Source organism: Eretmochelys imbricata, chromosome 10, assembly GCF_965152235.1.
Source record: "Eretmochelys imbricata isolate rEreImb1 chromosome 10, rEreImb1.hap1, whole genome shotgun sequence".
In the NCBI taxonomy this organism is placed as follows: domain Eukaryota; kingdom Metazoa; phylum Chordata; order Testudines; family Cheloniidae; genus Eretmochelys; species Eretmochelys imbricata.
In genome coordinates this window covers 9,922,151-10,065,671 of record NC_135581.1, presented here as the reverse complement: position 1 = coordinate 10,065,671, position 143,521 = coordinate 9,922,151, and the positions used below count along the sequence as shown (strand labels likewise).

Genomic DNA, 143,521 nt, shown 5'->3' with positions numbered 1-143,521 from the left:
CTCCACACCACTCCCGGAAGGGGCCAATGTGCCCCTGCAGCCCCCTGGGGGGAGGGCAGCACATGACTCCGCACCCTGCCCTAGCAGGGTGTGGAGGAACGTTCGGGGGATGCGGCAGATTGGGCCAGCCCCCATGGGAGGTGGGGAGGGAACGCCATTCAGCTCTGTCCCATCCCCAGCTCTGCTCCAGCCCCACCCCCAGTTGTGGTGCTAGCTCCCAGCCCCGCGCCTGACCCTGTTCCCAGCCTCGGCACGGCTCCGCTCCTGGCCCCACCCAAGCCTCGGCCCTTGGCCCTGGCTCCATTCTTGGCCCGGGGCCAGGCTGAGGGTGGGAGCAGGAGTGGAGCTGTTGACAGCCCCGGGCGTGAGCCTGACTGCCAGCCCCCACTGCGGCCCAGCTGCAGCTCTGCTCCTACACCCAGCCTCAGCCCCTGGCCCCATCTCTGGCCCTGGCCCCAGACCCACCCCCAGCTGCAGCCCCCAACCTTGGCCCTTTTACCCCTGGCCACATCCCTTCCCCCGACTCCCCTGGAGCTGCAGCACTGCTCCTGGCCCTGGGAAGGGCGCAGACAGGGCATAACTCTCAAAAGTTTGGGGGCCACTGTATTAGAGGTTTTTAAGAGCAGATTAGACAAACACCTGTCAGGAATGGTCTAGTTATTACTTAGTCCTGTCTTGAGTGCAGGGGACTGAACTAGATGACCTCTTGAGGTCCCTTCCAGCCCTACACTTATATGCTTCTGTGAAAAGACCAGTAACATTTAAGTTAACAGTGGCACTCCTTCAGGAATTTGAAAACAGCATAAGTAGAAAAGCAAAGTGTAGAATTATACTTACAGTATCAGGAGAAATAGCAGTGCAATCAGGAGAGCCCAGGTCTCAATGGAAAAGCTAGGGAGAAGGTTCATTTTAGATCTGTACCTCTCAGTTTCTTGTTCTCTGTCTAACTTCTCAGTTGTTGTTTTTTTCCCTCTCTCTGCTCTGGTCAGTCTTGGGACTAGGGAAAGAACAGTGTCGCAACTTTTCATCTGTTTGTCTCTAATCATGTGGCTTAGTGACCAAATGAAACTTGAGTTGGTCCTTTATGTAATCAAAAGGGTGGAGTGAATGCCAAAGATAGTGAAAATGCTAATCTAGACAGGTAATGTTACCTTTAATAGCTCATGACAAAAGATATAATGTAATCTCTAGGAATACAAAGATCCTTAGTACAAGTTCTTTAATATACACACAGTCAGCTATTCCAGTTTTCTCTTGATGAAGTTCCTCCTGTGTAATATTTAGTTTTAATGAGTAACCACCCAATGGGCTCCTAAACAGAAATAAATAATGTCAAAGTGACAATAAAAAGACAACATACCTATATAGAGAGTGTGACGGGTTCTCCCTGGGGCTGCCACCTGGAACTGGGGTACCACTGAGCCCTCTGACCCACCGGGAATGGGCCTTAGGAGAATGCTTGTAGCATTCTCAAGAGGGCTCACCAGGTGGGGGATAAGCTTCTCCTAAGGCCTATTGTTTTTCCTAATGACCCATTACCTGAATAGGCCCTTCCCCATCCACTGTCTAGACTGAAAGCATCTTGCCTAGTGGGCATCACCCAGGTGTAACTATATTTGAAATACAGATACATAGTCAATATTTATAACTTCAGATACAAAAGTGATATGTGCATACAAAGAGGATAATCATATTCAGAAAATTATAACTTTTCCAGTGACACCTCACATGACTTATCTTGTATAAAATGCATCATAATTATGCTATAATCATATCATCATAATATCACTGTGAAGAATATGGAGTGCAGTGTCACAGAGTGATCCCAAGTGAAGGCATGACAGTTGTATTGAGAAGGAGTAAGAATGGATATTGTGCAGTATATGGTAGCATCCCTTCTTTAGTGGCACAATCAGCTTCTGTAGAATTTAAGCTTTTGTTTTTAAACAATTCTGTTTCTAGTCCTAACAGTTCTGAAGAAAATGTATCTACCACAACCCAATACAATACTGTCTGCTTTCATCTGTAGATCATCTCAGACAGAAGCTCTAAGAGAAATCTGAATTGCCCCATTTATCTCAGTAGGGGGCTAACAATTTTAAAGTCTACATTTTAGAATAGTCTACACTCTTTGGTCACTGATCATTTTAGCAGAAACATCCTGTTATTCTGGGACCTGTGAGCAGAGATTGTGTAAGGGTACCATAACTTCCAAAAGTCTCACCTGTACCCAGGAACCAGCAAACAGCCCTCTCCTCATAACAACCCAACACAAAAACCATGAAACCAAAATTAAAAACAGATATGTTGTAAGTATTTCCCTGAAGGATGGCACAAATATATTCGGGTGCTTATGGAATGGGATTAGCTTTCCAGAGACACAGGCACATGGTGTAAGAAGATTATTAAGGTGGGCAGTTCTAATGCAGTTAGTTGTCAGAACAATAGGTAGGGCAGCAGGATGTGTCCTTCAGGTAGGTGGGTCCTATGTTATTATTTAGGGCTGTACTAAGAATAAGACTTTAAAGTGAACACACTTCCTTAATATTGACATGTTGTCTTTAAAAGGTCCCTTACTGAATTCCACTGCAGTCTAACTTGTAAGTATTAGGAGCATTAAATGCCTGGGTGTCTCCAAGGACATTGCTGTGGTTGCTGATGTGTAGATTGATGTCTGGATAACATCAGAGAGCAGCATGAGTGGCAGGGTCTGACCTTATCTCAAGAGAATCTGTATTTCTCCTCACCTTCTCCCAGCCTCTGCTCTAACCTCCAGATACCAATCAATCACAGATTAGTGTCTAATAACAGCAATCTCCTTAAAAGAGTGACAGGGGTAGACAAGTTTTTGACAAGGTTAGATAAGCTTGTGGCAAGTTGATGTTGGTTCCTTGATGCAGGTTACACTGCTTGATCTCTAAGAGGCCTTTTCCAAGCCTATCAGCTAGGATTCTATAACAATAATTATTTTCCTCTGTTTCTCCCCTTGCAAAATTTGTCATTTCCTTGCAGTGAATTTAGTGCTGACTAAAGGTGCCAGAGTTGCCATATCAGAAAGCAAGAGATGTTGTTTATCCACAGAACAAAAGTGCTGTTAGCTTTACCACTCCCTCAGTCCCCACTCCCCACTCAGACCCGACCATCTTGTAGGGGTAAGAGCAGTTCAGACTCCATGCTCGTTGGGGTCTTCGCCTCACTGCTGGGACCACCAACAAGACTGACGGTGCCAACCCCGAGTACTGGTTATGCACTGGGGGCACAAGACCAACTGGACTGTGTCTATTGACTTGTTTCAAACTGGCCTTGAAACAGCTGATAGATAGTAACTTCTGATCATACTGGTCTGGGCCAGATGAAAGTCAGTGACCTAGAGATGAGTGATTCAGTCACCCACCTCCAGTTCCCTGATTCATCCACTTAGGGACATAACTTTACACACACACAAAATTGTGAGGGGTGCTTTTCTCTTTGTGTGCCTGTCAACAGCCTACTGCATTTGACTCAATGTGGATCAGCCTGGATGTTCTCCTGATTCCAGAGAGTGAGCAAGGCCTGGTCTCCCTAGGCATATTATCTCAGCTTCTGAATGGTAGAGAAGTAGATTCCTTTGTTCTGCGGTTTGCAAAGTTCAGCTATTCAGGCAATGGTGTGAGAGCTCTTTCCAGCAAATCAAGTCACAGGCATTTTAAACCCCTGGCAGCTACTGGGCAATGTAGCCAGGGAAGTTGACTGTCTCTGATTTTACATGGGAGATAGGGATGCCACAGGTCAGGCACGCAGAGTGGCATTCTCATCACAGGGGAAAGTGCACTGTGGAATGTCTAACAGGATAGAGTTATGGGTGGAGGGAGACGAGATTGATCTGTTACAGCTGGATGGTTAGAGGGTGCCAGTCAACAAAACAAAACTACCAAGTACCTAACCCATTACAGAAACTGAACCAGGTATCAGACTATGCAGCTAGTATGGGTGGATAGGATACATTGATTATTAAGTGTGCTGTGTGGACACAATCTGTGATTTTAGCCAACTCACTATAAGCTATAGTACAACTACAACTCCCACCTATAAGCATGGTAAACCACTGCTGTATGGACAGAATTTAAAAAGGGGATAATCATTTTTATCTACACAAGAGTGTTGTGAAGTTTTATTAATGCTTAGAAAGAATTTGAAGGATGTTATAGAAATGCTAATGAATAAACAACCCAAAGATACAATTTGAGTTTTTTTCACTGCATTTAGGGAAAACAGTAATATTAGAGATGTTCAAAAAATGGAAAAAATCCATTGTGTGGGAAAATCTGAAGTTTCAATTTGTTTCCATTTTGCAGGGTTTGGGGCAGAACAATTTTTGTTTTGTTTTCTAAAATTTTCATCAACTATTTTTCAAAACATTTTGAATTTTGAAATCTCAAAATTTCAGAAATTTTGGAATTTCAAATTTTCTGGTTTGCAAATTTTCATTTTCCCTCTCTTACAATCCTGTTCTTTTTTTCCTGCTTTGCCACTGAGTGCAATGAAATGAATAATGTTTAAACTTTTTTCTCCACACTCCCACACTTTTTCCTTTTTCTACTCTGTAACGCCTCAAAACTTCCTCAACTTCTGAAATGTTAGAGTGGCAAAATTACCATGTTTTGTTTTTTCTTTGTCCACTCTTTCATTTCCAGAGTTGTAGAAATTTTGAAACTTGCAGTGTGGGACAAGTTAAAAAGAGAACTCATAAAGCCCTGGACATCATTCTTTCTGTTGCATTCAGTAAGAAAGCGAAAAGGAAGGAGAAGGGAAAAAACATTTTGAAAATTTATAATTTTCAGTTTTCCAAAACTGAAATAAAGCAAAACGTTTGATTTACTATGAAACAGAAAATGTTTTGTTTCAAAATTTCCTCATTGAAAAAAAAAGGCAAGTGATATTTTCTGGGAAGAAAAACATTATTTTCGATAAAACACCATTTTTCAGTGGGAAAATTTTTTGATTGAAAAAATTTGACCAGCCTTAATTACTATAGAATTGTAGCCTTTCCATGGGGGCTTACATTGTTCTTAAGATATGATAAAGTGAGTCCAAAGGAAAGGTCAGAGTCCCTTCAACTTTTACAGATATATCCTTTAGTCACGATAACTTAAGAAGCTGAGTAGTTAAACACACAGTCCTATCTTATGCAAACAGTAAAAGGAGATGGGCCGTATAAGAGAACAGCAAAAGATAACAACTTTTCTCACGTCCAGTCTTAGGGCAGATCACCCCTACTGTAGAAATGCACTGGGGAGGACATCTGTGTAGCAGAGAACTCCATGAGTAGGGGCTCCCTGGGATTCACTTGACTCCAGGGCCCATCATTCACAGGCTTTGTGTCCCAACTCCTGGTTCAGTTCCCTGGCATTGAGCTTCCTTTGGAGCCTCACTGTCAGGGCTTACCTCCCCCATTGCTGCTGCCTCTTGGAAACCCCCTTAAAGAGGGCCCCTCAATGTAGAAGGGGATATGGGAGAGTTATTGTAATGTCAGGCCATGTTAGCTCCCTCCTGGTTTTTCTGCAGCACATGTGTGCACGCCGATGAAACAACTGTCCTGGCCTTCCTGCCCAGCCAAAGTTCCCCAACCACACAGATGGGGCACAACAAAGGCAGAGACTGGGAGAGTAAGTGTTGTGAAAATATGACTGTGTGGAAAGTGTGTGTGTGTCAGGGTGGGAGGAGAACTACAAGGAAAGTACACTCTGCCCCTTCCCCCAGCCTAATACTGGCCAGACAATCTGGTCCCTTTTGCCTTATTTCATTGGCAGAGGGACAGTGATCCTGGGCTTCTTTGTGCATTCATGATAAGACACTTGCCTCAGGTTAGTGGAGGACTGAGAGTCACCATTTTGTTCCCTGAGGTGTAGAGTTCTCCCATGAGAAGGACGCTCTGGGATTTCTTGTTTTCAGACACTGGACTCCAGTGTTTACAGTGCAGAAACTCAGTGATTTATGTTCAGAAAATGAGAGACCAAACTGAAATTCTCACTGCTTCTGAGTTTCCCATTTCTCCCCTCATCCCCACAGACTGCCCTTTCATTCTGTTCAGCCACTGCAGGTCGGTCGGTCGGTCGTTATCCTGGCACTTTCCGCACCATTGATCATTTTGACACACCCCTCTCTTAACAAGAAGAGGAGTACTTGTGGCACCTTAGAGACTAAGAAATTTATTTGAGCATAAGCTTTCGTGAGCTACAGCTCACTGTAGCTCATGAAAGCTTATTCTCAAATAAATTGGTTAGTCTCTAAGGTGCCACAAGTGCTCCTTTTCTTTTTGCGGATACAGACTAACACGGCTGCTACTCTGAAACCTTCTCTTAACAGACATTTCCAAGCAGGTTTGTATCCTGTCCAAGCCCAAGTCTGAAGTGCTTTTAAAAGCCATACTTTACAACAAATTCTGGAGAGAATTGAGCTGCCTTCCCACTACTAATATCTTTAAGCTGCTCAAGCTAATGTGATAGCGTCTTTCAGAAAAGAAAAATAACACATTAAACTGTCCTGAAAGCATCCCAATTCCCAATTAACTTTTTATATGCTAATTTGTATATGTGTTAAATTGCTTCCATATGCTCCTCTATCTTCCTCGACTTAATTGGTTCTCTCCAGTCAAGCCATAATATGGGGTTCAGATGCTGCATAGGCAAATGCTGATGGTTGGGAGGAGGAACAATTGATTTTCCCCTGGCCTCCGCAAAGTTTTGGTGAGCCATGGTAAAATATTTCAAAATGAAGACTAAATTTTGGTTTAAGTGATAAAAATATACTGCTTCTGGACACAAAGGGAAGTCAAGTTGCTGTATATCTGAGGGTCTTTAATGATAATATATGACCTCCTAGCTGTAGTTAACGTCAATACTCCCATTCAGGCATACTTCCTTGGGTTTTAAATCCTCCCTGAATATGCAGCAAAATGTAATGAATTCCCCTGGACACTAAGGGTCACATCCTGAGCTTTGGAGCTATGTAGAAAGTAGGACATTTGTCAGATGTTTTGCCAGTTAAAGTCATAACTCTGAAGCTTACCAACTTTTTTTCATCTCCTTAAAATATGTAATTATATTCTTTCTCATTCTTTAAACCATACCATTCTCTGGATAATTCAGTAATTGTCAGGAGCACATTTTGCTGCCCAATCCAGCACAAATGAGTGTTTCAGAGTCTCCCAATTTAGCCTAATAGAATTAACTGAGAGTAAGTAAAAGAAAGAATTTGTCTTCTGCTATCTCTGCATCTGAACACTTAATGTATGATGCAATAAAATACAAGGGCTCTCTCTCAGAAATGAGCAACAGGAAATATCCTGCACAAATGAAAAATAGTTGAGATCACCAACAGGGATGTTAGGTTGATTAAGCAACTGTGGTCATATGTTAGGTTTGTCTAGTAAAAAATGCTCACAAGGCAGGTTTTCTTGGCAGCCACAGAACCAGATTATGTGAACAAGGCGTGGATGTGAACTGTGAGGTTCCCAGGATATTCGTGGAGACTGGTGGTTCTGTGGTACAGCATAGGGTCATCCATTATAACCAGCCTGAGTTTTTCAGGGACGATGGAATACCTCTGTCAAAAGCAGCAGCCAACATCTGGACTGTGAGGGACTGGATCAGGCAGGCGGGACTTCTGATACTATGCAGTGTGGGTGGAGGTGCAACAAAACTAATCACTGGCACCCCAGTGGCCAGTTTCCAGTGTGGTTAAAAGAATAAAAGGAAAAGTTCCTGGAAGTAAAAGACCTGGGATTTTGCTGATGGGCCTTGTGCCCATGAGATAGGGGGAGACCTTGTGGCCTTTGTGGACCGAGGTAGTGGTGGTAGGACTCAGATAAGCAAGCTGTGTCCCAGTAGTAGGCTACCCTGAGTTATGGGTAGGGCCCTACCAAATTTGCAGTACATTTTGGTCAATTTCACAGTCATAGGATTTTACAAATAGTAAATTTCATGATTTCAGCTATTTCAATCTGAAATTTCATGGAGTTGTAATTGTAGGGATCCTGACCCAAAAAGGAATTGTGTGTGTGTTGAGGGGGCGGGGTTGCAAAGTTATAGTGGCCGGGGGGGGGGGGGAGGGTTGTGGAAGTGCTACCCTTACTTCTGCACTGCTGCTGATGGCGGCCCTGCCTTTAGAGCTGAGCCGCTGGAGAGCGGCGGCTGTTGCCCGGGTGCCCAGTTCTGCAGGCAGAGCCGCCACCAGCAGCAGCGCAGAAGTAAGGATGGGCTGGTGTGGTGTTGCCACGCTTATTTCTGTGCTGCTTCCTGCAGAGCTGGGCTCTCAGTCAGCAGCCGCCACTCTCTGGCTGCCCAGCTCTGCAGGCAGCAGCGCAGATGTAAGAGTGGCATGGCATGGTATTGCCACCCTTAATTCTGCGCTACTGCTGACGGGGTGCTGCCTTTAGAGCTGGGCACCTGGCCATCAGCTGCTGCTCTCCAGCCACCCAGCCACCCAGCTCTGAAGGCAGCCCAGAAGTAAGGGTGACAATACCGTGACCCCCCTAAAATAACCTTGTGACCCAGCCCCCGCAACTCTCTTTTGGGTCAACACCCCCAATTTGAGAAATGCTGGTCTCCCCTGTGAAATCTGTATAGTATATTGTGAAAGCGCACAAAAGACCAGATTTCATGAGAGGAGACCAGATTTGATGGTCAGTGACGCGTTTTTCATGGCTGTGAATTTGGTAGGGCCCTAGTAATATATTATGTGATCGGAGCCCTGAAACCTCTGTGCTGGAACCACTTAAAATGCATTATATGTGAGAATAGGTGTGACAGGACAGGTAGTGTCCCTCCCTTCTGGGGACTATAAGTTTAATATAGTTGTGGCCTGCTGCTTAAAATCCATCCCTGCATTTGTCCTCATTCACCACCATGTCCAGATCAAGTCTCAGCAGTATTTCCCAATTCCGAGATCTTCATTTTACAATCATTGTTTCCAGGCAGTGTCCTCATCCTTCCCAGATGGAGGGAGAGTGCCAGCCAGGAGGGCTAGACTATTATTCGGATGGCTATTGCTTTTGGGTGTACAGGGCCACAATTTCCGCTGTGGAAGAGGTTATGAAAATGCTTTGTTGTCATTACACAAAGCAAACCTCTTCTTGTGTATGTTAAAATCTGTTACAGTGGGTGCTCTTGAATCATCCAAAATGGTGGTTGGTGCCAACAGTAGTTGTTCAAATCAGATAGTTAGGCACGGGATTGCCCAATTTCATATGCAAAGGGATGTATATTTTGCCCAGAGTATGAATAAACCAATATCTTCTAGGATCTGGGCACAAATGACTATGCATTATTATTATTCATTTTCTCTACCATAATTCCAGTTTCCCACAGTATGGCTCACCATACTATAACCATAGGGGAAAGGTTAAATTTCCATTCAATCACGGTCAAAGTTCTACTAGGTAGTAAGAGTTGTGTGATTTTAAGTCTTTATAATAATAACAAATAAGTAAAAAGTCTGGTAATACCTGTAATAGGTGGGATTTTAGGTCACAGATCACTTTTATATCTAGTTTTGCCAATATTTTTAGTTCCTTTGTGCCTTTTGTAATGTAATGGCTGTGAGTCACCACTGCCCTCTGCTGGATGAAATCAGACCTGCATAAGAGATTGTAATCATGTCAGTCTCTAGTGGATTGCTTGGGGAAATAAATAAACACACGCACACACACGCACCAAAACTAACAGCAGCTAATGGAATGTTTCTTTACCACTCAGTGGAAAAGGCATGTATGGTTTGTTTTCAAAGTGAATGTTCAGAGGTGTATTCTATGCCATTTTGTTCAATTTAGCTCATAGCAATGGCTTAGTTATGCAGAATTTTGCAATCAGTGGTCATTTTTTAACAAATTCATGTGTTACAGAACAAAAATAATTACTTATAACATATGCACGCACATGAAGAAAGCCAAGCTGAGAATCCTGGTGGTCCTGCCACTTCAGAAACACTGCTCTCTGCAACCTGGCTAGTTGCAGGGGTAGGTCTCATAGCTTCTGTGTGGTCCTGCCACTAATGGATAACATCACTCACTCGTATGCACAAAGCCAGTACATTACAATATCCTCCACATATATAAGGAAGATCCATGTATGCTGTACCCTCTCCAGCAATGTGTGATTCTATATGGCTTAATACACCACTGGAGTTGTATATCATCCTTATATACTTTTGGGGCCCAACCTTGCAAACCACCTACAGCCAAGCATCATCTCACTGAAGTCAGTGGGACTGAGTGTGGTAGTAAGTGCTTTGTATTGTGTGTCACCATCACAACAGACTGGGTAGGTGCATGTGTTTATTCCCTGCCTCCAACTCCTTCCTGGTCAGCTACCTAGGACTGCCCCCATGTATAGGTAATGTGTACAGGGTTATTTCAAGGCATTTTCCATCACACATTAATACATCCTGGCTGATCTTTTCTTTAAATAGCGCTGCTTCAGTGTGTACAGTTCTGTGTAGCTTTAAATTGGATCCTCTCTTTGTATTCAATTTCATTTGGGACTCTAGCCTTGCATAAGTTTAGTTTATGGGAGTTCAGGTGATTCAGTCTATGTGGATTGTTATTCAAATAGCCTATAATAGTCCCTTCTATAGCATATATTTATAGTAAGATGGCTATATTGTAGGAAGAAGGCTGTGTCTTGGTGATTGCAGTTTATGGATGAGTCTGAAAGTTCAAGGGAGTTTGTGAGTACCTGGACAAGTGACTGCAACTCATTTAACCTCATGGATTCAGTTCATGAGGTCTCTGGAGTTTATTTATTTGAACCTCCAAAGTTTATGTAGTTACTGTGTCCTGTTGGACATCAAAAGGACTGATCTGATTTCATTTCTATCAGTAAGCACATTCCTTGCAGCCTGATTTGCCTAAGCAGCCTATTTATTTTTTTAATATTTAATTGGTAACCAGAATGGTCAACAGTATTACAAAATCATATGGGGTAAGGGGGAAAAGATAAAATAGCTATTGGCTGAACATGCCAAAGAATTCCGAAAATAGAGATGTCAGAAAAGATGGAAATGTCTACTCGACACATTATAAGAAATGAAAAATCATACAGCTCCAAAACAGTAGCATTGTTTATGGGATCCCTAGATTTGGGCATTTCAGGACTGTTTCTAGATCTGTGTCCCTCCAATACTCCCCCCACTATGCCCACCTTTCGGCTTGGTTCCCTGGTAGAACAAGCAGCCCTGTCCAGGCTACAGCACTCTCAGCAACAGAGAACATTTGACTGTGGCTCTGAGGAAGTTCCCAGTTACTTCTTCCTCCCAAAGGAATAAAGTCCACAGATCTTTTGGGCTGTCTGAAGAGTTTATCTCTGTGGTAAGAACTCCTGTGCTGCTCCCAGGTTGAAAGGCTTTTATTGCTGTTCTTTTAATTTAATGAGACGTGTACTTTAGAAAATTGCTCCCTGTGTTCTCACCAGAGAGCTGTGGAGTCTTTGCTGCCTGAGGCTGGAACTATATATTAGTTGGTATTGATGCCTCTGAGGTGAGTTCAGGTGCAAATCTGACAAGACAGGTATAAATGGCAAGAACAGAAATAGAAGCTTTAAAGCAGAATTAGTCCCCCAGGTTGACACTTGTGCCTGTGGGCCCAGCAGGGTCAGGCTTTTGGGGCCGGGGGAGGAAGCAAAGCAGGTAAAGGGGCTTCAGAACTGTTCTTTGCCGTTTAAGGGCCTGATCCTGTAATCCTCACTCCCATGATGAGTCCCACTGACATCAATGCAGCCGGATACTTGAATGAGGATTTTGAATCAGGCTCTAATTGTGGAGTTCTGAGCTCATTCATTACAAATGGTTTCAGATTTTGCACGGCTATCATCAGTTGCCTCAGGCAACTCCAAATTCACCTTTAAATTGATTTACCCATTTTCAGAAGCCTTTAAAAAACATTTTGAGCTTAGTAGTTCTCATACCCTGAGTCAAAGGTCCATTTTATCCTTTCCCTATGCAGTCAAACTCCAGAGTGGGTTGTTTCCTGTTATCTACTGTTTCCCAACTGATCAATGAATTTATTAATGCTGAGTTCCATTTCAAATTTGGACGCTGTTAGGAGAATGGATGCTTACATCTTCCTGTCTCTCGCTGGACTGTATCTACTGCCCCAGCAGCAATCCTCTGCCCTGTCTGCTACCTCTCAGCTTCCTGGGGCTAAAATGTATGACAAAGACCTTTACAATCTAGGACAAAGACCTGAACTAGAGAGCAACAGTGATAAATAATGACAGAAGAAGCTTGACATGATGGGGCATTTCATTTCTTCAATATCAATTATTTTCTGTGCTTTTCTTTTTGGAATTCATCATTTTATTCTTTCTCAGTGATAAACAGTGAAATATAACATTATCTGTTAAACTCTTATGATGGGACATAAAACTAATGATGCTCTGGACGGCTTACAGTCAGAAGCATAAATACAGCGAAGACAAGACACACTGGAAGGCCCAGAGGAGGGACTTAACTTTCAGGCATTCTTGCTGTCTCTGTAGTTCATACTTCCCAACGGTCCCACATTTTGAGCGACGGAGTCCTAGAGTTATTTACGTTCCACACAAATTTGGGGTCCCCTCTCTTTTAGGGTGCAAAGTTGTTTCCATCAGAAATGCAAAATCACGTAACTGAGGTTATAGAAAGAGTTATTTGCACTGAAGGAATTAATCCTACATCATTTTTAGTTTCCTGAATGAAATTTTTTGGTGACCCTTATTTTAAACACATTGCAACACATATTTGGGACTTGGCAGCGTGAAAGGTATGCTTTAGTTATCTAACTAAACTTCACTTCTGAAGATGCAATAGAAAGGGAATTTGATGTGGATTAGGGCTTCTGGGCTAATTGGAAGCAGCAATCTAACTCCAGAATGATGTGGGTCCCAAAGGAGCCATGTGCTGTTGAATCCACTGGAGTGGAATAATATGAAACTCTTGGTTGTCCAGCGGAATTGCTGCCTCTGGAAATCCCAGCACTGCATGTCAGGAGCAGCAGCCCAAAGTTGATACAGAAATGAATCGGTGGCCCCGTTGTGCCTCTCTGAAAAAAAAAAATCTGAATTCCACCTGAGAGATTCCATAGAGAACAGGAAATGGGAAGCTGTCCACAGAGACTCAATGTATGACTCTAGGGAGACATACAAGGCTAAATTCTGCCCTGACTTACACCCCATCATAGCCAAGGAACCTGCATCCTGTCTCATTTACACCAGTTTAACTCCATGTACTTCAGTGAAGTGAGAGAAGAACCAGGCTTAGTCTACACTACAGAGTTAGGTGGATGTAGGCAGCTTACATCAACCTAATTATGTCAGTGTTTACACCACAGTGCTGCTTCCACTGAAGTAGGTGGCCCACTACACCGACATCCTAACTCCACCTCCATGAGAGGCGTAGTGCTTATGTTGATGTAATTAGGGTGACACAGCGTCCATGTAGACACAGCATTACTTACATTGCCTGCTGACTGTCAGTCCCCAGCAGGGCTGACAGCTGGCGCCATACCCCCTACGCCGGCACTGACAGTCTAGCTGTCAGCCAGGCATGGGGCTCAAATCTAGACAACCCACTGCCCCACCCCGAGTGCTGCTTTCCCACTGTCCCAGCATCAGTCCTAACATCCATGCAGGGATGAATTCCCCTAATAGTATATAGGTAGGCTTGGAAGGGTTTGTTTTTTATCGGTAAATTTCAATAAACATTGATTTCACCATACACACAAACCAACAAAAATATTTCCATTGATGATCATCTAAATTTACAGAGAGCCAAAATAAGAAAAATGCTGCTTGAGAACATATTGGAGTTTGATTTGAGATACTTACTTGGTATATTTTGACATGTGATATTGACAATTTACATTTTAACCATTATCTGACCTGCCCATTTTCTGACACTCCCCACATAATTTCGTGCAACTGTGAAAATGTAAATTGATAATAAAAACCTTCCAATAAAAATCAATATTATCAATATCTGTATATATATATGTATAATTTTGACAGATATATATATAAGATATATAAGAAAACGAAGCTGTTCTGTAAGCAATAACAAATAATCAGCAAGGCGTAGATATGCTGTCTTGTAGCACCACACATTGCAGTCTGAAATGCAGATTCATCCCTGCACTGCTGTGCAGTGACAGTGAGGAAATTGTTTGCCCCTTCTCTGGTCTGGGGAAGCAGGGAAGCCCTGAGACTCTCCTAAGTTATGCCTCTCTTTGAAAGGCCCTATAACGCTTTCTGGAGAAGCAGAGTCATTGAGACATCAAGCTGCTCCAGTCATGTCCCCATTTCCTTGCACCTAACACCCCACTGCTACCTCCATCTCGCATCCACTCTGGGGCTCCCGTGAAGGTTGCACAGAGCTGGGCAGTGGAGCTGGGTCAGCAGGTGGGTCTAGAGGACCCCAGTCCTGGGGTAGTGATGGAGGCCTTACTCTTGCCTACCTTGAGCAAATGGCCACAGGCCAATCAAGAAAAAAGAGAGTCTGAAAAATTACCAACAAACCCCACTTTTCCAGCCTCCTTTTAAAGGTCTGGTTCCCTGCTTCCCTCCAAAAAAAAAAAAAGTTAAACTTCTGTGAATTTTTTTAAAAGGCAGTCACCTGAATGTGGATCAGTGCCTTTCAAAACAGGAAGCCAGCCAGACCAAACACTTTGGCCTAGATCATCCCACCCACTCCTGTCCACAAGGGCAGTCCAGCTGCTTCAGCAATGCCGTTCCTCTGCCAACATAATGGTACTCCTTGGGTCCACACAGAGGAAGGAGCAGAGGCAGAGTGGGCCCCAGGGGAGAAGTAGATGGGCCATGAAGGATGCACATAATTCCCCTCGTGGCCTTGAGAACTGAGATGGTAATGATTATAGTATCATCTTTTCCATGCAGCTTCCCACCTCCCCTAGGGATCCATGGGAGTCCCTGGTAGTAAGGCCCCAAATAATTAGCAATGTTGACATTTGAATTGACATCATTAGACTTCAGAGTAAACATGTATTTGAGATGAGTGGAGTAATTTATACCTCTTTTAGGGGCAGATGATGCTGTCCTTTACCCATCGCATGCAAAGTCTAGGTGGACTTTGCACAGAAACTCAAATTCTTCACTCCGCTGCTACCCTGGACCTCCTGGGGGTTTGGACAGGGTAAGGCAGCTTTTGTTGTACAGTCAGGGCTCTGCCAAAGCCCTCCTCACAAAAGCTCTCAGGGGGATGTGGTGAATTGGTGCATCTCTTACCAGACCAGGACTGGCCAGTCTGTGGGCTGCCCAACTGGCTCCAGGGCCATGGGCATAGTTTGGAGGGACATAGGGTGGGGAGGTGCCCTCCCAAATGACAAGCCTCAGGCAGGCACAGAATTTGACCCTCACGTGGAGCCCCGTTGGCCTAGCTGGAGCTGCTCCTCTGCCCCTCCCCAGATATAGAAGTCAAACTATATGTCCAGGGCCCCATGTTGCTGTGGGTTTCATGCACAGCTTCTGCTGCTGCTCCTTCCTTCTGGCAGCTTTAGGGCCACTATATTCCCACAGTCCTGGATGCACCAGCTCAAACCCAGTCCAGGCTGGGAATCAGGCCCATGATTTTAACATGTCAGTGTCCCTTTAAAATTGGCATAAATTACCATCTGAAGCAGGGAGGTCAGTGGAGTTGACAGCGATAAACACACCGTCACAAAGGATAACATAGTTCAGAACAGACTCTGCTCTTTCTTATCGCAATGAATCCAGCACAGCTCTGAGTCACAGCTGGTTTTGACTGGAATTCCTGACTTCCTGAACGAAGACTGATGATCCGCCATAGTGGCCTCTCTTAACCTATCCCCCCAGAATCTTGAAAGGCTTGTGTGAAAGACATCTCTGTGTTTGAGCTTGCTCGCTTTAAGGAAGGTGACAGTGAGAAAGGAGTGACAGTCACTGGGGAAAGGGCCTTACTCTCTGTTACATTCCAGAGGTGTTTAAGAGTGAGTTCTATGAAACCCCAATATATTTCTCTAGAAGCCTATTGGTTTAATCCTTATTTCATGTGATGGGACTTTTCCATCAGTGTGGTTCTGAGTCTGTGCTTGGACGAGATTTGTGGTTTGGGCAGCGCTTCCAGGTGATCAGGAAAGGTGCTGCTATATCTGCATTTGTACAGAGCCTAGCACAATAGGCTCTTGGTCCAGGGCTGGGCCTCCTAGATGCTACTGAAGTACAAATTTTAAATAATAATAATAATTAATAGCAAAGCCTCTTGCATTCTTCAAATAATTCAGCTTTCTGCTTTTTGCTGCCAGTCCTGGATTCTCTAATATTTCTATAGACTTTCTGGCCAATTAGCATTTTGGGGTAAAATCAGCCTCAATCACACTTGGGGAATGACATAAAAATCTGGACTCCCAGCCCCCTGCTCTCGTCACTAGCCCAGGCTCTGTTCCCTGAGGGGCAAGATGTGGTGATACCTGAGTTCGCAATAATAGGAAGCTGTGGAAATTAGTTTTCTACAGAACCTTTCGTTCTCCACATATCGAAGCCCTCTGTGAAGTCAGGACCTGTGGGGAGTGTGTAGGGAAGCAGTGCTGCTATGATATGATCGATAAAAAGTTTTACACGTAGACCAGGATGTTAGCAAAAGATGGCTAAGGAATGTAGCCAAAACAGCTCTTCACATGAAAACAAGATGCTTAGTGGTAGTAGAATACCCTGCTAAGCTGCAATCAGCGGCCAGGTCATGTAAATTGAAGCTAACGCTGTTTTAGCTTGGAGTAGGATGCAGCAGGTTAGGGCTGAGCATAGGATTCACTGAAATTTCCCTGTCACAGTGTGAGATCACAGAACGATAAACATGCAGCATCACAAGACCCAAGATTGTTGATACTGGATCTAAGAGTTAGAGCCAATAACATGTTATATTATACTGTAATACAGATTCTTCGCACTTTGAACTAGTTTTCCTGGATTTTTATTGAGGCAATAGACAATAAAAGGAAACTAATGGATAAGAAACCACAGAAGCAAGATAGCTAAGCTCCTCTCCCCCTATTGCATTACAGTCCCCACTGCCTTAGTGCAAAATAGCACCACCACGTGAGGCATGACAACAGCAAAGGATGTTCGCGGAGTGTAAAGCTCACTAGATTGCAGCTGCCGGCATCCAGACTTTTCGACACCGATCAGTATGTTTCTCTCTCTGTGCACTAAGGCTCACGATTAGGCTATCCCCATGTAATGCAACACCGTTGGGTGAGCCATCAGCAGTGGGGATTAGATCTGGGACCTCTTGAAGCATGAGACTTTACTATCAGAGCTAAAAGACCCAGCTCCATTAGTCCTGTCTGTAGCAGGATCATCATTCTCTATATGTGGCCCAACCACCACTAGAGGGTGACAGAGAGCCCCATGGAGTAGATGTGACTTATGTGGTATTGGGGGCTGTGCCTTTGAGGACTGAACTTGCCAGACAGAAGGGCTGGATGGAGCGCTGGCTATACACAGCATTTGGAATTGGACGTGGAATAGCGCTGAGCTCATACAAGCACCTTAAACACAAACAGATCACTGAACACCACAGGTTAGGCTCAGAGGAGGCTTAGATGATAAGGTGGTTGGAACACAAGTGGCTGGTCTATCTAGTGGTCTCACCATTGCTAGCACCACTGGAATTGCACTGAGGCTGGAACAATGGTAGGAGAATTCACGTAAGTCCTCAGTGTAGCCAAGACCAGAGAGCACTGAGTGATCAGCTGTTAAGTGTTTGACTAAGGTTTGACTTACCCCAAGCTGAGATGCCTCTTACAGAGAAGCCAGTTTCTTACCTGGTGGGGATAGAAGCAGGTTGAGTGTAATGAGTCTGCAGCAGTACTTTTGTAATATACCATATAATAATTCTGTAGTATTGTGCTATTGTCCTTTTGTGTCTCAGCAGTATCATGAATAGTAATACAGATTAATAGGCTGATCCTGCAACCTGGACACATGAATGAATAATCTGAGTAATTACCCAGTAATTGAATTTGTCCTGGTAAATTAATAACATTCTAACCAATGTATCAAAGAAACGATATAGCTGTCTGAGGGTCTCTTCAAAAGGGTGTTAGATGGGAAAGGTCTGTCCCTCATGTCCCTGGCTGAGGCAGTTTTCCCCCTCATCCCTACTTCTAGTTCTTAGTAGGGGGTGGACTTATCTCAAGCTTTCCTTTCATCCCTCCTGGGCCTTTGTGAAGACAACTTTTAACACGCAGTGCATAGTGCTGGTTATAGGGCTTTAATACTCAGCTTTGGGCATGAGATTCCCCTCTTTAAATCCCTTCACTGGCTTCTCATCCCCTTCTTCTTCAAAGCCAAGCTCTTCACTATCAAAGTTCTTCATAGCTCTGCTCCAGCCTACACCTTTGCTTAGCTTTTCCTCCTGCTTCCCTTCTCATTGCCTGTAGCACACTTCCTCTCTGCTTGTCTTTTCCCACCTCCTATGATGCCACCCCCTATGCTTGGGATTTATTTCCCTTGCTTGCTAGGATCCCTCTCGCTCCACATTCAAATCCCTTCTTAAAACATGCTTCTGGCTATGTCTTTCCCCATGAAATGAGGTGAGACTATTTCTCCAGCTTGCCTCCTGACTGTGCCCTTATGTCAGGTAGGGCACTTTCAGACCTCAACTTCATTCCTGCTGGTGATGTCTCCCCTTTCTTACTACAGCTTACTGGCCTCAGAAATGTTGAATTAGCAAACCCAGGCCTCATGCACACAGAAGACATTATTTCCACCTCATTTGAAGTTTGCTGCTCCACAGATTTTTGCTGTGCTCCTTCCAGACCCTAGTAATTTTGCTCCATAATAATAGGAGCAGTGCCTTGTAATTAGTTTGAGCGAGGGTGCCATTTCCTAGAAAATTAGTTGCTGTGGGAAGGTACTGACTGTTCTCTATTCCTGGGAGACATTAACCCCTGAATTTTCAAACTGGTGCATAGGGCTTTGGTTGTGCTAATCACAGTGAAAGTCAGTGCTTTGAAAATGCATCCCTAAGTCTTATCCTCAGGGCGCCCCAGCATTCTTCTCACAGGCCAATTTATGCTTGATGCTGCAAGTCCTTGTGAGGTGCCCAACCACACACACAAAGCAGTCGTGCTCCAGCGAAAGTATGAGTGAAGTCCAAACATGGGTACAAGTTAACGTAGATGCTAGGCATGATACTGTACTGTGAGCAACAGCTAGTCACAAGTCCCTTGTGCACTTAATGCCTGATCCAAAGCCCACTGAAATCTTTCTGTTTGCTTCAAGAGGTTTTGGGTCAGCTCCTCGTACCCTTACTCAAAAATGTGCAGGGTGAAAAAGGCACAGAGCAGGGACAGGCTGTGTCTGGCAGATATAGGCTTAAATCTGACCCTCACCATGCTCATAAGGTGTGTAGCTACATGTTCTCTCTTCTGCCTCACTCCTGCTACTAGGCAGGAGTAGCTTGGAAGCTGTGCAGCATTGTTCCTATTAATGAAGGCTCAGGCTCCTCTGCACGCTTTGTCCCGCTCACCACTTTTACCTTGTGCTTATCTCCTGCTCTTTACACTGCAAGCCCATGGTGTTGCTCATGATTTCATGCTTTCCTCAGCCACAAATCTCCCCACTTCCATAAAAGCTCTTTGGGAGCCTTGGAAAAAGGGCACCATGAGAATATAATGCATTATGGACATTTATGTTAAGAGTAAGAGCATGTTATTTAAAGTCAGAGGATGCAAAATTAAGGCTGCCTGTGTGACTGAGTGCTACCCCCTTCTGCAAATGTACCTCACGATCATTCTATACGTGATCCCATTCTATTTCTCAAACCATACAATATTTTCCTACAGCCTTAGGGTACATCTACATTGTATTCAAAGGTACAATTGCCGCTCGGATAGACATACCCACTCTAGCTTTGATCTACCTAGCGAAGATAGCAGCAAAGCCTCACCAGCACAAATCCTACAGCTATACAAACCTTCCAAGAACCTCCAGTACATAGTCATGTTCCTAGCCAATGCCAAAGTCCATATTGACACAGTTTAGCTGCTATTTCTAGCCGGGCTAGCTAGATTACAGCTAGCATGGGTATGTCTCCCCAAGATACAGTCACACCCCTGATTGCAATGTAAACATACTTTTGGTACACATGTGTAGCTTCTTGTAACGGTTCATTCTTGTCAGCTCAGGCCATTTTCATTATGATGATTCCATAATGCCATGGTAGGAAGGTGCACAGGGAGTGACACAAGGGCTATACACCTTACAAGGACGGAGCCTTGCTTCAGTCCCGTACAAAGTTACTGTGCACTTAGCTTAATCTGTATGTGCATGCAGGATGGAATTCACCCCGATGCAGATGATGTAAGGGCCGTTTTGTGTTCTGTCCTGTTTGTCATGTATTTAGAGCTGTACCATAAGTTCTGCATATTTGGTTGTGCTTTATTTCAAAGTTACATCTATCTAGCAGTAGGGCTTGAGAACAGATGCTAGGGTGTTTTTTTTTTTTAAACACTGTAGAAGAAAAACACACTCATCTTCCAGAATTGGGAGTTCTTTTGACAGCAGAATAGAGTGATGGATATGCCAGGGCATCAATTCATCAGAACATCAAGGCAGGAGGCTGACTAATGCTATTCATTCTTGTCGTTCGAATCCTCTTGATGTGTAAGATCATATTAAAACCCTGTAAAAGAGAGGCGCTGCATGTCTTCTTGTCAAAGATGACTACCCTGGTTCATCCATCCAGCTCTGGTGCACGGGAGGTGGAGAGGGAGCTGTTAATTGGACAGTTTGTTCAAGGTGAAGCAAAAAGAAAAGTCTGCTGGCACTGGGTTCCAGACTAATCCCATTCTACAAGCTGTGTTTATAAGATGTGTGGCAGCAAGGACACCTTTCAGGTACCATTGGATTAGTAGTGCATTTTAATGGCACTTATTGTATGCAGTTTCCCCCACCCAGGTCGCTATAGGATTTTGCAGCATCTTTTTTCATCTTAATGATGACAAAATAAATTTTCCTTTCTCTGCCTTTGTGCTGTTTTCTGTCCCTGTTTTTTTTTTAAATGTATTGAATAGTGAACTCAGGGCTAGATTTAAGGTATTTAGCGGTCTACATTGCAAATAGGCACCTAATGGGATTTTCACAAGTGCCTCATTTCAGTTGGTTATGGTATTTTTCATGTTCGGCCCCAAGCTGCTGGGCAGTGTTGCTATTACTGTGACGTAGATTAAATGTTTTACTCCAGAAGCAACTGGTTTCCAGTGTTTGGTTAAATTATTCTATTATTATTATTACTAGGACTACTGTAGCGCCTAGGAGCTGGACAACCACTGAACAAAAAGACAGTTCCAGGTTGTTGTTAATGTTCAAGTCTGTAAAGGCTTTGGGGTCGTTGTGGGTAGCCGTGGTGTTGGTAGGGATGGTGCGGGGAAATCCATGCCCTCGTTTACATCTGTAGAACCCCCAGTACAAGTTAAAATGTTTTAATATACATACTCGTGTTACAAGAAATATATAGATAAATCAGCTACTTTGTCCCTTTATAAACCCCCAAACTTACCCGTGGATTTACGTCTTCCATTTATTTTCTTAATATAAACAGTTAATTGTGGTGAGAGATTTCTCAGAGATTTTGGCAGAGTTGAGATGATATGGTTGCTATAAGTGCCAGTGGTTCCACTTTTGTTATTGTTAAAAGTCAAGGTAAAAAATGTGAGAGAAAGTTTCAGATCGATCTGACTAAAATAACTGTTATTACAAGGCGAATGGTTCTGCAATTTTCATCCTGTGCTGCCATCTATGGTACACTGCTGAGCACAGTAAAATGATCAAGGACTAAAGAACTACATTGGTGAAAGAGTGCAAAAGACAGAGTGAAATCAACAAACTAACTGCAGCCAGCAAATTCATTTGTGCTTCCTAAAGATTCCTGAATGTTATGGATGGAAGTTTCAGAGTAGCAGCCGTGTTAGTCTGTATTCGCAAAAAGAAAAGGAGGACTTGTGGCACCTTAGAGACTAACCAATTTATTTGAGCATGAGCTTTCGTGAGCTGTGCAAAAAGAAAAGGAGGACTTGTGGCACCTTAGAGACTAACCAATTTATTTGAGCATAAGCTTTCGTGAGCTGTAGCTCACGAAAGCTTATGCTCAAATAAATTGGTTAGTCTCTAAGGTGCCACAAGTCCTCCTTTTCTTTTTATGGATGGAAGTGTGGATTCACCAACTGTTGCTTTACCACCACGATTCAGTTTTTGTTGGACTCAAAAATGCTTGGAACTCACTTGTGGCATTAAGTCATAGACCTGGATAGGGGGTGATGATGTGGAGATGCACTGTCTCTGTGGGTACTCCAGGACGTGCCCAGATGGCTCCAGGATGGAGCCTTTGCTGGTTGGTGAGTGCTTCCAGCAGGAAGGAATGTGCTGCAAATACTATCTATGCTCTTGTGCATGAGTTTAGGCATCCCTACTTTGTAACCTTAGTTCTTCCTCAGTAAATCAGTAAAGCCATTGCCTGCATTCTCCAGGCAGGGCTGTGTATATGCCACATTAGATGCTATAAACCAAAAGCCATTTTTTGACTCTGATGAGCAAAGAGGGGGAAAAAATGTGAATATTTTTTTTTAAAACCAGATGTTACTTTCATGCTCTGATAACTCAGAAACAGCTGAATGGGTTTTCTTCAAACTTCTCTCACACAAAAAATTCACCTTTAGCCTGAGAACAAGCATGAGAAATTGCAGCACATTGGGGATTTTTATTTATTTATTTGGGTTTTTTCTTTTTAAGTTGTAAGGATCCCAAAATAGTCAATTCAATTCTCACTGCTGCCTTAGTGTTAACACCAGCGTCACTGCTCTGACTCTGTAATGATTATTTCTTAAGAGCTTTGGGGCCTGTATCTCTCACAGTTCTACCTTCAACTTTTGTTGGTATAATAACTGTATGTGGCTACACTGTGGTCCAGTTTATTTAGTACATGATCTCGTGATAGGGTTGCCAGGTGCCCAGTTTTTGACCAGAAAGTACAGTCGAAAAGAGAACCTGGCAGTGTCCGGTCAGATGTACTGACTGGACACCAAAAGGCCAGTTACCATAGAGCAGGGGAGAGGTGCCAGGTCATTATCCTGCAGTAGCCCCTGCTCAGCCGGGGCCGCCTCCTACATTCACGCAGGCTTCTTGTCAGGCTGCAGCAGCTCCTGTCCCAACCCTGTAGCAGAGGGAGTCCAGCTGGGGAGAGGGAGGGAGGTGGAGACAATCCGACCAGCAACAGGGGAGAGGAGCGAGCTATGGGGGGTGGGGACTTGGGGGAAAAGGCGGAAAAGGGGCGGGGTCTTGGGGAAAGAGGCATGGCCTCAGGGCCCAGTTACCAGCAACTAGAAAGGTGGCAAGCCTATCTCAGGATGGGGCTTTGCTAATGCATCTGAGAGAGTGTCATCCTTTGGTGAGCCCAGTTTAAGGGTTGACAACTTTCTAATCGTACAAAACTGAACACCCTTGTCCTGCCCCTCCTCCGAGGCCCTGCACCACTCATTCCATCCCCCCTCCCTCCATCGCTTGCTCTCCTCCACCCTCACTCACTAGCTCATTTTCATCAGGCTGGGAAGGGTCACTTTTCGACCAGGTGTTCTGGTTGAAAACCGGACACTTGGCAACCCACTATATAACCTAGATAGCAGAGTGGGGGAAGAGGACTGATTTGGGAGATAATCAACTGCTCCTTCTCAAGGAGCTGATATAGCAGCCAGCAATTACCTTGAGGGAATCCCAGGTAGCAGAAGGGTCAGTGTCTTAGGAAGACCAAGCCAGTTCTAATCCACGGGACGATCCTCCTGTGGCCAGTAATGTTGACTTTAGGGCCACTTTGTACCAGTGGTTTGGTGCAAAGTGGCAGCACATAATCTGGGCCATAATTCTTAGTTTTTGCAATTAAATGAGCACATCACTCCAATGCATTAGCATTCTGGTGAGGAAGGAGAAAGTCCCAGTGCTACTGAACACATATTTGAAGAAGATCCAATGAGATAGAGCCCCAAAAATGTATTACTTGTATGGCACCAACATTGTACCAGACGCTTTAGCATTACCGTTTGAGACTGACATGCTTAGCATGCTCCTAAGGATACCGAGGGACACAATAAACAGAACATCCACTTTACAGACATTAGTGGACAAATAAATCTCAGACTGTTTGATTTCAGGAACTCAAGTAGGCTAGAAGAGATATGAGAGATAAAAGGGGCACCATGTTGCTATGTAGCCAGCATACCTGTCCTCAATTACTTCTTTATGGGAACAAAGGACAAGAACGCCAACACCATGGAAATCTCAGGCTTGATCCTTATCCATCATTCTGAAGCTCCTTCCTCTATTTTCCATGTTAACAGTTCCAGTGAAGAGCAGCTGGCAGGGCTGAAGACCTTTCAGTGAGCCTGATCCTAGCACTGATCCTAAAACAGCATAAGTTAAATAAATGCCTCTCCACTCTCCCTGGTGACACTACACCTGTCTGACTACATTTGTTGTTTATAGAGTGGCTAAATCTGCTGGGCATTTTGTTCTAGTAAAATACCCTCATCTCCAAAGTAAGGGCCCAAATCTGCAAGCCCTTGCTCCTACAAGTAATTTTCACTCATGTCAGTAGCCCCATTGGTCTCAGTGGAACTACTTGTATGATTAAGGGCTACTAATGTGAAGAAAGGTGTGACAGCTTGGGCTCTACATTGGGATGGGAAGAGAGTGGGTTAATTACTCATATAGGCCATGCGAATGCCAACTGATTTCTGGAGGCGAGGAGCACCAGAGGTTGAAAAAGAGCCATTCATAACCTTCAGTCCATATAGCGCCGTTGAAGCAGGTCAAACTCTGAACAATGTGATTCTTGGTCAGGCTGGCTCTTAGCTGTTTGAATAGAAAATGAAGTGCTAAATGAAACACTGGGAAACAAATTGTATAACCTTAGTGACTAGAGTGCCAGGCAGTCATGCTGTAGCAGTACCTGGCCCAGCCAAATGCGTCGTGTGACGCATGCAAAAATGGTATCACATACCCAGAGGAAAGCACAACAGACACAGGTTTTTTTACCAATAACTAGCACGAGCCATTTCCTGGGGACTAAGGTCCAGATGCTCAAAGGTATAGACTCTTAACTTCCAGTGACATCAGTGGAAGTTAGGAGCCTGAATACATTTGTGGATTTAGGCCTAACTGATTAGTGAAGATGAATAGTCTAAGTACCTTTTTGGGAGACCCCAGTACTCAACGGTTTCACTATGTACGTGTTTGTCTTAATGCACTCGAGAAGTTAATGGGAACGTGCCAGAGACCGTCATGTGGGTCAAATACTAGTCACCAAAAGGTGAAGGTTCTAGGGGTTTTCCTGAGGGTGTAAAAGGAAGTCACGTAAGCAATTTGGGTGGAAGCTTTGCCTGGAGTGAAATCAAAGTCCCAGCCTTGTCTGAGGAGTGGGCTAAGGGTCTGAGTGCTTCCTCTTGAAGGCTTAGTTGTGCCAACCAGGGTATAAATAGTGGGTTAGTCTGCAGGCTGGCTTGACTACTAAAGCTACAAAGGAATAGCATCTCCAAATCTTGAGCTGGAGACAGGGGTAAAAGCAAAACCTAGTTTATGATTTTAGCTAATGATGTTAGCTATAAACATTTCCTGTTTACATCTACAGTAATTCCTCTGCTGTTGTTCTCTCAAGCCTCCTTCAATTTTCCTTTTATATTTGTATATATATTTGCAAACAGCCAATTACGCGTGTTAGACTCTGCAAATAAATAGTGTAGTTTTTATCTGTTTTGCCTTCTTTACTGAGTCTGCTTTATCTAAAGTAACAGTTGTAACATACAAAAAAGGTTGGGGTGAGGAAATGGAGGCTAAGGTGACGCATGTTACTTTCAAGCATACCACTTATTCTTACAAGAGTGACCCAGGGAGATGGCCCTTACCCCTGAAAAATGTAAACAGTTAAAATAAGGATAATTTGGTGGAGGTGAAAACCTCATTTCACTTTGCCTTCTATTGAGAAGATCCAGCCAATTGCATTTGATCAGCAGCTGATCAGTCCGGGATTAGAGGCAGTCACATCAACTACCACATATGTATGTATTTTTCCATAATAATTATTTCTTCCAAAAGAAAATGAAAATCTAAGTGTACCTAGAACTAAGAAACAAGAATCCCCCCCTACCCTGCTTGTCCATCTGACACTCTGACCCAGGCTTGATATGCACACTTAGGCTCCTTTCAGTTTCCGGCATTCTTTCTGGTTGCCTAGCAATCCTTTTTATAACATATTTTGTGAGACTTTATTTCAGTGGTTCATTTTCCTAATACTGAATTTCTGTCACAAGCTGCAGGGGAAGCACGGCGGGGGCCTGAGATCATATCATAGCAATTCATTACAATCAGTCGTATGACAAGAAATATAATAAAATAATCATGATGGACACTTAACAACAAGGACTTAAATTGGATTCCAGGGAGCCAGCACAATGCTAGAGAAAGTCCCTATTCCTAAGTCCCAAACCAGCAAAAGCAGCACCAGCAAATATTTGCTAATACACTGAAGCTCAAAAGCAAACAATTAAAAAAAAAAACTACCCCAACTCTCTTGACCATAGTTGCTACAGGCCCTGAGTTTGTAAGTTAAATATTTTAAAATAAACACCCAAGAAAAAAAGCAATCAGGAGCAAAACTGTTCCTTTGGTAAATGGGACACAGTAACAAGGAACAGACACTAAGTCACCACTTCAAATTCAGTTTAGGTTGGTAGTAGCCAAAAGTTATCATCTCATGCTTGTTTAGTGGCCTATGCAAATAAGCGTAGAGGTTTCAGTCAAGTACCAGTGAACACGTGTCCACATCACAGAATACAGCACCAGATGGCTTCTTTTGTGTCAGTCTCCGTGGAAAGGCGAAAAGTTGAATAGGGTACAAAGGCTGAACAGCCTTGTCCCTTCATAGGGCTGGGTGAGCTGCACGGGGGAAGCTGCACCTGCAAAGCCCAGCTCTGGCAAGCCAGCAGCTTTCTTCACTTCTGAGGGCTTGGTCCTGCAAGGTGCTGAGCGCTCCTGACCAGGTCCAGCACTTAAACCCCTGGTAATTCCTTTGATGTCAGTGACCTAACACGAAACACATGCTTCAGCGCTTTGCTACATCAGGGCAGAGTGCAGGACTGAACCCTACATTCACACGAAAAAGTATTTAACCTCTGAAAGCCTGACACGATAATTGGCCTGGCGGGGAGAAGCCCACTTTGAGGGTCTCATCTCTGCGTCCGCAACCCAGCGGCGTTCAAACACAGGCAGGGCCGGGCTACAGGCCATCGGCTGCATGGGCAGTTATCGGGGCTGGGCGTCGCTGGGATTTCCAGGGGCCCTCCAGCCCCTTCCACGGGAAGGCTGTGGCCCAGGGTGAAGCCGCGCGACGTCTGGAGCTGCAGAGGGCGGTATAATCGTGCCTCCCGACCCAGCCATGGGGCAGCGGTGGTACCAGCCCCAGAGATGCCTGCCAGGAGAAGGGGACTGCACCTGCCGGAGCTCCCAGAGGGCAGCAGTGGTTACCTAAGGACCGAAAGGGGGCAGACGCTCTGCGTCCCCGTCTTGACCGGGCCCTTTCCTCTGGGGCCAGGTGCAAGGAGGCGGAAGTGGCGCGGCAGCTGGTGGGTGACCAGCCAGACGGGCTGACCCCAGACGGCCAAGGGTCATGGCCCGCCTCGGCCTTGGGCAGCCCCCCGCCCGCACTCAGCCGGGCTGCAGGGAACGGGGTTGCAATGGCAGCCTTTGGCCACCAGAGGCCGCCGCGGCGCCTGGCTTGCAGGGAAGCGAAGCGGCCGTGAGGCCTTTGCGCGACGCTCCCTCCGCTGGGCTGCCCCCTCCCCCAGCCGGCGAGTCCTGCTCCCTAGTCCCCCTCCCCAGACAGCCCCCCCAACCCCCACACTCCCCCCCCATAGCCCTCCCCGCCCCAGCTCTTCTAGCCCATACATTGTATTTCAAAAATAGGGGGCTGTTTTCTTAGCCCCCCTATGGGGGAGGAGTGCCCCCTGCCCACAGGGCCAGGGGTGGGTGCCCAGTACCACAGGGAGTGGATGGGACTAACCAGGTGGCAGTGGAGGAAACCTTTTGCTCCCTGCAGCAGTCAGGCAGGAAAGGACTGGGACAGGGTGGGGGGCCGGAGGGGAACGGAAAGATGGCCCCGGGAGTACTGGCCCCCTGCTGACTCCAGCCCCAGACACGGCCCGTCTGCTTTCCCCACGCAGACTCCGGCTGGCTGGGCAAGTGGATGGAGCTGTGTGGGCCCTGGGGCTGGGTGCGCCCTGGGGCTGGGTGCCCTGGGGCTGTGTGGGTCAGGAAAGGGCTCTGTCTAGTACTCCCAGGGCGTAGCCTCCCTGCTGGCAGAGCAGGGGGACTGGTACAATTTGTAGCACGGGGATGCTGAGAGCCATTGAACCAAACTGTAAACCCTGTATATATAATGGAAACCACTTCAAGCCAGGAGGTACCTCCAGGCCACCCGCACCCTTCATTCCAGCACCTATGTGGGCAGAGACTCTCTGCCAACATTCCCAGCAGAGGAGCATAACAGATGGTTGGTGGCTGTGCAGCAGTGGGAGAGCGAGGCGGGCAGGGAGCCTGGTCCTGGCAGTGGAGACCACGTGCGCAGAGTCCCATCCGCGTCCCCTGTTGGCTAGAGCCCCCACCTGACTCCAGCCTTTCAGCCTGGCCCCCTCAGGTCTTCATGCCCCCTGAATAACCTTGTCACACAGCCCTGAGGGAGCCATACCCCATAGTTTGGGAACCTCTGTGCCATAGGTAAATGCATTCAGTAAATCATGGGACCGATTTTGTATTACTACATTGTCTAATTTTACAAACTTTATAGCACTGGAAGGTAAGGTCATGATAAAACTGGCTTTGCATGATGAAGGTATTTGAATATGTTGAAATACGGGATAAAAGGTGTCCCGTACTGATTTTGTACGGGATAGGCAATTTTCTAATTAAATAAGGGACGCCCCTATTAATACGGGACTATTGACAACCCACCTGGCCCCCCACCCCAAACAGCCCTCCCCAGCCCCCAACATACCCTAGCCAGCCCTCCCCAGCCAGCATACCTGAGACACCCAGCCCTCAGTCCCACCCACAAATTGCCCTCTAGCTGCCAGTTTCCCCAGACAGCTCTTCAGCCATGAGATTCACACCCCCATCCCCAACAGCCTCATTTTCCTCAGGACACCTCCACCTCTTCACCCATCCCTCCATCCCCAGACACCCAGCACCCTGTAACCCAGGACCCTCAAACACCCATCAGCAATTCCACTCCCCTCTCATCACCTTCCCCCGCAGTCACTCAAGCACTGTCCAGCACCCATCGATCTACACTCTCCAGATACCCTCTAGTACCTACCCACTCGTTTAATCCTACTTGCTCCCAGACTCCCTCCCACCTTTCCCAGCCACAGCTGGCCAGCTCTGAGCAGCTCCATGGCTTGCCCAGGCCACTATTTCGGGAAGGATTTGCTCACTTCAGGCTGGTGTTCATATGCAAATCTGTTTCAAATATGCAAAATAGCTCAGTATATACTTTGCATAAAATGGAAAACTTGGCAGAGATGTCTGACCTGTAGTCAAACTTAGCAGTGCTTCTAAACCTGCCCAGCATCTTCCCTGTTGCGTTCTTTATGGGAGCAGCTTGTTTGATGTGTGGCCAATAGGTCAGCTTTAAGGGTTTGATCCGGGGAGGTGCTGAGTACTCAGTCCCCAGTTGAGCAAAGCACTTAAGCAGCTGCTTACTTAGTCCAACTGTCGTGAGTAGGAGTGCTCGCATTCTTAAAGTTAAGGACATGCGTAAGTGCATTGGCGTTGGTTGGGGACAGTGTGTTCAGCACCTCTCAGGATCAAGCCGATAGGTAGCTAGAGAGAAAGTAAAACCTGTACAAGGGATCAGGCTGATTTGGTGCCTTCTGTCTTAAAAGGCCCCCCTTGAATGATGAGTCCAGTGCTGCTAAACCTTTATTATAATTCACTCACTTCACTGCCGTTAAGTGGCTGATTTGTGTCTCTCCTTGGAGAGGTAATTTAAGACAAGTTCTGCACGTCGATCTAGCTGGCACAGGTTTTTTTCTCTGTATCTTATTTTTTGGTGTGCATGACACGTATTTTGGAAGCTACTGTAAACTAGAGGGTCACATGCTTTGTAGCTCCTCCAGGCCCAGCTCACTGCACACTCCAGGGACTCCTTGCCTCCCTCCATTCCCCCCCACAAGCCACCTTCCCTTTCCCCTCTATTTCAAGGACTTTCTGCAACTCCTTCCCCCCAACATGTCAGGGGCTGTGTAATTTCCTTGTGTCCGCTTTCCCCCATACCTGGGTCCCCCATTCTTCCCCTGCCATGCTAGGGGCTCTTTGTGCCCCTTCATTCCCCTCTTCTTTCCCGCCATGGCTCCCATTCCCCACTTCTTCACCTTGGCAGGAGGTCTGTGTCCCTCCCATTCCATGCTCCACCACATAGCAGGGGATGAGGTGTCCCCAATGTCCTGCTCCTTCCATACCATACTGAGAGTTCTATGTGCCCCCCATACCCTGCTATGTCAGTGCCTCCCATTCACACCCCCCCCATGCCAGGGCATCTGTATGCACCCACCATTCTTCTTTCTTTGCTTTCTCTCTGGCAGATAACTTGTTCAGGGTGCCAGCATTTTCAACTGTATGAGTATAAACAGAGCTAAGATTGCGCGGGAGAGGGGGTGGGCGGGGGGCTGTTGTTGTGCTGAAAGGTGTTAATGGCTGCCAACCACCAGTTTTTTGGTCTCTAGACAATTACAGAAAGAATGAGGAGTACTAGTGGCACCTTAGAGACTAACACATTTATTTGAGCATAAGCTTTCGTGGGCTAAAACCCACTTCATCGGATGCATGCAGTGGAAAATACAGTAGGAAGATTTTCCACTGCATGCATCCGATGAAGTGGGTTTTAGCCCACGAAAGCTTATGCTCAAATACATTTTTTAGTGTCTAAGGTGCCACTAGTACTCCTCATTCTTTTTGCTGATACAGACTAACACGGCTACCACTCTGAAACCTGTAGACAATTACAGAGGTGCTTAAAGTTGCAGGGTCTGCAAACCAGATGCAAAGGGTTCCATGTGGCCCCTGTTTCCCGTTTCCAGTTTTCTGGTTTTCACCAAAATAAATAGGAATCTGGCCATTGATGCCTAAAGTATACCCTGAAGTTTTGGAATTGATCATATGCAGCATTCAAAGGTTATGGTATTACAGACAAGCAGAAAAATGCCATCAAGTTGAGTTTAGGACCTCGCTTTGCTCAGCCAGTAAATGCATCTGAAACTGCTGGGATTTTTTGGGATTCTTGAAAACCATTAACCTACAAAATCATGTTATGGTCCACTACCTTATCACTTTTCAGCCTGATATATACAAAGAATAAAGGCATTAAAATACTCATATCCCTCTCCATCCCTATGTGAATGCAGAACCTGTTCATGGGATTGGATTAACAGCGTGGGAAGGATGTGGAGTTCCTGATCTTTGTTTAGTTTTGTTAATACAAACTTTTCTAAGAACAAATCTTTGTTTTAAATGTGAAAAAGATCTTTACCCTAGTTTTTTTTTATTGAAAACCTAATTTTGCCCAGGATTCTTAAGTAAGAAAGCCTACTGTTAATATATCTTATTAGATTTAGATTAATCTAATCATTAGAATCGTATTAGATTCAGCCTATTTGTTAAACTCTTATTATACAATGTCTGTCTCAGTGAAGACAGCTGCTGAGCAAACATTTAAGTTTTATAAATACAAGTATTGATTAGAACAACCAATAGAAAAGTTTCCCTCGCTTTTTAAAAATTCCAATGTCATCAGTTGTTTGGGAGCAAATAAGCATTCACCTGACCTGTCTGAAAACCAGCCACTGTAGTGCAAAGGATCCTGAAAGTGAAAATGACTATAAACAAAAGTGAAACAGAGGTCATTGATTTTTTGTTGTTCAAGGTGAGGGACAAGTAAATTGGGTTTTTAAAATCCTTTCACTTTTAATACTGTAAGGGCTTATTAGTAATGTAGGTAAATAAATGTGTTTCCTATATGTGACTTTTAAGTGGACAGTGTGCCTTTAAAGTGATTATAAATCATTACGAGTCCGATACTGTTTCCCAGCAGTTATAGCAAACGTTCCTACTGCATTAACTTCTCTAACAAACCAAAATAGTTGGGCAAGAATGGAAAGAGAAAGCAGAATGGAAAGAGAAAATGGATCAACCATTAAACTAGGACTGAAGTGAGAGGACTTGTTAGTACTGTAAGTAAAAGCAATGTTTTGGCTTGCCCCTCCCATGAAAATGCCCTAAGGAGGAGAACCAGTAGGAAACAGGAGTCTCTCCCTTATGGAACAAAGTCCACATCTTGCTAGAATACTCAAGAGGTTCTTCCCCCCAGAATCTAGAGATTCCAAGGGATTCTCAGGATGCCTGGGCCCCTTTGGAACAAAAATTTTAATGCTGCCTTTGCTGCTCCCCAATTCAAGAACAAACTGGGGGCATGAGTGGTATGTGAACTGCTGGCTCTTGGAGGCTAGCCCCCGCCTTGCCCCTTCTGCCCGAGGCCCCTCCCCCACCGGAGCTCAGAGGCCCGCCCCCACACGGCCGCCGGGCCTTCCCACCCCAGCCTCAGGGCACCAGAGTGCCCCCAACCCCAGAGCGCTGGCCAAGCCGCATGGCCCCCAGTCCCAGAGTGCCAGGCAGGGAGTGTGGCCCCCAGCCCCCACAGCGCTGGGCAGGCCACATGGCCCCCAGCCCCAGAGTGCCAGGCAGACAGCGTGGCCCCCAAAGGCAACCCAAAGTCCTGGGCCACAGGCCGGTTCTCCCTAGTCCCAGCCTGGCCACAGGGGAAGAACGCCTGCGGGAAGCTGGAGGAAGCCTCGGGGCGGAGCGTGGTCGGGGCCACACAGGACTGTTCTGGGCAAGCTCAGCCCCGCTGGCCTAAAATACCCGCTGCCCGTGACGGGGGGCCAGTTGAGCCTATGGCACAGGTTACAGCAGCCTCAGACCTCCTCTGACTTAACGACACCCAGCAGCTGAGGTCTACAGATGCTCCAGCCATACCCCCTTTCCAGCCTGGATCTGTGCCCTTTCTGAGGGCTCTTCACGAGGTTCAGGCCAGGGGGATGCTGCTGCTGCTGCCATCGCCTCCCCAACCATGTGGGGCAGGGGAGATGGATAACATGGATAACACCCACCAGATCCTTCCTCTGGGTCATAACCAGGCCCTCAATGTACAGTATACAAAATACAGACTTGTGGGATCCCTGAGCTGGAGAGGATGGTCTGTGTATAAAATCAAATAGTAGATAGGAGTACAGCCATTCTTTTCTTGACCTATGTATTCTATAATTTTAACATTCGCTTTAATAAACTTTTAATAAAGTTTTTAAATTTGTTTCATCTGAAGGGACCGTTGTAAGCCAGCACTAAGGCATGTTGACCCAGTGCTCAACAGAGGCTTCTCTCAACATGACAGCTGAGTGGAAGCAGCAGAGGAGGGGAGATAAGAAATAGCACGTGTTCATGATCTTCCTTCACGGCCAGTTAGTGGCGGATTCTTCTGCTTTCGGTGTGAGTCCCCCGACATCCACCCTCTGCAGCCCTGCAAGCCTACCCGGTTGTACGGCCTGCACAACTAACTTACCCTGTGGTCATGGGCAAAACATTTTCATATGGCTCCAGCAATGCACATTCATTAGCCTAAGTACACACATAGTGTAGCTGCTGAGAATGGGCCAGATCTTGCACCACTGAAGTCAATGGGAGTAGGGCCTGGCCCAGTGTTGACTTTTTATCTTTGTAAAGCGTCTTGCTTATCATAGACATGTTGACAGTGGGACGTGGAGCATTTCCTACCAGACTTACAGTCATTGGCTCTGATTTTGAAGCAAGTGCTTATAAAAGATGAGCAAGGAATATGAGCATGCTCTAGAGTAGTGACTCTCAACCAGGGGTATATGTACCCCTGGGGGCATAGGCGCTGACTTCGTCTGGGCCTGGGTATTCAACACCCTGCTCTGCCACAGGCCCTGCCCCACCCCAGCCCTTCTCCCAAGTCCCCACCCCGCCCTGCCTCTTCCTGCCCAGTTCCGACCCCTCCCCTGAGCGCGCCCCGTCCCCATTCCTCCCCCTTCCTCCCAGAGCCTCCTGCATGCGGCAAAACTGCTGATTGCGGCAGGCGGTAGGCGCTGGAAAGGAGGGGGAGGAGTTGATCAGTGGGGCCACTGGCAGGCGGGAGGCGCTAGTGAGGAGGAGGGGAGCTGGATGCCACTGGGTGCTAAGCACCCAATAATTTTTTTCTGTGGGCGCTCCAGCCCAGGGGCACCCACGGAGTTGGCACCTATGCCTGGGGCTACGCAGAGGTCTTCCAGGGGGTACATCAGCTCATCTAGATATTGGCCTAGTTTTACAAAGGCTACATAAAAAGCACTAGCGAAGTCAGTACTAACTAAAATTTCATACAGACAATGACTTGTTTATACGGCTCTATATACTATACACTGAAATGTAAGTACAACATTCATATTCCAATTGATTTTTTTGTAATTCTATTGTAAAAAAAAAGAGGAAGTCAGCAATTTGTAAGTAATAGTGTGCTGTGACACTTCTTTTGTGTCTGATTTTGAAAGCAAGTAGTTTTTAAGTGAGGGGTAACTTGGGGGTACACAAGACAAATCAGACGCCTGAAAGGAGTATAGTAGTCTGGAAAGGTTGAGAGCCACTGCTCTAGAGAAATACTTTGCACTGACATAGCATAGAGGTTGCTATGGAAGTAAGACCCGTAAGGAGGGGAAAGTGAAAAGAATGGGCAGGCAGCTTTCCTTTCTGCTCCCAAACACTTGTACTTTTGACCATAAGAAGAATGGGAAGTTCCTGTTCGTCTGCAGTCATGGGCGCTGACTTGGTGGGTGTTCCAGGTCCATGGAAAAAAATTAGCAGCTGCTTAGCACCCACCGGCAGCCAGCTCCATCCCCCCGCCAGTGCCTTCCCCTCACCGGCAGCCCCACTGATCAACGTCTCCCCTTCCCTCCCAGCACCTCCCGCCTGCTGCGGATCAGCTGTTCCATGGTGTGCAGGAGGGGCTAGGAGGGAGGAGGAGGAGTGGGGATGGGGAATGCTCGTGGGGGAAGGAAGAGGCGAGGCGGGGCAGGGATGCAGCCTTGGGGGAAGGGGTGGAGTGGGGGCGGGGCCTGAGGCGGAGGGGGATGTCGAGCACTCCCCGGGTAGAGGGGAAGTCAGCGCTATGTCCGCAGTGATGAACAGTTGAGATCCTTACGAGTAAAATGTCACCTGTGGGGGTGCGTTTGTTTGTTAAAAGCAATTTTTCTGGAGTGGGAGTTTGCTAAAATAGCACTTGCATGCATACCACATGTAGGCTGTCCATTAAGGACCTCCAGATTCTGAGAGGCTTGAGGCTGCTAGTCAGAAGCTAATGTCCAAAAGATGATACACTAATGAAATATTATTTCTGCTTACATTATCCTGGCTTGGATTATGGGTCTGATTAGAAACTTTGTGTTTCATTTACACCCGAAAAAATGAGAGTACCATCATCAGAAAACACTACCATTCTGATTTGGGTAGTGTTTTACATTCCCTTTACACAGGTATAAATTACAACTCAAGGTGCAAGGCAGTGAACAATCAGGCTGTGTTTTCACTTCAAGTGTTTTGTAAATATCACATAACAAAGTGTGTAATTTTACTGGATTCTCTAACTCCTTGGGGGGTGTTGTAAGACAAGAGGCTTAAGATCAGCTGCCCCCAACCATCCAAACAATGCACAGAGCAAGTTTACAGTAGCAGATGGGCAGTGTATGCCATAGTTGGGTTGAGTTTTAATTTCAAGTCTAACTGCCTTTTCCAGTTGTTCCTAATAGCCTTGAAACATATTCCTTTTTGGCTGAGATTTTCCAAGTGTGATCTCAGCCCAAGGGATAATGTTATTTCAATTATTTGTGTTAGATTGATTCATCTATTTTCCAGCTTTGTGTTGTAAATAACATGTTGTTTCTCTGTATGCTCTGCTCAGAAATGTGCTCTTATAATTTAAGAATGACTGAAACCAAAAACTTCAAACTGGGCTTGCTGTATATATCTCACTGAGATCTAAGTTTCAAGCCAAGTTTGAAGAAAGTTGATTCAGTAGTTTTCAGATGAAAGTGGCTCTATAAATGCTATGAATTATTATAAACACACTTCTTGAAGTGCTGTTGCTTTTATATAATTATTTTTATAATAAATAGGCTTGTCCAAGACTATCCATCATGGGGTGTGCAATTCATCAGTCTGGCACAGGTTCTAGTAAGTGGCCAGGGTATCTGAAATGAAAATGCAAACAACAGATCACATAATATCTTAAGGAGTGGCAAGGTTTGAGCATTGGATTCTTCCAAGTCTTTTTTTCGGTTTCAGAGAACCTACTGTGATAATATATTCTTGGTAAGTGTGATTACCACACACACAGAGGCCATGAAACCTATACACACACAGGCCATGAAACCTAAACAAACTGTGATAGGAACATTTTCAGCATGCCAGATTTTATAGTAAACAAGCTCACAGCAGCACATTTGTAAAATAAATTGCTATGGAAAGAGTAGGCTTTCTGGAGGGGTGAAGTTCTCAGAGAGGAGTTGGAAGAGGAAACATTGCTGTTAGCTTTACAAAGTGTCGCAAATGCTTGGCACCTTGTAGGAAAGGAACAGCCCCTTGCAGGAGGACACTGCTACATTTTAAATGGTCTTTTTCTTAAAGGTTCTGAGCAAGTCTGTGAAGAATTAACCCCATCTCAGGGGACTGGTGACGTTGCATCTTTCTGGCATCTTACACCAGAAATTGTCTACATTCCTTTCTTTAACTCTGCTACTGAGTATTCATTTTAGCATGGCAGGAGGAGGATTACATAGCTACTAGAACAAATTTTTGGCATTTCTTGCAGACTTTGGGAACCCTGGTGCTCCCACCTACAGTTCTTGAATCAGTATCTGCTGTTTGAGCAACATCAAACATTTTTTAACCTCTACCATTTAAAAGTGGTGGTAAAAGTCAGTGTATTAAATTTCACTCCTTTCATAATATAGCCTCGTCACATCTACTATTGGGTTCACACCTATTTTAGGTCACAAGTGAAATAGTTTTGGTGTTGTTATGATTTATTATTTTTATTCTTGTAGTGCCTAGAGACCCGAAATTAGGGTACAGGGCCCCATTGTGCTAGGCCTTGTGTTCTCAATCTACTTTGTAGAGGGCGTTTGTCCACATCATACAGTGGGCACACAGTTCGGCACAGTCACATTCTTCGCTCAGGAAAGAGCCCACAACTGGAATAGTATGGGCTGCTGCAAATCAGGACTGAGGTGCATTTGCAAAGAATATCAAGGAATTCAGTAGGACTGAGTGCATTGGCAGAAATTCTTGGGGATGCTTGGATAATGCATTGTGTATTTAATATACTAATAGAGTTGTAGGTGATTCAAAACATAAATTGCAACAATAAATTGGTTGGTTGCCTTTAGTGCTTGCATGTTGTTGTTTTTTTACCAAGCAATCCATACACAATAAAGTACCAACAGATGATTATATCATCAAAATCTTTGCCTTTATTTTAGGGTTGTGTAACTTCACAGATGCATGAGAAAACCCGGAATTAAAGATCATCCTTCTGGAACAAGTAATGAGGCTACTTTGGAGAGCAGGTCAATTAGGAAAGTAGCTTCAGCAACGCACGGCAGGGTGTTCATTTCTTACGTCTGGTTCAAGTTCATCTGGGCAAAAAGCAAAAGTGTGTGTTTGAAAACAACCTGGGGATGGAAGAGAAAACAAGAAAGATAGTCTGCTGTATGTTTAAAGGGGCAGCACTGAACCAGTCAAAATATTGTATCTGTGTGTTTGAGTGGCAGGCAGTGTTGTTGTAGCCATGTTAGTGTGAGTCTTGCAGTCTCAGCTGAGTCCCTAATGATCTACAGTTGAGCTGTATCACCTAAACACATCTGAATGGCCCTGTGTGCTCAGGAGAGCAGTGGGACTGATCTAGCATGGAGACAGCAGAATCTCTTACACTTAGTAATTGCTTTCTTTCACTCTTCTACTCAAGCGCGTCACTAGGTCAAGGCTGTGCTCATTAGGATAGTTGTCATCGTTAGCATCAGTGTGTTGTCTAGCTAGTGGGTAAATACATCAAGCAACCCACACCTAGCATGCAGTTCACATCTTTCCTGTCTGTCAAGGCTGCTTTTCAATTCTGCTTTGGTTTGCGGATTGAGCAGGTTTCCTGCAGAGTTGAAGCCAGTCATAATTTTTTGCTGAATTGGGACTTGATAAATATGTATTCAGTCCCATACACCAGAATGGCAAGAAACAACTTGGCAAAGAGCTTAGAAATGCAGATTTAACCAGGTCTGTGCTACTTATCTGGCAGAAATGGAGGTTAGTTTGTTTTTTAAGCAAACACCATACACGAGATAAATGCAGAAATGTTCTCTTTATCACTGTTCAAAACAGATTTTTATTTGTCCAGTGTGGTGGTATCTGGGTGCATGATGCTAAGTAAACATATCAACACATTACATTCAATTGTCCGCCATAGATAGCACAAAACAGGCACCCCCTGCAATATTCCACCCCCCCCCCATATCAGTGATGATATGTTGTCAAATACCTGAGCAGAAAGATGCGCCATGCACCATGCTCTAAACCCAGCAAAGTATGGTTCTATTCCAGCCTCCCGTCCAGGTTGTTTTAACCTTTGCTCCTTTCCCACTCAGTCATCCTGTCATGTTGACAGTCCCTGCGGAGCCCATCAAGTATCTGTTTCAAAGTGGCCAGAAATGTCACTACAAAGCAGCACTAAGGCCTGGTCTGTATTAGAAAAGTTGCACTGAGGTAACTACATCACTTTAAAGTCAATCCAGCTCCACTGAATTAAACTAAACCTATGTAAGTGAGGCTTAACCCGGTTTAAGTGCATCTGTATTTGGGGTTTGCGCTGGTGTAACTAGATTGATTTTAAATAGGTTTAGTCAAACCAGGACAACTTTTCTAATATGGACAAGCCCTAAGCACTCCTTCCTCCCAAAGGCTTATGGTTGGATCCAGTGGCGGTGAAGATGTGGGTTCTGAGAGAGCGGTGGCGGTACTGAGGCCAGAAGGGCGGCTGAGCACAATGCTCTATTTACTCACTACCCAGCAAGGTGAGTGGGTGCTACAGGCAGATGGGCTGGTAAGAACACTGTGCCCAGCGTTACCATCAGGCGTTGAGCAGCTGGCTAGAAGGAATACTAGAAGGAATGTTTTCATTTACCTCCTTGAACACATTTTGTGTGAGTGCTCCTCCTACTCTTGCCATTCTCACTGAATAAATATATAATTGCATCCCGGAAGACCTGAACATCCTAAAATTAGCCACTATGCATGTCCTCTGTATTCACTGGATAGATATATACTATGCCAATACCCTGCCTCTTCCACATGTGCGCACCTCCCACTCCATTCACCATTTCTCATGTTAGACTGGATGTAGAAGTTTGCTCACAGCTGATGCTAAGCAAAAACTGAGTGATCAGCACTAGTGCTTTGTCTCTCTGGAGTTCTTACGTCAATACCTAGCAGCTTGCAGGATCAACCCCTTCGTGCTAGGCTCATCCAGCACTCCCATCCCTGGTGCTTCAGGATGGAAAAAGTAAGCTAGAACCCTAGACTAGGATCTCAGATGTGGCAGCATAGTGTGCTGTGTCTAAACTACTGGCCGGACACATTCATGACATTTTGGTAGTAATTGTTTCTAACCTGTTATGAATAATGAAAAATATCTATTCAAAAGTCTGTCATCAGGGTAGCCCAACTTGGTGCTTGTTCTTGAGAGGCTTTGGGGCCTGACACTGATCTCATGTACATAGATGTAAATCAGAAATCACTCAATTGAAGTTAATGGAGTTACACTGGGGTAAAACCAGTGTGAGAACAGAATTAGGCCCCTGCAGCCAAATTCTCAGACTCCACTCCAGCTCATTTGTGCCACTACAGTGCAGGATGCCAGAATGCTGCCCTGCCCTAACAGAGCAGCTGGGGATTCTCCAGCCCGGGGGAACAGAGTGGTTGCAGTTGGTTCTACACCATCCCTTATTTCTCTTCCCGGGGTTGAGGTTGTGGCAAGAGTCCTTGCACTTCAGCAATCCCCAGGCTGCCAATGGCTACAGGGGACAGTTGGTGTAGGTTAGAACAACCTTAGGGCTACTCTAAGATGTGCCTTTAGAACTGGAGGAGCACAACAGTGGTTTAAAGCCACCTTTGCCCACTCCCTTAATTCCTGCACTGAGTTTAGATCATCTGAAAAGAAGAATCTGGCCCCTGGTGTTTTGCTACTCAGGTGGGCAAGGCTGGCAGCACTAATGTTTGTGCATTAACTTATTTCCTGTGATAGGATGCCAGTGTCACAAAAGATTAGCAGAACCCTAATTCAATGACAAGGTGACTCTGGGGTTATAAGTGGGCTGTACTTAATTGGGTCTTTAAAATGGGCAGACTCCCTGTGATGGAGAAAAGAGAGGTATACATCCTGCATAGTAGAAAGAATGTGACATTTTCTGATTACATATGGCCTGTAGCTGTATTACATTGAGCTGTGGTACTATTGCATCACATAAACAGGGTTAGGTTTGGTTAGGAGACTACCAAGAAACAGCTCTGTAGTGTAGGAAGTGGTGATGATGATTCAACAGGTGGTATTTTTTTCTCTTTCTTTTATTCTTTCAGTTGGTACTGAACCAACTACATAGTGATAGGAAGCACTGTGCTGCCGAAGGTGGTGTCTCAGATGAGATGTACAACGGAGGTCTTGACTGTTCTGTAGTCATTATAAGATCCCATGGAACATTTTACAAGAATAGGAGTTTGCTTGCTGTCCTGGCAAAATTCCAACTCAGATAATTACATTCTTTGTACCTGAAATTCACTCTCAACCGGTTATGGGATTTCTTCTTCACCGCCTATTCCCTGTTGTGTACTGGTGCTATTAAACAGCTGCTACATTCTCCACACAAATGAGTGACATTATTTCTACCATATTTAGTTTGTAGATTATTTTTCCAGATTTGTTAAACCCTTAGGAATTAGGGCTCTCAAGGTTTCCAAGACCATTCTGATTTTTATTTTTTTAATACCACAAGCAGTTCTTAGGTCTAGAAATTGCTATCAGGGTCTATGGGTCATCGTCATGACATGGTGTTCGACAGCTTGTCTACATGGGAAAGTTTTACCAGTTATACCAGTATGATTAAACAGATCTAGTTATATTAGTATAACTCCCTGTGTGGCTCTTATTCTGGAATGAGTATCTTTTTTTCAGATTAGTATAAACCACTTTCAAAGTGACAAAACTAAACTGAAAAAAGGACCTCTTATACTAGAAGACTGTCCGCATGTGGATTTATGCGAGTATAATTGTAGCTGTTTAAATTTACACCTTAGTTTATCTATATAACAAGATTACAGGATTGTCACTCTGAAGCCTACAATGTCAGTTGAGTCAGTCTGAAGTGGTGAAGACAGCTACAGCCTTGGCTGGGAGCTCTTTTTGTTCAGAATATCGCCAGGTTGAATCATCACTGGGTTTCGCCTTTAGATGCAACGTGATGATATTTCAGTCAACAATTTCTTGATGTGATGGTATTATGATTTAATGGCATGATGATGCTGCAAAACATCATGTTTCATTGGGATGTAAATGAACCTAAAAAGCTGACTGCCCTATATATATTATGATTGTGCCTAGAGCCCCCAAACGAGATTGGGACTCATTGTGGCAGGCCCTGTCCAAACATAGTGTGAGAGACAGTCCCTGCCCAACAGCATTCATAATCTAAACAGACAAGGCAGACAAAGTGTGGGGGAAAAGAAGTATTATTATCCCCATTTTACAGGTAGGGAACTGAGCTAAAGAAAGGTTAAGGGTACAAATTTCAAAAGCACATAGATGGTGCTTGAGACTTAGGTTCTTATGTCACTTTTGAAAATGGCACTTAGATTCCTCAGTCACACAGATATATTGGAAAAAATTCCTCCAATTTACTTGAATAAAGTTATAGTCATAGAGTTGTAGGACTGGAAGGGACCTCCAGAGGACTAATGGCAGGACTAAGCAGGACAATGCGAGATGATGAGATGTTATTACACATTCTTTGGATGACATGTTGAAGCATGAGTTTATTCAGTACAAAAAGACATCATCTGCACAATATACACACAAACGGTCAGATTTTCAGAAAAGAAAATACAGATCTAATCTGCATACACAATACATAAATTGGGTAATTGCACATGCAAATTACACCTAATTACTGTTTGCAATGCATATGCACTGCAACCGTTATAATTTCGTGTACAAAGTATTTACACCTTTTGCCTTCATTTGTATGCTAACTTTTTTGAAAATCTGGCCTAAAAAAAAGTACTTTTTCCATATGTAAAGTTCCACAATCAGACATACAGGCACAGACTTTCACACATGGACCACACACACAAGGTTACATGTGCAACGTTTTACACACGTGCACATGCAATTAAAGTTATACATATGTATGTACAATTACTCATTCACAATTGCTGTTTAACAATTGCACATGCATACACACACGTCTGCACAGATACAAGAATACACGCAGACAATCCGAGGCATACACAAGCCTGCAAACAACTGCACATTTGCGTGCCGAGTCACAACTGCACCCACATACTCGCGTGCATAGTTACACACACGTGTGGCGGCGTGCACACATTCAGACGGCAGCTGCCTAGACAATTACACACAGATGTGACGACGGAAGCAGAAGCACACACGTGCCCAACGCTGCACGGCTGCCCGCAAACACAAAGGACGGGGGGCACATAGGCACAGTGACGCACACACAACAAAGGCACCCCGTGCATCCACGCGCACGATTGCTGCCATACACTTGTACACACACAGGCATGCAGCGGCCAGATCGCCTGTGAATGCGCGCGCGCGCGCGCACGCACCTTGTGTACACCCAGGCTTGTGCGGCGCAGCTGCACGTGGCCCACAGCACCCACACGCTCCCACGCACATGCCCCTGGCGGCTCGGGGACACCGGCCTGGGCGCCGTCGTTGCGCGCGCACGCAGCCGCCCCCCCGCCCCCCGCGGTGGGCCGCGCGGGGCCGGTCGCTCGGCGGGGAAGAGAGACGCGGCGGATCCGGGCTGCTCCCCCGCCGGCTCCGCCCCGCTTCCCTCCCCCGCCGGCTCCGCCCCGGAGGCCGGCACGCTGGCTCGCTCCCTGCCTGGGAACATGGCTGAAGTCGGGGAGGACAGTAGCGGGGCCCGGGCCCTGCTGGCGCTGCGCTCGGCGCCCTGCAGCCCGGCCGCGGCGCCCCCTCCCGGGCCGGCGCTGCCGGGCCCCGCCGCCGCCGCCCCGCCGGGCCCGGCCCTGGCCCGCCTGCAGGGCCGCGAGTTCGAGTTCCTCATGCGGCAGGCGGCCGTCACCATAGGCCGCAACTCCTCGCAGGGCTCGGTGGACGTGAACATGGGGCACTCGAGCTTCATCTCCCGGCGCCACCTGCAGCTCAGCTTCCAGGAGCCGCACTTCTACCTGCGCTGCCTCGGCAAGAACGGCGTCTTCGTGGACGGGGCCTTCCAGCGGCGGGGCGGCCCGGCCCTGCAGCTCCCCCCGCAGTGAGCGCGGGCAGGCGTGGGCCAAGGGGGGGGGGGCGGCCCTGAGGGGGCGTGGGCCGGGGGGGGAGCGGCCCCCGACCCTGGGGGGGGGGTGGGCCAACGGGGGCCGCGCTCCCCACCCCTTGGAGTAAAAGGGGGACCCCCCTATCCTGGGGGGGGGCGTGAGCAAAGGGGACACCCCTTCCCACAGGGCAGGGAGGAGGCACCCTCCTCTGAGGAGAGGGGGCACCCTCATTCCCCTTCTCCCCCCCCCCCCCGCAGGGAGACGTGGGCAAAGGGGACACCCCACTCTCCTGGGATCAGGCAGAGGCATCCCACTCTGGGGAGGCCCGGAAAAGGTGGCACCTTCACACCCATGGGAGCGCCCTCCCCTCAGGAGAAGGGGCATCGCCACCCCCATGGGAAGGAGGGGTGTGTGGGGTATCCCTGTTGGAGGGCAAGAAGTAGGGGAAGGAAAGGTAATGGGGTGCCCTGACCCCCTGGGAAGAGTGGAGGGGTGTTGGTCACTTCCACCCGGATGGAGGGGGAACGCAGGGCATTGCCCACCCCCCTGTCACACGAGAGAAGAGTCATGTCTCAGGGTGGGGGATGAGGAAAGGGGGGTTGTTTTTTTCTGAGAGAGAGCGCACGCTGTTTTGGGAGAGGGTGTTCTCCCTTAGGGGTGTCTTGCTGGAGGTTGCCACCCCCGGCGGGAGGCTGGATGGGAGGCTGTGTGACCCAAACACTCTAAGGGAAGTGAGGCAGATAGTTTTCTTAGGAGCAGCTGTGTTTCATTTCCCGGGAGAACTCTGGGGAGGTGAAAGGAAATGGGGAGTGTTTTACCCATTGGGAGGGGACAGGCTAGTTGGGGAATTATTTTCTCAGACTCCAGGGGAACAGCAGCATGTCGCTTTATCACCTCTGGGAAATGGAGGAGGCAACAGGCAGTGGCAGAGGGAAGCTACAGGGTTTACTCAGGTGGAATGGTTGGGGTTCTTCCTCCTGCGGAGGAGACAATGATTTTTCACCCCACTTTCTGCTCTGAAAACGTTGTGTTTTGTGGCTGAGCACTATTAAACAGGTACCACGTTCTACCCCAAGGTGACAGCATATTAGTGGTGGGTGACGTAATCTCTCTGTGTATATCTCTATAAAGCTGTACTGTACACACAATACATGTAATCTGAGACTAAAAAGCACTGTATAAATGCAAGAGATTATTAATATTTTATTTATTATTCTCCACTTAATTTCACCATGTTTATATGGGCATCTGATTTATTTGGCAGTTTTTGGCCTTAGTAGCATTCACCTCTAGCAGCAGGGTCCCTAAGGGTTATCCCTCTTTCACCAGCCTTCTGCTCGGAAGAGAGTTTTTTAATTACTCACTTCCTCTGTTGGCTGTTTCTTTTTGTATTTAGTAATTTAGTTATAACTTCCCAGCCGCTTGCTCTCTGAGGCGTTTTGGTTTTGAAATATGTTTCATTTTCTAAGGAGATGTCCTTTGACTGACTGTTTAATTAATCTTTCTTTGTAAAACAAGCCCCCTAAAGCCTGGGGCATTTCTGTTGCATTGCTCCCTCTTGGTTCTGGATTCATTTGTGTGAGCTTCATCTCCTCCCTGTCATTGTGTTTCTTCATGTAGTTATTCATAAGTATTGTGCCCACAATACTCTCAAGCAGAGAATTCACTGTTTCTTTTCCCTCTACTTGCTCGTGACTCGCAGAGTGGAAAAGGTGATTTCCCCCCACTCTCCCTTCATCACTTGTAGGGGAGGAGTTTATTTACTTTTTTCTGTACAATTAGGAGCCTTGCACAGTAAGACACCCTCTCTTCTGGGCCACTGTTTATGATCCATGTAAATGAACTTCATGCCCCTCCTTTCCAAGCTGTAAAGTAGATTGATGGCAAAACACTTTTCTAAAGGAATTTGCCCTCTTGTTCATTCCAGGTAAACAACTTCCATCTTCCCCATGTCCTCTAGGCAATCAGGGGTTTATAACTCAGATGTAAAACAAAAAATAAACAAACAACTTGCCTGAAGCTTGGTATGCACTGATCTTCTGTCCACTCTTCTCTCCGTGCTCTTGACAGAAAGAGAATTTTAGGTCCTGGGCCCAGTGTCTGTAAAGAACCATGCACATCTATTGCTGTCTAAATAATATAGTCAGCAATAAAAAATGGAGATAATTTTAAATATTTTATATTGAGAACTTGCTCTACATTTTATCCTGAAATATTATTTGATGTGAATGTCATTATCAGGTCTGGCAGTACTATGGTGTGTAAATGTGGCAGAAGAATCTAAACATTGTATTAAGCGTTATGATCTAATGGAAGTTCCGTCAAATGATTTAAATTAGAGTTCACCTATGGTGGTTCAAGGGGTACTTGTGGAGGTCTTCAGATTGCTGGCTAGTCATATGGTGCTGACTTCATTACCTTATTTCCACCTGACTGAAACACAGTAAAAGACTGATAAAAATAAATTGCATATGTTTAAAGAGTATTTAATTGCTGTTGTTACAGGGATGTTAGGGGAGGGAGATTGTCTATACAATCATAAATGGGAGGGAGGTGTCCAGGAGACAATCGCTGTGTTCAAAAGTCATCCACACTGTGGAAACATTTTTAAGAACTCCCTGATTTAAATTCACCTTTTGTCGTCATTGCACTTCAGAAGTTTCCTGGAAAAATGAGATTATACCAAATACCTTGTCTTGTTAGAAACTCTCTCCTGAGCTTACAGTGGGCTCGCTTAAAGTGTTATGGAAAAACTACAGTTTCCATCAGAATCGTCCATTTTGAAGATGGGGAATATCTCTGGAAATGGTATCTTTCAAACTTGTGGAATTTAAAGGCACTTGCTGGATTGTCATCCTACATCATGTGCATATTCTAGGCTGCAGTACTGTATTTCACAGCTGTGTCGTTATGGAAGGTTATATTTTACAGATGTGATGACACAGCTATGAAATATTATTAAGCAATAATGGCCAACAAGTAGGGCATTTCCTAGAGGTTAGTGATCCCCTGGAACCAAGCTAGGTGGAAGACCTGAGGGCCTGAGGTAAAACTGAAGGTCTTTAACCAGCTGATTAACAGGAGAGAACCAATCCAGAGATCGTTATTAGTATTCTAAACTGTGGCAATTGGCTTTCAATAAAGTAGGATGAAACAATGAAAACACTTGATTTAAAAAAAAAAAAAAAAAGTTTAAATCAGGTTGACACTGTGCAAAACTAATTTGAAAAGTTGTGTGTGTTGCATCTGTAGGTTAAAATTTATAATGAACTAGAATATAAAGGCTGTTGTTTAACATAGCCACTATTTAAAGGGTATTAAAAACTGCTATAGGCAGAAAACAAAATATTGAAAATTAAGGCAAACAAGCAGGTACATATTTTGACTTTAGTGGGACTACTCATGTGCTTAAAATCAAGCATATGCATAAGTGTTAGCAGTGTCAAGGGCTGATTCTATTTTTATGCCAACCCTTTTTCTTTGTGTCATAAAATCTTTGTAGCTTCAAAACAAAATTGTTTCAGTTTTAAGAATGAAAATTTATTTAGACTTCCAGTTCCCTGAGAATGTATTGTGACCGTTTTTTATGCACATAGGCTAACATTTTCAAAACCAGATGCCTAAAGTTAAGCTCCTACGAGTGGGATTTTTAAAGTCACTGAAGTCACTTAGGTTCGCAAGACCCGTTGACCAAAACTGCAAATGTTGATGGAGGAGTGTAGTCTGGTCAAAGCACTTGAGCTTTCTTAACTTGTGGGAATTGAGTCTATTGGAAGTTGGTGATGGTTGCAAATATTGTATAGGCTATTTGTTTATCATTTTTGTGTTTTGAGTTTGTGGTGTTCTTGGAGTAAGGACATTAATGAAGCCTTGGACTTGTGTTTTTCATCACAGATGAGCATTTTCAGGGAGGGGCTTCTCAGAAAAACATCTGTTAACTGAAATTTTCTTAACAATTAGGAAGCTAAAGACACTAGTACAAAACCATCCACTTTAGTGACTTAAGACTATAAAATGGAAAGACAGTAAAGAAATACAACATATAAATAAAAACCCAATTAAACGATAAGATGAATTTAAGTAAAACTGGCTTTTAATTTTTAATCATTTTTATCAACCCTGCTATAAATTGAAAATTTAAACATTGGACTGCATATTGCCAAGAATCTGCTGTTCTGTTTATAATATTGGGGTTTTCCTGTTCAATATATTTTTGTCCAGTTTATTAAATGCCTATCTAAAGCTTTAGGCTTCATTAAGACCCTAATCTTGCAAAGACTTATGCACGTTGCTTAACATTATGCACTGTGAGTAGTCGTGTTCACTTCAGTGGGACAACTCCTAGTGCCTAAAGCTAAACATATGCATAAGTAATTGTAGGATTGGGGTTTAAAGCATTAAAGGCTAGTTTAGTGATCCATAAAAGAACAAGATTTTATTCCCAGCATTCTCTGTTTATAAATGTTGTTGTATAAAGGGTGCGGGGGGAACACAAAGCAATTTATAAGTGCTAGCCCGTAGGATTCAAGTATGTGACTAATGTAAAAATCGGCACAACGTAGGAAAACTGATATGCACGTATTTCAGGGTTTTAATGACCTCATAAACCACTCAAGCTCCATTCTTGTGGTTAGAATGATGCCATCATGTTGTAGGAGTGTGTATAGTGTTATAGCTCAGAGGGAATTGTGAGGTATATGTACGCATACCAAGGAAATGCTTTGACCACATAACCACGATGGCAAAGCTAGAGTTGTTTCTGAAATGCTTAGGTATATCTTCGATTCTGATCACTCTTTTCCTATGAAGTTCTATTTCTTAACTATTGCATAATTAGCGCTTCTGTAAATACTGTAGTGAGTGATTTCTTTGTAATTTTTCCTACTACACTTTAATGTAGTACTGTTTCAAAGAGCACTATATTAAAGCATACTAGGGAACCTTTAGTGCACACTAGCAGGGTCTACATGGACTGATTAATGTGGAACATGTTAGTGTGCTTGAGCAATCACATCCTGTAATCTGCATTACTCCTCCTTGTAAACAAGCCCTTCGAGACAAGTAACCATTGCTGGTATTTACAGTAGAACCTTAGAGTTACAAACGCCTCAGGAATGGAGGTTGTTTGTAACTTTGAACAAAACATTATGGTTGTTCTTTCCAAAGCTTACAACTGAACATTGACTTAATACAGCTTTGAAACTTTACTATGCAGAAGAAAAATGCTGCTTTCCCTTTATTTTTTTAGTAGTTTAACACAGTAACCTACTGTATTTGCGTGTGTGTCTCTCTCTCTGCTGCTGCCTGATTGCATATTTCCGGTTCCAAATGAGGTGTGTGGTTGACTGGTCAGTTCATAACTCTGGTGTTTGTAACACTGATGTTCTGCTGTATTTGATAAATACAAATTTTTCTCTTTCTTTTCTTTTACTTTTTCTTTTTTGCGCACCAGGAGGGTTTTATTTCTGTTTATCGGTTAAAACAGAACACCTGAAGCCAATATATAATGCATATTTTTAGGAAGAAAGATTTTGATCTGTAGTTATGCATCCCCCTTGTTTCATCGTTTATAGTTAAATTTCCATTTAAGATTTGATAGAAAAAACTTTATCATCTGAGTGTCATCGGACTACTTGATGATGTACAGTGTTTTTCACGCTTTTATGTTTGATTCCAAAGTCTGTTTTGGAACAGTTTCTTGAAGAGTCTGTAATATCAGATAACTTGACCTTTCGATATACAGTTCATTGGTACCCAGTAAGCTTTTTGGCTAAGATACTGTACAAATTATTTTGGGATTTTTCTAACATTAAAAAAGTTGATACTTTGTGACTCGGATATGGAGGAGCTGTCTACAGAAGAGTGTCATACTGGTGTAATTTAAGGGCTGAATTTAAGCTGATAAACCTGCACAAAAGGCTGTGTGGGACACTCACTTCTGTTTAAAAAAGGCTTATTTCAGTTTAGCTGGAGAGAGTTAATTAAATTGAAATAACCCACCCTTATTCTTAGGTTTGGTCCACACCAGGAGTGGGGGACCTGCTGCCCACTGCTTCATTTAATCCGACCTGCAGCAAGTTTCTATGCTGCAGGCCAGAAACCCCAAGCCTCGGTGCCCCCGTGTGGGGCTGGAGCTGCAAGCACCGGCTCGCCAGAAGTCCAGTTGGCTCCACGCAGCTCCTGGAAACAACCGGCATGTCCCTGTGGCCCATAGGAGCAGGGGCGATCAGGGAAGCTCCGCGTGCTGGCTGTGCAGCTCCCATTCGCCGGAAACCGTGGCCAGTGGGAGTTGCAGGCATGGTACCTGCGAGTGCAGGCAGCATGCACTGCGCAGAGGCCCCTGATCCCTCCACCTAGGGGCTGGACATGGTGGTTGCTTCTGGGAGGAGCGCGGAGCCCCAGCTGGCAGGGAGCCTCCCTTAGCCCCTCTTCACCACCGACCAGGAGCCACCTGAGATAAGCGCTGCCCTGCTGGAGCCCGAACCCCCTGCCACAGCTCTGAACTCCCTCCAGCATCCAAACTCCCTCCCGAAGGTTGCACCCCTGCCCCAGCCCTGAGTCCTAGCGGAAACCCCGAGGCTCCATTACCCGCCTCCTGTTCTCCCCCTCCCCACGGTGCTGGAGCCACGAGCGCCAGCTCGCCCCACTGCAGGGGAAACCCCGAGCCTCTGTGACCCCCCTCAGGGCTGTGTGTGGCCTGCAACTGATTTTTTTTTTTTTTCCCCCCTGTGGGTCAGTGGCCCCTGCTAGTAAAAATGTTCCCCACACCATGTCTACGCTAGTAACTTATGTCGGTATAACTATATTGCTCAGTACTGTGGATTTTTCACACTGCTACGCCATGCAGTTATACCAGCCTAACTCCCAGTATAGACAGCACAGTTTCAACGGGAGGGCTTCTCCCGTTGACATAGCTACCGCCTCTTGGGGAGGTGGAGTATTTAAGCTGATGAGAGAAACCCTCCTGTCGGCGTAGGTACGGTCTTCACTGAAGCGCTTCAGCGGCGCAGGCAAGCCCTGAGTAACTACCCTCAAATAAAAAGAACGAGGAGGACTTGTGGCACCGCAGAGACTAACACATTTATTTGAGCATAAGCTTTCGTGGGCTAAAACCCACTTCATCGGATGCATGCAGTGGAAAATACCCTCAAATAACTGTTTGGTAAGCTGTCCAGAGAAATGCCAAATTCCCTTTTGTGGCGGTTGGCACAGTAGTTTTATGGGGAACTCTGCTGGCAAAGAACAGGAAACTGCTTAATGTTACTGCTTTCGCCATGCAGCTGCATGATATGACTGACCTATATGTAGCAACTAGTGTCTAGCATAAAGGACAGGTTGCCACAGCTGTTGAAGACTGTGGAACTTGAAAAGTGTGCTAAGCAGTGTGTGTTCAGGGGAGTTTGTATTTTTACATTTTAGGGGAAAGTAAGCAACATAAAGACCCTAGCATGGCTGTTAAGCCATTGCTTGAAATTTGACAGTTACCTCCAGCTGACTTTGTTCTGGGGTGGATCTCTTCAAGTGCTTGGCTCCACATCAAGCCTTCTGACGTGTGTGCTAATTTATTTTCTGAGCACCTTCTACCTCCAATAAACATCTGAGGCAATGTCTGGGTGTTCTGTGTTCAGAGCCAAGGGGCACTGTAACAGGAAAGGCATAACAGACCCTGCTTTAGGTTTACAGTTGCATAAACGTGGTGCAGGTGAGCCAGTTTTCCCTTTCCAGACCAAGTGGAAATGTGGCAGATGTGGTTGAAAACACACGCTTTAGAACATCACAAGTGAATTTATTTCCCTCTTAAATACTTTGTATACCTAAATAATGCTTTCTGTCTGTCATCCTTTGGGACAGAACTTGCCAAACATTTTCTATAGTACTCCCTATTAAAAGGACATTTGACACGCAACAATACTTTTAACCAATTGTATGTGACTTCTTTTTTTTTGGTGGTACCGTGCCCAATCTCCTAGCTGTGTCCTATGGATCTCATTAGGACTGCAGACCCATGGCTAGGATATTCCCTTGTCTAGCACAGGAACTAACCATGCTGTGGATTTATAACCCAGGACGACTTCAGTTCTGGGATGAATGTGGTCTGTGGAACCTCTGGTGGTCTGCAACATAGAATAAACATACTGAGAGCCAAGTACTTGGGGATTGGAGGAATGGGAAAGCAGATTGGATTAGAAGATTTTTGTCTTGTGAACAGACCTGCAGAGTGAAAAAGCTGAAGGAAAAAACTGGTGTATCTAATCCATGTTGGCCACAAAAAGGCAACTTTTAGTAGTCCATTGGATTAATGTTTCATCTTCTGTTTGACAACACAATAACATGTGTTATCTTCAATCATGTGTTCATTTCAATATTTATATTTCTTAAACCAACTGAAATAGCAAGAAACAATTTCAAATGTGGCAAACTAACATTGCTTATATAAAAGCAAGTCCATCTAGTATTTTTCTTTTAGATATGTTCATGTAAATTGCTTGTTTCATAGTGCAGATATGACTTTAATTAATGTCCATTCACTGTTGTCCATGAATGCCGTTGCAAATCATTCTGTTAAATTGACTTTAGAACAGTTCAGTGAGGTGTATTAGTGCATTCCTTTTGAATGGGAATTAATTTGTATGAAATATTTATTTTATTTGACAACAGCATTTAAAAACCTTAACAGCCTAATACCCTGTAGCTGCTTCACTGCCTTGTGTGCCTTGCTCTTTGTAACACTACTGTTTCTTTCCTCATGTCTTGGTGCATTTTATCATCAGTACAATTTCAAACATGCTGATAGCATTATAGTAGAAGCCTAGACTTAAGTATGCAACTACTATAATTTAAGATTTTGTGACTGAAAAATGTCAAACAACATCTTGTCTTAGTTATTTTAAAAGAACTTTTAAAAAGAGTGTTGTTTTTGGATAATCCTTTTAATTGTTGTAGTGTAATGGATTTTTTCTTCCGTGGAAAGTGTCCTCTGTGTACCTGCACGGGATTTTTAAACAATGGAGTGTTTGCTCTCCTTCCTTTTTTTGGGCTCATTTATGATGTATAAAGAGAGTGTGAAGTTTTACGTTAGGAAAAATCATGTATGTAGGTCTGTTCTTCTCTGGTTTTGTTAGAAGACTTTTTTGGCTCTCTTGGAGAGGTGCATTGTGAGCTCTCCTACCTTAACTGAGAGAGTTGGGATGTTGAATCTTTACCAAACTTCTTTGCTCCCAAGTGTCCATTGCATTTAGGAATTCCATAGGTCAGTGGTTCCCAAACTGGTTCCGCCGCTCGTGTAGGGAAAGCCCCTGGCGGGCCAGGCCGGTTTGTTTACCTGCCACGTCCGCAGGTTTGGCCAATCGCGCCTTCCAGTGGCCGCGGTTTGCCGCTCTAGGCCAGTGGGAGCTGTTGGCAGCCTCCAGCGGTTCCCATTGGCCTGGAGCGGCGAAACGTGGCCACTGGAAGGCGCGATCGGCCAAACCTGCGGACGCGGCAGGTAAACAAACCGGCCTGGCCCGCCAGGGGCTTTCCCTGCACGAGCGGCGGAACAAGTTTGGGAACCACTGACATAGGTGTTAACAAAATCAAACAAGAACAATTTGACTAAAATTTCTGTCCCCTCCCAGTTGCTCTCAGCCTGTAGTGATACCTTGATTCCAGTGGCCATAGAGTCTTGCAGAGTAGATAAGACCTGAATTTTTAATGTAAACAAACAAGCAGAGACCTCCCACCCCAATCTGCTTTTTAGTTTGGAAGGAGACAAAAACCTTTCAGGCTGCCTTCACATATAATTAAGAAGCACACCACCTCCCTCCCCAAAAACAAAACAAAGAAAGACACACAAAAAAACAAGCCCAGTTTTTCCCTTTTGCACATCACCTTTAACAGAGCTAGGAATTCTTCACACAAGCCATTTTAATCTTCTGTCTCCCTCAAGGCTACATGCTGCAGTCACCAAACTTCTGGCTAAGCAGGACTGGAGTCCTTGCAGAGTCAGTTTGTGCACTTGTTACAAGGATTGCTGTTGAGCAACCTAAGGAACTTTCCTCTCTTCAGGGCATAAGAAATATGGATTCTTCAGTGCGCAAAGCCCCTGGCTGTTTGGGAGGAGGAAGAGACCAGGAATAGAAACTGATCCCAGGTGTCAACCTGGCAGATAGGCATTTCTGATTTTAAAACAAAACCAAACCAAAAAATGAACAGCCACATAGATTCTTCTGTAGTCTTGTGAATTTGTGTGTTCCTCATATCCACTCATTTCAAGACCTAGTCCAAACCTCTGAGAATAGGCCATCAGTGTGGAAGTGTTGTGCAAACTACCACTTGCATATTGATTAAAATTTCCTTGTGACAGAGATCCACTGCCTCCAAGACTGCCTTGGATTGACCTCCAGCCCACTTCATGTAGGTGGACGTTTTGATGCCACTATCAAGTTCGATAATTTGGCAGTCCTTTGCTTCTGTCTTGTCTATTCGGCTGTGCATCCATAGCATTCTTGCTTGTACCATTTCCCCTTCCTCCTCCTCCTCCCCCTGATCCCTGTATAATGAGGCAAGCCATGATCGGTGTGGAAATAATTAAACAAAGATCATCAAGCGAGGTTAGAGCCTGGAACATATTAGGCTTTGTCTACACTACATGGCTTTTAGCGACACAGCGTGTCGCTAAAAGTCGAGCGGTGTAAACTCTGTTTGTTGGCACTTTTGCCAAAAAATACTCCCCCCCCCCCCCCAAACAAGCAGGGTTTGCGTTCTCGACAGGAGAGCACTCCTGCCGACAATGCACTGTTTACACTAGCACTTGCCACGGCAAAACTTTTTGTCTTTTGAGGACGGCAGTGCAGCACCTGTGAAAGATAAGTTTTGTCACTCAATTGCCAGTGTAGACATAGCCTTAGTTATTGTTATTGTGTAGTAATGGAATATCGGGGCCAGAGCTGATGCCCTTTTCTGCCTGTTCAGGTATAACAGTGTTACTTAGGCTGTGTCTACACTGGCAAATGAATGACAAAACTTTTGTCTTTCAGAGTTGTTTGAAAAAGCCCTCCCTGAAAGACAAAAAGTTTTGGTGACAATAAGCGCCAGTGTGAACAGTGCGTTTTTGGCAGGAGTGCTGTCCTGCTGATAACGCAAATGTCGCTCGTTGGGATGAAAGTTTTTCATTGGCAGGAGATCTGACAAACAGCGGCTACACTGTGTGACTTTTAGCGGCACGGCTGTAGGAACACAGCTATGTCGCTAAAAGCTGTGTAGTGTAGACATAGCCTAAGATGGGAAAAGGATATTCCCATCCAGTGTTTAGGGCATGTCTACATTTGCCATTTAAAGTGGGGAAAAGTCCCTTTTTTGCACAAAAACCGTGGGAGCGTCTACACTTGCCAGTGACTTTTTGCGGTGAAACTCAGAAGTTTCACCACAAAAAGAAAACCACCTCCACGAGAGGCGTACAGCTTTTACCGGTGATGCTTTTGTGGTGATGTGCAAGCGAAGACACATTCTTCCCATTTACAGAGCTTTTAGCCTCCGGAAGATATCCCACATTGCCTAGGTGACCACTCTGGCCAGCAGCTCTGCTGCTCTGACACCAGGTAAACAGGCATACACTCCTCCCTGTGTAAAGTCCTGGGAACTTTGAAACTCCCCTTATTGTTTTCTTGGCAAGTGCTCACTTATCTGGCCAGGTAACGGATCAAATGATCCCCTGCTTGGAGCAATGCTGAGCTACAGGAGCTGATCAGTGTTTGGGAAGAGGAGGCTGTGCAGGGACCCAGGATGCCCTGCGATCACCCCCTCCCCCCGCCCCTTCCCACAAGACCAGTTGTCAAAATGGAGAGAGCTGCACTGTGGGATAGCTGCCCTCTGAGTGCTGCTCTCATGGGAGGAAGTGCTGCAAATGTAAACACTCTCTGATGTCTGTGGAAGTTAGTGAGTACACAAATCAGCGCTTTTCTTTCACCTTTTCTTTCACCGGTTCACTATCACTGTTGAAACTGACAGTGCAAAAACTCTGCAAGTGTAGACATAACCTTAAGATAGAAACCTATTTCCAACTATCTCTGTACTCCATGAGGTGTAAACGAGGCACTCATAAACTGCCTATTATAAATGGCTACCCTCAAGTAGTTTAGATCTAGACTTGATCTGTTTAAAATTATCTGAATGTACTCTAGATTCTTCTGTTTTGTGGCTAAATGAACCAGATACCCTCTTGTTGTGTGATAAGCCAAAATCTCTGTGAAGGGCTCTTCTCTGCAAGAGGATAAATGCTCTTTCTCCAAGCGGTCCCTTGTTCCTTTTGATGTGCTTTGTGCTTCTGGAGCACAAAGCAGGAAGTGTTGCAAGCAAGGTCTGGTCTACACTTAATATTCTGATCAACATAGTTATGCCAAACTAAGCATTGGTGTAAATGCAGCTAGTTTGATGGAAGAATCCTTCTGTAAACCTAACTACCTGCTTGGGGAGGTGGATTGCCTACGTTGACGGGGAAAACCTCTTCCATCCCTGTAGGAAGTATCTACTCTATGATGCAACAGTAGCATAGCTATCCTGCTGTAGCACCCCTGGTGCAGACATGGACTAAGAATTAATTAATTAATTAATTTAAAAAAAAAAAAGCTCGAGAGGAAGAACTTAGTGTCTTTTTCCTTAGGGAGCTGAGATATTAACTGTGAAGTTCTTCTAACGCTTCCAAATTAAATACAAGTATTAAAACTCAGAGGAAAGTTTCTTCTGTTTCCATGTACTGTAGTAGATTGGAGGGGCAAGGGCAGGAGGAAGAGAATACATCAATAGTTGGGTAAATTATCTCAGTTTCATGGTTTAAAGGTAGTGAGTGCATGCTGCCATTTTGGAAAAGGCAGTGTTGTTCTGCCTTGGTAAACTATTTTCAGTGAAAAAAGCCCTCAGCACAGTAATAAAAACTGGATGAGTTTAAATGTATTAAACCTCTTTCTCGCTTACTGGCTATAATCTGGGGATAGTTTTATTTTGTTCTTTGACATCTGAACCCTATCCTGCTATACAGCTTTTCAGAAGTTGATCCAGTGAGCTCTTCCCTTGCAGAATACCGTGAGCGTGGAATTAGCCTCTTTAATGGGTATGTGAGTTGAGACTAACCAGCTCAGAATTTCTGGGCCCTCTTCCCAAGCTTTGTTTTGAAGTTCATCTTCACTCTGGATGCTACGGGCATGCATGTGTATTATACACCATGTATTGCCCTAAGCATTTATGTGGCTTGGAGTCTGGAAAATGCCAGCAATCAGAGGGTTTAAATTATATTTTAAAGATAGCCTCAGATCACCTCTTTAAACAGTAATCCTAGCTTCATCTGCTGGGTATTGAGTGGATTATGAAATGTCTTCACAGGGAGCAGAATGGACTTGAATGAGCGTTTCATAAAGTCTAAATCCATCTGGATAGGTTTTTTATAATGTACATAAATAGTACATAAGTTCGCTCCAAGTCCCATTGAACTGAACCAGGCTCAGAGGAAAATGTATAACGGTGGTGCATTGTGTTAGAATCCTCTTAGCAAGCGTGATTTAATTTAAAGGTTAGTAACATCCCCTGCTTAAGTTTCTTGTGGTAGATGTAAGTGGGAAGTAGAAATGTTGTGGAAAGCAAAGCAATCTGTGAAATTCACACAGCCTATGCTAATGTAAGAGGTAGTTCCTCAGTTTTGAAAATTTAAGACATTTTGAGATGGATTGAGGGACCTTAAAGATCAGCTGGCTTCAAAGAAAACTAGTGATGAATGGCCCATTAGGAGAAAGTTGATGGCATAACAAATATAATTTGCATGACAATTAAACTAATTTAGTGTATTCAACAAAGATGCTAAAACAGTGCCTCTCCCATGGAAATTGTGTTAAGGTATTTTATGAATTGGTCTCTTCATTGTATGCATCCGATGAAGTGAGTTGTAGCTCACGAAAGCTTATGCTCAAATAAATTTGTTAGTCTCTTAAGATGCCACAAGTCGTCCTTTTCTCTCTTCAGATGGGTAATTCTTCTCCTCCTCCAAGGTATAAAAATACCTGAGGAGTGGGATATTTGTAGTAATGGGATGACATTGTCAAGAGAAGTTCATCGAAGAATTCATTGAAGGCCCCATGTGTCCATGGCGAGTTTGACCAGTTTTCTTCAGTAAAAGGAAGGGGCTAGGTTTTATGGCAGACTGGAAATTCTGTAACAGTTTCAGATAAGTTTAAGAATGTTGTATTAGGTTAAATATGGACATGGATAATTAGTACTCTTTGGAGTTTAAGTTTTACAATCAATTCAATTTTCTACTGTCTCTAAATTTTTAATTTTCAGTGTAATGTATAATTTCTTATTAAATATAACTGCATTTGTAGAAATTGTCACGAGGAGGTTCTTTGTGGGTGTGTGCAGCTAGGGCTTTTCTTGCCCTGAAGTAGGTGTGGATGGTGGTTTATGATTGAAGGAGAAGCACGTTAGCTGGCTGTTCCTACTAAAACGGTCTGTAGTAAACTAACCAATAATATTAACACTTTAAATTATGACTCTGAGCAGCAATTACTTCTGGTTACTTAAATCTAATTTTAAAGCTGGTCATAATAGTTCTTGAAACGAACCTCACGACTGCTGGGGGAACTTGAGAGAGATGTAAGTGATGTTCATCCCCTTCAGAGTCCTCTTTAGCAATTACCTGCTGTGGTAGATTTGCAACCTGATTTAGCCTTGTGTTGTCAGCAGGATCTTGTAGAAAAAATCAGGGGTACATGTCTCCAGGAGTATTAAGTAGTTAAATATTCTAGATTGCAGAACTGGTATTTGCTATTTAACTGACCTCCGTCACTTTGCATGTTGTGAAATGCTTTTTAAAGGGTAGAGGCAGACTCTCCATCATAGGCCGATGGAAACCTAACAGTTTTGTGAGCTTGAGCTGGGCACTTGAAAGAGCGCTCAAACAATGAGCCCAATCCTGTACCCATTGAAGTCAATGGTAACATTGCTATTGACCTCTAAGAGTGAAGGTTCAAGCCTTTTGAATGTGATCTTTCCTTATGAGAATTCGTATGTTAAATGAGCATCATAGTGAAATTGTGCAGAAAAGCAAGATCACAGGACAGTTGTGTTTCCAGAAGATTTCATAGCGACTTTGCCATTTGATTGTTTATGGAGTACAGATTTAGATAAGAACATGAAGTAGTTGAATGCACTTCAAGATGGTTGATGAAAATCAGGAAATAGATAAGAGGAGAAATTACTGAGCTTTGCCCTGTGAACTGTTGAATTGCCTTTTCTCCACCAGAGGGTCTTGATTCAAATGTAACTCAAGTCCTGTTTGGTGATCTTGAAGCTGGCATTAGTTTGTATTGCAGGGTGGCCAAATCTGGACAGTTGTCTCTCTGATGTCTCTTTTGCAGCTCTCTGACAGTGACAGGCTTCCTTCTTGGTAACGTAGCTTATGTGACCTAATAGACAATTTGCCATCATCTGATGGAGTAGAGGTGCAGGGGAAGGAAAAAGATCTGTATGGTATGTTCGTTAAAAAAATTATTCCATTTTGCCCTCCTTTGTTTCAGATAGGTAGTGCTTCATTGTACAGTGGAGTCGCATCTTACGCGGGGGTTAGGTTCTAAAGTCAGCACGTAAGGCGAAAATCGCGTATCGTCAAAACAACACAGTCACACAGTCTTTAGCTGCTTTGAAGCAAGAGGCTTGTCTTTCTGATTTTGAAATATAAGTGCGGTTGGGTATTTTTTTCCAGAAGAGCCCAGTCTCGTTAGATTAAAAACTTGTTCGGGAAGATAGCCCTTTTCTTCTATGATTTTCTTTAATTGTTCAGGGTAGGCTTTTGCTGCCTCTTCATTGGCAGATGCAGCTTCACTGGTAGTCTGCACATTTTTGAGGTTGAAGCAATTCCTAAAACTGTTAAGCCAACCTTGGCTGGCTTTGAATTCCTTCTCATCAGAAGGCTCTCCCTCTTCGGCGGGAGGTTTGAACAGCGCGTAGAGGCTAAGAGCCTTTTCTTGCAACGTGTTGCCATCGATAGGCACACATTCACGGTTCATGTCTTCCAGCCATAAGTTTAATGCCTTTTCAGTCTTCACTAAAGTCTTACCATGCACCTGGCTCGTCACCTTAGCAGTTATTGGAGCCATGGCTTGATGAATTTCTCTCTCTCGAATCTTGATGGCATGGATGCTGGATTCGTTGCGGCCATATTTATGCGCCACGTTGGAGACCGACATACAGTCTCTCAAAAAGTCCAACACAGCCAGTTTTTCCTCCAGCGTTGGAACAGATCGCTGTTTCTTCGGGTGAGCACCAGATGAAGAAGTTGGCTTGCGTTTAGGGGCCATGTTGTACAAAAAATACGTATCTTTAAACACTAGAATCACACTCAGCCTGGCGAGATGCTCACACGATGAGAGGCATGCGGGAACTGAGACCGGCTGAGGGAACAGCAGATTCACGTCTCCCATCTCACGCTCACTCTGGGGCATACGCTTTTATTGAGTGGAATGGTGGGCGGAATCCCCCACGCTATTTACAGGTATCTTGTTGTTTTTCTTTTTTGTGCCGAGCACGTATAGTTGAATTCGCGTAAGTTAAATGCGTGTATGATGCAACTCACCTGTATATTGGCAGTCACTTTGTCAGGCCAGCAAAGGAGGGAGTTGAGAAAGAGGGAAACCTTGTTTGCTGCTGTGGTAACCCTCTTCAGTAATATACCGAATCCATTATTAATCATGTTGGTGCTTATTGTAAGGGGGCATATAAGTAATAGGAATTTTTTCTCTTTGATGTTGCCTTTGTTGAACTTCTGTTTTGCTTGTTCTGTACTGTTAGCTTCATTTAAAGGGATGTTACCAGGCAACTTTACATGAACGTTTGAGGTTTCTGAAATACAGTAATCAGTTTTAAACAGTAAACAGTAAAAGTCTATCTTTTTTTTTTTTTTTTTTTGGTCAAAGGTGCCACATTCACAGCCCTACAAAGTGAAGTTCTGTGTCTCCAGAACAGGTTCAATATTTGGCTCCATGGTCCTGTCAGTGTGCCTCCACTTAGCCTGAGGGAAGACACCCACTCAGACCATGACCTCTCTGCTGCTACCCACACTCCCAGCATGAGTGCCAGTTCTTATGGTGTTTCCTGTGCTGTGTATATCGGTCGGTCTAATAGGAGGAGCCTGGAGACCACCAATTTATTTCCCATAAAACACTGAATAGCTGTTATCACTGAACCTCTTTCAATCAAAATTAACCTGAGCTGTATTTCAATGTGTGTCTTAGAGGCTCCCTTGCTCAGTCCAAACAGGCATCCAGTCCAGCCCACAAGTTTACATATTTAAATTCTTGCAAAATGTCCCCTGAATGTACATTCACCATTTATGTAAGCTGAGCTCCCCTTGTAATGGGTAACAAACAGCCATTCTTACTATTGCTGTGCTTGCTCCATTGATTCTAATGCAGAAAGTAAGCAAAAAAAGACAGGTTTCAGAGTAGCAGCCATGTTAGTCTGTATCCGCAAAAAGAAAAGGAGTACTCGTGGCACCTTAGAGACGAGCAAATTTATTTGAGCATAAGCTTTCGTGAGTTACAGCTCACTTCATCGAACACATTCAGTGAGCTGTAGCTCACGAAAGCTTACGCTCAAATAAATTTGTTCGTCTCTAAGGTGCCACGAGTACTCCTTTTTTTAAAAAAAAAAAAAAAAAAAAGACAGGTTAATTGTAGCGTGATTAGCAACAGAGGAAGGAATAAACACCACTGTATCCCTACTGGCAGTGGGACCAAATCAGGAGAATAGTTTATTTCCATACATCTGAGTGGGTGTTCTAAACAATTTCGAATTCTTATAAAAAATAAATATATTAAATAGCGTACATAGTTGTTTTGTTTCTGGCTCCTGAATGCCATGTTTCTGATTAGAGACATGAGGTGGGTATGGTAGTGGTCCAACTTCTGTTGGTGAGAGAGACAAGCTTTCAAGCTTACAAAGACCTTGAAAGCGGCTCTCTCACCAATAGAAGTTGGTCCAGTAAAAGATATTACCTCACTCACCTTGTCTCTTTAATATCCTGGGACAGATGTGGCTACAACACCACTGCATGTTTCTGATTGTGATTTTGAACTCTTTTAGTCTGTGTATGACTTTTAAATGAACATCAGATGCTCATACATTATCCCTAATGGGTTTTCCACTTCTTTACTCTGTTCGTTGCTTAGGACCCAGTTCTGCAACAGGTCCTGAGCACCTCTCAGTATCAGGCTCTTTGGGTACATCTGCACAGTAATTGAACACCCGTGGGTGGCCCAGGTCAGCTGACTCAGGCTTCTGGGGCTGTAAAATCGCTGTGTAGATGTTTGGGCTCAAGCTAGAGCCTGAGCTCTGGGGCCTGTGATTTGGGAGGGTCCTGAGCCCACATGTCTACACAGGCATTTTTAGCTCCACGGTCAGAGCCCCCATGAGTCCAAGTTAGCTGACCTCTTATTTCAGTGTAGACGTACACGTACATGTTCCAGTGTAGACTCTCTCCCCCACTTGCAGTGAGTGGTATTCACCCCTGTTTATATTCCTGAGCTTGTTTAAATCCATTTATGATTAAACGCTGCTCAAACAGCCAGGTTAAGATTTATTGACACAGAGCAGGGTTGGGACGGACTAGGAGGGTCACCTCTCTACTCCGTTTGTTTCCAGCTGACCAGAGACTTAATGTTTATTTAAATTGTGCTCATATCTACATGACAACTGTGGAGCCTCAAACAGAATTCTACTGGAAAAATATGGTGGGAAGGGGCTAATCACTGCTAACTTCCTGGAGCTACTTGGCCTCCCCTCTCCTTTATATCCCACAGCTGAGATCAGCAGGCGTGCTGAGCTGGGGCTGCACTCGTATAGAAGGACCAGTTGCTATGGCATTCTCAGCTTTGGAGCTCACACTGACTGGGTCCGAAATAGTCCTAGTTTATTGACCTTCAGAGCATGCTGCAAGGCCCACTTGCTTTTCTTAACTGTGAGGGATTGGGAGGACTCCAATAAGAGACAAAGACCTGTTAGGTTTGTCTATCTAGGGCCTTGTATTATGTGTCTAATTACATTAGATTTTCTAGTGTTTGACTCTGTACCCTCACAATATTCTCCTCTTCATCCTGCTGGACCACAGTGGTTGAATCCCTTTAAAGCAGGGGTCTCAAACACGCCGCCCGCGGGGTTATTTTCTGTGGCCCGCCAGCTCCCCGTGGCCTCCCCAGCGTTTACTTAGAGCGGCCCGGCCTGGCGCACACCAGGGGCAGGGCAGGCTCCCCACCTGCCTGCCCTGCCCCCACGCTGCTCCGGGAAGTGGCCAGGAGCAGGGGCACAGGGCTGTGCCTCCAGGTACCTTCCCCCGAAGCTCCCATTGGCCGCGGTTCCCTGTTCCCAGCCAATGGGAGCTGCGGGGGGTGGTGCCTGGAGGCATGGCCAGCGCAATGCACAGACCCCTGTGCTGCTGCCGCCGCCCCCCCACCCCCCCCAGGTTCCGGCTGCTTCCCGGAGCAGAGTGGCGCGGGGGCAGGACAGGCAGGTGGGGAGCCTACCTTGCCCCCCAGTGCATGCTGGGCCAGAGCCCGCCCCCTGCAGCCAAACCCCTTGTTGCACCCCACACCCCTCCTGCACCCGGACCCCCTGCCCTGAGTCCCCTGCCGTGCTCCTCCTGCACCCTGACCCCCTGCTGCACCCCACACCCCTCCTGCACCCCGACCCCCTGCCCAGAACCCCCTGCCACACCCTGCACCCTTCCTGCTCCCCCTGGGGGTAGGGAGGCGGCGGAGTTGGGGTGGGGATTTCGGGGAAGGGGTGGGGCAGGGTTGGGGAAGGGGTGGAATGGGGGCGAGGCCGGGGCAGTGGCCGGGCCAATGTACTAGTGATGTGGCACTCGGGCCAATGTACTCGTCCTCATGTGGCCCTCGTGGTCATTTGAGTTTGAGACCCCTGCTTTAAAGGAACAGCAGCACTGAATATTCACCACGGGGAAAAAACCTATCCTCTGATAGCAATGAGCCCTGTGTTCAGCACTTCTGATTTAGAATGAATGGAATATTTTGAAACTGACTACAGTGTTTTGAAATATAAGACTTAGTGAGGCACAATTACAGCACTCCCTTTTTGTTTCCTGCTGCTGATGAATGGGCACTGAGTAACCGGCAAGTTTTATTGGCATGCATGTTTTATAGGGTGGTATAATGGACTTTAATTGAGTCATTGGCCAAAGTACAAGGGTTGTGTCTCAGTGGTTTTAACCACTAGTCTCCTGATAGAGTTCTTTGAGAGCTGTGAATACACTGTGCATTGGTCTTGGGAATCATCTTCCATGGTTTCATTCCATCTGGAAACATCCGTCAGACCACATGGCTGTGTTACATTCAGCAAATGTTTTACACTTTTCCTTACTTGTAGGATGCAGTTGTTTAATCTATAAGTAAGTTTGTCTTAATTGGATCTAGAACAGGGGTAGTCAATTCATTTTTTGTCAAGGTCCAAATTTCTTGGCCAAGGTATATAACCAAGATACAGACTTCAAAGAAAATAGTAGCAGTAATGATAATAAGTAAATAAAAAGATTTTTGGGGTCCATTCAAAAGCATCTGGTGATTCAGATTAGACCTGTGGTCTACCTGTTTACTACCCTGGTCTAGAATTTTAGGCGTTTATGAAGGCGCATAAATGATTGAGATTTTGATGTGTGGTATGCTCCCTTCAACTGCTTGTAGACAATGATGCAAATTAAGATAAAATACTGGCCAGCTGGCTCACAGGTGTCAAAACTAATGTGGGTGGATTCCCAGAGCTGCAAACACTCTCTCATTCTTGGATCTGGGAACACAGTTAGAAAACAGTGTTTCTCTAGGGGAGCTTTTTCAGTAGGTTTTCAAGTATTGCGTTGAGCTGAGTTGCTTGTATCTCATTAATTTACAAAGTAAAACCTTGGTGCCTTGGAAACTGATTGAGCTGAGCCATCTAAAAAGTTACACTGCGCACCTGAGTCTGGACCACAGGGGAATCTCCTGTCTGCCAGTTTCATTGTTGGTGTTAAACCAATTGCTAGGTTCAATCTGTGGAAGTTCTCTCTCTCCCTTCTATGAAATGCACTTGAGATACTTTGGAGAAATTAGATATTTTCATGAACTGTGGCTTTTATTTAGGAAAGGATGACTGCACTAGGTTTTTGCTCTTCTCAGTTTTGAGCAATATAGCATAGTAAATAAGACTGGTAAAGTGAAGATTCAAATGGCAGAATAGAAATGAATCTGACATCCCTAGGCATTTGGGAATGGCAAAACCCAAAACAGCACTGAAGAAACCATCAAAAGGTATTGAAAGGCAGAATTAGTCACAACACTTGATTCCATCTAGGAGAATTTAGTAGAGAGAAATAAACAGTCTAGCATCCTCTTATTTGAGACATTAACCAGTATTTTTTTTCTTGATAGGAGCAATGTCGCTGTCATATATTTTATTTTTGTGTGGATTTATCAATTGATGTGTGTGTTGTTGATTGTAATTAAAATTTGTCTTATAGGCAGCCAACAAGATAACCTAGTCAAGATATATGTATAGAGAATGGAATAGCTGATTTAAATTGCAACAGCATCATTTAAGTATAAACTTTTCTTCGAAGCTATGATTTCTCCTTTTCAATGTTGAAATGTTCAAAGAGCCCTCACCAGGCTCTCTCAAACTTTTAAAGAATATATATTGCCAAAGTAGCATTTTGCTGTTCTGTGATGTTAGGGATTTTTTTTTTTAGTATTTCTTTTCTCAGACTTGCTGATTATACCAAGATAGTATGTACATAGACTGTTTGCTGTGTTCTAATCTGTCTTGCTGACTCCTTTTGTGATGTCTACTGAATTAGTGAAGAGTGATATCCCAAACACTAATGTGTGGTGTCACACATGTGTTGGGACATCGCTGAGTAAATATGTCAGGAGAAGAAAGAAGCATTTGTGTGTATGTGTACACGTGGTGTCAGGATGGGCACTAGAACCCCGAAGTCTAGACCACCTGTCTCCTGCTGTAAACCCTAGACCAGGGGTTCTCAAACTTCTTTGCACCATTACACCCTTCTGATAACAAAAATTGCTATGTTTCAGAGTAACAGCCGTGTTAGTCTGTATTCGCAAAAAGAAAAGGAGTACTTGTGGCACCTTAGAGACTAACCAATTTATTTGAGCATGAGCTTTCGTGAGCTACAGCTCACTTCATCAGATGCTATACGATTCTAGGAGTGGGGACTGAAGCCTGAGCCCACCCGATCCCTGGCACCCTTGGGGAGGTGAGGGAGGGGGCAAAGCCGAACCCCAAGGGCTTCAGCCCCAGGCAGGGGGCCTGTAATCTCAGCCCCACTGCCCCAGGCTTAAGCCCTCAGGCTTCGGCCCCAGACAGTGGGGCTTTGGACCCAGGAAGTCTAAGCCAGCCCTGGCAACCCCATTAAAATGGGGGTTGCGACCCACTTTGGGGTCCCGGCCCACAGTTTGAGAACCACTGCCCTAGACCACATTTCCCACTAAATGGGAATTTGATCAAAATACCTGTTTAAAAATGTGCCTGTGTGTAGAAAGGTGTGTTAGTTTATACATTTGTGAGCTTGGATGAAATGGCAAGTGTGCCACAGGGCTGAATAGAAAAGGTTCATTAGAACTAACTTACTTATTGGTGCTTTTAAGAGACACCTTTGTGTATACTTAGTGTTTTGCCTGATAATGCAGGTAATTTTTGTTTTAAATAGACACAGTTGCACTAGCGCACATTCTCCGCCTGTGTAAAATCCTGTCTTGCTGTGTTGCAAACACCACTAATACACAGTAACATGCAGTGCTAGGTAGATCCCCAGGCAACCTGTGTGTGTTCTTTGAACTGTACGTAGATGAATTACATGTGGTAAATAACTTTTAATTTATGTAACTGCAATGAAAAATGTTAGTAAAAAGTTGCGTGTGAAAATGAGAAATGGCACTTGTTTTAATTTGCCTTTCTGAAGCTAGAGATGTCTTGTATCTGTTAGGGAAGGGTAAACCCCTTTGAAATCCCTCCTAGCCAGGGGAAAACTCCTCTCACCTGTAAAGGGTTAAGAAGCTAAAGGTAAGCTCGCTGGCACCTGACCAAAATGACCAATGAGGAGACAAGATACTTTCAAAAGCTGGGAGGAGGGAGAGAAACAAAGGGTCTCAGTCTGTCTGTATGCTGTTTCTGCTGGGGATAGACCAGGAATGGAGTCTTAGAACTTTTAGTAAGTAATCTAGCTAGGTATGTGTTAGATTATGATTTCTTTAAATGGCTGAGAAAAGAATTGTGCTGAATAGAATAACTATTTCTGTCTGTGTATCTTTTTTGTAACTTAAGGTTTTGCCTAGAGGGATTCTCTATGTTTTGAATCTAATTACCCTGTAAGGTATCTACTATCCTGATTTTACAGAGGGGATTTCTTTACTTCTATTTACTCCTATGTCTATTAAGTCGTCTTGTAAGAAAACTGAATGCTTTTTCATTGTTCTCAGATCCAAGGGTTTGGGTCTGTGGTCACCTATGCAAATTGGTGAAGCTTTTTATCCAACATTTCCCAGGAAAGGGGGTGTGCAAGTGTTGGGAGGATTGTTCATTGTTCTTAAGATCCAAGGGTCTGGGTCTGTAGTCACCTAGGCAAATTGGTGGGGCTTTTTACCAAACCTTGTCCAGGAAGTGGGGTGCAAGGTTTTGTGAAGTATTTGGTGGGAAAGACGTTTCCAAACAGCTCTTCCCCAGTAACCAGTATTTGTTTGGTGGTGGTAGCGGTCAATCCAAGGACAAAGGGTGGAATATTTTGTACCTTGGGGAACTTTTTGACCTAAGCTGGTAAAGATAAGCTTAGGAGGTTTTCATGCAGGTCCCCACATCTGTACCCTAGCGTTCAGAGTGGGGAAGGAACCTTGACAGAATTGTACATAGATGAATTACATGTGGTAAATAACTTTTAATTTATGTAACTGCAATGAAAAATGTTAGTAAAAAGTTGCGTGTGAAAATGAGAAATGGCACTTGTTTTAATTTGCCTTTCTGAAGCTGGAGATGTCTTGTATCTGTTGATCCCACTTAATTTGCATCTTTTCCTCGCGGACTATCACTGAATAAACTTTGGGAACTTGAAGCACATTAAAAAACACTTGTGTTGCAGCATATAGGGGTTGCACATCCCCGTTGAGACTACAGAAAACCTACTATATATGCTCCTTCTAAACACAAACTGCTGGTTGCTATGGCAGGATTACCATAGGTACAGGACAATTGGGAAACACTTGTTGGAATGAAGAAACCATTTTCATTCTTCTCCTTCGTTCCTTTTTTGTGTGTAAATTCAGGTTTGGCATAATTGGCGTTAATTAAAAAAATTTAGTAATCTTACATTTTCTCTATTTCTAGAGGCTTTGATATTTCATGCCCTCGGATGTCTACGTAGGTGACATGATAACCAGGTTAGAAAAGGCCCTTTTCCCACAATGAATGGCTTGCACTTCATGTTACACATATGCAGAAAGGGGAGCGGGTGTTTCGATGATGGGACAGAGTTTTAGTTTGGATCTGAAATGGAATAGTGCTGTTTGGAAAATAATTAGTAGGTTTTAAGGCTAGAAGGGACCATTAGATCTAGTCTGACCTCCTGTATAACAAAGGCCATAAAGTTTTACCCAGTTATCCCTCCAGGATGAGGATGGGTGGAAATTCTTAAGCTAATCGTGAAATTGCAGCTTGTTCAATCAATAGTATGGAAAGCTGGCTGTGAAAGAAGTGCCCAGCAAATTCCGGGAGTGTTCAGCTAGTCCAGACCTAGCCACTCAATAGGAGGCATTGTAGACAATAGTGCAAGGGCACTGGTTATGGGGTAGATTTATGCAGCTAGTGTAGTCAAGGCACATTTAGTATTACGAAGCTTAGTTACTTGAGTTCCTGGCTTGGGAAGGCAAGAGAAATAACATCTATCAGAGCCATTTCTAGTAAGAAGCACTGTAATAAAAACATGTATAGTTGTAATTTTAAGTCCGCTCTAGGGGAGGTAAATGTCTCTCGGAAACTGAAATGTTAAGTGAGACAGCTCACTTCATGTAAACTGGTCTTCATGGGAAGCACACAAGGCAAGTGATTGATAAAATCCTCTTAATTGTAATGCTAGTTAGCAGGTCTTGTGTTCCATAGAAGTTCAGTCATAATTTCTGTAGCAAAAATCTCTCAATTAAGTTTTTATTAGCATAGCGATGGTTATATTTAATATAGTCTTTTTTATTTTTATTCATTGGTAGTCTCTGCAGGTTCTGATACTAAATCTTCATTGGTTACATTGGCTAATGGTTCCAAGTGGCGCATTCCCTACTTCTTCTGAATGACAAAAATGGTTGCTGGTTTCATCAAGCTTTTTGCAGGCAGCTGGAGTTTGTCCTCATATAGCAGTGGTGACCCCTTTCATATAGCAAGCCTCTGAGTGCGATACCCCCCCCCGCACCATAAATTAAAAACACTTTTTTATATATTTAACAGCATTATAAATGCTGGAGGCTGACAGCTCGCAATCCCCCATGTAATGACCTCGCAACCCCTCAGAAGTCCTGACCCCCAGTTTGAGAGCCCCTGCTATATAGTCTGGCGTTAGGGCTATGGACACACCAGTGCCTGCTGGCACCAGCAGGGTGGGATGGTGCAGTTTTCAGATATGTTCCTTTGTCTTGCATGTTTTCTGAGGTGCAGGCTCTCTAGTTCTCCAGCGGCATGGGCTGATGTATCACACTGATGGCCATTTGGCGATGGGAAATCTGTTTGCTTCCAGTGGGTGGGAAAACTGCCCGTGTTGTTGTTAGATTTCCCTGCCTTTACCTCCTGGACTAAACTGTCTTAGTCCATGCTTTAGCTGAGAGCAGTGACGATTTTCCAGAAAGGCCAGTACTTGGTAGTGCTGACTCTTCCTCTGTTATCATGACTCCCTAATATGAAGATACTCCACTCCTCCATACTCAGCACCAGAGAAACAGCCACAAGATGCTGGTCAAAAAATAAATTTGTTTTTAAGATCAAAATCTTTTTATCAAACAAGTGTATAACATGATTAGATTTCTGTGGTTCTACATTTGTTTGATAAAAATATTTTAGTCTGCAAAACAAACTTATTTTCTGACCAGCATCTTGTGGCTGTTTCTCTAGTGCTGAGTATGGAGGACTGGTAGTAACTCCTTAGACTGGGAGCATGTGTAATTCCCGGGGTAAGTTAATGATAGAAAGGTAAGGGAGAGGTCATTAGATTTCTAAAAATCTATAGGATCATAATTTCAATGTTAGGTTTCAGAGTAACAGCCGTGTTAGTCTGTATTCGCAAAAAGAAAAGGAGTCCTTGTGGCACCTTAGAGACTAACCAGTTTATTTGAGCATGAGCTTTCAATTTCAATGTTGTCATCCTCTGTGGCATGGCAGGAGTCACTTGCTGCCACACCACCATCCTCCTGACCCCCTTACCCCCAATCTCCAGGTCCCCTGGTTGGTGGAATTGTTGATAATACAGTTTTGGTAGAAGTGGGTTGAGTTGGGTATCATTCAGAAGCCCTTTCTCCCATGAATGGTACCAACCGTGACAACCTAGAACAATTACGTAGATATATGTTTGAGAAAATGCTTAAAAATCAACTTTTTATAATTATACTTAAGACAGGCATGTCAAACATGCAGTTGTCACAAAAATTAAATTGTTTTTCTAGACTGACAGTACTGTTTATCAGTTAATGCTCAGAACATGATACCTGATTAACTTTTTTAATATTACAGATTAATATAAATGGAAGGAGTGCTTCAAATTGTTTTGTCATCATTGGCAAAAGAGTGGTTCACTGGTATTGATTATTAGTTTAGTTTATTATGCCAAAAAAGATGTAATGAGGCACTGGTTAAGATGTCAGCATCCAGCCAGGAATTACTGGAATCCCTTTGCAAACAGTATGCACATAATTACATAACATAATTAATTACAATCTCAGAATAATTTATTTTGAAATTCTTGTTTTTACTTTGGTCTTGATGATTTTTAGGCATCAGGAGGGAGATGAAGTACAGACCAGGAGCTGAATCTTTGGTGAATACCATGGCAGAGGACCTAGTTAAATGCAATGCTTGGTGGCACCTTACATGCTATAAGAAGTGCACCCATAAACTGAATTTGGCAAGGTTGAAGAAGTGCATCGGGCATCAGGAAAAAGGTGAAGATGCTGGGACACGTGCCAGCTGTAGGCAAGACATGCCTTACATTAGGTCCCATGGCATGCATTTTGAGAACACCTTTTACTGGGATAATCCAGAAGCCCCAAAGTGTCCGTTAAGCACAGTTTTAACATGAGACACGTGAGAAACTGTTTGAAGCAGTCACTGTTAGTGAGAACTGTTGCATGGAAGTAAAGTACATGCATTGATCCAAAAGATGCATACGCAAATGACATTGCGTATCACATCACATTGAGTGCTATACCAAGAACGTATACAAGTGTTGTGTCAAAAGGTAAAGGCAACAGAAAAAAATACTAATTTTACTACTGCAAACTGAGTGACTTGGCGAAAATTCATAAATTGTGTTGCATAAGCTCTAATGGATGGGAAAGTGATGGCTGATGCAGAGTCTAAGTACAGAGAAATATGTGGTTTGAACGGGATTGAAGAGGAACAAATGCTTAGCAGAAAGGCTCTTAAAGCACTTTTTGAAGATGAACTGTGGGATATGGATGTGTAGTTTTTAGCAATCCTATCCACAGAAATTAATCACAGGGCATATCCCTAAAAGCTGCAAAAGACATGGCACTGTCAAAAGTGGAAGAAAGTATTAATGTCAACGGTAATATGAAGACTGTTTGCAGCTGCTACATTTTTACAGGAAGCATTTTTTTCTGAGAGTTTCAGGGATCCATAGCTGATGCCAAACCTGAAAGAATAATACTGCGTGACCTGTACTACTGCTTAAAGTGGTGCATCTGGTGGTCACAGTGACTTTAGCACCAGCAAGTCTGACAATAAGCAAATGGAGCACAAAGCTGCCATTTCATTGCAAAGCCTCTTGTATGAGTGCTTGAGTGAAAGAAAGGTTGCCAACACATGCTGCACTGTTGTGGTGTATGAGTAATCTACCGCTACAAGTGGCTGTTGCTTTAATGGTTCATTATAAACCCTGTAACAAATTTCTTGTGCATCTTCTGCACAGCATTGGCTTCTCCATTGACTACAACAGAGTACTCTGTCTGAAGACTTCCATGCAGTGAAGAACTTTGTTTGCAGCTGAAGTGAATGAAGGGATGTACATTTCCCTAGACCTAGTCACAGCTGGATTTCTTTTTTGTGCTGCCAGTAACTTAGACTTCCTTGAAAATACAGCAGATGCTAACAGGTACCCTTCATGCTACTGTTACGGTCTGCTATCAAAAGCATATTAATGGGGACTAATTCCAGCTTCAAGTGCTGTCTGAACCAGCAAAGAGCCATTCTTCAAAGAAGCTTCTTGACTTCATGACTAACTTACATTCCTATCAAGGTACAAAAATTTGTGAAGCCAAGAAGTCTAGTTTTCACAGGCGCCGCAGTTAAATCAACAATTGTAGAGCTTTCTACACTGACTAACCTTGACCTCTCTTGTTTACTGTGCAAAAGTGGGATGCACTCCAGAGGCAAAAAATCAAGTACAGCTTCAGCAGAAGGGGGAGAAGACATATCCTCAAATAATCCGGCCATCCAGGATATACCATACCACACCATTTCAGGAGAAAGATACAACTTAACATGGCACTACATGAGATGCCAGACTGAATGACATGTGTATGTATCCTGCCATTCATACCTGTTAGCCCCACTGATCGCTCAGTTCCATTAACATTCCTTATGTAACTGGAATGCATGAACAAATACACCTGTGGAATGGATTCAAAATATATTCTGACACTAGACATGGGCTTTATAGGCCTCTTCAGCAGCTAATAATGTCCGCTGATGATCTTTGTGGATCGTGGAATCTACATCCTGGTGAACTGCACACATTTTTCACATCGATACATGCAATTGACTCCTTTGTTGATGGTACTGATGTTTCTGAGATCTGGGGGATTTTGTAGAGCAACAATACTGTGAACCAGATTCTTTCATGGAAAAAATTGCAATGCACTAGAGACGCACACACCTGAACTCTCATTGCTCTTCAAAAATGTTACTTGCGTGTCTCCTTTGAAAAACATATGGATGTGTTTGAAGCCATTTCCCAAAGGGTACAGGACTTGAGAGACGAGTTCCATGCATCCAATCCACATTCTGCTCTCAGCGACTTATCGTGCATGATGGAGAGCTGCAATATCTCAGAACGGATCAAGCAGTTCAGTGAAGTTAAATGATTGATAAAACCCAACTTTCAGGGTGGTGTGGTGATACGTGAAGATGATTGAGTCTTTGCTGCTCTTTATTCGATCTGTCAGGACTGCTAATTGGAATTTGCATCTCACAGCCCTGGAAGACAGATTATAAATGCCCTGGAGTGGTTCATAATGCTGAGTTTACCATTTGAAGATCAACATTACAAGGCTTGGAGGGCTACACTGGTGGAAGTAGACAACAGGAATTGCCACAGACAAAGGGTGCATTTATGCCTGCTATCAAGAGGGCAAATAATCAAGTGCTTCCAGAACTACCCTCCCCTGTTGGACATAGATAGCTTTTGGAGGATGGACTGATCACACCAGTTATATGTGAAATACTATACACTCCCAAATCAATTCTTCAGCTAATCAAATGCTCATGTGCAAAGACCAGATGCTTGCCAACTTGCAAATGTTTGGTCAGTAACCTGCCTTGTACAGAGAAATGGTAGTGTGATGCAGACAAGGATCAATGTTTCTAGCAGTGGTGCCCTAGACCAAGACGATGACTTTGAATATAATGTTTTCAGTCCTACATGTCAAAGCTAACGTCCCTGGGATTACCAAAGGTCAATGTCTTTTTATTTTTATTTTTTTTTAATCTAAGCAATGCATTCCTGTGTTAAAGTATAATTAAGAAGGTTGATTTTTTTAAACAGTCTTAGAAATATATCTACATAATTGTTCTAGGTTTGTCATGTTTGATAGCATTGTGTCCACAGGAGAAAGGGCTTTCAAATTATACCAACCTCAACATTTCCAGTAACTGGAGGGCCTGGAGCTGGGAGCCAGGGGATGGTGGAGAAGCAATTTATTTTGCCCCCCCTTCCGCATCACAGAGGGTGACACCACTGAAGTTATGATTCCATTTCCTATCTGTCACTGACTTACCCATGGAATGAGTGTTTACTTCATTATGCTTTCAGAAGAATAGTTAGGGTTTCTGTTTAAATCTGGACATGAAGAGTTAGGGAAGGTGAGAGAGAGTGGGAGTAGTGGTAAAAGTCTTGAGCCTTTGCCTCTGGGTGTTAATGCATTTTGGCTGCTTCCACAATTTTGTTAAGTACTTTCCAAATCCAGAGGATGACACTGTCCCTGCCCTGAAGAAACATCCAATATAAAAAAACACATGGGAAACAGATACAGCATACAGGTAAACTGATCATGGTGATAGGCACATGCCTTATTTATTACCTTGGGTTTATCTGTAATTAAATACACACAATGGTCCCTTGTCTTTATGTTTCTCCTTCCCAACATTTGACCCCATCTCTATACAAATGAGCTTTTCACTCAAGAGATAAATAAATTGAGTTAAGTAGATGACTTAGTTTCTCACAGGTATTGTAGATGAAATAAGTCTTGGGAACAAAATGGGTTTTAATAAAAATTTCTGTTTGGAGAAAAAAACCAAAAGGACTGGGAAGGTATCTATGTAAAACCAGGTGTTTGAACACTACTCTCCCATATATTACATACAGCAAGCCTCTGAACAGCTATCCTGCTATGTGTTTGCACTATAGTTATCTACTAACATTCATTATAGTGTCCAGCTAAAGAAGCTTTATTTAAAGTTGAAGAAGGGGCTTCACTGCACCCCTCCTGGTTTAAGACAGTTATAACTTTGGCAGAAATAATCCTTTCTGGGATAATGCTATCCATGCTTAGACTCAGGCTGAGAGCAAGTTTATTTTTGCCAAGTTAGACAAAATTTGGTTTGGCTGTGAGAATTACTGGAATGCAAAAAGTTTGACCCTTTTTGGATTCAAATAGCACAAACTACATTGGGTTTTAAAAGCTGAAGCTTGGATGTACTCTAGTCATAAAAAGGACAAATTATTTTACATATACAGAATAAGATAATTGTAAATCAACAGTTGTCAATTATCAAATGACGTACTGAGCATGCACGGTTTACCTCTTTTCTAATGATCAAAAGCATTGTTACAATCTAGTTTCAGCAAATGTTAATCTGAAATATTCTCAAAAATGGAGGCAGCACTTCAAGGGATAGCTTCGTACTTGGGCCAAAGTGAGGCAGATCACTGAAGTTTCATTAGGTTGGCACTGGGCATGCTGATGCCTAAATTTTACCAGTAGTTCTTCCTTTGCATTGATTGAGGCATCTCCTTTTAGATTGTTCCTTTACACTGTAGGAACAGGAAATAGATTGCGATCTCTTAATTTGTGGGAAAATTAATTTTCATAGACAGGCCTGACTAAATTTTCCTGCTATTCACTAGATTATTATCTCAAATTAATAGAATTCCAGTTATCTTATAGTGTTTAACACCTTTTGTAAAGACTTCTGGGGACCTTCCCCACATGGTTGTTCCAAGCTACAAATGTTGGTTTTCATTCTGGGGATGAATAAAGGAAAATCGTTGGTAGCTTGGAATAAATGTGCAGGGACAGTCCACACCAGCCTGTAAAAGTGTCAGGTATCTCAAGGTAACTTGGAATAATTAACTTGACAAATATAAAGTCTAGTGAAGACAAGATCTTTATTTTTTTTATAGTGCCATAAATGTACTTGGTACCTTAGGGAATTGTCTTCACTACTGGGGTAAGTTGACCTAAGTTACTCTACTCCAGCTACATGAATAACATAGATGGAGTCGACGTAGCTAAGGTTGACTTACCCTGGTGTCTTCACTGCGCTGCGTTGATGGGAGACGCTCTCCATTCAACTTACCTTACTCTTCTTGGGGAGGTGGAGTACTGGGGTCAACTGGAGAGCGCTCTGCTGTCGATTTAGCCGGTCTTCACTAGACCTGCTAAATCGACCCCTGCTGCATCGATTCCAGCAGTGTTGATTTTCCAGTAGTAAAGACAAGTCCTTAGATATAGAAATAAAACAATGTCCCTATGCCCGGAGTTTACGTTCTAACTATAGCTGAAAGCCTGTGTTGTTCTATGGGTGCAACTTGTAAAGTCAAAGTCCCAGAATTTAAAAACTGGATGGTAAGACACTGCAAAACCCAGTGATGATTCAGCCTGGTGATATTCTGAACAAAGAGCTCTTCAACAAAGAGTTGCTTCCATCACTTCACAATGACTCAACAGATATTTTAGGCTGTAGATTAACATACAGACGCATTCTTGGAATCTGATTATATAGATTGGTAGGGATAAAAAGATTGTGGTCCTTGGACTGAGGTTAGACACAGTTATGGAGGCAGAGTTAAGGGTTTTTTTTTTTTTAATGACTCTAAGAAGGCTTGTAATAAAACCCTTGCAACTAGTTATGATAGTGGCTCTGTTATCACAGTTGTTGCTGTGATTGGCACTCTGGCTGTGCTAATATAAACTGAGGAATTGATCAGTTCTAGAGACTGTTCACCCCTTCATCCTAAGAGGTGGTCCTTCAACACAGAGCTAAATCTCATTGGTGGGGTGGTTAGAGGAAGATTGAATGGCTGCTGCCTGAATTGCTCATTTTACTTGAATAAAGGGAAGATTTCAGTCTTCAGGGCTATCAGCACAGCACTATTTGCAAGCACTAAAATTCTCACCATTTAAAAAAGCAGGCATGATCTTCATTCCCTTACCTGCCATTCTAAGTGAACCCTAGAAATGCCATTATTACTATTTTTTTTTGCGAGCCCATTCCCCAAAGTATATTTATAATGAAGCATTGCATAAAATACAGTTCATCCCCAACCCCATTATAGTGCCACTCTGAAATGCAGATGCTGTTAGTGCGCAAACTAACGGGTGGATGTAGGCAGTGGCAGTGCAGCTCCTGCAGAAGCCATGCTGCTGGAGAGAGGGACACCAGAGAAGGCAGGAGCCATCCCTGCAGTTTCTGGACCTTCTGAGTACAATGGGATCACATGCTATGACAAGATAAGGAGGATAAGCACAGGTGGTACTGACTTGCTGGTGACGAGTAATGTATACTAGACCTACCTACGGTTTACCTTAAAATTTTATTCCTGTTTTGTATTTTTCCTTCAGTGCCTACTATCTGACAAACTGTAACACTGTTTTTTTAAATCTAGAGTCCTTCACAGTCAGTGTCTCTTCATTTTGTCATCTGGCTTTTTGTGGTGGTTTAACTTGAATTATTAATAGTTCTATTAATCTTTACTTTCAAATGTTATTTCCTGGCCCTTTTAATCTCTAATGTATCTTCCCTTTTCCATTACGCATCAGAGCTTAACAGGAGCTGTTGGGTCTTGAATGCCACACAGTGTGCTTTAAGAAAGAAACCAAGGCTGTAATATCCTCTTTCTAGCCTATGTAAGTGTGTTGTCTAATGTGTCTCAGTTCAATATAGAATCATGTAGTGGTAAAGACCTTTCATTGTGGTTTCTTTACTTTCAAACAATTTCCCCTACAGTCTGCTTTGGCAGGGGTGTGTGTGTGAGTGTTTTATGTAAAGTCTAGTATTTCCTAGCATTTTATTTGCAGATCTTACGTAGATGAAATGCTTGTGGTCACTATCGTTGGTTCACCACATGAACATTGCCTTGATGTATTCTGTGTTGTCCAGGGTGAGGAGAAATGGCTAGGAAGTTATTGAAAAGCCTTGTCTTTTCTATGTGGTGTGACAAAGTTCCTCCTCTGCCTTGGTGGATCCCGCGCTTATTGGCGGATTTGCTTTCCTCAGAGATTCACGGCAGCTCTCAGTTTGGCCACTTTTGCTAGTGGCTCAAACCTGCCGTTCACTCAGCTAACGTCATCACTGACCGGCATGGGGAAAGGGAGGAGAACAATCCCCGCAGTCTCTGCTGACCCACCTAGAGGGTCAGGGGTTAGGCCAGGGACCTTCCCCTCTGGTGGGACTCACTAGGTCCAGGTCACCTCCTCTTGTTCTCAAATAGGGAGTTGAGAGGGATGGTGGGAACCCGGGCCCGCCCTCTACTCCGGGTTCCAGCCTAGGGCCCTGTGGATTGCAACTGTCTACTGTGTCTCTTGTAACAGCTGCATGACAGCTGCAACTCCCTGGGCTACTTCTCCATGGCCTCCTGCCAACTCCTCCTTTATCCTCACCCCAGGATCTTCCTCCTGAAGCCTGATCACGCTTGTATTCCTCATTCCTCCAGCAGCACGCCTTCTCACTCCCTGCTCCTTGCACACCCTCCCCTAACTGATGGGAAGTCCTTTTTAAACCAGGTGTCCTGATTAGTCTGCCTGCAATAATTGATTCTAGTATGTTCTTAATTGGCTCCAGGTGTCTTAATTAGCTTGCCTGTCTTAATTGGTTCTAGCAGGTTCTTTATGGTTCTAGTGCAGCCCCTGCTCTGGTCACTCAGGGAACAGAAAACTGTTCATCCAGTGGCCAGTGTATTTGCCTTCTACCAGACTCCTGTACCCCACTGGTCTGGGTCTGTCACAGTGGTGATACCAGCAGCACCCACACCTCTGCAATCAGGGGCAGCAACCATCTCCAGGATGCAACCATTGTAGCCTATCTGTTGCCTTGTGCAGCAGGGGCATAGCAACCACTCTGGAATTTATGCAGGCAGTGAAGTCGGTTTTTTTCAACTTGCTTTTATGCACTTTTTGGAGGTGCAATGGGATGGAGAGAACCAGCTTTTTAAAAAACAAAACAAAACTAAAAACACAGAAGAACCAACTGTTGGTCATTGCAAGGCATACGAACCCCTCTCCTGCAGGAAATTAAGGTGTAAATTATGGTGTGTGTTGCAACAGTCTGCCACTGACTGGCAGATAGTTATATGGCCAGTTATTACTGGACATAACTACCTCCAGTGGCAAGAGTTGAGTAAAATTTAGTGCTTTACAGAGCACAAATGTGGTCTGCAACTATATCAACTGGGAATTCCCAAAGGCATCTAAAGGAGGCCACTGTTATATTATGTCTAAATCTGTGCTTTCACAAAGTGGTCTCTTTTGATGGAAACATTAGAGAATATTGGCTGGTAGGAGTCCTTGAAGAGACGTGCGGTATGAATCAAATACTGTAACTTATTTGAAGCTTTTTAACAGATTTGTTTTTGGTGTTTTTTTTTAAAGAAATAAACATAGAGTCCTGATTTAGTGCTGAGTGTTCTTCCCTCCTATCTCTTCCTTTGCGAAAGCTTAAACCCAGGCACCACCTATCATTCTCTGCCTTCTTCTCAAATAAATCCATGTCATATCCTAAACTTCAGTGTAGATTTAGGGTGAACTTTTTTGGTGTCAGGGATAGGGAAGAAAAGTAGCTAAGAGAACGTTCGAAAGTTTAGTTGGTGCAGCGGAAAGCTGCACTCAGTCGCAACATCATTGGAAACAGAGCTTTTGCTGGTGAAAACTTAAGACGACCCCATACATTTGACAGGCTTGCTGTCCAGTTGGTTTCTCACCAGCACAGGTCCATAATAATTAGTGAATGTTTGAGCTAGTGCTTCACAACAGTATGCAAACAGTGTGAATAATCAGTAATACAGGTAGACTAGCCAATATTAGCAGTCTCAAACAGAACCAAACCTTAACAGCAATTCTAGGCACAATGTTCTCCTTTAGGGCCTGATCCTACTATAGAATACTCACCTCAAACTCAGTGGAGGTTGATGGGAATCTGGGGTGCATGCTTCCTGGTGGCATTGATTCCTTAGGCCCTGGCTACATTAGAAGAAAATTGTAACCATGTTTAGGTGTGTAGCAAGATGCAGCTGTAATGGTATTCTGTAGCATAAAGTAGCTACCAGCTTTTAAATCAGATTTAGAGGATAGGACTTGACACAATTTAATTACCATATCTTGGCTAGCAAGTTCCTGCCATGTCTACTACTGGTGGAGAGATAGGGTGACCAAACAGCAAGTGTGAAAAATTGGGACGGGGTGAGAGGTAATAGAGCTTGTATAAGAGAGACCCAAAAATTGGGACTGTCTCTATAAAATCGGGACATCTGGTCACCCTAGGTTGAGGTGCAGCTGTGGAAAGATATAAAAAAGTCAAAGTGCATTAAGCAAACCTACCTTATCAGATTTTTTGGTAACAGTTTTCTGACAAAATATCCATCTCTGTGCTAGCTAGGGAGACTATGCTGAAACTGGTTGTAGTTCTCAGGGTCCTGCTCCAGAGGAGAGGGAAGCCTGCAGTTCTTAACATGAAATCACCACAGCAGCAAATGGATTGATCTTTAACTCATGCTGTAGGCCCAGCTCTCCTGTTTTCACCCCTCCCTTCCAGTTTGAGGGTGTGGCTAAGACATGTGACTGAATCAGATTGTTGCAGGTAGGGCTTCAGAGCCAAAGCAATGTTAAATGGTCTTCATCTAAACATACCTTTATAGTGGGATAGTTCATACTCTAACTCATATTTATTTGTGATGGGGAGCTGCAGCATTAATATACAACAGCAATCGAAGCAGAGTTATCTAGAAAGCCTAAAAAATATAAGGCAAATCAAAGAAGTATGGTAAAAAGGAAACAAGAAGGGCATGGGGTCCCTCTCAAGGAGCTAAGAGTGGCTAAAATATACACACTACTGATAGAGTAGCAGTGTTGAATAGTGGAGAAGCTGAGCGGGGTGAGTGAAGTTCCTTATTCTAAAGACCATTCCTGTAGAAATGAGGTGAGACAATGGAGTGGATTAAGTCGTACTGGCACACAGATGCCCATTGGGATGAGGCTGAAGCAGAAGGTCTAGCATATACCCCTGCTGTTCATATATACCTGTCCTGCACAATAATGTCATCGGGCTGTGTACAATTAAACCTATTAAGATCAGCAACAGCTTGGAACCACTGAAAGCTTTAGTAACCATATATTTCTTCAGTCCAGTCCTGACACAAATGCGGGGACAGACTGGGCATCTGGTATTATCATAGAGAATTCCATAACACTGAAATAAAGATAGTTGAAATAAGTCTGTTGTGTCAAATTGGTCTCTCTCTCAGCAAAACTGCAGGGGAGCATGTCTTGAAAGGTTAAATAAACATGGCTGAGTTGTATTGCAGGGGCTAATTTTCTATTTAATGCATTGAGTGCAGGTGGCAGGGCCTCTGAAGTGAATTCGATACAACACAAGCTCCTGCCATGTTCAGCAGAGCCATTGTGCTTCCAAGCTCCTGAATACTGAGCAAGCTCACTTGGGAGATGAAATGGGGAGGAGCAGGAGCTTCACATCTCTGAAAGCTAACTCTGCACTACTCATTGCTGATTCCTTAAAAGCACCCTGGGGAGAAGTGAGCTGTGTCTTCATTAAGAAACTGAGATAAATCTTCCATCTTGTGTCTAGTAGCAAATTGTTCTCCTGCCATCAGCACTAGCAATAGTAGAAACACTAGTGTAAATCACTCACAAGTGTTCTTACCACCATATCCTCTAATTCTGCAGGGTTTAATAACACCAACGTTACAATGCTGGTGCCCAATCTACTCTCATGTTCCTGGCATTGCTAGCACATGTGAAGCTGCACCAAACCGCTGGTAGAGAAATTATGGGAGATTCTCTCATTTTCTCACTGTAGACAAGACCTCCGCATAATTATATTCTGCTGACTTTTTCCACTCTGAAGCCTGCTACCCTGTCTTTCTCTCCTGCCTCCCTGATGCTGGTACAAGCAAAAATGGTCATGCAGTGCTCTATGGACTGCTTGTACTGATTATACATTATTGCCTAATTATAAGTGCGGTAAAGTGAAATGTGCATCTCACTAACTTTTACAGCCTGAAAACACTAAATTAAAAAGTTCCATTTAAACATGGAAGATGCCAGAAATTTTACTTCCCACGGAATTCCCAATGCTTCTCTAAGGCTGTACTGAGGTTTGTGACAAAAATGTGTGCTAGATAAAATGAAAGATTGCTACCAAGGTCTTGGTGGCTTTCTGAGTGCTGTTCTGGCTGCATTAGTCACTTCCCTTTGGACTGTATGGGTTAGTATCTGTCACTAAATAAGATCTTCTGTTATTGATCAGAAACCAGTTTGATCAGTGATAACCCATTAACACTGCCTCATGCGGTTTATTGGGTAAATTTTGCCTAACGTGCTGTGGTATGAACAGAGAGATGTTACTGACTTTCTGTAATTTTCATGCTGCATATAACAGTTGTCCAGATTACACTGTAAAGGCTTTAAATGCTTATTGCTCAGTCTTTGGTCCTTATGGCTCTTCTATTTTGTATTGATCGTGATTAGGTATTTTTGGTAACTAGGGATGTGAATACCATTTAAAAAGTTAACAGTTTAAATAATTAAAAAAAATATTTTTTAAACAGTTAACTGATTAAGCGGCTGGGCCAATCCCACCGGCGCGGCTGGGGCCAATCCAGGCGAGGCTGGGCGGCGCAGGGCTGGCCGAGGCTGGGGGTTAATAGTTCAGGCAGGTTAACCAGTAAGACTCATGCTTACTGGTTAATGTTTTACATCCCTATTGGTAATCCGATGAAAATTGTTATTCTAAGAAACTACACCCAACAAAGTAAATAAGGAGGTGTTATTTACTACTTCCTGTAACACAAGAACTAGGGGCCACCAAATGAAATTAGTAGGCAGCAGGTCTTTAAAAAAAAAAAAAGGCATTTCTTCCCACAATGCACATTCAACCTGTGGAACCTTTGCCAGAGGATGTTGTGAAGGGCAAGACTATAACAGGGTTCAAAAAAGAACTAGATAATAACATGGAGGATCGGTCCATCAATGGCTATTAGCCAGGGTGGGCAGGGATGGTGCCCCTAGCCTTTGTTTGCCAGAAACTGGGAATGGGTGACAGGGGATGGATCACTTGATGATTACCTGTTCTGTTCATTCTCTCTGGGGCACCTGGCATTGGCCACTGTTGGAAGACAGGATGCTGGCCTAGGTGGACCTTTGGTCTGACCCAGGATGGCCGTTCGTATTGATTCACTGCTTGGCCTAAGGCAAAGTCACTTAACTTTTCAAAACCTCAGTTAATGTATGTATAAAATGGGCATAATAATACTTATCCTCACAGGGTGCTGTAGGCTTCATGAATGTTAAAAGTGTGGTTTAGGATTCTGGGAGGAAAAGTGCTGTAGAGAGGTCTAAACTCTTACTGTATTAATTCATTAGTGCTACACAGATTAATGAGTACCTCTCTGCATGGACTTGCATGTTCCATCCAGTTGGTTTATGCTCAGTACGTTGATCCTCTCTCTCTCTCTCTCTCTCTCCACCCCTCCCCCTCCCTTTTGCAGGTGTACTTTCCGATTCCCTAGCACAGTCATAAAGATCCAATTCACATCTTTATACCATAAAGAGGAAGTGAAGGAGGAAGCTTCATCACCTCCCCTTCGGCCGCTTTATCCTCAGATATCACCTCTGAAGATACACATTCCGGAGCCGGATCTCCGGAGCTTGGTCAGCCCCCTGCCCTCCCCCACTGGCACTATCAGGTAAGGTGCCTGTGATATGGAATGCAGAGAAGGTGCTGGTCTTCCCTCCATGTCATTGCCAGAGATTCCATCCACATTCTCCAAGCACCAACCTAGCATTGGTTACCCAATACAATGAAATGCCCCATTAAAAATAACTTGACTGTGTGATATTCCAGATCATGGAAGCCATTTAAAGATTAATTGAAAAGTCCTGGGGGTGAGGGACAGAGATTTAAGATCTCAAATCATTAGTATAATAAATGCATAGAACTAAAATTAAAGAATGAGAAAAGGACATAAAGTGAAACCTCTTTGATGGTCTAGGGATGATCTGTTCCACTGAGTGCTCCCTAGATGTGCATAAATGTGTTTGCCTGCTATGTTGCATTATTTGTTATACATTTTCTTTCCATTTCCATAAGTTATATTTTTAGATTTTTTTTTTTTAAACTGAAGCCAATGGGTTCCCTCAAGCTAGGGTAAAGGTAGCCGGTCAGTAAGGGTAGGGAACGATATTGGTCAGACACTTGGCCCACTGATAGACTTCAGAGATTTGAGAGTTAATAAATGTATATTTTCTATTACGTAGATTATTAATAAAGGTTCAGAAGCTTTGCTAATCAGAATATCAAATAATTATTTTCTTGCTTCTCAGCCAGGAGTTGATAGCGAAGAGCCAAAGTGAGATCTCGTAATGCTAAGCTTCTTTACTTGCCCAAAGTATAGTACAATACATTTACGGGTACAATAGAAGATACTATAGTTGTCAAAACAACCAAAGTATGTTTGATGTAATAGCCTTGGCTTCTTTCTTCTTATTCACCGATTTGTAAAATGTGGTAATGCACAATGGATCTCCTACTTGTCAGTGCTAACGCAGTTAGTATATTAAAACTTGAATGACTTGGATGTCATGAAGGCAGTGTTTGGCTTTGCCTGGGATTGGAAACGTATTGCTTGTTTGAGTAAGCTTTTTCCTCTTTGCTAAGTTGCATTGCTATTTAGTATAAATACTCAATAGCTGGTGGTGGGTGTGATTTGAATCCTCTGTTCAGGCAGCATTTTTAGTTTATATTCAGCCTCTTTTAAATGAAGCTAGTTGCAGCAGGGAGTTGGAGGAGGGTAATTTTGTTGCCAACATATGGTACTTAGTTTTCCATTGTCATTTTGTGTGTCAGGCAACGCAGTGTGGCTTACATTCCTAACAGAGGGTGCACCTTTGACTCTGGTATATGTCTGCAACTGATACATGACTCCACTAGATTTTATTATTATTATTATTATTTATTATTATTATTATTATTTTGGCGTAGGGAGAGAGTGAAAATAGTAGTGCTGAATTTTGCTCGGCCCCTAGCAGAGATGATTCACCAAAGATGATTGATGTTTGCATCCGTTTGCCTTAGCAGAAGCAAATGCAGCAGTGTCTTCAAAAACCTCAAAAGACTTCTGAGGTTTTGCTTGCCCAAATGCCTTTCATTTTGTGTTCCTCTTGTTGGGGAGGAGCTGACATGTTTGTAAACATCCCTGTTCTACTCCTCACCCCCTCCTTCTCTCCACCCTCATATCCTGTCTTTTGTGTTTCAGGAAGTGAATGAGATCTGCGTTTTTTTCCTTGAGAGAGTGAATGTTCTTCGCTGAGCAGATAAACTGGATCTCCAGAATGCGAATCTCAGTGTGGCCTTCTCCCAGGCCTCTGTCTCCCTGTGTTGGGTTGTTAGCTGCAGCAACGCCTTTGTCCCCTTTCGAAGAATATATTTTTGAGGCCTGGAGAGAACTCAGAGCTTGAGCCCACCCCTCATCCCGCACTGTTTATTCGCTCCGTGTGTTGGGAGGAGGTTTTCATTAGCTCAGCTCCCCTCCCTCCCTCCTCCCTTTCCAGTATTAACTTTCCAAATTTGGTGTGAGTTTGGCTTGCCCTTTTCTGATTGGTCTATGGAAAATCGTTGTAGTTGGTAGATCCTAGGTCGGGTTTGTTTCCTTTTTGGAAAGTGGCCCCTGCCCCTCCCCCTCCATTCTTCCCACACTTTCTGTGTGGGTTTGTGGTACTGTACCAGTAGGAATAAACACACAGGCACTGCTCAAAACAAACAATCCCCGCCCTGCCCTCCTGACCTCATTGCTGTCTCTCGCTGCCTTTGTTTACATTTTAGCTTGCTTCTCTGCAGGTTCTCTGTTACAGGCCTCTGATTTTTTTTCCAGCCTATTTATTTTCTCTCCGAGAAGTGCACCACCTAGAGAGGGAATGAGCGTTATTTAAACAAAATCAAATCTGCCAATCTCAGCAGCTCTGCAGCGTGAGACCTCCTTTTCGCTTCTAGGAGGAAATGATTCCACTCTTTGCTGAGTCAGGGGTACTTTGTCTCCAGGAGCTACCCTCTCTAATGTGGTTGAATCCTGTTTTGAAGTCGTATGGCTGCAAGGGAAAATGTATTGCCTGGCAGCAGACTCCATGAGAGTCTGAGAGACCGACCCTGGTGCTATTTCCTCCTGTTTGAGTTCAGAATCCCTTTAAAAATCACTGCTGTGCTCTGCCTTGCTGGTGCCAAGATAGAAAAGAAACCCAGATAGGTCTCTGTCAATAGGAAGCTGATAAAACAGCCTGTCCATAAGAGCATGGCACTCAGAGTCAGGCAGAAAAAATCCTTTTCTGTTGATTCAGGGCACTGAATAACTTCTCTGTGGATGAGACCATGTGCTTTTAGGCTAAATTCAGTTTGTGAAATACACAATAAACTCAGGAGTTATGGGACTACCTTTGATGCAGGGCTTTCAAGCTCTGGTGCTCCATTACAGACCTCATCTTGTAATACCACACACCTTATTGTAACCCTTGAATTCCTTGAGTATACTGCAAAATCCGACTGAATTAGAAGACCTGGTTATGTCATAGATTACTCTCATCCACCGTGAACACATTTTCAGGGTCATGTAACCAGATCTTCAGACTGGATTGTCTTAGTAGTGTAGACAAGCCTTAGAGCTGAGGTCTGGTGTGGAGCTGTAAATTTAAACCAGTATTTGTTAAACTAGTGAAAAACCCTGTATGCACACTTATTTTGATAGAAGAGCGGCTTATTTAAGTTTAACTTAAACCTGGTCCCAATCATCTTAAGCTAAACCAAAAAAAAGCCACGCTTTATACCAGAATATGATTGTCGATACCATGTGGCAAGTTTGTGTGTAGACAAGGATATGCTGTGTTGTTGCCTGAGGACCCAAAAATGTAACTGTAAGATGACTGCCAGCAGGAAGGAAAACAGAATAGTCTGTTCTCATTGTCCAAATTGAGTGAGTTAATGGTATAAGTCAGGGGTGGCCAAACAGCGGCCCATGAGCTGCATGTGGCTCTTCTACAGTTAAAGTGCAGCTCCCGGAGCCCCCCCTCTAAGTTTCCTCTAAGCTGCCCGCCCACACAGCAGCCTATTATGTGCCACGCAGGCGCTCAGTGCTGCGGTGGGGAGAGATGCCTCTCCCCTAGCATCGGACCTGCCGCCATGGGGAGAGGTGCCGCTGCCCCAGCCCAGGCCCGAACCTGCCGCAGACTGGCAAGAGGCACCCCTACCTTGGCCCCAGTCAAGGCCTGGATCTGCCGTGGATGGGGAAGAGACACCTATCCCGCAGCCCTAGCCCCAGAGCTTCCCCGTGACGGGGAGAAGCACCTCGTCCCCCCAGCCCAGGTGCTGCTGGGGGGAGTCCTCTCTCTCTGTCAGAGCCCTGGGACAGCCTGCACCCCTAGCCCTCAGTCCCTCATCGCCAGCCCCACCACAGAGCCCACACTCTGAACCCCTAGGCCCCACCCCCGCCACATGAATTTTGTATGTGCACCAATATGGAGTGATGTCACATTACCTCCATATTGGTTCACATAACAAAATTCATTCTGCACATGCGTTGGAAAAATTAGAGGGAACACTGCCCCCCACACCTCCCCATTTTCCGCCTACTGGTGAAGGGAGCTCAGGGCTTCTGCCCTGTGGAAGGCACCTGCCAGGGCTCAGGGCTTCAGCAGGAGCAGGGCTGAAGCCTCGAACCCTGGCAGGCACCTTCTGTGGGGCTGAAGCTCTGAGACCCGCCACCCTGCAAGGCTGAAGCTCCGAGTCTCGGCAAGCACCTCCTGCAGGGCTGAAGCCCCAAGCCCTGACAGGCTTGCCCCAGCTCTCGAACTTCTGAAGATTGTCGAATGTGGCTCAGAGGATCAGTAAGTTTGGCCACACCAGGCATAAATAATGAAAGATAGGATTTTAAAAATGTATTCATTTTTAATAATATTGGATGTGGCTAGTAAAGTGGGGAACGTGAATGAATTGAAATTCTAGATCTTCAGAGACTTGCATATTATGAAGTGTACTGTGCAAATACTAAAGTATTATGGGCAGTACAGATGCTTTTATTCTAGTCTCGTTTTTATATTTTCACAATGCAATGTTAATGATTGGTGCTGTTGGGAGACAGTGTGCTCTAGTAATGGAATGAAGATGAGGGTAGAACTCAGGAACTAAGTTCTAATCTTGGCCCAGCCACTGACTTGCTTTGTGGCCTTGGACAAATCACTTAAATCTCCGCCTCAGTTTTTTTCCCCATGTGTGAAATGTGGGTAATGGCTACCTCCTAAAAGTGTTTTGTAGATTAAATTGTGTATGGTGGTTCAAACGTGAAGTGCTGTAGGAATGCAAGTAGTATTATGTGCAATGTTGTATTACATGTATGAAAAGTGCTTGATGTACCTTTCTTCCAACTCAGCTTAGTAAGAGCCTGGTTGCCTTGGACAGAATATAGATCAGCCCTACAATTGATCTATTTCAGATCACTTGGGATTTAATCCAAATTAAAGTTTTATTCCTGTAAGTGCATGGTGGGGAAAGCTAAGGTAACATCAAGTTCAATTGTCCAGTTATTCATCCTGTTCTAGTCATTATACCTATTCATATACCACATATTCCAGAATCTCCTGTGAGTTTTCCATTGCTCCAGCACTGTTAACAGTTTGCAGTCAGTGAAGTACTCTGAGATGGATATTTTGTGGACTTCCTGTGTTGTCTTGGTTATTCAGTATTCTGTGGGAACAGAATATTCAGCATGGTGACTTGGTGATTCCCCAGAATTGTAGGAGGGATGATTAAAAATAGCAGGTGTTCAAGCTGCAAGCCAAATAACCAGACACGCACAAATCATATTGGCAAGGTTCACCAGGCTTGGGAATTCTTGTGCATGGTTTGTTTCAGATGGAGGCCATGTGCGAGAGAAGAAGATGCAGAGGTGTCACTAGCAACACAGGCACTTCCTCTTCCTTCTGTCTCTCCTGATCAGCGCTGGAATAAAGACTTCATTAATTCCAAGGGCAGAGTGATCTCACTTCCTTTTAGAAGGGGAGCCACTGGAGCAGGGGACGTACTAAGAGATTGAGTCTTTGTGGGTAGTTTAACTTTCCCTGGTTGTGGCTTGTTTTGATTTGTTTTTCTTCGATATTTAACCAGGCAGACCTGTTCCGAGACACGTCCCTCGCTTCAAAATCCAGTTTGGTTTGGCAGCCTCACCATTTATGATTACATTTCTGAAGCTTGTCTAAAATATGCAGCATGCAAGGACCTGTCTTTCTTTGAGTTATAGTTTCAGGGTTAGGCTGTGTGAGGCTCGGGAGGGAGAAGTTGATGGAGGATTCCTTGCCCCTTATATCTGACTGGTGTAGCATGGAAACTGTTGGTTCTCAGTTATTTTGCAAGCCAAAGTACTGTACTTTGACCCAGTGCTTGCTTATCTCTTGTGAAAAGGTTCCTACATCGTTTGGTGCCTCTCATGGAGGCTCACAGAATGGAACATTATAGTGTCTGTGATTTTTAATTGCAGAAAATGAAGTTGCATATCCAAAGAAAACAAGTTGCCATATCTGTTTTGGGGAGAAGGAGAAAGGGAAAGCTTGGCAGTTGGCCTTAAATGAGAATTCTCCATTTGTACTGAATGGACATGAACTGCCTCTCTTAGGCTATGTGTACTCTGCAACTGGGCTGTGATTCGCAGCTTGTGTAGACATATCCACTCTAACTTTAGTCTAGCTAGCTTGTGAAAAATGGTTGTGAGGATGTGGCGGTGCAGGCTTCGGCAGCCCACCTCCTCCTCCCTATACGTATTCACTTGTGCAGCCAACTCCATCTTGTCCTCACTGCTGTTTTTCACAAGCTAGCTAAATTAAAGCTTGTGTGGATATGTCTACACAAGTTGCAAGTCACAGCCCAGCTGCAGCGTAGACATAGACTTAGGGCAGGTCTACACTAGAAACTTACATAAGTATAGCTACGTCTCTCAGGGTATGAGAAGTCCACACGCCTGAGAGACGTTGCTATACCGACCTAACCTCTGGTGTAGACAGTGCTAGGTTGCTCGAAGAATTTTTCCATCGACCTAGCTACTGCCTCTCTGGGAGGTGGAGTACCTGCACAGATGGGAGAGCCCCTCCTATTTACATAGGTAGTCTACACTGAAGTGCTGCAGTAGCGCAGCTGTGCTGCTATAGTGTTTTAAGTGGCACCTTGGAGACTAACCAATTTATTTGAGCATAAGCTTTCGTGAGCTACAGCTCACTTCATCGGATGCATACTGCATACTTCCACAGTATGCATCCGATGAAGTGAGCTGTAGCTCACGAAAGCTTATGCTCAAATAAATTGGTTAGTCTCTAAGGTGCCACAAGTACTCCTTTTCTTTTAGTGTTTTAAGTGTAGACATACTTTTAGAGAGAGACAGGAGCAAGGCAGATTGCCAGCATAGCATGGGAGAAGATTGCTCCATTGCTGTCTTTGCTGTATCTGCTCTGTGGATTTCATTCTCTGAAATGTCTGTCAGGTTCCTTTCACAAACACTGCAAACATGTATATGTTCATGTTTGGTTCACCTTATTTCAACTAGTTTTTCCCCTCTCCCTTAGCAGTGCAGGTGCCAAGTCTAGCAAACAGTCATTTAGGAGCCCAAGATGATATTTTGCTTTGCTCCCAGGGAAGACAAACAAGTGCTTTATCCATTGAGTACCTGACTCAAATAGTTGGAGGGCTCAAGCTTCAGAAGCTTTCTCCATAGAAAGGAATGGCATTAAGCACCAGCATGCCTTTGTTATGTTCTCTCATTGCCCGTAACTTGGGTCACAGGCATTGCTGAACTGTTCCTCTGCGATAGGCAGTTCAGAGTCCATATGGGGGAGAAGACAGGTGCTTGGAGATGACAAAGCAATGGGTTATCCCAGGGCTCTGTGCTGTCTCCAACCCTGTTCAACCTTTACATCGATGACCTGCCAACAATGGAGTCATGAAAGTTCATTTACGCAGACATCTGTTGCAGTACCCAAGCCCAGATGTTTCACAAGTTTGATACCCCCTTAAACCGGGACATGATAAAGTTAGCTGACTACTGTAAGACTTAGCGCTTCCAGCCAAGCATCATAAAAACAGTCTCCAGTTTGTTCCATCTTCTTCACGCCAGTGCAGCCTGAGAACTAAATGTTTATCCGAATGGTCAGCAGATGAAGCAGAACCGATCTATCTAGGTGTGACCTTAGACCGCATGCTGTTACCATGTCCACCTGAAGAAGACAGCAGCTAAAGTTAGATGTGCAACAATCTTCTTAGCAAACTGGCAGGTTCGTCATGGGGTGCTCTTGCTCCAACTTTGTGGACGTCAGCTCTTGCCATCTCGTATTCGGTGGCGGAGTACTGCGCACCAGTTTGGAGTCGATCGTCACACACCAAACTGGTGGATACGCAGTTACATGCCACCATGCATGTCATCTCCGGTACCCTGCATCCAACTCCACTCCCATGGCTTCCAGTTCTGAGCAATATTGCTCCTCCTCATATCAGACGAGAGGTTGCCACTGGCAAGTTACTGGAGAAAGTATGTGCCAACTCAAGCCTGCCGCTGCACAATGACCTTTTTAAACCACCAGCTGCACATTTGCGGTCACGTTGCCCATTATGGTCTCATCCGCCATGCCAGGACATTAGGGCGGAAACACTCTGGCGAGAGGAATGGATATCTATTATAATCCCCAACTAGTCCCTCGTCACCGACCCCACAATTTGCCCGCCTGGTTTTGACTTGCCCCGTCGTCACTGGTCCCTGTTGAACAGGTTCCGGACTGGGCAAGGTCTCTGTGCAGCCAACCAGTATCGCTAGGGCCTTTGTGACAGCCCTTTGTGCAGCTTTGGTGCAACGCAGATGATGACGCACGTTGTCGATGAATGCCTGCTGACTAGGTTCAGCAGTGGCTTAGAAGAACTGCATCTCGCCTCTGAAGATACCATCGCTTGGCTAGACGACAATGGCTAAATAAACTGCCCATACTTTTGGGAAATATATGGCATTGGGAGTCAGGAATGCGTTCTATTCCCAGCTTTCCAATAAACGTATCTTTTCCGTGCTTCAGTTTCCCTAACTGTAAAATGGGGCTAATATTTAAGGGGGGGGTTGTGATGCTTAATTTAGATATAGACTTTCCATCCATAGATATTAAAGTGCCAAGCACATTTATGTATTATTTATATATGACAGATATAAAATTTGCTCAGCACTTTAGTATCCATGGATGAAAAGTATATAGAAATGCATATTGTAGAACAGCTGATAAGTTTTATTTTATTGGATGCTAGAAATCTTAAATGCGTAGGCTTCTATAGACATGATTTAAATAATGCTACTAGTGAATCCCAGGGAAGTAAAAATGTTGACTTTGAGATTTTACACTCACTGCAGCCTGAAATGAGTCCTACACTTAAAAGGTATTCTGGCCATTACAGGGATTAGTGTGACCTACGCTCACACCACATCAGGATGTCATCTCATCTGATCTTACAAGTAAAGTAAGATTGGGCTTAGTAGAACTTGAATAGAAGATCTGGTGCAAGGAAGTGGGGTTCGTGATTCAGTAGGTGGTGGTCTGACAATTCTACAGTGTCTCAACCTGGTATAAAGGAAACTAAGTTACTGGAGGTATGGTCTGTGATAATGATGTAAAACTGAGATCCTGAGAACTTACGGTTATTAAAGGGTCACTTGTGGTTTGTGTAAGAGTGGGGGCATTAACACCTGGTATCCTGGCCAAATTTCAGCTTGGGTCTACGTAACTGATATACTTAAATCTTCCATGCAGTTTCAATTGGATATACCATTTACTTCCTTTCCTAAATTGTTAGAAATTCTGCATTTCACTGGTATTTTTGAATGATGCATGTCTGTGGCTCGCATATCAATTTCTGAAGTGGTTTGAAATGAAAGTTACAAAATTTATTCTGCTACCCAAGAGGTGTATTCCAAATTATCTTCAGTAGCAATGGCCTAATGTAGGACTGAGACAGATTAAATTGTGCCAAGTTCTATTATCTATAGTTTTATCAGTAAAAATTACGGTAGTATTAAAATAGATCCAGTGTCTTTTGTAGTATTTGCTTAACAAAATATTTATATCCTGCACAATATTATCCTAGACCACATGGCTTTGGGGGGTTTTTTTGGTGGTGGTTTTTTTCTTTTTTTTTTTTTTTTTTTTGCATCAGTCTTATAATACGAACAGCTATATGTTTGGGGAAATAACCTTTATTTATCTCTGAAACTTTTTTTTTTTTAAGGGTGTGAGCAACTGCACACTTCCCCTAGCCAGTTGCTGTTGGGGGATATCAAGGAGAATTCCAGGAACTCTGGGAAATTGACAAGTCACTGCATTGTGTTTGCTTTAAACTATACTGAACTCTACATTTTGACTTAACCCTTAGGACACGTGCCCATGCTGGGTAGGTCTATGTGGGGGAAGGGGGAGGGGGCAGTAGTAGAGAGTCTCACAGCCTGGTCAGCTGGTGCTGTTTTGCTGCATAGACATACCCAAAACCTTCTCTCTCCCCCTCCCCCTCTTTCCTTCCTACCTTCTTTGCAACGCGAGTTCTGCCTCCTTCATTGGTTGTAAATTTCTTGTTTTCTCAAAGTGGTTCTCAGCCCCTTCATCTCCATCATCACTACATGAACTCCCCAAAAGTAAGCTGAGAGCTTGCTTTACCTGATGGTGCCTCTGGCCTTGCCTTCCTGCAAAGAGCAGCTCTGAGCTTCAGTTGCATTCTCCTGATTCTCCCACCCACAGCTCTGAATGTGACTGTCCTTCCCTGGCCTAAAGGAGCTGTTGAGAAGTGGCAAGTTTATGTCCGGAGGAAAGGGTTCCCATCGTGGTAGAGGCAGGTTGCGGGAAGTCACTATTCCCAAGTTTCCAAGCACCATGACCCCCCCCCCCCCAGGTTACCCCCATTTCATTTGGAGTACTGGATAATTTCCTATGACATCCACAGTAGGGCTGGCTAGTTTCCTCAGAGTTAATAACTTTTTATTCTGAAGTGGGTTTGAAAGCACAGCCCAGTTTAGTATAATGTTGAGATGACAAGATATTCTCTCTGAATTCAGGGGCCAGGTATTGCTAGTCTTTTAAAAAAAATTATTTCTGTAAGAATCAAAATGCCGTGGAAGCTGCAAATTTGTTTCTTGATGGCTTTTATAAAGATGGTCATGAGTTTAAATGTATCTGGTAGAAGCCCAAACCTGAACAGGTGGAGCCACGTTTTCTCTGCTTACCTTCAAGAATCAATTCGTTACCTGTCTGAATGGCATGAGCATTCGCTGTACAAGCCTTGAAATTACACCACGTCTTATTAAAAGCACAGAAAAGATGCACCCTTTTTAAAGTGCACAGATTTATTGGAGGAGCTCTGGCCTCTCCACTTCTTCTGCGACTTGGTTTTTAATAGTTTTGTTTGTGGCATACTGATATGGTGTGATCACAAATGGTTAGCAACGTCAGCACAGCTCTTAATCCTTAATCTCTTTCTAGTCTGCATATTGCCACAATCTAGTCACCAAATGCAACAGTGAAAAGAAGCACTACTGCCTGGGAATGAATGGTGTTCTTGTCTCCCTGAATGAAGTCTTCTTTTAGTGGGTCATTCCAGGAAGAAGCTATTAAAGGGCCATTTGGTAGCCTCCTTTATTGGGGGAAGGCATGAGCAAAGAGCTGCATCTTAAATTGCACTCAGAGGTGAGACAAGAACTCATCCTGGTCTCCGGAGTCGGGAGTTTCATAACCATGGGTCCTCCACCAAAAACTCCTTGCTCCTAAAAGCTTCAGCCTGAACTTCTGAATGGTAACGTTCCTGTTGAGCATAGGATTTACAGTGGATGTGACAGGAGAGATCACCCTTGAGTTATCTCATACTGTCGAAAACTTTGAGATGCTGTGAGCCTGTTCTCTCTCTCTGTGTCTTCCTATCCCAAGGAAACTTTCTGTAATCCATTGTTAAAATAAACCATCCCGATGCTGAGCTTAGCAACACGGCCATTTTTAGGAAGCAGCAGTTCTCAGTTTACACTGAGACTGCATTTGAAAATTGTTTTTTATAATTGGCACTTAAACTTACTGCTGCTGGTGGCCATTTTGCTGAGAGAATCATTTGTGACAGCATTACCTAAGCCCACTGCAGGGGACTAGAAATCTTTTCCCATCCTCCTCTAATGCAGTTACAATAAAAAAAATTTCTTCTATCTCCATATGTAAACATTTAAATACCATTTCTCTTTCTTATCATTCATCGTGACTGTACTTTAATGGGAAAGAAGTAGGTAATCCTGTGATTGGACTGTGGTCCATTTCACTGTGCTGCTCAGCCCTGGAGAGAAGGGACAACACATGAATGATTCTTCAGACTCCCCATGTCACCTGTCAAGCAGTCTTGTTCCCACAAATCAAGGATGTGTGACTCCCCCCCCCGCACCCCCTTGACTAGTCTTGCTAATTAATTCTCATCCTGCCGTATGTACTTGTGTGTCTGTCTGAGTGGTGCTGCAGATTAAACCCACCTTCGTTGTTTATTTGTAGCTTTATACCAGTCTTGGTGTGGCTTTCCCTATTTCATAACTGTTCCTAAAGTGCCATCTTGTGGCAGTCCTAGAACTCTTAATTATTTTTCTTTCCCCTAACCAATCTGCCGGGGATCGCCTACTACAGGGCAGGCCTAGCGGAGAGAATGGCAGGGCGCCGCTGGCCGTCACCTTCGGCCCCCGGCTGGAACCCCTCCGGTGCATTATTGGGGATCTGCGGCCTGTCCTGGGGGATGGCCCAGCACTCTCGCAGGTCTTGGGGGGTGGGCCAGTCCTTGTGTGCGGACAGCCCCCGAACCTGAAGCGGGTGCTCACCAGCAACCACATACCACACGGCAGGGCCACTGGCCCGGGGGCCTGTCCTTGCGACAAGGCCCGTTGCCAACTGTGCCCACATGTCTGTTCGGGGGGCGCCATCGCGGGGCCTGATGGCATCGGCCGCACTGTCGGAGGCTCGTTCACCTGCACGTCCGCCAATGTGATGCGTGCCGTCGTGTGCCGGCGGTGCCCCTCTGCCATGTGCATTGGTCAAACTGGACAGTCTCTACGTAGAAGAGTAAATGGACACAAATCAGATGTCAAGAATTATGGCATTCGTGGACCGGTCGGAGAGCACTTCTGTGTCTCTGGTCACGCGATTGCAGACATGAAAGTCGCTATTTTGCAACAGGGGAACTTCAGATCCAGACTCCGGTGGGAGACTGCTGAATTGGAATTCATTTGCAAATTGGATGCAGTTAACTTGGGCTTGAATGGAGACTGGGAGTGGCTTAGTCATTATACAAGGTAGCCTATTTCCCCTTGTCTCCCCCCCCCCCCACCCGACATTCTTGTTCTTGTCCTGGATTTGTTCTGGAAATGGCCCAACTTGATTATCATACACATTGTAAGGAGAGTGATCACTTTAGATAAGCTATTACCAGCAGGAGAGTGGGGTGGGAGGAGGTATTTTTTTCATGCTTTGTGTGTATATAATATCTTCTAAACTTTCCACAGTATGCATCCGATGAAGTGAGCTGTAGCTCACGAAAGCTTATGCTCAAATAAATTGGTTAGTCTCTAAGGTGCCACAAGTACTCCTTTTCTTTTTGCGAATACAGACTAACACGGCTATTACTCTGAAACCTGAAAATTGATATGAAGGACGCTCTACCTGTATCTGCAACTCCCACTGGTTGTCAGTAGGGTTTGTATGCTGGTAGGTTAAGGAGATAGGTGGCTCTTAGAGATAGCTGTGGTTTTAGCTACTTAACATTAACCTTTGTGTTGTTGAACAGCCCTCTGAAGCCCAGTGATGCTGCACCCAGTGCATGCATCTGTCACAATGGTTTTAAGTGTGATATTGCAAAAGTATAAGTAGCCTTTTTAAGTAGAGAAGTTGAGCGATCAACATCTATATCTTAGAGAATAGTATTGGCCAGATTTATGACAGAAGAGTAAGGCTTTTAATTACTTGTATAACTTATTTACTCCAGAAAGCCAAACTCTGATACAATATTTGGTTTTCAGTGGAGTCCCATGCTGGCTTCACAGAGGGGTGATCCTGCTTCATGCATTGACATTGTGTGTTGTCTACTGACTACAGCAGGTGACAGGAAGTCAGAACTTCTAGGAGTCAAGTCAGGACTTACTTATTTCATCACCAGTCATTCAACCTCTCTAAGTTTTGGGTTAACCCATGTGGAGAAATAAGTTCAGTACCTACCTACCTACTTCTCAGAGAGGCAGATTCTTAATTGTTTGCCAATTGCCTAGAGATCCTTGGATGGTAGGAGTTGTATGTACGCTTGTTGCAGTTAATAAATAACTGGAGATGGATGTCTCTCTCTCATCTCTACCCCCTCCAGTGTTCCCAACTCCTGCCCGGCCAGTCCACGTGGTGCTGGATCCTCAGGATATCGCTTTGTTCAGAACATTACCTCGGACCTGCAGCTGGCAGCAGAGTATGCAGCGAAAGCGGCATCAGAGCAGCAGGCAGACGCATCTGGCGGGGACAGCCCAAAGGTTCAGAGAAACATTATCTGCCCAGCAATGCTTTGGGAGGCTTTCAGGCCTGGCAGCATACTGTAGTTAAACAAGTCTAAAGATAATTTATTCATTGTACATATGTGTTGTGAGTTACGTATTTCCATTGGGATACTTAACGCCCCTGAGGGTCACTGGGTCGTCCCCCTCTGTGTCAGTCACTGGCTCATGGATATCTCCGCTAGGTTAGCTGCCCAAATTTATTTTCTGCATTCACTTAAAAGGTCAAGTTACAGGAATCTTTCTTTTCTGATGGACCATGAAGCCTGACATGCAGGTGTGCCCTGAAGAAGCTATATATTTGAAAAGTATTAAAACCAAGGAGTCTTATTTTTCTTCTTCAATTAACAGCTCCACAGATGTACGTAACACTTTGTAAAATACACTGAGGGAAAAAAGACAGGGTCCCTGCCTTGAAGAGCTTGCTGTTTAACTCAGGCAGAATACACAGGCCTGCAGTTCAGGGACAAGAGGTGAGGAGAGCAGTGTAGAGAGGATTAGCTTTAAAAACATAACAAACAAAAAGTAAGTCATAAGGAAGGAATTCAGTCTTGATGAAGTGACCTTATACCCAAGCTGAAGATGTAGGTTCTCTCTTGGTAATGCCAGAGTTGGGATCTAGCAAGGGAGCACGATACTGGATAGCTATGAAGATTGAATTCTCCCCTAAGCCAGGGTGGCTGTTCTTGGTGCAGATGCACTGATGGAGCAATGTGAGGAACTGGAAATAAAATAAACCTTGCTAGTGCATTTCTTCAATTTCTAGAAGGGAGGGGTCCCTCCTGGAGACGGTGGAGCAGGACCAAGTCATGCTTGGTGCTAGTACCTAGAAGCAGGAATGGATGGAAAATTTTAAAAACGTAACAAACCTTTGGAACTTTTTTTCCCAACAGAAAATATTGTTTGGTAGAAAGTTTTGCTATATCTAGAAGGCATCCAGTATCTGGCTTGTGCATAAACTCCAGCATAAGAATCCTTATTCTGAAATTAAGCTTCCTCTGTTGTGTCCTCTCTTTTAGGATGAGTCCAAACCACCATATTCATATGCTCAGTTAATTGTGCAGGCCATATCTTCAGCCCAAGACAGGCAATTAACACTAAGTGGGATCTACGCCCATATCACCAAGCATTATCCATATTACAGGACTGCTGACAAAGGCTGGCAGGTGAGTTCTTGACACCTACAGATTTTGAAATTCCTATTAAAGTGCTTATCCTAAAAAGAAACACATTTGGTGAGGGATCAGGGCACTGGGGTAGTGGGAAGCTGTTCCAGTCAATTTAGGGAATAATCAGTTTAATAACATCACTTAAACTTTTTGTTTGTGGGCAGTGTTTGTAAAGGCTATTCTACAGAAACAATCCACATGGCTCAGGGACCTCTGGTTTTCTAATGCCCATCCTTGCCACTCTTGTCACTCACCATGCCTGCATCTCTAGAGACATCTTTGACATGACTGTCATCCCCATTTTCATTTCCTTCCATGCCCTTGCTACCAGCAGCCACTTCATTAGTCTCATCTCCCCTGTTCTCTCTCCAAATTTTCCTTGACCCCTGAAAAATCTTGACGATGTCCAGTTATTTAGAAGAGGATGCTCAACAGACCTCTCCATTTGCGATTGTTCCACTTCAGCATGGCTGTCTACAACTCTGTTCTCTTCCTGCTTTTAATCACAGTAACCCTCATGCCCTCCACGACTGTTGCTTTCCTTTTCCAGAGTATGGTCGCTCTAGTATAAATACCATCATGGACCGCTGAGGATCTGAAAACCACAAGCTGGCCCCTTGTGTTGCACGTCTCTGCATTTAGCATACTATTGAGAAATCTCACCAGCTTCTCTGTACAATTTGTCCATAGCTGACAATGCTGTGTCAGACTTGGGTATTCAGCTGCTTGAGTGTTGCTTTTAATGTGTCAGTAGCCAAGGCTTCAGCCACACTCACCCTTTCCCAGTGCCACGTCTCTGAACTGGGTGTTGTCACTTCCAGGCACACAACACTGGTGCACTGGAGAATCACGGGCAGCTGTTGATTCCACTGTGTACAGCTGGCTGGAGCAGCATGGCTGGTCGCACTTGGCAGTATAATCAGAATAAGTACATTCTGCCTGCCCAGTTTTCCTCTGCACTACCAATTGGTTATAGAATTCTTCACTTCCCACCTTATCCTGCTCCACAGTGTTGCTGTGCATTGTTAACCAGCTGCTGCATTATACTGCAGAGATGGCTGCATTTCAGTGGTGGGTGAAGTGGTCTCTATATGTCCCTTCCTTCCCTACCAGCAGTGTTGTAAGGCTCTGTAAAGCACATCTGTTGCTCTTTGAAAGCTGCTAGAGAAGCACAAAAATGGGGGCCGGGAGGAAGAGGAATTAGAAATGATTTTATGCAGTTGTGGGCTCACTGTGCCTGTCCTGCAACATAGCGGTGCTAAACCTAGTCAGTGATAGGACTGTTCCCTGGGAATTCAGTTGTTGTTTATATAGATGGGTAATATCTACAGCACCCTACAGTGCTAGGTCCGTGCCAGACAGCTAATGTGTCCCTCCCAATATCTAGTCAGTCTAAAAAAAAAAATCACTGGCCTGCTTTATGATTATTGTGGTGTGTGGTGGCCTCTAGTGGTTCATGTTCGCACATGTGATCAATTTGCTGGTAGGCGGTGCAGCCCAACCTGGCAGTTTTCCACTTGAAGACAAAAAAGCCGTCTTTGAAGTGTGTTCTAAATGTTTTACAATACATATCTCTTTTGTTTATGCTTTTCCAAAGCCCCTACTTCCATATCTTGCAGTGGAAGAGCTACTGCCCTCACTGGTTCTAGGAGTTGTTTCGAAGGGGCAGCTAACAGTACAGTGCCAGGCAAACCTATCTTTCTCCATAGTTAATGGAAACTATCTGTATTTGTAACTTATTTAGCCATATTTTTTTCTTATCACTTCCATTCCCCTTGTGAGTCTTGGTAGCTGGGTAGCTTGTTACTGTTTGTGGCAGAGATTCTGAAGGGGATGGATGTTACTTTTCTGGTCTGTGAAGCCTAGTTTGTCTGTCTTTGGTGTTTCCACATTGCATAGTAATCAACTCATTCCTCTGCTTCCTTCAGAACTCCATTCGGCACAACCTTTCCTTGAACCGTTACTTTATCAAAGTTCCACGCTCCCAGGAGGAGCCTGGAAAGGGCTCCTTTTGGCGAATCGACCCTGCCTCAGAAGCCAAGCTAGTCGAACAGGCATTCCGAAAACGGAGACAGAGAGGGGTGTCTTGTTTTCGAACCCCTTTTGGACCCCTCTCCTCCAGGTAAGTTCGGGTCCCTTTTTATTTTGTTCCAAATCTCTATAACTGTTTTGGTGTCATTTCATAGTAATGCAGAACTTATTCTCACAGGAGTAAGTGGCTTACTGTGCAAAGCCCTGCCGTTCATTTCTGAAGAGTTGGGTCCACATGTGGATTAGGTCGTAGGAGAAATCATGTGGTATTTAAGCTAGTCTCTTTCAGATAACATCACATCATTTGACATGATTGTCAGCAATGGAGTAGAAGGGATGTAGTATGGGACTAAATGAAACTGCCTCAGCCAATGGTATGGGTGTGGAGGAGAAGCTTAGCTGTTTGGACTAATTGATCCTAGCTAGTGCAGTGTTACCCTTTGCTCTCACAGGGACCAAATTTTGTCTAAATGTGTGTGAAGCTAAGGGAAAATTAATAATAAAAAGGTGACATCCACAATAGGGCGTGTATGAGAGAAGGATATTGTTCGTTTGAATGTTAATGAAAATGTGAGTCCCATAGAGAATACAGTTCTGTTTTATAGATGATTTTTTTTGTTAAAATGAATGCAAATAAAGTCAGGATCCCTCACAGTTCAATGATATCTAGTTAATTTATTCAGTGAGATTCTATAACTAAACACCACACCCAGTGAGTATAGTATTAGAAATAACTTAAAAGACCCAGGAATTAGAAATCCATAATCCTCTCTGCTAAAATATTTATGCTAGGCTGCTGGTCTAATGTACTGACAAGGGGGATTCTAGGAGTGACTTCAGAACTCTTTGTCACTTTAGCTAGCTGGGTTTGGGAATGTTGCGGAGGTAACTGCTTGAAGTTCAGTGTTCTTTGTACTTTTAGACTTTTCTAATGACTCAATCCAGAGTGTCAAAGTGTTCTCATTTAAGGCTGGTTACTTTCCCTGGTCAGAGGGGAAATGGAGTGCTTGCAGCTGTTCCCTTGGGTTTATGAACAGTGACTCTCTTAAATGGTGCTTGTACTTTTGGGAATTCCCGACCTTTGTAATACTGACAACTTGAAGATCACATTTGCATGAAAACTTTGTATCTGCTATAATTGCAAATAAAGCCTGCAATTCCTGTTACTTAAAATTAGCAAAAAAATACAGTTCTTCAGTGTACTTTGTGAATTGGCAGCACTTAGTGGAGTTTCAGTGTTTTTGCCTCTCTCAGGACAGGAATAGTGGGAGAGGAGCCTTGGCGTCATCCCCCATCTAACAGAGGAATAGAAAAACTCTCTCATTAAATGTTTCATGTTTTGTTTAAATTGTAGCACGTACTAATCAAAGGGACTGTCAAAAACAGGATTGGAAAAACAAAGCCAACCAACTAAAACCTATTTAAAAAAAAAAGCCATTTGAGTAGCCCATTTAGATTCAGATTTCTCCCTACTAAGAGTGGCATTGCTGCAAAGATGCCATGCTATTGGCTTCATTGGAGGGAGTAGGACGGTAGAAACAGCACAAGAATGGTTTCTTAGTGCTGTGGAAGAATAGAAGCTCTTCTGCTGAGGCAGTAGATTTTGGAGACGCCTTTTGTTCTCTGCTACAGCTTTGTTGGCCAGCATGTATTCTTTTGACTCTGTTTGCACTGGTTTGTGTTTCAGGAGTGCCCCTGCCTCTCCTACTCATCCCGGCCTGCTGTCTCCTCACTCTAGTGGCCTACAGACTCCAGAGTGCCTGTCCAGGGAGGGCTCACCCATTCCACATGAACATGATTTTGCGTCAAAGTTAGCCTCTGTTCCAGAGTATCGATATTCACAAAGTGCGCCTGGTATGTAGCCCCTATTTTGCAGGAGATGGTGGTTATTGTGGTGGGAGGGTGTTATATATTTCAAATAAAAGCCTCATCTCTCCATACTTAACCACTGGAGGCTGGGAAAGGGTATATAGCTTTAGACTCTCTTTCTTATTCGCTTCAGTTTCATGGTGATGGGATGGGGAGTTGAGGGAGTCAATCTGAATGGGGATTTGGATCTGTCCTCTCTCCTCTTCAGCCATTTAGGTCGGTTGCTCTTTGGGGCTGCTGTCTCCACCCAGAGTTCCATGTGACCTGATAATTTAAAAAGCACTGAGCAGGGGTGGAGTTTTTCACTCATATGCTGGGAAAGTGAAACTGCTGGGTGGTGATAGGTCTGTATGAACCCCATGATTGTGCAACCCATTTAAAATCCTGCACTGTGTGTACACACACTGCATACAAAAACTATACTCAGAATGTTGTTGAGATTGCAAAGCCAGCCGCTCAAAAATTAGGAAGTACAAGATTGACTGTTGTCTGAATAACTTGAATTCTTTTCCAAATACTGCACCGCTCAGCATTATGCATTATTAGAAATGTCTCAGTAAATGAGTCTGAGTAAATGAGTGTTCTAACATGCGTATCTCTTCCGTTTCAGGATCACCTGTCAGTGCCCAGCCGGTGATCATGGCTGTTCCTCCCCGGCCATCCACTTTAGTGGCAAAGCCGGTAGCTTACATGCCAATAGTGACTTCTCAGCAGCCTTCTGGTCATGCAATCCATGTAGTGCAGCAAGCACCCACTGTTACAATGGTCAGGGTTGTAACCTCCTCCTCAAGCTCTGCTAACGGATACATACTGACAAATCCGGGCCCAGGCGGCGGTGCTCACGAAGCAGCAGGAACAGTGCTGGATTTGGCTGGTGATCATCGAGGTAGTCTGTTTCATTTCCCTCCCTACTTGACAAAGGAAGATTTGTCTGGACTTGTAGGGTTTTTCTGCACACCTATTTCACACCCTGGGTGTTTAGCCCTTGACAAAAGAGGTCAGTCATAAGATACAATTTAAATTGGGTAAGAGCTTTCACACTAGGTCTGCCTAGTAGTAAGCAGGAGAATTGAGCTCTGTGTGGCCTTTAGTTAGTAAAAATCTAGCTAGAATTTTACTGGTGACCAAAGCTGAATATATGGCTGTGAATATTTATTCTAGTTCTGGTGCCCACCTACAATATGCTTGTGGACTGTGGCCCATTCTGATCAATTGAGAAAATTACCAAAAGGCATTGCTATCCCAAAACAAAACTCCCATCATCCCAAGGTATTCTTTTCTGTTTTGAAAGCCAGCACAGAGAAGGCTGAAGCTGTTTGTTTCAAGGTGACATTGATGGTAATTGAGACTCTGTCCTTTTTCTGTGGATATGTAAAATATATTCCAAGGGAGGAAAGGTGTAAGCCTCTGGAAATGAGTTTTGTAGAAGTGCATATAGTGTTTGTGATTAGAAGACTCTGCAAAAGCCAATTATTATAAGGATCACTTTATATCTTTCTAAACTGGCCAACTCTGGCCTCAGTGGTCTTAGTGAGCTAAACCCTGAAAATACCTAATGTTCTATAAAAGGATCATTCTCTGTCTGCTTTCACTTGGGCAGTATGTCCTTTTCTGCAGCTCTTCTTATAATTGCATGATATTATTGTACAAATGTACAGTTAATGTACAAGCACAATAAGAACAGTGAGTTTCGTTGGGTGTTTGTGCAGAAGAGTGATTTTTTTGCTTACAAGCTGGGATGAGGAGGGGAGGGCAGGGCAAGACAAAAGACCCTCCCCAATAGTAATATGGGACACTCAGCATTTGCTTTGGTGTTGGCTTGCTTTTGACCACCTTCAAACTTCCCTGAAGTTTTTGAATAGATCCCCTCTGTGGTTCTCCAGGCTTCCCAGCAGCAATCTGTGGGCTTGCCTACACTTGTAGTGGTACAGTAGCACAGCCTCAGCACTTCAGTGTAGATGCTGCCTGTGCCGACAGGAGAGGTTCTCAGGTTGGCATAGGCAATCCACCTCTCCGAGAGGTGGTAGCTAGGTCAGAAGAATTCTTCTGTCAACCTACCACACTGTACACCGAGGGTTAGGTCAGCTTAACTGTGTCACTGTGGGTATGGATTTTTCACACTCCTGAGAGATGTAACTACTAAAAAGATGTAACTTTTTAGTGTAGAGCAGGCTTCTGTCTCTCTGACCCTCTGCCATTGCTAGATCCTCTTCTCCCCCCTCCACCCCCCCCCCCCCCGCTCAGCCTCTACCTTCCCCAGCTCCACTCTTCATCCTCTCTGCCATCTCCTTTTCCCTCCCCTTTGCCTTTCCTACTGTCTGCCTTCTCCTCGCTGGCTCTCTTGTCTCTCCTAATCTGTCTCTTCCCTACTTCCCCGACCACTCCTCTTTACACCCTTCTACCAGCCTGACACCCTGCCTGAGCTCTCCTCTCCTATTTTTCCATGTCTCCCTTGTTTCTCTGATGTTAAGATGGGGAAGAGAAGGGGGACGTTGGGGTCCTCCTGCTGGATCAGCTTCCTCACTTCCTGCCTGCCTGGGCAGACATCACTCCTTTTCTCCTCATCTCAGAGTTGGCTGGAGAGGTCAGGCAATGAGCTGAGTCAGTTGCAGAGAGAAATCTCAGTTGCAGCCTTTGGCTGGCCAACAAAGGGACAGGGTTGCTCCTTGAGGCAAGAGTTCTGGTAGCTGCTCCCTGCCTGTTGAGCAGATCAGTTAACCTGGAGGAATGAGGAGGAAGGTTTTAAACACTGCCGCACTAAAACAGCAGCATCAGTCCAGGCACTGCCCCCTTTCTGCTGGTTCCTTCCCCTATCCTTCATAGCTAGTTGAAAGTTGTTGTGCACAAAGGCAGGTGAAAATTGAAGGGGTCTGTTTCCTCTCCACTCCCCTGTGATCTCACCCAAGTGTAGGCATGAGAGTGAGCTGTCCCTAACTCCACAAACACTGGGGCTGTTTGATACTGTTATGGTTCCTTCCCTGTTGTGTAGCTGAGGCTCAGGGTGGTTGGTGTACAGGCAGGGAACTCTCGTAGTCTAGTTTCCACTGACTGTTATTCATGCCAAAGTAGTAACATGCAGATAAGGAAAAGAACGATGGGGAGAACCTTTTTATGCCTCAGGATGACATTTTTATAACCTTGTTTCTTAGTTGGCCTGCTTGTGCCTTAGAGGAAGTCTATTCCTGACATTGGTAAATAGTTGCATAGAAATTTTTGTGTTAGGTACAGTAAGAAAACTTGTGGAGTTACTGAAAAATCATGGCTGGATGTTTTGAAATGCTTCAGAATAACCATTTGTTCCTCCATAGGTAGTAATCCTTCCCCATTCTTATATCACTGGTTGCAATGTTCTTCTCAGCCTTCTCGGTGCGGATCCCATTGTGTCAATCGGCCCGCAGAAAGTGTTCCCTGGAGAACCTGATCCTTCATAAAGATTTCTGGGTACTTCACATCTCCCGGGATCAGGCCAACACCAGTCAGCCATGTCCTCAACCCCTTCTTGTTTTGGAGCCCAAATGTGTTACTCTGAGACTAAGCTGCATTGACCTGAGAAGTGATGCTTCCCATCCCCGAGAGATACTGATTTGTGGGATTCATCAAAGGCAAATTATTTGGTGGTATCTGGATACTTTGGCTGTATGTGCTTGGGTATTTTCATTTTGTCTAATCTTGGGGTATGCATTATTGTTAGCATATTAATGAAAATGAAGACCGCTCAAGGTGAATGATTCTCCTTTCTGTTTAATGTCCAAACAGGCCTGGATGAGAAACCAACAATTGCGTTTGCCACAATACCCACTGCCAGTCGAGTCATCCAAACAGTTGCCAGTCAGATGGCTCAAGGTGTCCCAGGGCAAACTGTTACCATCCTTCAGCAGGCAACTCCAGTGACCATTGGACAACACCAACTCCCTGTTCGGGCAGTGACACAAAATGGGAAGCATGCCATCCCCACCAACAGCATCACCGGCAGTGCTTATGGTATGGCTTTCCTTTATGGCTGTGTGCTCCATCACCTGATGTAGTTTCACATGCACTGCAAACTCTAGAGTTCTTCTACACATAGGTCCTGACATACGAGTTCTCCCATACATCCAATTTGAAATGTGTGTGCAAGATGTGTATTGTGCAACATTTTGCACCACTAAATAACAGTTTTTCTCTCCCAACCTTCGTGCTCTAAGTCCTTGCGGGGAAAAAGCTCTGCCATCTCAAACAACATAGAGGCCTTCTAGACCAGCCCCAGACACTCAAGACAGGTCTAAGTATTAGCTAGACCATCCCTGACAGGTGTTTATCTAACCTGCTCTTAAGAATCTTCAATGATAGAGATTCTACAACCTCCCTAGCCAATTTATTCCAGTGCTTAACTACCCTGATAGGAAGTTTTTCCTAATGTCCAACCTAAACTGCCCTTGCTGCAATTTAAGCCCATTGTTTCTTGTCTTATCCTCAGAGGTTAAGGAGAACGGTTTTTCTCCCTCCTCCTTGTAATGACCTTTATATACTTGAAAACTGTTATCATGTCTGCCACTCAGTCTTCTCTTCTCCAGACTAAACAAACCCAGTTATTTCAATCTTCCCTCATACGTCGTGTTTTCTTGACCTTGAATAATTTTTGTTGCTCTTCTCTGGACTTTCTCCAGTTTGTCCACATATTTCTTGAAATGTGGTGCCCAGAACTGGACACCGTACTCCAGTTGAGGCCATATCAGTGTGGAACAGAGCAGAAGAATTACTTCTCGTGTCTTGCTTACAACACTCCTGCTAATACATCCCAGAAAGATGTTCGCTTTTTTTGCAACAGTGTTACACTGTTGACTCATTTAGCATGTGATCCACTATGACCCGCACATCCCTTTCCGCACTATTCCTTTCTAGGCAGTCATTTTCTATTTTATGTGTGTGCAACTGATTGTTCCTTCCTAAGTGGAATACTTTGCATTTGTCCTTATTGAATTTCATCCCATTTGCTTCAGACCATTTCTCCAACATCGCCTCTGCAGAGTCCAGTCCCTTTTTTTTGTCCTTGACAATGCATCTGTCTATCCCTTCCCCACCTCCCTCCAGTCTCTGTTCCATCTAGGGTTAGCATCTTTTCAAAAATAAATGTGGCCTTCCTTGAGCCCATTTTCTCTTACTTTGACTTTTCTTGCTGTGAAAAAGTAGAAATTTGATGTAATGGTTTTTATGAATTCTGCACTTGGCATTGCTGCCCAGTGGAGGCTAAAGGGTTAGGTCTGCTCTTGGGGCAGAACAGGAGACAGGAGTGGTGTGAGAGACATCTGGGTTCTTGGTGGAGTGAATGGGCTGTTTAAAAAACTGATTGAAACCGTCCCAGCTCAAGGAGGATCCAGAGACAATGAGAAACCCCCGCAACTGAACAATCAACATTTGACAGCAGGCAGCTCCAGCAGGTGGGGTATGTGAACTCCACGTGGCTCTGCCTGAGAAGTGACAGGAGGGGGATAAGAGTTGTTTTTTGGAAGAGGCCAGACAGCTCTCACCTGGGACTGACAAAGGGACAGAGACCCTGAAATGGAATCCAGAGCAGCGTGGCTGGTGGATAGCACTGGCTTGGCCAGATGGACTATGTCTTAACCTTTTTCTCTAGCCTAACCTAGGGACTTGCAATGCTTTTTTCCAGTTCACTAATAAGCCCTACTCTGTTTTAGAGAAACTGCCTGGTGTCACTGCAGATACATGCTGAGGTGCATTAGCCTACAAAGAGTGTAAAAGTCTCTGATTGGGGGCTGTGTTAGTTGTACTCACTGGGCAGAGCTCATGGTGTGAAGCAGGAGTGCAGGAGCCCAGAGGCTGTCTTGGAGGCAGTGAGGCTGTGTGGCCTACTGCGAAGAAAGATTAGGATCAGTTGGAGGTCTGGCACACTGAAGGGTTCCTCTTGTGGATCCGTGACACTTGCTAGTCAACCCTTGCCCTCAATATTACATAATAAATCTTCCCTAGTGCTCTTCTGACACCACTAAACCCTCAACTCTGTTCTCAGAAAATCCTTTTCTCCATACCTCACTGTCTCACCCCCAGTCTCTTCTCACTCATCAAAGTCTTGGGGAAAGAACCAGTACTATGGTGCATGGTTTTGTCTTGTAGAAATGGAGAGGGCCTACTGGATCTTCTACATCAATGCAGGATTGTTCCATATAGGATATTTTCTAGTAATTAGTCCAGTCTGGTTTCCCTTGGGAGGTTATTCTTGTGCTTCCTTGGGACATTAGGTATTGTCACTTTAAGGGTAATGACTGGTGGTGGCAGAACCCTAGCACTTTGAGTTTTGCCTTCCCTTCTTATGAAATCAGAGTCCTAGCACCCCCACTCTGACTCTTACGGGCAGTCAGAGTGGAAGACTTCGTCGGGATTTATGCTGGCTTTCTTATAGCATCTTTTGGATTGTCCTACGAGTAATTTCTTTGGTTTAGTCCGCTGCTGGATGAAGGGTTACCACCATTTTTTTTTTAACCTTTCCCACCAGAGTTCTACCTAGTTTTACCTTGTGCAGTCATGGAAACCAGTAATGAGTAGCTGTAGTTTCCTCAATGTATAAACCTGTTAAATAAGAATAGAGATTAAAAATAAGTGGAGCTGGTATTATCCTGCAGTAGCATGAGACTGATGTAGAGTAGGACATTTGATTGCTAATTATTCTTCATTTATGTTTAAGGTGCTCTGAAATCACTGAAATTTGTCTTACTCTTTTTTGTAATCAGATGTGATTAGAATCTTTCCGGTGACACCACAGCTTTCCTGTTGAAGTGGTGCTAGAGTCTCTCTGCAGAGGATGCAGAGCTTGTATCTTTCCGACACAGTTCACTATGCACAGCTGAAAAACATAGTTTCTTCCCTTAGGCTGACTGGGTTTTTAACATGTTTCCCACCCTGGGGTTTTCTCCTCCTAGAATTCCACGATGGCTTTTCTGAATAGTGGTCAGTGGTTTTCTCTCATCCAACCCTGACGGTCTTCTCTTTTTCTCATCCTGTTGACCTTACTGGTGCATGGCATCCTTCACAACTGCCTGGTGTAGTTTGCTGGACTCTGAAGGACTTTGTTCTGCTTCCATTACTACTTATCCCTGTGCTCCTTTTTTGTGCCTCTAGTAGTGGACACTCCTGTATTGCTAGCTCTTACCATGTTGATGTACCTCACAGTTTGGCCATCTTTATCAATGTGAAGCTATTTTACGATTTTGCTAAGGTATAAGCATATTCTGTCTTGCTGTGACTTTAAACTGTAGAAATTTCTACTCAGTAACAGAACTCTTGAAACTCTGTAAGCTGAAAGTAGGGTTACCTTATTTCCCAGTTCTTTACTATTGTGAGAGTTCAGCCTAGTTCTTGGAGAATGGGGCTGGAAGCCAGGAACTCCTGGGTTCTAATCTCAGCTCTGACAGGGACTCCCTCTGTGGCCTGAGGTAAGTCATTTAACCTTTTTGCCTTAGTTTCTCACCTGTAAAATGGAGACTAAACTACCCTCATGCCCCTAGCAGTGGTCCATCCAGGTCAGGTTTAAGGCATGCTGGTATGGCAGCTTGGGAGAAGCTTTTGATTGTGGTGCTCCATGCAGTAAGTTGAGCTTCAGTCTCATAGTCCAGGGATGCAGAATTTTTCAGTCATGGGCTAGGGGTTAAAACACAAGAGTAGGAGCTTTCCCAGCTGGAGACAATTCCTTAGCTCACTGGTGTTCGGGTTTATTTATGAATTGATGTGTGAAGCATTTTGAGAACTTTCAATGGAAGGTGCTAGGGAAGAGCAAGGATTAATGTTCTTAAATTCACATAGGCGTTTAACTAACTTTTTCTGAGTTTGTAAAGCACATCTGAAGGTGACAGTTGCATATCTCCAGTATGATTGCTCTCCAGTGTGATTTACTTCTGTCTTTTTTAGACCTGCAAATGTTGTTTAAATTTTTGGCTGAATTAACACTTTTTTCTCTCCCACTCCGCAGCTCTCACAAATCCGCTACAGCTCCTTGCAGCCCAGGCTAGCTCATCCACTCCTGTTGTGGTCAGCCGGATATGTGAGACAGCGACTGAAGACCCTGCAGCACCCTCGGGTGAGCCAGATGTCAAAAAACCCCGGATGGAAGAATCCAGCGGAGCAGTCCAGGCTCAAACTGGAGTAATCACATCAACAGCGCCTCAAGGACAGGCAACCAGTGAATGACGAATGACGATAGTAGGAATGTAGGTGGGGCAGTGGCATGAGCCTCGAAAGCAGTTTTCAAAGAAAAGAAAAACTACAACTGTAACAACAGTTCAAAATTTAGAGAATTAAAAGCTCTTTTTAAAATTTACATTTTAAAGGGCAGGTCAACAACAGTTCTTAGAATCTCGAGGTGCCAAAAAGAATGAAAAAAATCCTCCCAACTACCTGTACCTGGAACTCAGTTCTGCCTTTACTTATGGAATATTTTCCCTCTTTTTAGATTTAAAAAAAAAATACAGACAACTGATTGTATGACTGCTGGGATATTTTTTTTTTTTTTTTTAAATCTCCTTCCCTTTGGGATAGGAGTTACAGTTCAGCATCTAAAGGAATGTATCACAGACACATCTGCTCTCTGGGAGGAAGGCTGATCATCTCTGATGCCTTGCTATTCTGCCTCTCAGAGCTTCAAAACATATGACCATTGAAAAGGGCCACCCAAGAAGATTTAGAAGGATGGGTGCAGCTTCTCGTAGGAACAGCATTAAAGTAACATGATACCAAACTGGGGGGAAAAGGCAGATTTTTTTTTTAACAAACCCACACCGTGAAACATCATTATACCCATGTTTGTTTATATTGGGATTTGGGAGGGTGAGCTACAGGGCTCAACCAGATGGATCTTCAAAATGTGGTTTCTGTCTATTCCCTGTGAGGGAAAGTGAGAAGACGGAGGAGCAGCATTAATCTATTTCTTTTAAAGAAAAGAGAAAAAAACAAAAAGGGGTGGGTTGTCCTCACACTGATTTCTCACAGTTATTCATCATCTGCTTCTGAATTCACGGAAAAATATCATAGTGACTGAACATGTGAGAAATGGCACCTTTGAAAGGTTCTGTGTACATTTGGTTTTCTAGTTGTTCATATGTCCCCCTGCTTCTGGGGCAACATGGTTTATTCATAACATTCTAGAATGAAACTACCGTCACCTTTTCTGTGAACCCAAGGGGCAAATGGTTAGCCTTCTGCATCAAAGTGGTTATCTCAGTCCTTTCTGGCAGTACGACCCTCTGGCCTGAAGACCAGATGGCCTAAGGTCAACAGCCCAGCACCAGCTTCAAACTTGGAGCTGGCATTGCTGGAAGTGGATTTCAGCAGGTGTCCCATGGTGTGAAGCTGAGACAGTGAGGTTAAATTCCAGGGGTGAGGGGCAATGGGGATTACAGACAGTACTGAGAATGAGTCTCATAAACTAATGCAAATCAAGAAAACGGAGGCCTCTTCTTTCTACATGAAAACTGTCAACTGCTGTTTTTAAAACAGGATTTTGAGGTTTTCCTTTGCTCCCCAACCCAGGCCTCCCAATGATATAGTTAGACAAAGGACCAGGAGTCAGTTGCATTTGTTAGGACTGGCCAGGAGTCAAGATAATTTCCTTTTAAATATATATTTGTTTTAATTTAGCAGTTGGATAAATCATGTTCTTTTCAGAATGTAGTAAAAAGATCAGTGCAGACCCAGTATCCCTACAGATTTCTGAGACACTTGAAGCAGTTGGGGAACTGGATGCTCTGCATGGCACGAATTGTGGTTGAGGAAACAGGATCACCCTCTTTTCAGCCTCCAGTTAATCAGTTGTTAGTTTTTACAGTACAACCCCTTCTGCTATCTTCTGTGTAAACACCAAAGACATTTCTTAACTTAAAAATCCTGATAGCTTTGGAAATGGGAAAAGTAAGCTAGCAATGCTGGAGCATGTCTTCTTTCTAGGGATCTGTCTGTCCTTTGTGCTTCCACTGATGTAGTGCAGTGTTGTCACCTTGCTGTTAAATTCAAACTGACAGCACTGTTATGGAGCACAGTGCAGTGAGCAGCAAGCTCAGTGTGGAACTTTTAATGGGACGGATCTCCCCAAGATACAGCAAATGAGACCATTCATATCCTATACACCTGGCAGATCACAGGTGTTAAGGAGTAAAGCAGAGCTGATTAATTTCTTCTAGCATCTTAAGGAGGTGGCAAATGTAGTAGTAATGGCTAATTGCAAACAGTGACACTACTTCTCTTCTAGGTTTCCTTTCTCTTTGCCAAGTCCCATTCCCTCTGACTGAGATCCACTTTCTAAATGAAAGCTGAGCAAGTTTGGTTTGCCTCACAAAAACGAATTTCTTGCAGTTTCCAAAAGAGGAGAAAATTCCTGGGGGACATGGTTTAGGGTTACACTTTTAGAGGAACAGACAGCATTGAAGACAGTGATGCATCTATAGCTTGACCATTCGAATTTATCTGTACATTGGTAACAGTGAGTGTACAGCTTCTCTGGATTTTAGTTCATTTAATTGATTTCTGAAATCTGGTGGCAGCTATTGTAATTTGCCTAACAGTTGCAGTCAGCCATTCAGCAACTTTGCACCTATTCTGCGTTCTGTAGGTGGCTAAGTGTGGGGTTTTGACAGTAGTCAGCTGATGTAACGGTTTGCTTAAAGCCAGGATTCCAAGAGAAGACTATTAGCACAGACTCAGAAATAGGGCACAATGATGAGAGTGCAGCACAGTTTGTTTGTACTCCTACAGCCAGTCAGTAACTTCAGGTGAATGGTACTTTGAATTTCGGCAAACCCCCCCAGAAAGAACTATAAGGCTGGGAATCCTTTGTTTAAGGAAGGCTTTTTAAGTCTTGTAACAGGTCAGGTGAGCAAATGCTGGATGAGTGACAAATGAAAAACATTGTTTGGGCTGAGATGGTTGCTTCTTCCTGAAAATGTCCATAAATAGGACCATACCATAAGTTGCTGTAAATCATGTAGATCCATTAAATCAGTGGAGACTTGTAGACTTACAACAGGTGAGTGTTTCCACAGATCAGTTGCTGGGTTATAGACATGCCTTTTAAAATGTACAGATTTTAAAGTGTACATATTTGCCAGCATTCAGGGCAGTGTAACATTTCCTAGACTCTCCTTTGTGGCTCAGAACACCTACTGGCCACGTTGCTAGTTGAAGATAATTGAATGTACTTATCACCAGTTACATGTTCACTGGTCCACTTGCAAAACCCCAGAATCTTTATCCAAGTAGTGTTTTCTGCCTCATCCCACATCAGTCTGGCGTATTCACCCTCCATTCTAAGAAGCAGCTGTGCCACTTATGAATTAACCCTTCTTGGCCAGCCTTTTAGTTGGCACTTGGCTAGTGTTGGATCCACACTAGGAAAAATAGCACTTCTTACCCCAAATCCTGTAGAGCCTATGGAAAAGTGTTCTTCTTCCTTATTTGTAGCAGCTGATAAAGAGTATTTATACCTACTTTCAGGCCTCCTGAGTGGTTCTCTAGTATGCTGCCAGTTCTAGAAAGCTGCTCAGCTAAAACACTGCAGTTACTAATGAAAATTCCTCTGCAGAATTTCCTCTTAAAAAGGGCAAATTATAGATATTGGAGATTGAAACAATCTAATATGTTATCTAAACCATCCCTACCAAGGCAGATTGTTGCAAAGCCAGAAGCAAGTTTTCTTCCCCATTACATGCTTTTTCAACCCTTAAAAGTAAGTAAATAAAAGGGAAACTTAAATGCATGAGTAAGATAAATTTGTCCTGTTTACACACACTAAAAATCTAAGCTTTGGAAAATATCCAGCTTTATTAAAATAAAACGTGGCCATCTAAATAGCCATCTATTAAAATCCAGTTTGTAAACAAACTTAAGAAATCCATAACAAAAATAGGGATGCGATGAAAATAATGACTCTCTCTGCTGTTCAGTTAGTGGGGATAAAAGTTATGCACCATTCCATGCTTGCAACTTCACAGCTATAATTTCTAAATGAAATATGCATTGATAACCTAAATTCTTGTAGTGGTGATCCTCTCTTGCTGTCTTTTTCCTTTCCTGTTGCTAATCATAGTCCACACTCAGCTGATTGGGTATAACCAATATGGAGGAAATGGGTTGCGGTGTTTCTTGGTTATTGGAATGCAGAACTTGGGCTGGAAATGTTTGGTGATCAGACAGACTGAATCCATGTCTGAGTTTGGCTTGTTGACCCTTCTTTTCTAGTTGAAAGTGATTTCATTGGAGAATATTTCCCCTGCGCACTCCAACTGATGCCGTATTGAAACCAGCAGATGCTCTCTCTTTTCTTTCAACAACGTCCCCTTTTTAGGCGGTTTATTGCTGGTGACTGTCAGACCCGGGCCTAGTCCCATGAATTCTCCTACATTTTCGCACCAAATCTCTGTTGCTTTTGAGACTGTGATTACTGTGCTGTCCCTTGGCTTGGGCAGGCATCTTTGGAGATGGAATTCAGTGCAACTCCAAGGTCATTTGAATTACAAGTGGCCATTTCACTGTCCCCACCAGTCTGTCTATGTGAAGGTGCTCCTACATTCTGGCGTACTTGAATGTGACCTCCCATACTTGGGTTACCTTTGCAGAATAATATTGAATATGTTTTAGTGATTGACTTGAAACCAAGAAAATGTTATCTCCAAAGAATTCCCAGGAATCATACAAAAACCTGTATCTGCCTTTTAAACTCCCCTTTCTATTTGAAAATGGGAGCTACTAATTTTTGTGTAAGGTTGCAACATTAAAAAAAATTAAATGAATTTTTTCTGAAATTTTAAGAAGTCTGTTTACATTTCAGCCCGTTTTTTCTTGTTTCTTCCAGTTGCTAGTTAAGCCACACCACATGTTGTACACGGGGCATTAGTATTAAGTCCACAGGCTTTCTCTCTTGGGTATTATAAATGACTATGGAAACAGCTGGGATAAGGAGTAAGGTCTTCAACTAAAGGGACATTTAAGTTAGATGATCTGAAACTCCCAATTGTCCAGAACAGGGTCATATCCCTCTTCATCTATTAATTGTATTGAAAAACCCCTTATTTTCCCCAAAACTTCAGTTATCTGAAATTATTGAGCATCCCTCACAATATTTGGCTAATGGAGGTTGTACCATATGGTATTTTTTAAAGTTTCTTTACCTGCTATAGCCCATACCTTGGGATAATCTAAAACTGAAAAAAAAACAAAACTAAATCTATTGACTTTTCACTGTTTCCTTTTTGCATTTTTCGGAGCTTGGACAATGATGAGAGATGAATCAGTTTTACTTTGATTTATAGGCAGTTTATAGCTCCTTTCACTCATGCACTACTAGTGTGATGCCTGGGTTGCAAACACTGCAGGGGATTGTTCTTAGTTTTATTCCACTGGAATTATTTTAAATTCAGGTCTCTGGATCTTGGCTTTGTAAAAGTATATTTTTGAAATATGTCAATTTTGGGGTGGGAGCAAAGTTCATAGCTCTAGCTCAGTCCCATTTTTCTGGGCCAGGAGAGACTGGGTGAGCTGTAGGGGGCAGCATGTTTAGCCTTTGGTGAAGACAGAGGACTTACATTGAACGCTGCCCAACACAAGGCTGGGAGAAGACTATAGGATAACACATTTGGGATCTGCAGGCTCTGAGGGGGACTTGGAGGGGTCATGTTGACCAGCTCATTATAAAATCCTGCCATGTTTCAATCTTTTGTCTTTTAGAAATTTGCTGCCAGTTGCAGCTTTTCTGTAAAGCAAGAAACACAGAATGGAGTTAAATTTTACAGAGGTGAAGAAATAGGCAGGAAATGCAGGATTCTTTTCTTTGCTTCTATAGCCCATGCTGTAAACAGCTTCCATTTTTATTTGAAAATGTACTGGCTGTTGGTCCTCATGATAATTCTTGATACTTGTTATCAACAACGATGTAAATGGCTGAGTTTATTAATATTAGCTAATAAACTACTGAATATGAGTAGCAACTGTTAATTTGATTTTGCATGAACCACAATTAGATGCCTGACTCCTCAGTGTATGTATGGAATGACCTAGAGACACAACTGCTATTCAGAGTCCGCTTCCACAACCCATTTAATTATTTAAAAAATCATTTAAGGTTGGGGACTTAAATCTACCGAAGTGAGAGCTGCTGACCTTAACTGGCATGTAGTGTGTGGAACATTGTTCACTAGGTCAATTGGAGATGTTCAGGCTGGAGCTACAGCGTTACCTCTGAGTTCACTGGAGTTTTTTTCCCCGAGGAGACCCTTAGCACCTTTGATGTACTGTAGCATGTACCTGAATATTCGAATGCGAGGAAAAGGGAAGAAAAGAACTTTCTGCCATAGGTATGTGCATGAAAGTTGGATGGCAGATGCAGTGAAAGGAATTAAATTATGAATAAATCGGTTTTTAACTTCTGCGTATTTTTCTTTGTGACCAGAAGCTCCTCCTTTAAACCCAGCCCTCTGTTTGAATGATTAAATCCTCAGGTGGGGATTGTCCGCATCTTTGTCTGATATGCAGTGACCCAAGCAACAAACTACGCTGGATAGTTGTGAGTTGCAGCATAGGGAATTGTAAAGGTTCTGACAATGCCGGTTGTGCAGATGGACTCTCCCTTGTCCCTCTCTGTTGAGGTGTTCTGGCTTGATGAGCAGGAAGCAGCGCTGGGGACTGTGGCCAGCTTTAGAAATGCTTAAGCCATGCCTTGGCTTGTTTAATCAAACAGTGGCTTCAGTTCTATGTGTAGCTTTACATTAGATTTTTTTATACTATGAGCCTTTTTTATTTAATTGAATTATCTTGGGTTTCTTAATCCTGCTGCTAATAAACTGGAGTTGGGCATTAAGAACCCGTCTGTAAAAGAGATGTGACCAGCTTTGTAGATTTGCCATTATAATGCAGCATACTGATCTTTTGCTTTGTGAATGTTAGTGAACATGCAGCAGCAATCTTTCTTTGTTGGCATCCAGGCCGTGAGCCATCTCCCATTCCCTCCCCCCCGCCCTCCCGTTTTTTCTTCTACAATTGTTGTTTCCTTCAATTTCAGTGACCCTCTGACCTAAATGCTCATTTATATGCCATGGTTTAAAGGTCTGCGTGTGGTAAGACTGTTTGGGCCCAATACCAGTTGTGTGACTTTTTTTTGTTTCTGAGTTTTAAAAAAAAAAAATTGTTTTAAAGCTGCTATATCTCTAGCATACACTACTGCTGTACTGTGTAAAATGCAGGGGAACCAGCTGAAGAGGGTTGTGCTGTAGGAAATCTGTTTACAAGATTGTCTAGTGTGAGATTTCCTGAGCTACTAGGGATGAGAAGCACACTTCCTTGTACATACAAGATCTTAAACTATTTGCATAGCCTCATGCTGACCAAAATGTAGCTGTGACTTTACAGGGAAGAGTTCCCCCTTTATACATAGCTGTCTAGTGACTGTATCTGGTTAGGTCAAAAGTCATTCTCTTCAGTAGGTGGGTTATATTCAGGATAATACATACCTGTGTGTGTGTTACATCATATGCATCTGGCACCACTAGTAGGGGCAAACATCTAGCCATGATGGTGTTTTTCCATTAAAATTCTGTTTTTTCAGGGTGTTGTAATGTGGCTGTAAACATCTGCTGTGGGGTGAATAGACTTGGGCAGGAGCACCGTTTTTAATTTAAATTTTTTAAAAAGATTTGAATATTTATCTAAGTTAAAAAGATGACAAATACAAATCCTCTTTATGGGTGCTATTTCATTTTAACTGCACTGTATGAGACCTTTCAGAATGAATGGCTGGATGTTTCCTTACAGCTATGGAACTATAGACTTTATGCACCATTATAGCTCATGAGCTAGAGCCTAAGAGGCCAATTGTGCTGAATCAACTCCCCAGCTTCCAAAGTGGCACATCACAAGGAGAATGACATCTAAGAAACAACCCTTTTAAAATCTGTTTTCAGAGTATTAATTTAGATCTATGTAAGTATAAATTTTGTGTGTGTAAATGGTCCATGACTGTTCCCTTCTGTTAAGAGTGTAAATGGTACTTTACATAGATATATTAGTAAATTCCAACTGAAGACACTAATTCTAGGAGAATATCCCTATTTTAGTACAGAGTGGGGAGCGGCCTGCAGAGGTGTAGCTTGAGCCCACTGATTCATTCCTCTTGTGGGGCACGAGGGCCAGTTTAGGACTCTGCTCTCCCTCTGGGATGAGTCTCACTTCAGGCACAATACTGAGAAACTCTGTAGCAGCAGCACAAGCTGTTCTATTGGCAGGGAAGTCCCGAAATGGCACTAATAAGAATTAGAGAATGAAAGTGATTCAAGCCGTCTCCCAGCCATGGTTTGAGAAAACCAGGCCCCAAGATCCTTACAGATTCTCATCCTGCCCTGTACATAATGGAAACACCTCCCCATAAATTGGAAATTAATTAGGCTGGCAGAAGGGTGAGGTTTATCTGCATCATGTTCAGTTTTTCCAACTGCTTTGAATTACCAAAAGGTTTAGAATTGGGATCCCCCAAGAATTCTGGGGGGGAATGGAAGTTCCCCCCCATCTGGTCACTTTAGTATCTTGTGTAGTATAGAATATTACCTCCCAAAAGACAATGACTTAGGATACTAGGCTAATCAGTCAGTGTGATGTGTGGCATATTTTTTCTACCATCTCTTCTTTCTCTTTGATTCCCACTCCCCAAACATCTGCATTTGATTCTCTGCACAAAACCTGCAGTCAAGAAGAAAACATGCTCTTGACAAGCTTGAGTGCTGCTTTGTGGCTGTCTGCTATGGTATTTGGGGGTTGTGCAACCTGTCTCATTCTTGATGATGCTCCTACCTCCCACTGGCCTGAGGGTTAGGGTCTCCTAGATAAAATGTATCTAATAAACATATGCATGCAACTAGAATTCCTCTTTTCTCTCTCCTGAGTATGTCAAATTCATTCCTAGCATAATTCTGCTGAGGTTATTGAACTTGCCTTAGGATGTATTTTGACTTTTTTTGGCCTTTTCAAGGTTACTCATTGCATTAGGGAGCCAGAAAGAAGCTGCTTCTGTGCGGTCTCTCTCTAAAGTAATATATTTCGTTGCATTTCTGTGAGGACCCAGAATACAAGCTTCTCCTAGGTTTCTGCTGGTATCAGGATCTGGTGGTTGATTTTCTTGGGAGGGTCATTTGGGCTGAAGGTTGTTCAAAAGGGAGTAGCCATGGTGCTGTGAACGCTGAAAGAAACCACAGCTTTTCTTTTTCCCCAAGGGAGAAAAGCCACTGTGAAATCCAAATGTGACCCTCTGTATATTATGGCTCTTGCTTCATATCCTCTCCAGACATGGCCTAAAGGCTACAGCAAAGGCCCCTGGGAGTCAGCATCCTGGGTTTAATGTGGGCTTCAACTGCTTACTCATATGACCTAGGATAAGTCATGTGACTTCTTGCATTCCATTTGGCTTCACTGAAAACTGTCAAAAGCAGAACCATCATTAAAAACCAGATGCAGTGTCAGGATACTTTCTAGCGGATTGGCTGGCAGAAAAGGATTTAGATCAAGTAGAACAGTGGTTTACAACCTTTTTTCATTTGCGGACCCCTAGAAAATTTTGAACGGCGGTGTGGACCCCTTTGGAAATCTGAGACATGGTTTGCAGACCCCAGGTTAAAAAACACTAAAGTAGAAAAATGCAAATCCCCTTCCCCATCTCTGCCTCACTGCTAAAAGTCTGGTGTAAAACATCCCCTGTTACACTGACTGAAGTGCTACACTTTTGAAGCGAACAGGCTGCTGACATACACAACTGGGTCCAACAGTGAAGGCGTTAGCGTAAACTCGAGCACCCTTTTTCTGTTGATTTCCCCCAAACGTTCCTGCAGTCACGGAACCAGGGTAGTAGTAGTTTTGAAGAGACTTCTTCTTACGAAAAATAAGAGCAGGAAAAAATGTAAAAGCGTACTTGAAAACACTACAGAATGGCAAAGCTGTACTACTTTTTGATTCCTGATGTAGAGTGCTCTTTATCCTGATGAGACTGGAGTTCTCCAGACTGCCAGGAAATGCAAGCTTAAGAGAGGATGGCTAACTAATATCTGCAGTTTCCAGAGTGGTGTTAAGAGCTGTTTCAGAAGGATCAGGAAATTGCATTACACATGCAGAAAACCAGATCTTTAATTAATCTCAACAGTAACTATAAGAAACACCAAATAACCAGTAAGAAGGAAGTAAAATCTGTTCAAATTTTGAAGATCTAATAGAAAACTGTTAAATCTCTAACCAAGACTGTGTGAGTTTATTCCTGCTTGTTTTTTAGGGGGGTGAGTGATATGTGTAACGGAGAGTAGGCCCCAACCATTAATGGGTTGATATGGACAGAACCTTGATCCTGTCCCTTTATACACAGGTATGTAGAGGAGAGCCTTGCACCCTCTGCATTGCAGTTTGGCACTTAGCTACATTCCACCCATACTATTCTCTCAAGTATGTTTGCATTTTGGCTTCTAGTCCTGGCCAGACAAGACATCTCCTGCCATAACTCTTTATAGAGTACTTTTTGATATAGAAAGTATTTTTCATGAGCTGTTTATTAATCAGTGTTTTTAAAAGCAGGTTGTATCTCTAAAGTGGAAAAGCTAGGTCTAGGGCATTGGATGTGAATTTCAGCTTCTCTCCTGGTTATGTTGAAAGTGAAACACTTAGTCTGCAACTACAGAGTATGGGAAAACTCAGAAAAGTGGTAGGGGAATGCAACATCCAAGGATGGGACCTGCGTTTTTGTGTCAAATGGGATCCGGTATTTTTTATAAGGAGCCATACTTTTTTAAAAGTAATTTGAGATCTGAATGTGATTTCTAATGTATCAAAACATTAATATTTTAAAGCTATAACAAAGTTTTAAATTTCTACTATTTTTTCATTTATTTTACCTGTTCTGTTATCTATTATCTTAAATTGATGTATGTGGTTGAGGAGTATTGCTTCTCCTCTTAGCATTTGTTTCTATAACCAGAAATAAAATTATATATTAAAGAGAAGGTGCCCTGAAATTGCTTACTCCTTTTGAGTGGCTAAAGGATACGCTCTTACTGCCTGCATAGCACTGTGATGAGTTAGAAGATTTCCTCAGCAGCCTGTGGTGTGGATTTCACCATTTTCTTGGTATAAACTGCTTGCTTTTAGGCCCAGTTTGTAATCAATTGTGGTGTGGCTGACTCTAAACAGGATCCGTCTCTACATGATTAATGTACAGTTAGTAACTGTGGCAGATAAGTGTTTCACTGCTAGCAGAGGCCTAGGCTGGCACGTTTTGTCTTCTTTGTAACAGTTATTTTTCAGTGTGGGCAGAATAACCTAACCATGTCTATGGAACCAGAGAGGTTGACTGGGCCTGCCTTCCTTCCAGCTCTCCCTGCTGTAGGATATCCCAGAGGGCTCTGTTGCTCTGTGCTGCTGGTGCTATTTTCTGCGCCTGTCTTCTGGGCACTCTGTCTCATGCATGGCTATAAACAGGCAGTGTGCATTTGGGGATGACAGAACCTAAATATTTCTCTCTCTCCATCCGCACCCTTGAATTGTGTGCAGAACATTAGGTATATGTTTGTACATCTTCAGGGTTCAGAAAAATCCTAGCTATCAATTCAGCTCTGGTATTTGGAAGGTACTTTTGGGAAACAGTAGCTCACTAACATATTGTTGGTAATAAATAACCTGTCTCTTTTCTGCATCAGGATGGATAATCAGGATTAGCCCATCATCCCTCAAACTGGCTGTAGACTCAGGATCAAGTTTTTCACTTATCCATCGGGATCTTCATCAATTCTGTGCTAAACCATTTCAACTGCTGCTGTAAATGATGAGACAGCATACTGTGAAGCTTAGAAGTTATACGTGGGCTGAAAACATTTCCAAGTCCTCCCATTTTTAAGGCTAGATTGTTCTTATGCCCTATTCTTCCCTTTGACACCTTATGTCAACTGCACCATCCCTACTCTAATTGCTCATTTTGGTTAACTAGGTCACTGGCTTTGAGTTTCAGAATTTAATGTGAATGCCATGAAGACCTCAGTGGACCTAAAGATGGATTCTCCCTGCCTAGTAACCATAGTCTGGCTGGCTTTTTCATGTGTTAGAAATCCTGCCCAGATCAGCAAAAAATACTTAGCAGACAAAGTCTGTAGAGAGTTAGATCTGGACACTTCCTTTAGCATCATCTTTTTTAAATACAGCATTGGACACCTATTTTTAAAATATATTGGACAAGCTCCCCACTATATTACATTTGGGAAAAGCTGAACCTTTTGTCTTTAGGCCCTCTGTTTTCTGTGTGTCTGATTTATGCTCTACGATGACTTCGATAGCTACAGCAATGGAAATTTCTGGTTCCAAGAGCAGCATGAGCTGGCACATAGATGGCTAATGGAAACTGTTATTGATTAAGCTCTTTATGGAACTTTATACCAATGAGTGGCTCAAGGCATTCAACTCCCAAAGGAAAAAGAACCAGCAGACTTTGCACGGTAATATCCCTTCCTGCTGAAAGACTCATGATAGTAAGTGCTGCTATAAAAGCTACAGGCTTTTTAGCAGTCAGAAAGGACGTTTCTAGGAAGGAAACGTTAATGTCTCTTAACTTTTTGGAATCTGTGAAGACAGCCTGCTGGGTAGCTATTTGTATCGTAGCCTTTTCAAAATACGTTATTTTCAATGGGGTCCTAGGGAAGGCGAAGAGCTTCTGCCAGTGTCACGTTTTCCAAAAATGAAAATGTAAAATCTCTCATCCACAGACACACTTCTACGGCTTGCTCAGGCACAGGGCTGTGACGGTCTTTGTGAGAACCTGCCTTGGTCCTCTACGCGGTGGAGAGTGCCTCGCCACCGTGCTTTGGCTTTGACTGTGAACGCAGTGGTGGCCTGAACTGCTAAAAGTTGAGAGTTGTGAGGAGGTCAATTCTCTTCAGCTGTACCTCCTTCCCCCCCCCAGCGTGGCTGCTCACCTGCTACGCCTCTACCACCTCCATGGGCAGCTGCCATTTTAAGATCCTGCAGCTACTGGTTCTTCCCAACTCTGCTTTGGGCGAAGGGTCTCGGTAAGTGCTTCGGTGGACACCTGGGTTCCTTGGGTTGCGTGCCCCGTGTGGAGAGAGGGGCAGCCTGCTGTGGCAGGCCTGCTGGTGCGTAAGTGATGCCTCTGCCCATGGGCCCCACGCTGGTCCACCAAGGGCGGGGGCACTACGGGGGCCGGGCGTTAACAATTATTCTTTTAATCAAAGCTCATCATGGAATGAAACCTTCAGCAAAAGCTGGGTAACCCCTTAGCAGTGTTAACCCCTACAGCCCCCCCCCCAGGCCCTGGCAGAGGTTAAGTGGGGGCTGGGCCCCAAGGGAGGGCCCCTGTTCATCCTGGGGCGCCTAGCCACCTCAGGAGGCGCTACTGCGCGGCCTGTGCACGCCCCTGAGAGGGGGCCCCGCTCTCCATGACCCTTGGACTGAGCCTTCAGCCACGTCAATCCGTCCCCTCCTCCCCTAATAATTGGGGGGCTACTTCTCTTACCTCGCCTGCCCTCCGCGCGGCGGAAGGATACTGGGATGTGGCGCAGCCTGTGCGGAATGATCCATCAGAGAGCGACGATCACCGCGGAGGGGGGGGGGGCGGGGAATGGCCGAGCGGCGGCTGCTCCCGGAACTGTTCGTGCGGGGGCAGCCGCGTTCCCCACGAGCCCCCTCTGGCACGGACGCGCCTGCCGGAAGCGGCCGGGGAGGGAGCGGAGCCGGAGTGGCTCTTTCCTCCGCTGCCCTGGAGCGCGATGGTGCCCATTGCCTAGGTTCGGCGCGGCGGCGGGATGTTCACGCCGGGGGCGGAAAACTTCCTGCGGCAGGCCAGGTGGGGCGGGGGAGCCGGCTTAACCAGACCCTCGCTCCGCCAGAGACGCGGCCCCGTGTGGGGCTGGTGGCTGGGGAAGAGGCTCAAGTCAGCCGGACGCCTGGGTTCCCGGGGTTGCGTGCCCCGCGTGGGGAGAGGGGCAGCCGGACGCCTGGGTTCCCGGGGTTGCGTGCCCCGCGTGGGGAGAGGGGCAGCCGGACGCCTGGGTTCCCGGGGTTGCGTGCCCCGCGTGGGGAGAGGGGTAGCCGGACGCCTGGGTTCCCGGGGTTGCGTGCCCCGCGTGGGGAGAGGGGCAGCCGGACGCCTGGGTTCCCGGGGTTGCGTGCCCCGCGTGGGGAGAGGGGCAGCTGGACGCCTGGGTTCCGTGGAGAGCGGGGCAGTAGGACGCCTGGGTTCCTTGGCTTGCGTTCGCCGCACGGGGAGAGAGGCACCAGGACACCTGGGTTCCTTGGGTTGCGAGCCCCGCGTGGAGAGAGGGGCAGCCGGACGCCTGGGTTGCGTGCCCCGCGTGAGAGGGGTGGCTTGTCCCTGGATAGGTGCCTGGCTCTGCTCAGGGCAGTGATCGCTGTGGGCGGGCAGGCAGGCGGGGTTGTGTCTCGGTTGGTGAATTCAGCAACGCAGTTCCCGAGGCTGTGAGTGTTCCTTGCGCTTTGTGCTCCCACAGCGAGGGCTCCTCAGACACTGACCTCTGCAGACCCAGTGGGCAGGGGAGTGGTATTCTCCCCATGTCCTAGGCAGGAAGGCTGAGGCAGGGGTGTGAAGTGACTTGTCCAATCTATCGCTGCTAGAAGGAGACATTTCAGACAGGTGGCTGTCTCTTGGAACTGGTCTCCACTTCCCCATTGCTGACCATAGGCAATGGGAGCGGGTGCAGCTGAACGGTAACTGGAAACAATTCCAGGTTCAGCCTTCTCAGAAGCCCTCCTGAAACCTTGCTCCCAAGGATGCAACTAAAATACTGCACTTTCAGAGGACTGCTGGGATACCAGCAGGATGATGTGTTCAGAGGAGAGTTGCAGACATCCTTGGGTCTCCCAAGCTTTGGCTTTGTTTTCATGCTGGCAAACGAAGGGATGAATGGCTTGTTTTGAGAGGATATTAAAGCTTTTTCCCACTTAAATTGCCAGTTTAGCAGCCATAGCTTTGAAGCGGTAGTAGCTATTTATTTCCTTTCTTTAAAGACACTTGCCATTTGAGAAAAGGCTTAGAAATTGGCTTCTTGAACTTGGAAAGCAAATAGAAACTGCATAGCACAAAAATAAAGGGGAAATGGTTTTAAAGGAACAAACATTTCAGACAGTTCAAATAACAGAAATAGGTTTGATACCAGTATTTTGTCTTTGAGGTTAACAGAGCAGTAGAATGTGGACTTCTGTGTAGGGGAAGGTATTGCCTCAGCACTCCCTTTCTCCTGTTTTCGTTTCTGTATGTTTCAGACCATGAAATTTTACTGGTTTAGGGTTTCCTAATTCCTGTGTTGCCCTTCTTCACTAGGGAGATCCAGGATGAAGAACTGCGGAGATTTAGTTCCCGAATCACAAACCTTCTCCAGAATCATGACTTGGGAAATGATACCATTGACTGTTTACAGAGACTTTTCCTGATTGTTTCAGCCACAAAATATGGCCGGAAGTGAGTGAGAGGACATGTTAAGCCTTGTTATGTAATCGCTGTAACAGGGTATTGTCAAGAATCTGTTTCAGCATTCTGTAGATCAGTACTACTACAGATCTGCCCTACTTCCTTTTTGGATTGCATTTGCAGTGACCAAAAATAGTTAATAGATTTTTTGTATTTTAATGTATCTACCAATATGTCACTGGTTCCCAGGGGTGAGTGCTATGCTCTTTTAAATCGATTACTCTCTATTATTATATAACATCTATATTTCTGCACCTTAATCATGAACAGTAAATCTTGTGAAAGTGGAATCTGTGTGTGTGTGTTTTAATTTTTGTCTTCTGTTTCTATAACAGAAAATATTTTCTTAGCTTGCTATTCAGTGTACTAATCCCAGCAGCTGTGATTCTCTTAGAATATAAAATGTTGAAATTGAAGCTTGTGTTTCTCCTGTACACAGGAGTTGCAACGCATTCTGTTCTTGACAGAACAGAAAAAAGGCTGGGTGACTGCAAAAATTTCCCTTTGCTGAAAACACTGTGCTAGTTTCAGATGTTGAAATCCAGTCCGCTCTCTGTCCCCTTGCAAACTAGGGACCATGTCCAGCTCCTCTTAAAGTAAGTGGGGAAAAAATCCCTCTGACTTCATTAAGATTTGGATCAGGCCTTATTAAAGGAGTGAAATTCAGAGATGTTCAGACTGAAGAAGTTGAGTAATATGAGATTACTTAGGACCAGCCTCAAAGAAGACACCATATCAAGACTTTCAGATAAGAATGTTTACTTATATTCCTATCCTCTTGTTTTCTTTCAGTGATGCCTGAATGACTGGTTTTTGTTGGTTGATTTTTTTTTTTTTTTAATTTTTTTTTTTTTTTTTTGTAGGTTGGATGGCAAATTTGTAGAGCTGTTGCAGACAGTGCTGTGTTTGCCCAAGTGTCCTGAGCAGGTTCAGGCTCTGTGTGCTGCCATTTTGAGAGAGATGTCACCCAGCAATTATCTGATCCTATCCTGCGATGAAATCCAGGATGCAAAGCTCTTGAGTCTAGTGTCCTCCATCCTCTTGGCTCAGGTAGATGGACTGTGCTGTCAGGAATCTTGTCTAGACTTCATCACCCCTTCACTTAACTCAAGGGGAGTAAAATTTACTTACATGTGTTTAAATAAGAACAGAAGGAACTTCATGTAAATTAAGAACAGTTTATGCTTTGTTTGAAATCAAATGGCAAAGTTTTCTCTGTATTCAAGATTTGATAATGAGCTATTTAAAATCAAGGTGTGTGTAGCATGAGGGGATGAGAGCACTGGGCTCTGTGACCCGCGGAGCGGGAAGGAACCTTTCAGTGCAAGCTCCTGTAATAGAGTTCAATCTATTGCTGCTCATGCCTACAGAGGAAAGGATTGAAAAGTGAATTTATTGTGGCTTCTCACCTCTTTGTGGTGCTGGTTTTTCATAACATGTAGAGATCTGCTTGGCCTAATTTTAAAGCCTGATCCAAGCACAGCTGATCCCAGCGCAACCTTAGAGTGTTGAGTTGTTGTCAGAATTGAACTAACCTGAACCTACACTTCCCCTGCAGCCTGTGTAAGTGCTGCCACTGCGTCATCCTTGGGACTTGGCTTGTTGGTGGCTCCCCAAGCCATCCGTCTCTTCTGCCCATGGTGGTGAGGGGTGGTCAGTAGCAGTTGCATGACATGCTCCTGCTGGCCATCCCCACCTTGCTGTGCTCTGTGCGCTGCAGAGTGAGAGGTGCTGCAACTTCTTGGCCCGCTCATTCTGCAGCGTGCACAGAGCGCAGCAAGGTTTTGGTGGCTTGCAGTAACAAGGCACGCCGCTGCTACCAGGCTAACCCCACGGGCAGGTGGCGGTGGTCAGAGATGACCCAAGTCCAAGGGGGAGGGGAGGGTTGTTTTCACTTGTAATCCGGTTTGGGTTGTCTTTAAGGCTCTAACGTACCTTTACTAGGGAAAGTAACTTATTTATAAAGCACCCCTTCTTCCCCAGAAAGCAGTTGCATAGTTAAAATGTAATAATTCCAAAATCTAAAACCTTTCGCCTTTCATCTGTGTATTTACCCTTGAATTAGAAACAGAACCATGATACGGTTTTTGCTCTGTTTTGATGTTGCTGAGGCGTTAATTTGTTGAATTTGTTAATTTGTTGTTAATGCTGCTACTGCAACTCATTACAGCAGGTGACACTAATGAGCAATGTCCCACTTGATGTAATGAAAGCGGGAACTATTCAGCAGAGCCCCTACAAAAGGGCCCTCCTCTCATTGGTACTTGGCTGTCAGTGTCTCGTCTTCCTCTAACTGCAAGGAAATGAGGTGGAAGTGAGTCACTCATTCCATTTGCCTACCTGTCGTTGCAGCTGTCAGTCCCATGTACTTTGCCTGAGACTTACAGCTTTCCAGAGCTTGTAGCCTTACTGTTGCCTCCGAAAGAGGCAGCTGCAGCAACTTTCTTCCTTGGCTTCTCTGCCTCTTGCTCTTCTGTTTGTTGGGAGAGTAGACTGGCAGATGTGATTTTAGACATTGGACATTTCTAACAGGTGAAGGGTAGATCCTCTAAGTGGCATGTAAACTTGTTAAAAGCTGGAGACCTGCCATTGATTCATTTATGCTTCTCACTAGAAAGCAGGCAGGGCTCCTGGAGCTGCATGTCAGCAGCATGATTACATGGTTCCTTCAGTTCCCTTTGTGTCACAGCTTTGTAACCCAGGAGGAATGGCGTGTCCTCTTACCCTTTTTCTTTACTGTAGGTATCCCTAAATCATAAGCCTCCTCGTTAATGTGTTTCTTTGGTCCATCTGTGTGGGGAGGGGGGGAGGGTTCCCCAGTGCAGCTCCCTCACCTCGAGAAGGTTGTGTAGCTCACCACCGAATCGTTTACTTTTTCCTGAGTAGGGCACACATCTGGTAACTAGTGGATGCCACAGGTTGATGTTGATTTACATCCTTCAGATCAAGAGGATGAGGCAGACAGCTGGGGAGACTGTCAGAGACTCTGAATACTTGAATGGGTTTTACTTTCTGCTGGCATGATGGCTTTGGAGGAGGAAGAGAACCATTTGATACCACTAGGGCAGCCTCTCAAAAGGTTTGGTATCTGCCTGTCATCCCAAAGGAGGGGTAATCTTTGTGAGAGACCCATCTCCCCTGACAATTCAGTCTAATTATGTATCTTAAACCACAGCAACCACTTCCAAACAGAGAGTGTTTTATTCTCCTTATAGGTACCGGCTAACTAGACATGTTGGAACACGTTTCATCAATCTGACTCAAAGCCACAAGCCACTTGCGTTTAACAATCATATTGGCAAATTCACCACTAGGGATTATATGGAGTTGTTCGCTCCATTGTTTGCCTCTCCATCCACGCTGGATGAATGTAGCATTGTATTTGGGGGGAGTCCGCTAGAGCCACTTTTGGCAAATAAATTCAACTTTCAGTTGTGGCTGTCCCCAAACTTGTTGCTTCATCCAATGTTTTCTCCATTGGAAACTGTGGCTTCAGCTTGTAGAAGAGATCTGTGGACTATGGTAAAATAGATGCACTCAGCACCAGAGCAGAGATGCCTTCATGTAAGCATTTGTAAGGCTGAGATCATTAAAAGCTCAGTTGTAAATGGTCAGCTTCTTTTAATCTTTGCTTCATTTTAAGGGAAATAAAAAGGCTCAGGTGTCAGCAGTGGGGCAGCGTGTTGTAAAAGTCCTGGAAGGGCGACTGCCTGAGGGTCAGAGTTCACGGCACTTTCTTCCTCTACTCTCCAAGATCATCAGTCTATCGCCAGCAAACCTAACTGAAGGTAAATGCAGGAGGGTCCTAGAGAGAATGCCAAAGGGTCCCACAGAGATGGAACAGATCTGTCATACAGCATAGTGATAAAGAAGGGTCTTTGAAGGCTTAGACCAAGAGTATGACTTGGGATGCTTGCAAATTGCCATTATAAATGGCACCTATATCCCAGGGAAAGTGAAACTCTGATCCATTGAGGAGAGGTACCTTATTTGTTTGATGCCCTCGAGTGTGCTAGGCACCTCACAGGACAGAAAGACATTGGCTCCTTAGGACAGAGAGATCCTTGCTATATGTATGTGCCTAGCACTAGGGCGTCTGAGTGTGATTGCGATATAAATATGTACCCTGAGGAGCTTGGGGTGGGGGCGGAAAAGCTTACATGGCTCCACAGTTTGTGTGTCTCTATTTAGTGAGTACAGAAGAACAGCCAGTTCACTTTTCATAGGTTTCTTGCCAGAAGTGAGATTTGGAGTGGCAGAGAATTTGAAAGGTGGGGGTGGTGAAATTTCAGGGGGAGGTGATGGCCCAATGAATAGGCTTTGGGAGAGCACTCCGGTCATGGGGGGGCCCGATGGAAAAAGGTGCAGAAATACTCTTATGAAAAGGAGATGCTGCACTGTGCTGAGACAAGGTTCAGGAGTTTGCTCAGAGATTCGCACTCCTTGGACAGAGGCAGGGAGGCTTGAAGGAGGATGCTGGAATGGAATATTTGCCTTTGCCTAGGATTCAGCACCACTTTCCCGGGCTTCTGCTACATTCAGTAGGATAAAACTGTATAGGGGATATACATTTTCATGCTATAGGGCTCAGACTAATCACAACTCCCTCATTAGGGAAAAAACATCCCCCACAGACAGGTTATTCCATTATTGTCCACTACATCTCATCTTCTGATACTATCCATCTGATAGCTGCTGTTGGAGACCAGACTTGGGAATAGATGTACCATTGGGCTGATCTATATTACAAATCCCAGGTGTCTGCTCACTTTCTGACTTCAGTCTGAAGAACTGTGCAGAACATTGATGAGATTAAATGTAGCATTGAACAGGAGTGGGGGGGAAAGGCCGGGGGTGGGAATGGTATACGGAGCTGTGAATGGAATACAAAAGATACTGGTCTCTGAGCAGGTGTAAAAGTAGAAGAACTGGGGGGGGGCGTGAAAATCACCTACAGAGTTTGACTGAGGGAATCCCTTTGCTCTGAGAGTTGCTAAGAGTTGGACTATAGTTCTGCTGGCAGCCTTGGGCTAGGTTTAAAGTGTACCAGTTTTTAGTGACTAGTGTGCTGCAGAGGCCCCTTGCTGTGATGAGTCTAAACCTTACCTGCATTGCTTTCCATCTGTAGATCAGACCAATCTGGTCAATAAAAGGATGGTGGACTGGCTGAGATATGCAAGTGTTCAGCAAGGAGTTGCACTGCCCTCTGGAGGCTTCTTCTCCAATCCCAGGGCAAGGCAGGTGAGTGATGAATTCCAGAGACTCTCACAAAGGACCTGGACCATGTCATGTCACCGCCCCACCCTTTAAAGCTCCTGAGCACAGATCATTTTTAGGAAAGGTGGTCTAGAAATGCTGCTGTTCTTAGCCAGGTGGACAACCAGTGGGTGCAGCAGTCAGGCACCTTGGGGATCAGAGTTTGGATTTCAAACTCCTAGGCTAATGGGAGTACAGAGACCGAAGGTTTAGCTCCAGGCAGAGGTGGAAGAGAGCATCTTGCAGATTTTGGTGACCACACTGATATGTGTTGAGGGCCATTTATCTTGAAATGGAAGGTTGCTGAAGGTGACTTTTGAGGGAGATGGGAAATAAAAGGATTTTGAGGGCCCCTCCCATGGAAAAAGACCTGCACCTTCCCAGCCTGGGCCTCTGGTTGTTATGGAGGCTTTCTGTATGTCTATATGTATGTATGTAAGTAACTTCTACATACATGTAAACATACAAACATGTTCAATGACTCAATTCATGTGTTTGGTGAACTCCACTTCCCCTCTCCCCAACAATCTCTACCTCAGGAAGTCCCACCACTTCACCCAGTTTATCTTCTACCTCCCAGCCTGGCCCTATCACAGAGGTGGATGGTGCAGTCGCCACAGACTTCTTCACAGTGCTCTCAGTTGGTCAATATTACACAGAGGACCAGTGGCTCAACATGCAGGCCTTTTCCATGCTGCGCAAGTGGCTGCTGCTCTATGGGAGCGAGGGGGCAAACAGACCTAATTCAGGTACTGGCTTGGTGGGTTGGGTGGTGTATTACATCCCAAGTGGGAGATGTTTCCTGATCTAGTCCTGAAAGGGCATCTGGTGGCTTCACCATGAAACCACCATTTGGCTCAGTATGTTTGGCACTAGCTCCCCAGTTGCTGCCTGAGTTGGTTCAACAGAGGGTTGTGGGTTGGAATTGAGGGGCATTGGCAGTGCATGGAGGTCCATGAATTCAATAGCAGGGGATGCCAAGGCTACGACTGTTGTGAAGGAAATGTCACGGCGAGCCTGCTGAATGACCATGGTCTGACATACCAGAATGAACCATTTACGTGGGCCCTCAGGTTTCTGGAAAAATCCCTCCAGGCTTCACAGAAAAAGAAATGAAGGGCAGGCGGGGAGATAGCATCCCCTTAGGTGCTGTTGTAATATTCCCACACTCCAACAGAATGTTCCCCTTGGACTGGAATCAGATACGACTTTCCCTCTGTGACATACCAGGATACAATCCAGACCAATGAGTAGCTGTGTCACCCCTGCCCTGCAACCTTGGGTGTCCTTTACAATGCCTTGCTGCTGTAGCCTCTAGCCTGGACTGCTCCCAAACAGCCTCCAGCATGTAACACTCCCAGCTGTGTCAGAGTGTGTGTGTGTTGCAGTCAACCAGCCAGACCTTGGCTCTGACCACCTTTGGTTATGCTGCAGGGTGACCCCAACACACCCCCAGTCCCAGATCTTTTCCCAGAAGTGTATATCCTCTACTGCCCAGCCCTCTCCTGGGCAGTACAAATATGTTAAGTCCATTATTCCTTTAAGGGAGTAATATGCACATAACTTGTTACCCCAAATGGAGTTATCCTGACACTTCAGTTTGAACTCACTGGATTAGATAAAACAGTAAAACAAGCTTAACAACTACAAAGAGAGAGATTTTAAGTGAGTACCAGTAATGAGGCATAAAAGTCCGAAATGCCCCTGTTTAAACTTCCTTTGTTTTTCCTCTCTGCTTGCTGACTCTGCTTACTGTTTAAATGTAAATTAAGGAAAGCACGTATTCCTTCCTTTGCGTAGGACAGACCTGACTTCTGGCTGGGCAGGGCAGTGGGGTTCAGAATATGTGCTGATAACATCATTCAGGGGAGTCTGATAACTTCACAAACAATGTTGCCAGGCATATTTTCCCAGGACAATACTGACCAGCAAATTATGAGTTTTCAGACGATTGCTTACAGGCATGCTTTGTACAAAGATTGTTACCATAGTGTGTGAATACAGGGGTGTATTCCATTGTACCTTCTCTTCCCCCATGGTGAGCTGGGCAGTTTGTAGAGCCTCGTTCATACGTGAAACTCTCTAACAGTACCATGCAGTGTGATCTGCGATGATCTCTTCTCTGCAGATGACAAATCAGAGGTAGATGGGTCTATTATGTCCATGGTTTCTGCTACCTCCACCTCCAGTCGCCTGCTTCCCCCAAAGGAGCGTCTAAGAGAGAAGGCTTTTGAATACTGCCAGCGTCTTATTGAGCAAAGCAACCGGCGTGAGTTGTGGTCTGAATATGTAGGACTCTTGTCGGAGTCCCTCAGTGTCATTCTTAACAATCATCTCGATCAGTCTCCTGCTGGGTCGAGGGCACAGTCTCCCCACTGTTCTGAGACTAGGCCCAAGAATCTATTCAAGCCGCCTGCTAGACCATGGCTCTGCTCTGGCTTTGAGTCACTAACTGACTCCCTAGTGTCTGGGGAAGCGGACGAAGGGGTCTGAGCTGAGTCTCCCTAGAGGGATTAGCTGGGGATGGGAGAAGTTGCTTGCTAGCTCTCAAACATCACCTGATTCTAGTGCCAGACTCTGTGTTCTACCTCCTGCTGTTGATGTGGATTTTGGAAACTGTAGACACTGGGGTGTGGATTCTCTTGACTGTAACTGCTCAGAACTACGTGAGTTAGGAGGGTCCATGGCTCTTCCCCTCCATCCTTAATTCTGGGCTGTCTTGTAGAGGGCTGCTGTGTGCTCAGTAAGGATGCACTGAGAGGGCTCAGTTCATCACATTGGTAAAGGCTGAAGGGAGAGCTTCCACTGATCTAATAATGGACTTGACAGCATTCAGCCATTCCCAGTAGAGCCCATACCAATACCAGCAGTATTGCCCAGCGTGGACTAGGGGACTGAGTGTGATTTGTTTATCTGTTAGGGGCCCTGAAGAAACCAGATGGGGACCTGCAAAAAGCCGTAAGTACAAAAGAGGCAGGGGGGAGGGTTGTGGTGGTGGAGTTGTTTGCACAGTTCTGATCTTGCTGTACTTTCTTGTGCAGTGTCTCATTGAGGCTGTCACTATCATGGATATTATCTGCAGGCAGGACTCCAACTATGTGTACCGGACGCTCTCCTGCCTGAAGATCTTGCATGGCAGAATCAGTGGGGACCTTGCTTATGCCAGGGCACTGCTGCCCATTGCTCAGTTCTTCCTGAACCACAGTAAGCTGACAGTGCACACATGCTCTCCTCTCTAGAGCTGCTCACAGGGATTGCTGGGGGTTGGGATGTTGCTTCTGTCGCGCCCTCTTCCCCCAGCCTCCATAAGCTTTGGGAGTCTCTGCGGTACCGGTGTGCTCACTCAGGCCTCTGTTTGAGTGACAGGATTGGATCACTAGGCACTGAAATACTCTTCCTCTCCATGGCTTCCTACTACTATTCTAGCTTTGACCATGTGCTAGGCTAGTGTATCTAACACTGTACTGTCTCAGCAGTGCTGAACCTGCTTTCTTTCTCTCTGCCTCCCCAGCAGCAGGTGCTGCTTGTATGGCTTTGAATATGCTCTTAGCTGGGCAGCCCAGTGCTGGAGATCCAGGAGTTGCACTGCCGCCCTCTCCTATTGCTCTTGGTCTTGATGTTACAAAAGCCGCTCTGTAAAATCTCCAGCCCTTGAAGGGTGGCTGCTGGGTGGGCCGAGTTCCTGAGTGGGCCTTCCTTCCCAGGTGAGACAGCAGCGGTGGATTCGGAGGCAGTTTACAAGCACTTGTTCACCAGGATTCCTGCTCAGCTCTTCCACAGCCCAATGGTGGCCTTTGAGTTTATCCAGTTCTGCAGGGACAACATCCAGTTCTTCACAGAGAACATCAGCATCTTCAGACGGAGCTTCCCAAACCTTTTCAAGGTATGGGGGCTGGGGCTGGGTCAAGCACTACTCTTCACGCACTTCATGTGTCCTTGGAATGAAAGCCCCTAATGCTCAAGGGGGTGGCTGTACAACAGTGGTGCCCAAACTTTTCCTGTTGCACTCCCCCTTACCAGTAATGGAATCTGTCTGCGCCCCCTCTCTATGGCTGCACAGTTAGCTCAGCAGAGGAGCTTGGGATGGGGGAGGAGCCGGGACTAGAGGTGGAGCTGGCCTTGGGGCGAAACAGGGGGTGGGGTGGAGTGGAGTGGAGCTGTGGCTGGGGTGGAGTGGGGCTGGGGCAAGAGCTGAGCTGGGGGTGGAGTGGAGCTGCAGCTTGGGACAGAGCTGAACTAGGAGTGGAGTGACTCCTGGGGGAATTCTGCCTCACTGTGTATGCGCAGAATTCATGGCCCCCGCAGATTTCTTTTTTTCCCCGCAGAAAAATTACTTCTGACGGGGAAGCTGCAAGAGCAGTGTAGGCAGGTTAATTTGGGCGCTCAGAGTGGCTGGTAGAGACGTAAATCACCACCGGGGTGGGGCAAGGCAGTCATGCCTGTGAGAGAGAGAGAGAGAGAGAGAGACTCTGTCCCTCTTGCTCACTATTGCGACATGCTCGGCATGGAGGGCCAGGGCTTTGGGATGTTTCTGATGAGGTAAGTGTGGAGCAGGCTCTGTCCCTCAGGCAAAGCAGCATGTAGCAGGTTGCCTGCTTAATGAATTGTTCCCATTGTTCTTAGTGAATTCCCCTCAAGATTATAAAACAGGTGTAAAAAATTGTAAGGCTCCTTTTTGTTGCCAGAGTGGTGTAAAGGAGCCTTATTATAAAGAACAGTATGACCTTATTAAAATGCTTATGGTGCTTTAGTGCTTAGAACTGGTCTAAATTTTTGGACTGAAAAAATTTCCTATCAAAATGTGCTCTATGAACTGTTTGCTACTGACCTTTCTGGAGATGGTCAGTAGCCAATATACATTGTGAGTTTGAGTCCCCAGCCCTCACTTGCTCTTCAGTTGCCTATGATGTAACACTGAGCATATGGCTGCATATATTTGTTGACTAATAACTAGAAGTGAAGGGTCAATACTAGCTACATTACTATTAGACAAAGGGGGGTTGGGGATTTCCTCCAGTGCTTCCCACTGCCATTCTCTGTCCATTGTACTATAGTTTAAATAAATTACCAAAATAATTGAAACTAGCATGATTATATTAATTATTTTAACAAATAAAACATGCAGAATTTTGCTGAATTTTAAAATATTTGTGTGCAGAATTTTTAATTTTTTGGCACAGAACTCCCCCCAGGAGTATGGAGTGGAGCTGCAGCTTGGGCCAGAGCTGAGCCGGGGCTGGAGCAGAGCTGTGGCTGGGTGATGCTCCCGCCCTGCCCCCTATGGGGGCTGGCCGGGCCCCGCTGTGTGCTATCCCGAACATTTTTCTCCACGCACCCATGGGGAGGGCATGCCTCACAGTTTGGGACCCATTGCCATACATGTATCACTGACAGGCTGAGGTGTGGAAGGACTCACAAGCGGAGTTTAAAATGTTTGTGGTGGGGGATTAGTTCTGGATACGTTTACATGGTTCATCAGGGCATGAAAGGCTGTGAGTAGCATCTGTGATCCAGAGGCGTCTGGGTGTGTAATACAGCAGTTGGGGGTGGGCAAGGGAGTAAGGACTTGGCAACCAAACTGTAGCAGAAAGGGTGTCAATGGGCTCTATCCCGGGAAATGACTGTCTTGTGGGATGGAGCATTTCCTAGTTTGTCCACAGCACCCTTTAATTCCTTCACTGGAGTCTGACAACACCCTGGGCAGCAGGGCCTGGTTGGGGTGGGGGTTAATTCTCCTGCATTAAGGCTTAGGGACTCAAAATTGCTAGTTCTGAGATCCACCCCAGTGCAGGTGGCCGCTGGGAGCTCCTGTCGCATCCTTGCAAACCCCCCTTTGTGGAGGCTGTGAGGTCAATCCAGTTCTGTGCTGGGCCAGCCTGAGCGCCTTTAGAAGCAAATTCTCCATGCGGTGAAACTTGCTGTGTTGGTTTGTGAGAGACTTGGGTCATCCGCTTCTAAATGTTTCACTCTGGCTGTGGGGTCTCAGAGCTGAACTGCCCTGGCACTCCACATTTCTGTGCATTTTGTTCCTTTCCCTTTGCCCCTGTAACATGCTTTTGCCTTCTCTGAGGTGGGAGAATCCAGCCCAGTTAGGGGGGAAGAGAAGCAGACCTACTGCTAGCTGCTTGTGAAAGTCTCTGCCTGTTTTTCCCTGCAGCTCCTAGCATGGAATAGCCCAGCCTTGATTTCTGAGTTCATGGACCTTCTGCCACCTCTGCTTGGTGCTGACACAGCCATCGAGATCTTTCACTTGCTGCTTGACCTGCCATGTTTGGTGGCTGCTCTGGACATCCAGCTGAGGTGATATCACCTTCCCCTCCTCTCACTTTTTTTAGCAGGGTGTTGACATTGGGCTGTGTCCTGACCCACTCTTTGACCCAGAACTAACTGCTTGAAATGCCTGCCCCACACCCAAAGAACACCCAGGACCGCATCAGTTCAGAGCAGCAGCTACCGTAGCTGGATTTATATGGGGCTGTGAAAGCACCTGACCAATAATGTTTGTAGTTCTGCTGCATGTGCAAAGATACGGACAGTCAGGTCTCATGCTTCTGAGCAGTAGGCTGACTGTTGTTAGGGGTCAGGAAGGAATTTCCCTCCCTTCCCCCATGTCCACCTCTGAGCAATTGGTAGATGCCCATCCCTCTGGAGCACATGGTATTGGCAACTGGCAGAGAGAGGATGCCAGAATTGGTGGTCTCGGTTAGCCAGTCTTACATTTAGGCTCGGAAGGATTCAATTTTTATTGGTAAATGTTGATTTCATCATACATACAAACTGGTGAAAAAAATATTTCCATCGATGACGATCAAAATTTACATATAGGCAAGGTAAGAAAAATGCCGCTTGATTAGAGTTTGATTTAAGGATATTTACTGTGTATATTTTGTGTTTTGACAGTTATAAAGCGTTAACTTTTTGAGTCTCCAACAGGTCATTCAGTAATTATTATCTGACACCCACCCCTGATAATTTCCTGCAACTGTGAAAATTTGAATGGATAAAAAATAACAAAACAAAACAAAAACAAAAAAACCTTAAAACTAAACATTGATATTATCCATTTCAATGATTAGAAAATAAAAATTCTGCCAGGCCTGCTTATGTCCTGCCCTGTTGCCCTTGTTAGCTTCTCAGGCAGACATGAAGTTCAGATCCTCTCCTGGGAGGGTCATGTGAGAGTGGAAGGGAAGACGAGCGTGACTGGCTTCTGCAGAGAGGGAGCTGGGGCTCGCTACCCCACACATGCCCTGGGGATCCGCAGAGTGTAGAAGCACTTCCGGGAAGGCTTAGCACGGAGACTCGCACTGGAGCTGTCCGCTGGCAGAGGAGACTTTGGTCATTATGGAGCACTGGGTTTGCTGGGCCTGGAGTCGCCCTTTTGGACTTTGCCAGGGCATGCTGCTGAGCCAACTGGAGAGAGTGCTGGGAGAGTAGCCTCATGCCTAGCTCCTGAGGGAGGGTGCAGTCTGCCTGAGCTCCCGTCTGTTACCCAGCATTTCTTATACGCAGATTCCTGCTTTTTAACCCTATTGCTGTTCTTGTTCTGAAGGCCCGAGAACCATTTCACTGTTGGAAACTATTTGAAAGAAACCTGAACTTTCTGGGGGGTTGATCAGCTATTGGGGCCCTTCAGCCTTGACATTCCTCTAACTGCGACCTAGCCAATTTGCTGCTGTGTTCCCATTACTTCAGTTTGTGTTGTGTGTGTCCGTTACTAGATCTGCCTCTGCTCCCATCTCTGAGAGAGCCACCTGGGATCCTGCTGCAAAGCCAGCCAGCTGCCTGGAGGCCTTCCGCCACCCGCTCTACAGAAGCACCTTTCAGTATCTCCTCCGCATTGAGACCACCCCCAGAGACCCCCCTGAGCGGTACGAGGCTGCAGCCAGTGTCGGGTTCAGCTGCATGGGGATGCTGTGACTCCCCATCCCACAGCTGCCTGAGGACTGTGGGGTCCAGGAGGAGGAAGCAGCACTGCAGGCAGGGTTCTGTGCAGAGGAAGAGCTGGGGTTGCTGTGCAAGACTCGTGTGTCTGCTCCCAGGCTGGCTCCTGTGTACTGGCTCCCGAGTACAGTCACAGCTAGAATGTGGCACACGTCTCCCTCTCCTCTTCAGTTTTGCAAGGTGTTCAAAAGCAGAACGACTTAGGGAGAAAAAGGGCGGGGCTGGGAAGCCGGGATTCTTCAGGGAAGCTGCTTTGATGGTGATATTGGGGTCTGTTGTCAACAGGTTGGCTCCTCTTCGCCAGCTGCTGGGGTCCATGGCCAACTGTCCACGGGTTGTGCAGTGTGCAGACACCATCCCTGTCTTACTGCGGCTCTACTTCGGTGTGGTAGCAGAGGTAGGGCTCCCTGCAGACAGGTAACTGGGGAGTTCCCATCCTGTGTGTCGCTGTCTCTGATGTTCCCTTTGTCATGGGAAGAATATCCATGGGAACCAAAGGGTTAAACTCCCTCTGGCTTGGGTTCTGGTTCACTCCAGGACGGTGCCCTCTTCCCTTTGCTCTGGGCCTTAATGCAGGGTGAAAATACCCAGGACCGTGAGTGGGTGTATGAATCTATAAAGGAAATTCCTGGGATTGTGGGGGGTGTTTCTTTAGGGAGAGAACCTCTAGGAATAGGCGGTGGCTGGGCAGGCCCTTTTCGTGGAAAAGGGCCCTTACTGCAGTAGCTCAGCATTATTTGAAATCCTTGCCAGGCTGCTACCAGCAGCAGCTGCTGACCAGTGAGGCCTCTCCAAGCGTGGGCAGCAGGAGGACAAGTGCAAGGCTCCTGCCCAGCACCCTGTGTCACTCAGATCAGGCTGCCAGGCTCCTCCACGAATCCCCTCTGGGTTTGGCTGGAGTGGCTGGGGGCTGTGGTGGTGCTGAAGGAAATGCTTCTCCATCTCCAGTTTGCAGACGGCCCCCTGATAAACCAGCTGGTGTTGGTGCTGCTGGAGAGGAGTGAGCAGCTCTACGAGATCCCGGCGTTTAAGGCTGATGTCCATAGGTGAGTATGGGCACCTCTGAGAAGGGGAGAGAATGGATAGAATTGCCAGGAGGAGGATTACACAGCACACTGCCCCGGTCTGGCTTTCCATGGGTAGCCAGGGACCAGCCTTGCCACAATTGCTGCATGGCCTGTCTTCGGAGGGCACAGTGACATGGTGCCCTGCGGTTGGCACGCTTGGAGTGAAATCAACAGCTCCCTCTCTTTAGTCAAGAAAACCATGTGGGTCACAGGCACATGGACACCAGAGTATTGGGGCTGAGCCCTCTGGACAAACAGCTGCAGGGACTGGAGCCACTGGGCATTGCGGTCAGGGCTTTGGTGTCATGCACACCCTGATCACAGCACATCTGCAGCCACTGTCCCGCACTGAGGCACTTGTTTGCCATTCGCACATGGGCACTCACTGGTAGTCACTGTGCAGACTCCTGTCTGGGGGCAGGCTCCTCCCTTACTAGTGGGCCATTGAGGTTGCCTAATCTGGTGAGCAGCCTGCTCTGATCTGTGTGGGTGCCAGGCAGTTGGTTCCTGAGCTATTGCCCTCTCCCTTCTTCCTGGCAGAGTGCTGAGCTCCCAGCTGGTGCTTCTGTGTAAGCTGCACCCCTCCCTGGTAGTGGAACTGTCCAAGGAGCTTCTGGAGTTTTCAGGAACCGTCAGCAACATCCGGAACAAAGAGGATATCTTCACCTATGTGGTAAGGCGGAGCCTGCCTGCCTCTGATACCCTACCTGTGGCCCCCTCTGCAGGCTACCAGAGGACTCTCTTCACAAACTTCCTCTTGTCTTCTCTCCTCTGGTGCAAACTAATCCCATCTGTCACTTCCTTAGACTGTTCTCCAAGAGGTCTGTATACTTCTCTGCCTGTCTTGCTGCAGGTCTGGGCTATTGGAGAGTACATGTCTGTGTCATACGACAAAAGGTGCACCGTGGAGCAGATCAACAAGTTCTTTGAAGCCCTGGAGGCCATGCTGTTTGAAATCACGCAACTCCGGCCCTCGGCCAGCATCCCCAAGTACTCGCCCCGTGTCATCACGGTTCTCATGACAACGCTGACCAAACTGGCATCGCGCAGCCAAGATTTGATCCCCAGGTGTGAAACCGGGCAGCAGGTCAGGGTTGAGTGTGCAGTTCAGCCAGGTTACCAAGCAAATGTTTGTTGCTGTATTCCTGTTGGCTAAATAGCCTTAATGAAAAACCCGGGAATTGAAACAAGACAAACTGTGAAAGCAATAGAAAAGTATGTTTGGAGGAGCCCAAATTGCAGCCAGGCAACCAGTTTGTGCATGTTTCTGGATAGTGTTTAGAGAGACTCGTGTACTGTAGGCAGTGTGTAATCCCAGCCACTCCCAGCAGGAGGCACGGAAGGGAGTGAGGGGGTAGTGTTACCATTGAGGAAGCTCACAGCTTTACCCGGCAGGTGTTGGTGATGGAGGGGATGTGGTTCAGGCTGGAGGGTGCTTTCACCTCTAGGCTCTATCTAGGAAGTGATTTAAGAGGGGTGGTTTTGAGGCAGGAGCTTTGAGTCTAGAGCTGTTCTCTTGAAGCTCCTGCTGGCTCAAGGCTGTGTCCTTCCCTCTTGCAGGATGTCCCTGTTCCTGTCCAAGATGAGAGCGTTTGTTCAGAGCCCTGCCATGGCCTCGGTGTACAGTGAGGAAGACAGTGAGGAGATCCTGACCCGGGCTGCTGAGCTGATGAACCTGTTGAAAATGCCCAGTGTGGCTCAGTTTGTGCTGACGCCATCAGCAGAGGTTGCCAGCCCACGGTTTCACCGAGACACTAACGTGTCCCTGCCTCTCGCCATGAAGACGGCTAGCCGGCTTTTAGAAAGGGGGACTGGCTTCATGCCAGGGTGAGGTGATGGCATTTCTGAGTGTCCACTGCATAGCTCTGACTGACGAGACCTGGCTGGCTCTGTGCTGTATTTTGACTAACCTGCTGCTACTGACTCGCTTAACGGAATATGGGGAAGGAGGAGGGATGAGGCTCTGCTCCAAGCTGCACCTTCCTGGAAATGGGCAATAAATGGCGGAAAAGAGGAATAACCAGAGCTGACGGTTTCTGTCTTCGAGCCTGACCATGTGGTTTGTTTGTTTCCTCTCATGGGTGGCTGTTCTGCCCTCGGCCCCTGCAGCAGGAAGTGTTTCCACTGACTCCCCTCGGTGTTCCTGCAATGGGACTCGGGTCCTGGCCCGCCCGGGGAGACAAGTGACATCACCTCCATGAGGCAGAAGCAGCACGCACCCCAAACAGACAACCTGGTGCTACAGGGGAAGGGCGCTGGCTAGTGTATGTGAATTGGGGTTTTCCAAGAAAGCTTAGCCAAAGGCCCAGCCTGCCTGAGGGCCTAGCCTGCTTCCCTTCGCAGCTCATGGCAGCAGCCAAAGGAGCTCTGGGCTGGAAGGTTCTGAAAATCCAGGGGGCCATCTCCAAAGCAAGTCCCTTGAGGGGCACTTTGCCCTGTCCTACCAATCAGCTGTTACTTGTCGCCTTTTCCTTCTCCGTTGCTCTGACTGCATTGTGACTCCTCCTGCTTTTCCCCCACCAGCTCTGCTCTCTCTGCCTGTAACAGGTGCTTAGAGCAGGAAGCCAAGTCCTGTAGCCAGGAAATGGCGGGAAGTGTAGGCAACCTGTGGAAATGATTTAGGTAAGCGAGGGCCCCTGCTCCCTTTTTGTTCTAAAGTTCAGTTGAACCTGGCAAGGCCCAAACAGGCTCCAAACCACTGCCACCAGAATGGAGCTTAGGGAGGTTTTATTGTATCCAGTTTATTTTTCACACCGCGAACAACTCCTTGAACATAGCAGCCCTGTCACAGGTGGGCCCTGGTCTTTGTTCCGTGTCTGCTCTAGAACTATATACATTGTAGAGATGTACAGTATTAACAAGAGAGGGGAGTGGTCATGCCCCTTTCTGCTGCTGGCAGAGAGCATGTGCCCTCTGACTTTGCACTCAGGCAATAGGAATATTTAGCGCTAACTATAATATTAGTGAAAGACAATTGGGGGCTGATTGCTTGGTGCTTCCCATCCAGTTATGGAGGCTGGTCACTTCTCCTGTGGGGTGAATTATGCTATTCTCCTTATGGGTGGGGGGGGAGCTGCAAAGCTGGAGAGCAGTATGTTTGGCTTGCTTTGATACTGCTGAATCAAGCCGTAGCTGGCCCTGCTTTGTCATGCTGCAAACTCAGGCTCTTGCTCCCTGGGCTGGGACAAGTGTGGCTGTAGGGGGGATATACCATGATCTCCTGGAGGCTCAAGGGCCGTTCTTGTGCCTGTCTCTGAAGCCCTCAGCTGGCAGGGGCATGGAGTGGATGGGTGGGGGGATCCCAGGGCTCAATGGAGGAAGGTCAAGCTAATGTTCACTGGTCTTTTGACTGT

At 44.8% G+C, this 143,521-nt stretch overlaps 3 protein-coding genes across 9 annotated transcripts in view; 2 read left to right on the top strand and 1 right to left on the bottom strand.

The window, feature by feature from the left end:
- LOC144270927 (cytochrome P450 3A9-like) overlaps positions 1–908 on the bottom strand; it is a 15,632-nt gene extending 14,724 nt beyond the window's left edge. The window contains exon 1 of the mRNA XM_077827891.1: positions 838–908. Coding sequence (XP_077684017.1) covers positions 838–908 — 71 coding nt within the window. The remainder of the gene's footprint in view (positions 1–837) is intronic.
- Positions 909–43,355: 42,447 nt separating this feature from the next.
- Positions 43,356–116,370, top strand: FOXK1 (forkhead box K1). 3 transcript variants are annotated; one of them, XM_077828022.1, is made up of 9 exons: positions 43,356–43,738; positions 83,248–83,445; positions 97,170–97,326; positions 98,367–98,513; positions 100,445–100,638; positions 102,235–102,401; positions 103,027–103,302; positions 106,173–106,397; positions 110,377–116,370. In XM_077828022.1, the coding sequence occupies exons 1-9, from the start codon at positions 43,356–43,358 to the stop codon at positions 110,592–110,594; spliced, it is 1,965 nt and encodes a 654-aa protein (XP_077684148.1). In that variant the 3' UTR covers positions 110,595–116,370. The 3 variants fall into 3 exon arrangements, with proteins under 3 accessions (XP_077684148.1, XP_077684147.1, XP_077684149.1); XM_077828021.1 differs by having other exon boundaries at positions 103,027–103,413; XM_077828023.1 differs by lacking the exon at positions 43,356–43,738 and adding an exon at positions 77,321–77,377 and having other exon boundaries at positions 103,027–103,305.
- Positions 116,371–121,887: 5,517 nt separating this feature from the next.
- On the top strand, positions 121,888–142,188 carry AP5Z1 (adaptor related protein complex 5 subunit zeta 1). Of its 5 annotated transcripts, none has more exons than XM_077828016.1 (17): positions 121,888–123,466; positions 125,755–125,892; positions 126,765–126,951; positions 129,545–129,689; positions 131,030–131,142; positions 131,738–131,906; positions 133,286–133,426; positions 134,078–134,115; positions 134,199–134,361; positions 134,862–135,040; positions 137,315–137,457; positions 138,879–139,028; positions 139,387–139,498; positions 140,050–140,147; positions 140,709–140,841; positions 141,022–141,236; positions 141,729–142,188. In XM_077828016.1, the coding sequence occupies exons 1-17, from the start codon at positions 123,396–123,398 to the stop codon at positions 141,997–141,999; spliced, it is 2,466 nt and encodes an 821-aa protein (XP_077684142.1). In that variant the 5' UTR covers positions 121,888–123,395; the 3' UTR covers positions 142,000–142,188. The 5 variants fall into 5 exon arrangements, with proteins under 5 accessions (XP_077684142.1, XP_077684143.1, XP_077684144.1 ...); XM_077828017.1 differs by lacking the exon at positions 121,888–123,466 and adding an exon at positions 124,107–124,260; XM_077828018.1 differs by lacking the exon at positions 121,888–123,466 and adding an exon at positions 124,793–124,892.
- The last annotated feature ends 1,333 nt before the right edge of the window (positions 142,189–143,521 follow it).

Coding starts and splice junctions, on each gene's coding strand:
- AP5Z1 (XM_077828016.1), top strand. CDS start 123,396: ATGGGCAGCTGCCATTTTAAGATCCTGCAGCTACTGGTTCTTCCCAAC. Junction 134,116..134,198: donor ATGGGGACCTGCAAAAAGCC/GTAAGTACAAAA, acceptor TTTCTTGTGCAG/TGTCTCATTGAGGCTGTCAC. Junction 140,842..141,021: donor AGGATATCTTCACCTATGTG/GTAAGGCGGAGC, acceptor GTCTTGCTGCAG/GTCTGGGCTATTGGAGAGTA.
- FOXK1 (XM_077828021.1), top strand. CDS start 43,356: ATGGCTGAAGTCGGGGAGGACAGTAGCGGGGCCCGGGCCCTGCTGGCG. Junction 100,639..102,234: donor TTTGGACCCCTCTCCTCCAG/GTAAGTTCGGGT, acceptor TTTGTGTTTCAG/GAGTGCCCCTGCCTCTCCTA. Junction 103,414..106,172: donor TTTAGCCCTTGACAAAAGAG/GTCAGTCATAAG, acceptor ATGTCCAAACAG/GCCTGGATGAGAAACCAACA.